Source organism: Papaver somniferum, chromosome 5 (assembly GCF_003573695.1).
Source record: "Papaver somniferum cultivar HN1 chromosome 5, ASM357369v1, whole genome shotgun sequence".
Classification (NCBI taxonomy): Eukaryota; Viridiplantae; Streptophyta; class Magnoliopsida; order Ranunculales; family Papaveraceae; genus Papaver; species Papaver somniferum.
The window spans coordinates 212635194-212753161 of record NC_039362.1 but is presented as its reverse complement, the minus strand read 5'-3'; the positions used below and the strand labels follow the sequence as shown (position 1 = coordinate 212753161).

Here is a 117968-nt window from a genome sequence, read left to right as displayed (position 1 = left end):
GCCCCTGTAAAGTGACATGGAAATAATCATTCTGACTCTATTAGTCTTGACAAGGACATAATGTATCTTGATAGTCTCCCTTAACTTGATTGAACCTCTTTTAATTGTTCCATATGCATTTCTTTTAATCCTAAAGATCCACTTACTACCAATGACATTCTCACCTGAACTGACAAGAACTAACTTCCAAGTTCTATTTTGTAGCAAGGCATTTATCACCTTATCCATAGCATCTCTCTGTCTTGGATCTTTGCCATCTTTAGAGTAAAAAGTAGGTGTTGTAATATCTTCATAAACTGTCAGGTCTTCAGAAGCAAGGACTTTTGGTTTGAAAATATACCTTTGTTTTTACTTCTGCTGGTCATAAAGTGAGCATTTGTATTGGTTGTACGTGGATGTGGGAGGTATTGATGGAATGTACTGAAAAATTGTTGGAAACTTAGAAATGTCAGATAAAGGAATGTCAACCTCATTTGAAAAAGCAGCAGGAGAAACACTGGAGGGTAAAATGGTTATTGTAGATAATGTTACGTTATTAGATTAAACATGCTGAAATATTTATGCATATGGAAATTCAGGCTCCTCAAATCTAACATCCCTTGATATAATGACTTTGTTGGTAAGAGGATTGGAACATTTATAACCCTTGTGCATATGATTATATCCCAAAAATATGCATTTGACAAACGTTGGTTCTAATTTATGAGCAATAAAAGGTCCCAGACAAGTAAAACATGCACAACCAAATGTATGTAGGAATATGTAGTTTGGTTTGTGCTGAAAAAGGATCGCATTGAAGAGGTGATAACTTCTGCAATGCAGGCGTTGGAAGTCTATTTATCAGAAAATTTGCAGTTTCAAAAGCATAACTCCAGTAAGAAAGTGGCATAGAAGCATGCATGTGAAATAAGAGTCAGTTTAGTTTCTACTATATGTTTGTGTTTCCTTTCAGCTTTCCCATTTTGAGCATAAGCATGAGGACAAGAAAACCTATGATCAATACCACAATTATTCAAGTAAATAGAAGCATTTATGTACTCACCTCCCCAGTCAGATTGCACAAACTTGATTTTCCTATTTTGGAGATTCTCAACATGATTCTTGAATTTGACAAATACATCAAGAACCTCTGACTTGTAAGCTAATGGATAAAACAAGGTAAACCTTCTGAAAAAGTCAATAAAGGACACATAATACCCATACATATGTATAAATCAGTCCAAGGGACCATACACATTATTAGAACTAGATGGAAAAGATAATGCTTGAATCTTAGCAGTTTGACATGTTGTACAAAGTCTGACTGACAAATTATTATCAATAACTTCATCAACATAGGACAAAACATGCCTCAAGGTGTTATAGACATGATGACCTATCTTATTGTACCAACTTGCAGAAGAAGTAGTTGTAGAACTGAGTGCTTCTTCAGAGAGAAGTAGTCCTAACAACTCAAAAGATGTGATCATATTATCACTCTTCAAATGTTGTGTTGATATCGAAGTTTTGAATGCATTGAATTCCGACGATAATCCTTATATAATGTGATAGACTAAATCCTCATCAGAAATTGCTCTATCAATTAGTGCTAATTGATGAGAAATTTCTTTGTTGAAATACACCAACAAAGAATCACTACTCTTCTCAAAACGAATTAAATCAGTCTTTAATTGCATCAACAAAGACTTTGTAGTAGCATTGTAATTGTGCTCTAGACGAATCCAAGTCTCACGAGAAAATGTACAATCAATCACCTGTGAGTGAGTTTCTTCAGTACGCGCAGAGAATAACCGGGATAGAATTCTTGATCTTGATTTACCTAGTAGTTTTAGATCGTATTGCGGACACATTCATTTTTAGGATCTGGATCTACAAATGATAGATCTTCAACAATTGCTAAACCAACTGAATATGTTTTTCCTGTAAAACTTGATAGGACATTGAAATGATTCATCAACAAAATGAAAAAAATTGTAGCTACGAAGAAGTGGTACAATTTACGATTTTTGGAGAGAGAAATTTGTGTTGTCTAATGTTTAATGGTGGTTTGAAAATTAGAGGAATATGCTTGTTGAGTTATACCATTGTTGAACTTGTAAAATTGAACTAGGTATCTGATACGATGTAAAGAGATGAATGTCTTTGGACAATTTTCTCAAAGATAATTCATTAATTCTTGATTTAATATTTTCTATTACAAGAGAGAAGAGAAAATAGATGTTTAAGGAAAAATCATTAACCGACGGAACTTGTTACAGTTGTGACCGGTGACATGTACCTATCATTACTAAAACCTGTCAGTCACACCTGTGAGAGATCAGAGATATTCTCTAACAGGGACATTCGTCAAAGAGTTTTAAATAAATAAATAAACCGAAAAAAAGTTTGAGTGGCATATGATCAACCACTCAAAGTAAAAAAAAAGTTTCAAACGGCTGGAGATCGGTCTCTCAGTCTCCACTGTTAAGCATTCCTCCATTTGAAATAATATATGGATGAGTTTGGATAAAAATGGACCTCTCCACTATAATCAGTAGCATTTAATTGGCCAATTTTGATCGGATAAAATGAAGACATTAGATTATTTTTCCTACGAACATCGGAGTTGATGTTCTAAGCTGCATATTTTGTTGTGTGTCTTCAAACTGTGTCGGATCTTTGTAATCGTCCTTTCCACTCGTGCTGGATCACCTGTACGACTGACTAAAGCCGTGGTTGTATATCCAATTGATTAAAAATATTGTTTATCCGCCTAGATTTTTGTTTCGGAAAAAAAGAAAAATCGTTAACCACGGGAGAGTATGTACATTATAATTTTACTAGTTGAATTACTCATGTGAATTAGTTCGAGAATTAACCCATTATTGTTCCAACCTTTCATACTTCGTTTTCAACTTGTTGTTTTGGAAGTGAATGCTATGCCCAAGGCCATCCCAATACAAATGGGGCCTTGGGGAATTTTCCAAATGGACCCTGTATTATTAAGCTAAATCATTGTTTTTGATGTTCACCAAATAAAAATCAAACCTTACCATTAATGCTAAGGAAAAGAGTTACCAACACTTTTTCATGATGATCCTTTTTAGATTAAAAAAAAATGTGATAGTATCCTTCACTGTGAAAGGATAAATAGTCCCACATTGTTATAATCCGTTTAATTAATTTAAAATATAATATGGAACGGCCGCTCCACTCATTTCCAATTGGTTTTGAGTTGGATGCCCGCAGACTTTACATGATATCGGAGCTAAGCCCCAGACCCAGACCTGTGCATGCCGGGTGTTGGCTGAGTTACTGGCCGTAGTGTTTAATCTATTTTGTCACTTGTACACCCGGGATGTAGGCCATGCTGGCCGAGGTGTACCCCCGATTTAGTCACTCACCTGTGTACACTTGTTACCGATTGACTGGTAACTCGTACGTAGGTCCACATGTGAGGCCCAGTGACTGGCCTTACACGTGAGGGGGCGTGTGAAAGGACAATACTCTCACATCGCTATAATCCGCTTAATTAACTTAAAATAAAATATAGAACGGCGTCTCCACTCATTGCCAATTGGTTTTGAGTTGGATGCCCGTATTTTAACATGGTATCAGAGCAAGGTGAGAGGGAGAGAGGAGAGGGAGAGAAAGTTAGAGAGTTTTCATTTTATGGTTTAGGTAATGAGTTAACAAGAAAAATAAAAAAAAGCGAGACTATCATCAAAAGTAGAAGTGAATCGTGTTAAGTTTGATAATAAGAAGAAGGCGTAACTCTTGGTCTTATGCTGCTGCTGCTGAAGAGTACATTGCCTGTCAAACCTTATTCAAAATCGTGTGGTTCACCAAATCAGGGGAACGAAATCTTGTTCCCGTAGGTGGGTGTTAGGGTTTGAGTCTATAAACCTGAAAAGGTATATAGAGGTGTGCTACTGCCATGGTTTTGTGTGAATTTTTGCGAAGGATTAATGGCTTGTTTTAGAAGTTCAGATATACAAGGAGTTGGGTTTGTCTGAAGTTGAGGTTATGTCCGTGAAAACAGCTAACAAGAGAATCATGTTGTCAATTCAAGGTTGTTTGGTTTTGAGCTCGAGTTCGTGGATTCTTTTGGTTCCAAGTGGGAACTGAAAAAAGAAGGAGAAAGTGAGCCGAGGTCAAGAGAAGATCGTCATGACCGTAGTCAGTGACTTGAGCAGGTGGTGCGACTTATCTGGAGCTTTATCGAGTAGATCCTTGAAGAAACAAAACTGAGTTGCGTCATATAAGAGATGGTTGGTGTTGTGACTTTAGGTTTTCTGTGTATTCAGAAGCTAATAAGGAGACGGGTTTGCCGTGGATTAGAATTTGATCAGATTTTTCAAGACGTGAAAACATCAAGGACCTGTGAAGACTTGTGTTGCTGTTGATCCTGTGAAGAGACGAAATAAAAAAAGAGTCTGTGAACGGTAGATGTTTCTGGGATGATAGATTGAGAAGATGAGAAGTATTTTCCGGTGAGGAGACAAAATAAAGAAAGAGTCTGTGAACGGTTATGCAACCGACAGCAAGAGGAGAAGAAACAACAAACAAAACAAAAAAAAATTGTGAAGAAGGGAAGCAATCACCAAGAGATGATGAGATAGAGAACAACAAAGGTAGGACCGAATCATATGAGTTGTCTAAACAGTAAAAGAAGTATTCTACAACTACGATTAGGACCGAAATTTCCTTACACTATGAAGATAGTACCGAAATGTCCTAAAACTACAATTGGATCGTGTATGTTCTAAAACTACGAAGGGACCGAAATGTCCTTAGACCGAAACGTCTAAAACTATGATTGGGACCGCAATGTCCAAAAACTATGACCGGGATCGAAATGTTCCCAAACTACGAAGAGGACTGAAATGTCCTTAAACTACGATGAGGACCGAAATTGGAAGATTTTTTTCATAAAAGTTTCAGAGAAACTCAATTTAAATTTCTTTTGTCCAAGATGGGCATTCGTGATCTCCATGCTCCATCTTGAAGGAGAGTATTAGGAAATAATATATGAGAGTCTATATTTAGGAGATTCGTGAAGAGTTATATTTGGAATTGAATATCTTGAGAACCAAATCTTGTGTCTTGAGAACCAAGTCTTGTGATTGTATTAATATCTTGAATAATTAATGAGAAAGATACACCTGTTATCGATGGACTGGTAACTCGTACGTAGGTCCACGTTTTGAGGCCCAGTGACTGGCCTTACACGTGAGGGGGCGTGTGAAAGGACAAATAGTCCCACATCGTTATAATCCGCTTAATTAACTTAAAATATAATATGAAAAGGCCGCTCCACTCATTGCCAATTGGTTTTGAGTTGGATGCCCGCGGACTTTAACATTGTATTAGAGCTAAGACCAGACCCAGACCTGCGTACGCCGGGTGTAGGCCGAGTTACTGGCCGAAGTGTTTAATCTATTTTGTCACTTGTACACCCAGGGTGTAGGCCATACTGGCCGAGGTATACCCCCGATTTAGTCACTCACCTGTGCATACTTGTTACTTATTGACTGGTAACTCGTACGTAGGTCCACGTGTGAGGCCCAGTGACTGGCCTTACACGTGAGGTGGCGGGTGAAAGGACAATAGTCCCATATCGCTATAATCTGCTTAATTAACTTCAAATATAATATAGAATGGCATCTCCACTCATTGCCAATTGGTTGAGTTGGATGCCCGTATTTTAACATTTACCTATGAACCGAAGTAGTAATTCTCTATATAAAAACAGAGTTTTTTCGAGCGTTGTGGTTAATCGGAGCTTTTGGTTGATTCTGGCCCACCATAATATCTTTTTTTGGTAATTTTATAATATTTTTAGTTCACAATATATTATCGACCAATCACAACAAACAAACGAATTACCTAAAATAACTAAATATAATAAAATCTATACATTGCCAAAAATGTTTAAAAAATCTAATATATTTAATCCTAACAATTAAATTCACCAACAAAATAAACAAATAAAGATTGTACAAACAAAATTAAAATAAATTAACATAAAAAAAAATATTGTTGATCACGATTTCATCAAAATTAAATCAATTACAAAATTATAAGAAAAATGTCTAATGTCCAATTATAATTTTTGATAATTAAACTAATCTTAATTACAATTCCAAGCTATTACTTAATATTAAAACTAACTCTAACTACGATTACATTTGCAATTCGAAAGAAGGAAGAACTTTGATGAAAGTTTATAAATCAATATACATAGGGTTGTGAAAACTTACCGGATTAAAACGTGATACCCGTTTCGGAAAAAAGCGATCGTTAATCCTGTTCAATATTTCGAAATAAAACCATCAATAAAAAGCATGGAAATAACATAACATGATTTAAACAAAACTAAAAATGAGAAACCAGAAAACCTCGATAAAAAATTATAATCGACCAAAATGATTATTGGTTGCAACATTATTTTTCTTAATATTATTCATTTCACAAAATAAAAATAAAAAATAGAAACAGTTTCCTTTATTTGACTTATTGAAGATACTCAATAATTTTTTAGGAAAAATATCTCAAAGAATAAATATAGTTGTCCAAAAATAATATTTATTTATTTATCTTATAGGTAAATATGCTAAATATATTGTTCATTCCATTAGATAAAAGATTATATTGTGTGAAAAAATAATATTTTTTGCCCAAATTTTGTTATAACCATTTAATATACAGATCAAGAAATATATAATTGTCGAAATATTTATATTATTTTTAAAGCAAGTATTTGCATATAATTATACGAATATATAAACAAATATTTATATATTTATTGATATATATATTATTTCCAAACCAAAGTTGATTTCTTATGGCATTTTTGTGGGCTTGGTAACTCTATATAAAGCATTCTTGCAAAACCAAAATTTTATGATTTCCACGTTGCTTCTCTTTTTTATGATTATTTTAGATTGTTTTTAATCTGGTCCACTTTTATTTTCTGTTTTGAATGCATCCTAGATCATGCACCTGTTATAAATGTACGTTGAAGTGACGCATAAGTGAAAGAATTTAAAGGTATAAATTTTTCTGCGAATAACAATAATTATCTTTTATGTCTAAAGGATGCAAAAAAATAGATTTTTTTTAATCTGATCCACTTTTTTTTCTGTTTTGAATGTATCCTCGATCCTGCACCTGTTATAAATGTACGTTGGAGCGGCACATAAGTCAAAGAATTTAAAGGTATAAATCATTCCGTGAATGTTTTTGTATAAATTAAAAACAATAATTATATTTTGATTAGTATGTCTAAAGGATGCATAAAAGCTTACTAATGTATATTCATATTGTCGCTGCTTCATGCTTATTGAAAGATCAAAAAGTTAAGGTTTGTTTTATCTCAACACAGATCATGTTCAATAATTGTTCCTTTTTTTTTTTCATTTTTAGTATGTTTTTTCGTTGCTGGTCGACTAATCAACAATTTTATGATTATTAAGGTTTGTTTAATCTAACACAGATCATGTTCAATAGTTACTCTTTTTTTTTCTTTTTCGTTTTTAGTATGTTTATTTGATGTTGGTCGACTAACCAACAATTTTATGATTATTTAGGTAACAAAATAGATCTTTGCACGAATTGATGATACCGATACAATTAATAATTTTGTTTGCCTAGGTATGGATCAATAGAATTGTTGTGCTACTACACGGTCTCAGTGATGGAATGAGGCGCCATATTCAAGCAGTTTTTGGTGTGAAAGATCGAGTCTCTCTTTTTATCGATTCAAATAATTTTTAGCATGCTTTCTTTTTTTTGCTTTTCTCCTTCTCGTGAGGTTTGTCATGTCCCCCACATTCTGTTTTCTTTTCCCTTTATTAATGAAATCTCCACGCGAGTCTTTCCAAGAAAAAAACGATCAATAAAATTGTTGGCGCACTCTCTTAGTTGTATGGAAATCATGGCTAACGAAAAATGTGTATCTTTGTTGTAAGATCAGCATTAATGCAAAAAATTGTTGAAATAGTACTAGCTGCAAAGAGTCGCTGAACTTAGTGGTGTACCCAACCCAACTGTCAAGGCCTCAGCCAAAATATCTACTGAAACGGTACAATTCTTTTTGGTTAAGTTCTGAAGCTTTCAAATTCTGAAACAGTGATATTTTTTTTACCGTACATAGGGGATTAAAGATTTTTTCTGGTAAAGTAATAATATTGTGATACCCAATGATTAGAATTTTGTCCTTTGTTGCCCAACGAAGATCTCTTTTCTAAAACCCCAAATACATTCCTGCAAGCAATGTTAACCGCACATAGTATACCGAGTAATGAGATTCCACAAAATATAAGACCAATAGCCATAAAATTTAGAAAATCTTTAATATTCCTTACGAGTATATTTTTTCTTTAAGGTCAACATATTGGAGGAAAAAAAAATGAAATCGATAAGTACTATCATTTATTTTCTTCTACGCATGAACCTTATCTGCATCATATCAAGTACCATATAGTTGTACGCATTGTAGTTCAATCTAAAACGAATATTATAATAATTTAAGGCGTGTACGAGTGTTTTAGGCTCTCACACAGGAGCAATATTAGACAATAGTGCGGTTGCTGCTAGATATGGCACATACATTGTGTAGCTAGACATTTTGGAGAATACACAAAGATAACTGTGGTATTAGAATGCAAGCTTCTTATCCTCTAAACAATTTTTGATATAATCACTAGGCCTATTCCTATGCATGTAGAACCATTATATTTGTCATATATATGCACTCATTATGGGTATGCCAAATTGCCAAACATATATGCTTCTACGTGAAATATAACATATATGCAAACTTTTTAATTTTTCTAATATACTTTTATATTTAAAAGGTCCCACTAAATATATTATAATACTAAAACTTTTATAAATACCCCACCACACAAACATAAATATATTTTTTATTCATTAGGATCCCACTCAACATAATTAAATTTAAATTTTTAATCAAAATTTTTCCATATTTACCATATGGGGGAAACTTATTTTCCATGCCACATGGCAATTCAAACAAATTTTTTCGACATGGTGCATAGGAATAGGCCTTGTAAACCACCGACCACATGCATGTACTAAGCTTCACTATCACACTCAAAAATTGGCTCATAAACTTAACCAAAATTGATGAATTTTCGGCGGGTTCATAGTCGTGACTCAAAAGTTACACTTTATTTATTCAAATGGATGAGAAATGGGAACGACACAAGGTTTACACAATGCCTGAGTAGAAGCTTTTACGAAAAAGAAAATCTAACATACATTGGCATTTCAAATACATTGGATGGACCAACAAATTTGAAAATTATCTTCATCAAGAAGAATAATTCACGGGATGTACGTTAATACCCCATATTATATACCATATTTTTCACCAACCAGTGGCTTACAAGGATGTGATCAATGAATAAAAATCTACTATGATTTGGTTTTAAAATTGTTTCCTTTGGACTAATTATTTAGAGTTTCTCTATTATTCTTTTGCTGAACTTTAGGTTGTTTTTTCTTAACAATAACTTTGTTTGATATTTTAGAAACTACAAGTATGCATGCATTGTTTTGATCGTTGTTTTGATAGATTTTTTCTAAGTCACGAATTCATCAGTTCCAACTTCCAGCATTATGCAGTGGTTTTTCCTGTCATATTATGAAGCGATTTTGCAGATCATATGGATGTTTTATGGAGTTAGCTAGCAATGACACCATTTGAAAAATCCCTGCAGGACAATCACTTTTCACACCAATTGTTGCTTAATAAGTTATCTAACAAATTAAGACCATTTTATTAACCTTAAGTTGATGAATACTCACAATTATCATGGTGCAATTCACCCTTTACCCTGACACTCTGTAAATGCATTGATATCGCTGGGACCTATCACTCTTACCAAATGTGCATAAACGTACATTTTCTAAATAATCGAGACCAAATATCTTTAAAATCCAAACAAAATATAGAAACAATTCTCAGTAGTCAACAAAATATATATGTCCAACCCTAATTATCTTCTTTATATAAACCAAAAATCAGAGGTTTTAAAAATATGTTGGTGTGTGTTTCGAAAGAAAACACATGATGCATCTAAAAGAATTACGTTTTTATCTTCTTAAAATACTCGAGAAAAAAGGTATATTTTTTCCTTCTTAAAATTCTGAGGACAATTAAATCATGTAAGTAGAAAACAGTTCATGTAATGTAACATCGAAATGCTCTGTAAGAAGGTATTGAGAATTAGTTATCCTAATAACTACTACCTTCATACCGATATTTTTCAAGAATACATTTGCATAATATTGTGAAGGAGAACAATCTAGAAGATTTTTTTGGCAATATTTATTGATTTGAGGATAATAAATATATTTTTTTCTATTTGTTGTTCTTTTGGTTTCAACATGGAAACCAAGACAAAGAGAAAATGAAGAATATTTATGTCCAAGATAGCGATCGTTCCTTACAGGGACAGAAAAGAGGTGAAAAAATGTTTTACGGCCAAGAAAAAGATGATGTCAAAGAATGCTAAAAGAATTTCATTTTCAATGCATTGTCTCCCACAAAATTCATATCTGTTTTAGCCCTTATTTGTTTTATTTTCTTGCGCACCAACTTAAATATTAGCTTATTACTTTTTTACCATTTTTCTTTTTATAATTTTTAGATTTTGGTAGAAATTAGTTTTAAACATGAGTCGAATATTCCACAAGCAAGAAATAAACCCGTGCATCGCACGGGTGATAAACTAGTTTTCATAATTTTGGACTATTTAAGTATTGGGATCGAGGCGTCTATCTAGGCCGCCTACACACTACGACGGCTATGGTAATGCCTCATTACACACTAAAAATATACATATGAGACTAATGTAAATTCCTAGGCACATCTTTCAGGAAAAAAAAAGAAGAAAGAAACATAAGCAGATTTGGGGATTGGCCTCAAGGGATTGAACTGTGGTCGTAGCCCTCCTCAATTCTATTTTTATATTTTCTGAAGGCATAAATTGTTCTTATTTATTTTGCTTGCGTTTGCTATTAGCAACAGGCTATCACTATCATCTCATACTAGAGGTGAGGATTTTATACCGGATCCGTGGATTCAAATCGACCCATCGGATCTTTCCGGGTGGGGGTCCCGTTTGTATACCAAATTACCAACGGATTGGATACGAATGTGGACTTAAAATTCTCTACATCCACATACGCTAAGTTAATAGTTATTCTTTTTCGGTATGCTTATTTTGTTCACTAATGTTGATATTAGATGCTAAGTTGAAGTATTAGTATGTAATATTAGATGCTCAGTTGAAGTATTAGTATATAAATTTCCTGAAAATTGTTATATCATATGTATACGATCGAAATGTTATGATTAAATCAAATGGACGAGTAAAAAAGAAATTAGTATAGTCGTGTGTATTTGAGTTAATATTAGGAATAATGATAATGACGATAAAATCACTCCATCTGATTCTCAGATGTTGGATCGGATACAAATGTAAAACTGAAATCGGCCCTACATTGGATCAGATGCAGATGTCGCTAAAACCGGACAGATCTGGGCATGCGTGCCTCCTATAGAAATATGATTGAATTTCTTATTCCTCGCCACGCCCATCGGCAACTGATATGTGTTAGGAAAAATTAGGCGCAGGCCCAAAAAAAATAATATTCTCATTGTCAGTCCCACAATTAATTTTAGGTACTGTGACACCCATAATTATTTCCATGACACCCATAATAACATTAAATTATTAAAAATGTCTGCATGACGGGTTATGCATCAGGGGTATAATTAGCAACGTAACTAGGATATAACATATCTAAAAATCCGCGTCTTGAAATTTTACAAATTTTATAGAGTTGGAAATCTTTTTAAGAAAGCTACGCAACGAGTACAAACAATAATATCAAATTTTTGTTTTTCACGAAAAAATCGGAGGTGATCATCATTTTAGGCAAAATTTTCGAAAACTTGATACATAACTATTATGCAGCCACCAAAAATGATGCATAACACATTCTGCAGAGCATAACGAATTATGCAACCATTTTCTCCATTGCATAACAAATTATGCATTTGGATAATAAAGTTATGCATCTAAAACAAGTTATGTAACCATTGTTTTGGTTGATTTTAGTGCGTCCATAAAAAAATTGATGCATAATGCAGTATGCACTCCATATTTACGGATGCATATCAGGTTACGCATCTATTTTCTCGATGCATAAAGATTGTACAACAATTTTCTCGATGCATAATGCACTATGCAGTCATATTTTCGGATGCATAACAGGTTATGCATACATTTTCACGACTGCATAACATGTTATGTAGATATTATTGTAGGTGCATGACAATTTATGCAGCCTTATTTTTTGTTGGTTTCAATACTAAGAAAAAAGTAGCTGCATAACGTGTTATGCAACCGTCATCTGGACTGCATAACAAGTTCTGCAAAAATAAAAAAACTGCAGAATGTGTTATGCAATCAATTTCGAGATTGCATAAAAAGTTATGCAACAAATTTTGTAGATGCATAACCTGTTATGCATCACTATTCACACCTCCATTTTCACAATACTGCACACAATACAGCCAACCAACACCAGTTGCACACTGCATCACCACCTCAGCTGCAATACCTTCAAACTAACCATTCTTGCACAATTTTCATTGCAATTTAGCTACGCTTCTTCCTGCTGCATTCATACTCTCACCGGCAGCATCAAAATTCGGCCATAACTCCACCTGCAAGTCCTAACATTAATCTAAACAGTTCCATAAGCTTCAACAATCCTCATCAGTACCACCTGCAATTTCTGTAGCCAAAACATCAGTCTTCTGCGACTGCAATCTATCTAGATACCCTTGTAACAATCTCCAGAGCCACTGCCACCACTTCCCTGTCACTTCCACAAATCAACAACAAACCTCTATCTCTGCGGCTTCAATTACCGCAGTACCATATCAATTACAGCTTTAGTTAAGCTGCAAATCCAGCTGCAATGACTTCAGTTACCTGCATCTTTATCAGCACCTGTGCAAATCCCATCTCATTGATACCCCATTGCAACCAATATCAACATCAGTTCCAATTCATGCTTGCATCTCCGTAGCTGCAACTTCATCACTAGCAACAACAGCAACATCACTATCTCCTCCCTTTTTCCTTTGAAATCTGTCAGGACCCATGATAATCACCACAATCCAATGCCATTTGAATTCATTTCAGTCAAAGTTCAATCAAAACCAACAGTCACTGCATCTGTAGCTTCTTGAACCACCAAACTCCATAATTTCTCAGGTCAACAACAACAGTTATCTCCTCCCTGCAACTACAACACCCATTAACTCACGATAACAACTTGTTGTTCTTCTATGCATCAGATCCCCTTCTCATATTAACATCATTAGAAATTCTTCCATTTCAGATCTACCACAAGCCCTATTTCGAGAACCCTTAAATTGTTTCTTGACCTCAAATCCTGTTGAAAGCAAAGGCGTTCCCTGTAATCTCATATTTGTATACTTCTTGAAGAATTTTGAAGATGGGAAGATAATTGAACTGATGGGTTTTGATTGAAATAGTGTTTTTTTTGTGTGTGGATTGAAGAATTCATGATGGAGTTGCAGTAGCAGCAGCAGTAGACATGATTATGGAAGCAAAGAAATGGCAAATGTTTTAACAATAAATCTGAAAACTTCACAGCCGCAGTATGTAACTTTTAAGAACCCATAAATCGATTCAATTTCATCATCAGCAGGTGCTCGAATTCTTCTTCATCGATTTACTGGAAATCGAAGATTAAGATGGTGATGAAGCTGTCGAGATCAAGAGAAGAACAGAAAAGATGAGATCTGAGATGAATCGAGTGATTTTAGGTTAATTTGGAAAGAAGAAAAACGAAAACATAATTTCTCAAAATTATGGGCGTGTGCATAATTTTATCACCGGGAATGGGTGCGCGCCTGAGAATTTCTGAGCGTGAGTTTCACAGTGGCAAGAATCTATAAAATGGGTCTGTCCGTAGTTTTCACTATGTGTTAATCGATTATAGAAATGAGTTTTCCACCGACAAGTTCATCCCAAAAAAAAAAGTTATTGCTTTCGGCCGCTTAGGTAATATGTGATATTCTGTCTCTGCATACCCTAAGAAAAACCATTGATCCATCCATCTTGAAGCAGATTTATAAAAAATTAATAAGAAACTTGGGTTGTAGAGATGTTTTTTTGTTTTTGTTTATGGGTTGGTACAGTGGTTAGATATAGTGGCCCTAAACAGGGACATGCCTAACAAGGGGCTAACTCGGACTATATCCGGTCCTTACTGTTGGCATGATAAAAAAAAAATTTAGAACATTTTTTAAAATTTACATTTAGCTTAAAACATAAAACTTCTTCGTTTTACTTATTTACTTTCCCATTTTTCTTTTCTAAACCATATACCTTTTTTCTCTAATCACGATTTGTTCTTAATGTTTGTGGATTTTAATTTTTTAATTTTTCAATTTATCCAACATTTTGTTGGTCAACCCAATTAACGACTAATTATTAATTCATTTTATAAATTTCCGGTGGTCTTCGGCTTCATTGAACCATTGATGTTCTAGCCCTATCTTCACCACGAGAAAATAGTAATCTACAATTGTAGATTGACAACTCGTAATTTTAAAGTTGTAAAAGGTAGCATGTTTTACAACTTTTTCCAAAGAAAAAGTTGTCAAATTAAAAACCGTCCAACTCTTAGGACCAAAGAGGTCCAAAGAGTAGTGACGAGAATGAAAAACCACAACGTTTTGTGTGAAAAGGGTTGTAGAGAGAACTGACCACCTTTATACTTTACAACTCATATCTTAAAGGTAGTGAATAAATGTATAACAACACGCATAAGGGTTGTTGAAGATAAAAAAAAATTGATTTTGAAAAATGTTCGGCTTCATTGAACCATTGATGTTCTAGCCCTATCTTCACCACGAGAAAATAGTAATCTACAATTGTAGATTGACAACTCGTAATTTTAAAGTTGTAAAAGGTAGCATGTTTTACAACTTTTTCCAAAGAAAAAGTTTTCAAATTAAAAACCGTCCAACTCTTAGGACCAAAGAGGTCCAAAGAGTAGTGACGAGAATGAAAAACCACAACGTTTTGTGTGAAAAGGGTTGTAGAGAGAACTGACCACCTTTATACTTTACAACTCATATCTTAAAGGTAGTGAATAAATGTATAACAACACGCATAAGGGTTGTTGAAGATAAAAAAAAAATTGATTTTGAAAAATGTTCTTGTAGAGGTTCGAACCAAGGCCTACTGTGTGTTAACACAAGTCATCAACCATCCTTCCGGCCTCGCAATATTGGTACATTTGTGTTTTTTTTATCAATATTCACAACCTTTACAAGGGTTGTAAAATGAAAAAATGACTTTGAAAAAAAAAGAGACTATGGTGAATCGAACCTGAACCTCCTCTGTCGAAGAGTAGGATTCCAACCATCCTTCCACATTTACATGTTTGCTTATATTTTATATTTACTTTTATAAAAAAGTGATAAGGAAAAAAAGTGTTAAAGAAAAAAAAATAATGGACGGTTATGATGTAAATGGATGGTTATGATGGGAGATTGAAAAGATAAGAAGAAAAAGATAAATAGACCTTATACAACCCCCCTTAAGAGTTATCGTTGAGTTATAAACATTTCTGCTAAATTTTTCTCACTTCTGCAAAATTTTATTCACTTCTGCAAAGAAAATCTAACTTCTGCTAAATTTTTCTCACTTCTACTAAAAAATATTTTGGTTTCCGGTATTGCTAAATTTTTCTCACTAATGCTAAATTTTTCTCACTTCTGCTAAAACCTATTTTCCCTAACACCCCCTACTAAATTCTAGAAATTTAGTCCTTTTGAGATTGGATAGAAATATCCAAAAGAGAGTTTGTTTAAGGTTTCAGAGAATATTTTAATGGAATCTTTCATGTAAAGGGTTCATATTTACAAATTTTTATAATATATCTTGCAGATTCTGGAGTGAGAACCACTTCGGACACCGAGGGTTCATGGTTCGTATGCCCTTGAACCACATTTAAAGCTAGAAATGGCACATGATCTCCAACTTTAAATAGATGGATTCATCGTTCTTACCAAGTTTCCGACTTATAGTAGTCCACTCATGGCCAGGTTTCGATCTCGTAGCCAGGGTATACATACAATATGCCAGAATAAGGTTTGTTTAAGGTTTAAGGGAATACTCCAAAGGAATCTTACCTGTAAATGGATGGATTCATCGTTCATACGAAGTTTCTGACTTAGAGTAGTCCACTCACGGCCAGGTTTCGATCTCGGAGTCAGAGTATGCATACAATATGCCAAAATAGGGTTTGTTTAAGGTTTCTGGGAATATTCCAAAGGAATATTACTTGTAAATAGATGGATTCATTGTTCGTATGAAGTTTCCGACTTAGTGTAGTCCACTCACGGCCAGGTTTTGATCTCGGAGCCAGGGTATGCATACAATATGCCAGAATAGGGTTTGTTTAAGGTTTTGGGGAATATTCCAAAGGAATCTTGCCTGTAAATGGATGGATTCATCGTTCTTGCAAAGTTTCCGACTTAGAGTAATCCACTCACGGCCAGGTATCGATCTCAGAGCTAGGGTATGCATACAATATGCCAAAATAGAGTTTGCTTAAGGTTTCAGAGAATATTCCAAAGGAATCTTACCTTTGAATGGATGGATTCATCGTTCTTACGAAGTTTTCGAGTTATTAGTCCACTCACGGCCAGGTTTCGATCTCGGAACCAGGGTATGCATACAATATGCCAGAATAGGGTTTGTTTAAGGTTTCAGAGAATATTCCAAAGGAATCTTACCTGTAAATGGATGGATTCATCGTTCTTACGAAGTTTTAGAGTTATAATAGTCCACTCACGGCCAGGTTTTGATCTCGGGGCCAGGGTATGCATAAAATATGCCATAATAGGGTTTGTTTAATGTTTCGAGGAATATTCCAAAGGAATCTTACCTGTAAATGGATGGATTTATCGTTCTTACGAAGTTTCCGACTTATAGTAGTCCACTCACGGCCAGGTTTCGATCTCGGAGCCAGGATATGCATATAATATGCCAGGGTAGGGTTTGTTTAAGCTTCCGGAGAATATTCCAAAGGAATCTTACCTGTAAATGCGGATGGATTCATCGTTCTTACGAAGTTTTCGACTTATAGTAGTCCAGTCACGGCCAGGTTTAAATCTCGGAGCCAGGGTACAATATGCCAGAATAGGGTTTATTTAAGGTTTCGGAAAATATTCCAAATGAATCTTACCTGTAAATGGATTGATTCGTCGTTCTTACGAAGTTTTCAAGTTATAGTTAGAGCTGCACAAGACCCGGTCCATTTTACCTGTACCGGTCCAGAACCGAAAGAACCGGAGTTGAACCGGACCGGACCCGGAGTTACCGGTACATGTACCGGTTCTGAAAGTTGATACCCGGAGTAGGCCGGTACAGGTATTGGTTCTAGGGGTAGTCCCGGCCTGTACCAGACCCAAAGTCCGGGTAAATTAAAGTCGTTGGTATTTTCTATGATATTATATCCTAGCCGTCCCTCCTAGGTTTAGTTTTATCTATCTTCGACTTCGAGCCAATTTCATTTTTTTCTTTCTCTGTCTGAAAGAGAACAGCAACAGCCAACAGTCTCACTTAGGGTTTTCACTCAATCTCCATTCTCCACGGATCGTCAAATCTTTTTGTTCATAGGTATCAATTTTTACTCCCCCACAGATTCAAGGTTAGTCCTGGTTTGAATCTCAATTTTGGTTCTTTTTATTTACATAATCTGGTGATTAGAAAATTTAGAAATTTTCTTTGCTTGTTTTTCTTCTGAATATCTAAAAAGTGATAGATCTTTTCTGATTTTCTTATGGTTTCTATAATTACGTAGTTTGAATGAAAGAATTAACAAGGATGATGAAACCCTAACTGAATCTTGGGTTCTTGTTTAATCATGAATGCTTTCTGATCTTATTGGGTTTTAGTAATATAGAGTATGAATCAATTGGAGTTTTAAGATTGATTGGATTGTTGCTTGTTAGTGTACTATTTACGGAATTTGGGATTTGTAATTTGTTTGCTCTGTATATTTATATTTAGTTGATATGGCATGATGAATTGATGAAATGAATTTTGCTTGAATTTGGATTTCCTTTGTTGTTTCCGTTGTTTAGATGTATTGGATTTCCTTTGTTATTTCTTTTTTGGATGATTTGTTATTGCAAGTAACTCACTCTTGTTCTACACCTTTCACTCTTGTAAGGAACTAGTGCTTGAAGTCTAGAAGGCTAAATGGGGTGCTAAATGGGGAAGCGCAAAGCACCAGATGATTTCAGTAATAGCATTGTAAGACCAAAAGAAACTGTACCTACACTAAGTTCAACTCAAACTACAAGTACAAATGAAGTTGGATCATCCTTCCAAGCTGCATCTGACACAGATAGAGCTGAACCTATGCCAACAAGTACAACTGAATTTGGTGACAACAAAAAAAAGCATGGTAAAGTGAGATCTAAAGTTTGGTTGGAGATGACCAGGATAAGTGACGTTCAAGCTGAATGTCATCATTGCAAGGGATTGTATGCTGTTGACAATGACGTACATGGAAATTCTGGATTACATAAGCATTTGAAGAGATGCCTTAAAAATCCAAACATGAAGGTAGAGAAAGACAAGGGACAACAAACTATGTTGATGCCACCCCCAAAACCAGGTGAAGATGGTAAATTTGTTGCTCATTCTTACAGCTATGAAAAGTTAAGAAGGGCTCTTATTGAGTGGATAATCAAGGATGAAATAGCTTTTAGAGCAGTAGAAGGGTCAGGTTTTGTGGCAATGATGCAGGTGGCAGAGCCTAGATTCAAGGTTCCAGGGTGTATGACAATTTATAGGGATGTATTGAAGATGTACGTGGAAGAGAAGAATAGCCTAAAAACTTATTTCTTGACATCTAAGCAGAGGGTATCTTTGACAACAGACACATGGACATCACCAAATAATTATAACTATATTTGTGTAACCGTTCATTATGTTGATCACAACTGGAAGTTACAAAAGAGAATACTCATGTTCTGCCAAGTTGAAGATCACACTGGTAATGAAATCGGTGAGAAGCTGGTGAAGTGTTTAGAGGATTGGGGTCTACGAGATGTATTTGGTGTCACTCTAGACAATGTCAGCGCCAACACATTATCTATTAATCATGTGAAGAATGTTGTCATTGGCTGGATAGGATCACCAATTAGAGCCAAATATCTACATGTAAGTCCATGTTACATTCTTATCATGTTCTGCACTTGTTATTCATGTAATGTCTTGCTTTAGATATAATGCATATATGTAATATATCATTTGATATTATGCTTCTGTTTGATATCCTTGCTTGCACACATCTTTTTAAGAAATAACTCTCTGTTAATAGGTTAAAACCATGTTATTGTTTATCATTCATCTTAGTCAAAATTAGTACTTTGGTTTTGTTTTCAACTGAGCTACTGAAATATAGATATAAATGATGACTGTTTCATGAACATAGCTTCTCTGAGTATCTTTTTGTGTTGCATTTTTAAGCATTGACTTTGACAGTATCTTTCTTGTTTTGTTCTATCTCTAGGTGAGGTGTGCAGCCCATGTTCTTGCTCTTGTCATTAAAGATGCAGTAAGGCTCTTTAATGTATCAGTTAGAAGAATAAGGCCAGTTGTAAAATACGTTCTTAGTTCTCCTTATAGGTACGAAAAATTAAAACAATGTGCTTCCCTAGCAAAGGTATATTATAAGAAATCTCTGATTTTAGATGTGTACACTAGATAGAATAGCACTTACTTGATGTTAGACGCTGCTGAAAAGTATGAATTTTTTTTTGCAATGTTAGCACAGATTGATAAGGACTTTCAAGAAAGGTTTATCTTTGAACAAGAAAAAGAATCTGTTTTACCTACTGATGCTGATATTGAAGCAGCTATAGCTAGTGATGTTCTCATAGAAGATGTGTTTGAGGATATGGAAGAAGAGGAAGAGGTTGAGGTCCTTGAGGATATGGAAGAAGAGGTTGAGGAGTTGGATCCAACAAGCAATAACAAGGCAAAGATGAAGAATAAGAAGAAAATAATAAAAAGATTCCTCGTCAACATGCTCCTTATCAAGAAGATTGGAAATATGCTAGAGGTCTTGTGAAGTGTCTAAAGGTATTCTTCGATGCTACTGTCAACTTTTCTGCATCTACACAAGTCACTACTCATATGTTCTTATGACAATTTTTACTCATCAATGAACAATTAGTAGAATTTAGATACAATGTAGCATTAGATCCTTTTATTGCTCGTATGTCTCGTCTAATGTGTACTAAGTACCATAAGTATTGGGGTGTGTATGAAACAATGAATTTTGTAATGTTTATTGCTCATCTGTTGGATCCAAAAGAGAAACAAAAGGGTTTGGAGTTTACTCTTAATTGTTTGTATGAGAATAATACATGGTAGGTTCAAAGAGTTATGAGAAAGGTGAAATTAGAATTTGAGGAACTCTTTGAAGATTATAAGTCCTTGTATTCAGTTCATGAGGAGGGGTCAAGTAGTGATGCTCATACTGTTGCCAATCCAGTTAGTGTGCAATCTCATGGTCTATTTGCTAGAATTCAATCAAGGAGGAAACAGTATTGGGACATCCCAAGTTGTGTTAAAGAGGCAAGAACAACTGATCTTGACAGGTATTTGACAGATGTAATTGAAGGTGGAATGCGTGAAATAGGTCAACCAGTTTGACATATTGTATTGGTGGCAGGCTAATGCAAGCAGGTATAAGATACTTTCAAGAGATATATCAGCCATGCTTGTGTCTTCAGTGGCCTCTGAATCAGCTTTTAACACCAGGAAGCGTGTGCTGACTCCATGGAGAGCTTCTTTGTCTACAAGGACAGTTGAAGCATTGCTTTGTACGCAAAGCTTTCTTCAAAATCCCATTGCTCTTGATATTCTATGTAACTATATACCTGATGATGATGTTGAAGATGAGGCAGGTAATATATTGGGTTTTCTTCAATAGTACATTAGTACTTACTTTTCAAGTTTTCTTGTATTGCTTGCTTACTTTCTTGTTTTACTTTTTTGTTCCATGTTGCAGCCATATGGGATTCTCTGCTAAAAATAACTTGAAGTAAACTCCATGTCAGTGCAGTCAGTGCCATTGTTCGATAAGTCGCCCATCCTTTGCAAGGATTGCATTTCATTTCTTGTCACAGACAGCAGACTTATGGAAAGGTTATTTTTACTTTTTAGTACTATGTTTTGATGTTGAACTTTGAACTTAAGTGATACTGTGATATTTTAAACCTTAACTTTGAACTGAAGTGTATGAACTTAATGTTGTTATTTTGAACTTTGTAATGTTTAACTTAGTCTTAGACTCTTAGCTTGTTACTTTACTGTCATACGACTTATACATACGATATTACTGTCATACTGTGTGTTTCAAAATTCAGGTAAAAACCCGGCACCGGAGTGGAACTGGACCGGTCTTACTGGTAAACATACAAGTATAGGTATAGGTACAGGTACATGTCCTCAAATTGAAGAACCGGTCAACTCCATGTACAGGTACCGGGTCCAACAGAAAACCGGAGTGTACCGGCTCATGTGCAGCTCTAGTTATAGTAGTCCACTCACGGCCAGGTTTCGATCTCGGAGCCAGGGTATGCATACATTATGCAAGAATAGGGTTTTTTTAATGTCTCAGAGAATATTCCAAAGGAATCTTACCTGTAAATGGATGGATTCATCGTTATTACAAAGTTTCCGACTTATAGTAGTCCACTGACGGCCAGGTTTCGATCTCGGAGCAGGGTATACATATAATATGCTAGAATAGGGTTTGTTTAAGGTTCCATAGAATATTCCAAAGGAATCTTACCTGTAAATGCGGATGGATTCATCGTTATTACGAAGTTTTCAACTTATAGTAGTCCAGTCACGGCCAGGTTTCGATCTCGGAGCCAGGGTATGCATATAATATGCCAGAATAGGGTTTATTTAAGGTTTCAGAGAATATTCCAAAGGAATATTACCTATGAATGGATGGATTCATCGTTCTTACGAAGTTTTCGAGTTATAATAGTCCACTCACGGCCAAGTTTCGATCTCGGGCCAGGGTATGCATATAATATGCCAGAATAGGGTTTGTTTAATGTTTCAGGGAATATTCCAAAGGAATCTTACCTGTAAATGGATGGATTCATCGTTCTTACAAACTTTCCGACTTATAGTAGTCCACTCACGGCAAGGTTTCTATCTCGGAGCCAGGGTATGCATACAATATGCTAGAATAGGGTTTGTTTAAGGTTCTGGAGAATATTCCAAAGGAATATTACCTGTAAATGCTGATGGATTCATCCTTATTACGAAGCTTTCGACTTATAGTAGTCCAGTCACGGCCAGGTTTCGATCTCGGAGCCAGGGTATGCATATAATATGCCAGAATAGGGTTTGTTTAAGGTTCCGGAGAATATTCCAAAGGAATCTTAACTGTATATGCGGATGGATTCATCGTTCTTATGAAGTTTTCGACTTATAGTAGTCCAGTCACGACCATGTTTCGATCTCAGAGCCAGGGTATGCATATAATATGCCAGAATAGGGTTTATTTAAGGTTTCAGAGAATATTCCAAAGGAATATTACCTATGAATGGATGGATTCATCGTTCTTACGAAGTTTTCGAGTTATAATAGTCCACTCACGGCCAAGTTTCGATCTCGGGCCAGGGTATGCATATAATATGCCAGAATAGGGTTTGTTTAATGTTTCAGGGAATATTCCAAAGGAATCTTACCTGTAAATGGATGGATTCATCGTTCTTACAAACTTTCCGACTTATAGTAGTCCACTCACGGCAAGGTTTCTATCTCGGAGCCAGGGTATGCATACAATATGCTAGAATAGGGTTTGTTTAAGGTTCTGGAGAATATTCCAAAGGAATATTACCTGTAAATGCTGATGGATTCATCCTTATTACGAAGCTTTCGACTTATAGTAGTCCAGTCACGGACAGGTTTCGATCTCGGAGCCAGGGTATGCATATAATATGCCAGAATAGGGTTTGTTTAAGGTTCCGGAGAATATTCCAAAGGAATCTTAACTGTACATGCGGATGGATTCATCGTTCTTATGAAGTTTTCGACTTATAGTAGTCCAGTCACGACCATGTTTCGATCTCAGAGCCAGGGTATGCATATAATATGCCAGAATAGGGTTTATTTAAGGTTTCAGAGAATATTCCAAAGGAATATTACCTATGAATGGATGGATTCATCGTTCTTACGAAGTTTTCGAGTTATAATAGTCCACTCACGGCCATGTTTCTATCTCGGAGCCAGGGTATGCATACAATATGCTAGAATAGGGTTTGTTTAAGGTTCTGGAGAATATTCCAAAGGAATATTACCTGTAAATGCTGATGGATTCATCCTTATTACGAAGCTTACCATGTCCTCCAAAAATTCAGCTTTTCTTGTGGAAATCTATCAACGAATAATTACCAACCTTCTCTTTATTACACCAAATCAACCTCACCAATTCAAACATGTGCCCTAGATGCAACTCCGACCCAGAAACGGTGACACACATGCTTATTCAATGTCCAGTGGCAATTGCGACATTGACCAACCTCTTAAACCGCATATGAACAAACCATCTTCAACATAACAACCATCCTATCACCTTAAATACTCAAACAACCATATTGCATCTATTACGAGCTTCTACTGATAAAACCACCATCACAATTTTCTGTTTTCTTTTCTGGGCTCTATGGACAACCAGAATTGAATTGGTATTCAACTAATCCCAATCTCACTATGAAAACATCCTAAGGACATCTCTAGCACAACAACAAGAATTTGAATGGGCAAGAAAAATCTCCCCACCGGCAGTACCTGGAGATCCAACTCCGAGGATTGCAACAACCATCACAAGAACAACTACAATCATTCAAGTTGGATGGTCTATTCCAGATTCGGGTTGGATAAAAATAAACACGGATGGGGATGCTAGAGACCATCCAGGTACGGCAGGAGGGGGATTCATTTGCAGGGACTCGAATGCACAAATCGTTATAGCTCTTGCGAAACCTCTAGGTTTAACTACTGCTATAACGGCAAAGACATGAGAAACTGTAATAACAACCAGAATAGCAATGGAAAGACAATGGCAAAGAGTGATAATTGAAACGTACTCGGAGAATGTCATGCACTTTATCAGATCATCAACGGAAGCTCCTTGGTGTATATCACAAATGATTGCAGAAAGTAAACAAAGAATGTGCCACATACCTTGTTGCCACATTCAACACAATTATAGAGAGGCAACCAAGCAGCGGATGTTACAGAAAACTTTGCATCACATAAAAGCAAGAAGGTAACTATTCGACAACGATATCGGATCAAACAAACCTGCCTTTTCTTAATTAAATTCTGTTAAGTGACTCTATGGGAATTACTTTCCCCCGTGTAATCTCTAGTTAGTTCCTTTTTAATATATACATGCTTCAAAAAAAAAGACATGTGAAAATTACATTATTCACAACGGTAAATCATGTGATAATGGGATTTCTTTCATTGGTTCTAAAACAAAACAATAACGTAAAAGATAATGTTATACCAAAATACAAGTTTAAATATTTGATGGGAAATACCAGATATATTCAAGGATTTAACTTACAGATTTTTTTTTATAATGTTATCTTATTTTGACTTTCCAAAGCTACAACAGTTATTTAGTTAAAGGTTATTTATGTAATCCAGAAAAAACTATTACTAATTTTGAGTTCTATATATTTAGCATCTTAATGATGGTGTTCTGATATATAAAAAAAATCAAAATGGACTACAAATGTTATTATCCGTGTAGAAAGCTGTATAAAATTGTAAGAATAGTATTTTGAAAATAAACTCGTCACCCAAACCCTGAACAATGTATCCTCAACTTTAACTGTGTATTTTACAAATTTTGTTCGGGGATAATATAATTTCTGGCCCGAAGATCATCTAGTAACAAAAAAAAACCAGTATCCTTCGATCAAAAAAGTCATATTTAAACAATGTCAACTACTCAAATATAAAACATGGCTAGGTCAACCAACAATGTGTATTTTATCAGGGCCGGCCTTGAAAATTTGCTGCCCCAAAGCATACCCAAATATTGTTGCTCTCTTCCTAAAAACAATACTATACCCTCATTTTCATCTCTAATTTTACCACCAACACTTTCATTCTCCTCATCTTCCATACGAAAAAAATAATTTTTACTGCATTCACTTGTATCATTCTCGTCATTATTACCATCATTCCTATTTCCATTCATATCATTACCATAAGATAACTCATTTCGTAACATTTGGAAAAAAGGGGATTTGGAGGATTTTCTCCTAAAAATACAAGTTAGGAGTATTAATGACTATCAAAAATTCCAAAGATTAGATAGCATTTTCCCCTAAAAATACTGTAACTAGAGATGATTCTTGTTGTCTGCAATTGAGACGAGAGAGAAAAATGAGAAGTGAGTGAGAACATTTCCGATTTTATATGAAACTAATTACATATTTGCTATTAAACCACTATATCAACTCTAGTTTATATTAGACCCTTCTTTTATATCACAATACTTCTATTTGATCACGATTTAGACCTTTCCTTGTTTTCTTTCACATAAGACATCTCTTAAGATTTTACTTGTTGGTAGCCCCCTTGGCCATGATGCCCCAAAGTCAAATTTTGTTGATTGTGCCTCAAGGCCGGCCCTGTATTTTATTAGTGCTCTTTATTTACTTGAAATTATAAACCTTCTGTTACATAGATGGAGGCTCCCGATCACCTGTCCCCTGTTTTGGTGTCTCTTCGTGTCCCACCGCTAGATATTCGACATGTGTACAATCTATATTCACCTTTAATATATAATCCGTGAAATAATTAGGAAATTGAGTAATCAAATGAAAATATCTAGATATACCATTTTTAGTTCAATATAGTCTTTCCTCCTCGGTTATGCCCAAGGAAAAACTGAATTTTATACTGTGACCGTTACCCCTCATGTGCAGTTCATGATCTAGAATGTTCAAGGCAAGTTACTCATTTTCAAACTCGAACTTCCATAAATGTCTAGGCCTATCTTTAATTAATTAGCTAATTCAAGAACAAGTTACTCATTTTTAAACTTCGGAACTCTCAGAAAATGTCTGTTTCCGTCGGATCTATCATTATCATGATCGCAATTTTAAGTTAAATTTCCATTGTAACGTGCTTCAAAAAGAATCATCCCATATTGATGGGTTTTGGTAGTAATGCTCTATAATTTTGTCGATTATGATACTAAGATACACCGCTACAAATATTAATACTCCCTGTTTGATCAGAACCGAACCCATTTGTATTTTAAAGCTAAAAAATGGATCAATTCCTTGTTCTTTATACATGAAATGCAAAAGACATGAACCCATAACGAACAAAATTATGTTCTGGTTTGAAAATATTAACAGAAATGGTAAGTCTAAATATTCTTAATTTTCTTCCCATATTTACTCAATTTTCTAACTGTTCACAATTTTTATATTTCAAGCAAATATATATTGGACACATGTCAAGTTTTAAGTGGAGGGACACCAAAACAGGAGACAGGCGACCCGAAACCATGGATGAAAGAACATATACTAGAAAACACTAATTAGAGCGCTTAAGATACGTTAATTACATGACCATGCATGTCCCTGACAAGAAGGATTCGGCCCAGGTGTCACACCTATTTGCCTACAGTATTCCTTGTGAGTAAATTTTTGATGGGGGCGATTTTTAAAGAGGGTATGGAAGATAAATGATATGTTGACACGTGTCTTTTATATTAATTGATTCCCATGAATTCTGTTTCCAAAAATAAAAAGGGAGATGTATTTTTGGAGAGGAAATCAGATATTTTAATTGGTGTTTGTATTTTTGCAAACAGAATTCATGGGAATCAATTTATATAAAAGACACGTGTGAACATATCATTTGTCCCCCATGTCCCCTTCAAAAAACGCTCCCATCAAAAATTTACTCATTCCTTGCAGTTGTTCATCATAACTTGAATTTCTCTGTCGTTGCAATTCATCCTGGTTGATTCTGCGGATCGTACGACCAAATCCTCCACCAGAAGTTATAATTGGATGAACATTTTTCATCCAAAACCAAAATGCAGTTTTGAACGAAATGGTTGCGTTGGTAGCCACAATGTCTGGATTCTTTAAAAGATTGATGCCAATACTCCTACCCATAATTTGAATTGGACCTCTTCCGTAATATTTGTTTCCCGGAGAACATGGGTATAGCTTGCTTCTTTGGCAATAGGTTCCTCCATCTATTTCTCTAATGTAACAGAATTTTGTAAGAAAAAAAAACAATAATATCAAAAAAACTATAAAGATTTTTGGCAATTTATCTACTGATGTTTGCATTTAAGATAACATTAAATCTCTTACTTGCTGTTTCATAAGTTACTTGAGCAAAGAATCCAGCAATTTCACGTTTTAACTAGGTCACATTACCAGCATGGCCGAATTTTGGATATGATTTTGCAGCTGCAAGAAACGTACTTAGCTTATAAAATGTCTTCGCCTCACACTCCGTACCAGCCTGAGCAATGATGCGGTTAAAAAATACGGTGCTTCCAGCGGACTGACCTACTGCAGCTGAATCAGATAAGATTTCGACTAGAATTCCAACTATCACAAAAGTTTAAGTCCTGCCATTTTGTTTCTCAATTGAACAGGAAGCAAGTGAGTTAATGGGTGTTTGGACCGATGACGTGGTGGTGACTTTTCTATTTTTTGTTTTCTTCTTTTTTTTCTGACGTGTTTTTTCATTCTTTTCGGTAAATTTTTTCTTTACCTTTCTTTTTTAGTAGAAAACAACTCTCTGTACGACTATAGCTACGCTGGAAGCATCCACAGAGGAAAAGCTCCAAACCGACAAAGAAAAACTAATAAGATAATTTTTATAGCTTAAACATGATTTTGTTTATTAGAAATCCATGCGAGTCTGTGGTCCAATGAATTATTGTAATTTTTTACCTTTTCCGATTCAAAATTTTTTTATGAGTCCGCATGTTTAGTGTTCTCTCTGGAACAGTCGACAATTCCATACCAGATTATTTAAGTATTTTTTTAACTGTGTCATTATTTTCATCTAGGTACACGACATTGATGCATGAATTTATTCACACTGATTGACGCACCATAAACAGGAATGAAATTTGATCATATAGTGTTTGAGCGATCCGTATCTATCAAACAGTAAATTCTTACGGATCCATAGTCAAGGCCTCAAGGGGAAGGGCACAAACTTGTTATTTACCTTTACATGTATATTTATGAATCATCTATTTTGTCCAAGGGGGAACTGATTTTGATCAAAGAAGTTGGACTTTCGGTTACCGGTGAAGGAAAGTTCTGGCTAGCAATTTTGTTGAGAGTTTTGTATATTTTGAGTTTTAATGATGTGGGAATGAGAAATGTTATAAGCGATTAAATTTTTTTCATCCTCTTGGCTCTTCCTTCCTGTTAATACGCGACGGTCTTAAGTCGATAAACTAATAAGGATGGATCGTGATGGTAATGAAACATAAGTTGTAACCACACACGAAACCGATAGTTTCATTAACAAATTAATTAAGTACAGTCATAGTGCACCGGCCTTGAATGATCCTAGGTTATTTATGATTAATTTAGCGTAAACTATGGAAGCTTTCATTTCTATAATCTCTTCGACTCTGGCATATTCTTACTCTGATGTGTCCACTGCCTCGATTCTTTGGCAAGGAGACTGAGGTCAACGAGAATAACCAACAAGGCCGGCCGAGATGATCGAAGGTAAGGAACAACTTTCTGCTGAAAAATACTTTCACTGTTACAACGATGCTATGTTGTTCAGTATGAATACCATTCCGAGTTCAAGAAACTAGTCATAGGGTCTGCTCATGAGGCTTGTATTTGATTGTTGTCTTTTATTTTTTTTATTATGTTTTTTCTTCGTCTTCTTGAGTTATTTTCAGAATAACAACCATAAGCCGAAACCCTCTGGACTACCGGACTGTACCAGTGGCGGAACCAGGATTTTAGAAGGGGGGTTAAATTTTTTTTTTCCCGCTACAATATTGTTACTGTGAGCTAGTATGGTAGAGAATGACAGAAAAAGTAGTTTGTGAGATACAAAAAAGGACTGTTACCATTTTATCGCAGAAAATGTTGTCACCCTTGCTTCCATCATGGTTGTCGAAACGCCCATTCCTTTAAAGCAACCTGCATTTCTAAGATAACAATGAACTTGTCAGTTAACGGACCAAAGTTTGATTTCAACTGATCTTTCTGGGAAACCTTCATTACTATTGAGCTAAAGTGAACACCATCAATACAAAAAAGTTTTCATTATATATAATATAATAGATGTAATAGTCAGGTTGATACAAATATACAAAAAAACAACAGATTTACCAACAAAACCCATCAACCAGCATTTAGATCATCATCCATTCCTTTAGTTTTACTTTTTGATCTTTTCGAGCAATAAACAAATCAATTATCCGATCAATACTGATTTTTCGTGCAAGGATACTTTCAATGTTTATCATCATGCAATCTCTAAGAAAGTTTGCATCCATTTTGTTGCGGAGAGCTGATTTAACATTTGACATTGTTGAAAAATACCGTTCCGCACTTGCTGTAGAAACAGGAAGAGTTAATATAAGACGAATCATCCTATCAACTAAAGGATAAACATCTGCCTTTCTTGTTTCCACTAGACGTCTACATAATTCAGCAACAGTTGATAAGTTCTTAAAATCAGCATGCTTGACTACATCTTGCCCATAGTGGTATAATTCATTTCTCAAAGTATGTACCTCTTGTCGACTGAAATCGAGAGGATAAAACTTTTCAGCTAGAGTACAAAGATTTTCTGCATGGAATGCTTTGAAAGATTCTCGAGGATCCAAACATGAACAAAGAACAAGTAACTCCACTGTATCCTCAGGAAACCTTCCAACTAAGTCCGCGATCTGAAGATCAATTGCATCATTAAAAATATCATGGTGATAATGATGATCTACAGTAATGTTATCACGCTGCTGGCAGGAACGACCCGTACCTTGCATATAAGGTGCAGTCATATCAGGGATGTCGATACCATGTTCAATGAAAAATAGGCACACTGTTTCGATAAAAAGTCGATAACCATCTTCATCTGATCTTAATTTATGAAGTAAAAGCTTAGTGTTCGAAACTAAAGCCACGACATTGACTATGTCTTGTGTTTTCTTTTGAAGTCCTTGACATAGTATTTCAGTGTATCCCATTATCTTATATACTAGATGCAACACAAAAACAAATTTAAATTCTTGCATTTTTTCTAAAGTACTTTGTGCTTGACCTACCCCACATGTCTCGTTAGGATCACTTGTACTAATATCTTCATAGTTGTATAAGCTGCATCAAACTTATCAATCAAACTGCATACAGAACCATAATGAGAAATCCAGCGAGTATCAGTAGCTCGTGGCAACGTACCTATTTGATTAGCCCCTCTACCTGTCTCAAGATCACCATTAGCCAACCTTTGGTTAATATCATCTTCTTGAGCATCTTGGAAAGATCCTAAACGCAGTGAAAAAGCAGTGACAAGATTAACAATATTATTTAACATTGAAAAGAAGTCCCAAAGTCTACCGTTTTTTTCAGCTGTGTGAACAAGAGCTAACTGTAGCCTATGTGCAAAACAATGAACATAGTATGCATATTTACAATCTTTAAGAAACAAAGCTTTTAATCCATTCACTCGACCTCGCATATTGTTAGCACCATCATAACCTTGTCCTCGCATGTTTTCAATGGGAAGATTATAACGATTAAGAATATCAGTTATACCTTTTTTGAGAGTTACGGCACAAGTGTTTTTCACACGTTGAATATAGAAAAAACGTTCTTGAACATACTCATCACTATCCACATACCTCAAAACTAGCACCATCTTCTCTTTATCTGAAGCATCTTTAGATTCATCCACAAGTATGCAATATTTCCTATCTCCAATTTCTTCACGAATCTTGTCTCTGATTTCGTTAGAAACAGTATTCAAAATCTCTTTTTGAATAGCAGGCGACGTATAAGTAGAATTTTTGGGAGCATTTTCTAGGACAACCTCTTTCACCTTGTCATTGAGTGTGGCGGAAAATCTAACCATCTCAAGAAAATTACCACGGTTCTTTGAATTTTTCGACTCATCGTGTCCTCTAAAAGGACATTGCTGAAAAGCTAACCACAGGGCACATTGAACCAATATTGTGAATCTTAACTTGTTTCTCCGTATAATCTCTATCGACTGCGTATGGATAATAGTGGAAATATGTTGTCGTGGATTCTTTAAATTCTCACCTGCTTCTACAGATGTGAAGTGTACAGAATTGCTACTTCCCATGTGTGCCAAAAATGCACATTTAGCTCCATTTTTAACGTTATGCCAATTTCTAAATCATTCAAAAGTGTACTCTGGTCTTCTTGGTGGATTTTTCTCAAATAAATAGCAATAGAAACAGAACACAACATCTTTAGCTTTAGAATATTCTAACCAATGAAATTCATCAAACCACTTCGCAGAAAATCGACGGTCTTGGATTCCCATTGGAGTACCTGGATACTTAGCAAGTTTTATTCTAATACGCCCCATTTGTAGATAAGCTCGGCGAACTTCATCACGTTTGTTAGCCGGATGCTGCATTATCGGTATACGTAATCCAGGATCCCGTTCTAAAGAAGTAACATACGCACTATCGGCAACTTCAGGTACGATTCGAGTATCCAATTCTTCAAGATCAGTTCTTCAAGTACCCTCAACTTCTTCAAAATCAGTTCTTTGAATACCCTCAACTCCATCAGTTCTTTGAGTACCCTCAACTTCTTAAAAATCAGTTCTTCTGGTAACCTCAACTTCAACAGTTCTTCGAGTACCCTCAACTTCTTCAGGTTCACAATTTACAACTGGAACTTCATGATTTCTAGCAGATGATGGAGACGAAAACAGCACATTACTAGTTGCTGCTTCAATAGTTTTGAAAAATTTATGCATAGTATTAGTATCTCTTCCATGTTTAGTCCCTTGACAAGGAGTAGACATTGCAACCTGTAGTAAGCATCACAAGTAACTTGTTATACAATAGACAATTTCAATAATTTCAATTTTCATCAATTCAATTCTCAATTAGAAGTCTAAAAGTAGAAAATCCAAACCCTAGAATTACAATTACAATTTCAATTTTCAATTATCAATAATAAACATCAACATAATTTAATTCTCAATTAGAATCGAACCCTAGAAAACAATTAACAACCTTGAGTTTTTACTTCATTCAAAATCAGTAAAACCTAAATACCTAATTTAACACAAAACGAAATAGCTTTTAGGAATTACAAACTTATAGAATTACTCTTGATTGACATGTTGATCATAAATAAGTAAAGAAGAAAATTTCTTACCTATTACTAATGATTGTTCATAACCCCATTCAATTCCATCCACGAACTGCGCTCACTTTGTTTATCGATGTTCTGTATTCTAACAGTAACAAAAGCACCGATTGGAACATGGAACATTAAAATAGGTTAGACACGTAACTGGGCTTGGATGCTTTGACTAATTGGCTTGGACAACTGGTCTCTTTAATCACTTGACGGACTTTGGTGGACTAATATGATCGAGGGGTGGACTAAATTCCTTTGACTGGTGGACTAAATTAAAAAAAAATTCAACTAAAGGGTGAATTATTAACTTGTTCTAGTTTTATGAGAAAAATGGGGGATATAGCCAGGTTTAGCCCCCCTTTACTTCCACCCCTGGACTGTACTAATTAATAATTAGTATATGGCATGTTTCTTTGGTCTAAAAAATAATCCAATACGATCGAGGGGTACTATACCAGACACAAAGTAACAAAAATATCATCCGGGTAATGATGATATCTCCATAGGTGGTGGTGTTTCAAACAAGTTAACGCTGAACTACAAACATTTTTTCTGTTGAAAACCAATATATAGGGCTGCTTTATAGGATTCACAGATTCCACATTAATACTACGTAGTAGTTGTGTACACATATATCTCACTATCAGACACGTGTATATAAAAAGATACGTGGAAAGCATGCAGGCCAAGACATCAAAACATGATGCGCTGCGAAACACCGAATAAACCCCGAGGAGTTACTTTATCTCATCCCCAAAAGAAGCTAAGATCAACGGTGGAGAGAAAGTTAGCTGACACGGACGTGACAGGGGCAAAAGACACTTGTCTGACACGAGCAGACCTCTCAACTACCCGCATTAAACACTCTGAGCAGTGTACGTGTCGATCAACCTGTGGAGCGAGCGAGGATATATCTGCGGGATCAAGGGGCAAACGCAGACCTCTGCGTGATAGACGCAAGAACACAAGAAGATAAGGTTTCAACGGCCTTCAGAGATGGGTTCCACATTCTAACCTTATAAATACCCCTTCTCCACCAAGAGGAAAGGGGATCGGAAAAATCAGGAAGGGAAGGAGAGAGAGAGATTGCAAGTGTAAGTTAATCCTTTAGAAGAGAGAAACATGTAAACCCAAAAGTCATTCGACTACTCGTGTAACCGTGAAGAAGATAGTAAAACAACAAACCCCGTGGACGTAGGCCTTAGTGATGAACCACGTAAACCTCGGTCTTGTTTACATTTCAGCACTTTATATTTGTCTAACCCCATGGATCTTTACTTATACGTTTTGCTTTCTTTGTTTTTACCTATATCCCGTGCGCAAACGCCTCGCATGGAGTTGTTAGATGAGGCTATGATAAACCCGAAGGTTTTGAGCCAAGGAATCAACACTAGGATATCATCATCACAAATCTCTCTAGATTACGATGATTGGTTATGAGCATTCGGATGCCTTCGTGATTTGTGTGTTCACAGTAGTCGAACTTGAATGGTAGTTCATTACTTTATCATTCAAATTCTTTTAGACGTTAAATTTTCGAAGTCCTGTCGGAAAAGAATAATCAAATGCACCACCACGCTAGGCGCTAGTTGACGCGGAGATAGTGATCCTCCGGTAATGATAAGCATGTATATCCATATGTGTGTTGTCTCCAACTAGTCATAGTTTGAACTATTTAAGCTCAAGCATGACGTTTCTTAATTGACACACTGCACACAGTGTATCAATTAAAACAGTGCTCTTTATTTCACTTGTAATTATTCAGGTGTTATACACCTGTTAACATAGATATAGAGTAATTAAACTTAACAACGATAGCATGAAATATTTAGACAAACACTGATTTAGAGCATATATTGCATATTAATCGACTCCATGACCAAATTTTTCTAGCAAGAAAGATTCGGCCCAGGTGATACACCGAGTTGACTACAGTATTGTTTGTAGTACTTCACCCTTTCACGAACTGCCCGGGGGTTCCCTCCATCGCATTCGCCACCGTTGATTCTTCGGATCGTACGACCAAAACCTCCATCAGAAGTTATAACAGAATGAACGCGTTTCATCCAAAACCAAAGTGCAGTTTTGAACGAAATGATTGCATCGGTAGCCGCAAGGTCCGGATTCCTTAAAAGATTGACGCGAATAGCCCTACCACAGGGTCCATAATTATAATTCCATGTAATTTGGAGTGGCCCTCGTCCATAATATTTTTTACCAGGAGCACATGGGTTTTCTCTGCTAGGCTGACAATAGGTTCCTCCTTGTATTTCTCTTATGTAACAGAAATCTGCAGGGGGGAAACAAGAAAATTTAACGATTTAATCTAATTCATGCATATGTAGCTCGAAACTCTACTCATGCTTATCAAATAAGATAACATAGAAATTAATTGGGAAACTCACGTCCTGTTTCACGAGTTACATGAGCGAAAAATGCAGCAATTTCACGTTTTGATTTCGTTGTACTACTAGCGTGACCGAACTTAGGGAACGAGTCAGCGGCTTTAAGAAACGCACTTCGTTTATAGAATGTCTTCCCTTTACATCCCGAACCAGCCTGGTTAAGTATACGATTGAAAAATCCTGGTGTAACCATATTACCAACGGACTGGCCCACCACGGAACCGGAAAATATTCCGGCCAGTATAACCACTATCATAACAAGCTTAATGCCAACCATTTTGGAATATCTGGATTCTGGAATATGAAAACTATTGATGACTTAATGTGTCTGGATGAGAAATTAGCAAGAATTTTTGAGGTGTATTTATAGAGTTTGAAGCCGAGAGGACACATGTTTTTGTATATCTTATAATAAGGTTGATGAAGGCAATCTAACGGCTATTTTTTGGTCAATATCTATCTCAAAGTCTGCTCTTATCTTTTGGAAGTCAATGGTTCTTAAGCCATCGAGAATCCTGTCATTATCTTCGTCTATCTAATGACATTGATACATGAACTTCATTCGCACAATTGGCAGTAGAAATGGGTTTTTAAAAGCCTTGTTTTAATTAATTAGAAATGTATCTTGAGATATGTTAAGTTATTGGAAAGAAATATATACCCAAACTATACCTTGTAACGTAAATAAAAGTCCACAATCAAACAAAGAATAAGAGTATACGAGGATGATATATGTGCTGAAATTAAATATGAAAAGGAATGGATATAAGAATAGGAATCAACTCCATACGTTTCCGGAATTCCATAGTCATTGTCTCCTACCTAGCAAAGTCATTGACTCTTGACTTTTTCATCTTTCATCTTATTGCCGTGAATTCTTCCATGGAAGAACTTCCTACACAATTGCTCTAAAAAAAAAAGAAAAGAAAAGTAAAAGAAAGAGAGAGAAGAGTTTCAAAAAATTATAAGAGTATCCTTTTAGATGTTGGAGGCAGTTTATTAGTCGGCTCCCCAAAAACCCTCTTTGAAACCTTAACAACCATTATAATTACTCCCTTCGTTCCTAATACATAGGCAGAAAACTGAATTTCTCTTAGAGCATATTTTATGGGTAGTCTCCAAATGGAAACTAACTCTTTTATATGAAAGACTACTCGCCCAAATGAACGAGTGAAACTATTATGGGCAAACACAAAAAAAAAGACACTACACGGGAGACAGTCTCCCGTTTAGTTAAAAAAAATTGGATTTTGGACCAGACTGGGGGACTGTCCCCGTCCAGAAAAAAAAAAAAAAAAATCTTCTTAGACGGGGGACAATCCCCCATCAACAAAAGAAAGCTAAATTCCTTTTACATAGACGGGGATAGTCCCCGTCAAAAAAAATCGAAAAAAAAAAAGGTTTTAACAGGGGACTGTCCCCCGTTTTGTACTAAAAGTTTCTTTTTTCTGACGGGGATAGTCCCCCGTCTAGTGTGAAACTCCCAACTACTCGTTCGAATGAACGAGTGTGTGAAAGGATTTGGGGGGAAAGTGGGTTTAAACCTACCCATAGGAGAACCTAATTTGCTCAAATTGGTAGTGGACTCTTTCATTTGAAAGGATAACACTACCCATAGCCCTTGCTCTGAGAATAAGAAATTTTATTGATTTCCTACAATTCATCCTCTTTCCTGTTTTGTCCTTTGTACAATTTCCAACATTAGAAACAAAACTTAATTATAGTTGTAACTACCTATGATAAATAAAGGTAAATATGAAAAAACCCATCTTGGAATTGAAAGTCCGCCTGTCTAATGGGACTACAATCTTTTATCCATATCACCGAACTCTTTCTTTGCCCACAACTTGAGTAATGGTTTGAGCATCTGTAACTTCTTGCACATAATAAAACCTGCACTTCCGCTTATTGAAAATTGTATTGACGAAATAAAAGCAGGGTCATGTGAATTGTGTGACAATCAAAAAAGTAGAAGATAAGTCGTACTCCACTTCACTGTTTTCCTATAAAAGGAGAACTTAGAACATTGTAAAGGGGATGAGTGATTTTGTACGGGTGAGGCTATGTTGTGAGAGAGAATCAGAGAAAGATCCTCTTTCTTAAATATAAACTTTGATTTTGATTTCATCACCATGTCATAGATTTTGTGTGTACGAATCCTTTCGGTGTAGCTTGTAGGATTTCCTTCATCTACAATGACACTGCTTAAAAGAAAGAAGAACAGGGGGAAAAGAAAGGTTAAAGCTTCTAAACTAAAGCAGGTTTTAATTTCTGGAAAATTTAAATTTCTAAACCAAGAAATTAAAATTTTGACAGGGCATGTTGGTACGAAATAGATGTTACTAATGCGATTTTTATTCCCTGGAGGCTATGAGATTTTGAACAGAAGGTTGTTAATCGATAATAGAACGTAAATATGTTTCGAATTTATACCGTGGATTTCAACCAGTGGCGGAACCAGGATTTTAGAGGGGGGGCTAAATTTTTTTTTCCGCTACAATATTGTTACTGTGAGCTAGTATGGTAGAGAATGACAGAAAAAGTAGTTTGTGAGATACAAAAAAAGGACTGTTACCATTTTATCGCAGAAAATGTTGTCACCCTTGCTTCCATCATGGTTGTCGAAACGCCCATTCCTTTAAAGCAACCTGCATTTCTAAGATAACAATGAACTTGTCAGTTAACGGACCAAAGTTTGATTTCAACTGATCTTTCTGGGAAACCTTCATTACTATTGAGCTAAAGTGAACACCATCAATACAAAAAAGTTTTCATTATATATAATATAATAGATGTAATAGTCAGGTTGATACAAATATACAAAAAAACAACAGATTTACCAACAAAACCCATCAACCAGCATTTAGATCATCATCTATTGCTTTAGTTTTACTTTTCGATCCTTTCGAGCAATAAACAAATCAATTATCCGATCAATACTGATTTTTCGTGCAAGGATACTTTCAATGTTTATCATCATGCAATCTCTAAGAAAATTTGCATCCATTTTGTTGCGGAGAGCTGATTTAACATTTGACATTGTTGAAAAATACCGTTCCGCACTTGCTGTAGAAACAGGAAGAGTTAATATAAGACGAATCATCCTATCAACTAAAGGATAAACATCTGCCTTTCTTGTTTCCACTAGACGTCTACATAATTCAGCAACAGTTGATAAGTTCTTAAAATCAGCATGCTTGACTACATCTTGCCCATAGTGGTATAATTCATTTCTCAAAGTATGTACCTCTTGTCGACTGAAATCGAGAGGATAAAACTTTTCAGCTAGAGTACAAAGATTTTCTGCATGGAATGCTTTGAAAGATTCTCGAGGATCCAAACATGAACAAAGAACAAGTAACTCCATTGTATCCTCAGGAAACCTTCCAACTAATTCCGCGATCTGAAGATCAATTGCAGCATTAAAAATATCATGGTGATAATGATGATCTACAGTAATGTTATCACGCTGCTGGCAAGAACGACCCGTACCTTGCATATAAGGTGCAGTCATATCAGGGATATCGATACCATGTTCAATGCAAAATAGGCACAATGTTTCGATAAAAAGTCGATAACCATCTTCATCTGATCTTAATTTATGAAGTAAAAGCTTAGTGTTCGAAACTAAAGCCACGACATTGACTATGTCTTGTGTTTTCTTTTGAAGTCCTTGACATAGTATTTCAGTGTATCCCATTATCTTATATACTAGATGCAACACAAAAACAAATTTAAATTCTTGCATTTTTTCTAAAGTACTTTGTGCTTGACCTACCCCACATGTCTCGTTAGGATCACTTGTACTAATATCTTCAATAGTTGTATAAGCTGCATCAAACTTATCAATCAAACTGCATACAGAACCATAATGAGAACTCCAGCGAGTATCAGTAGCTCGTGGAAACGTACCTATTTGATTAGCCCCTCTACCTGTCTCAAGATCGCCATTAGCCAACCTTTGGTTAATATCATCTTCTTGAGCATCTTGGAAAGATCCTAAACGCAGTGAAGAAGCAGTGACAAGATTAACAATATTATTTAACATTGAAAAGAAGTCCCAAAGTCTACCGTTTTTTTCAGCTGTGTGAACAAGAGCTAACTGTAGCCTATGTGCAAAACAATGAACATAATATGCATATTTACAATCTTTAAGAAACAAAGCTTTTAATCCATTCACTCGACCTCGCATATTGTTAGCACCATCATAACCTTGTCCTCGCATGTTTTCAATGGGAAGATTATAACGATTAAGAATATCAGTTATACCTTTTTTGAGAGTTACGACACAAGTGTTTTTCACACATTGAATATCGAAAAAAAATTCTTGAACATACCCATCACTATCCACATACCTCAAAACTAGCACCATCTGCTCTTTATCTGAAGCATCTTTAGATTCATCCACAAGTATGCAATATTTCCTATCTCCAATTTCTTCACGAATCTTGTCTCTGATTTCGTTAGAAACAATATTCAAAATCTCTTTTTGAATAGCAGGCGACGTATAAGTAGAATTTTTGGGAGCATTTTCTAGGACAACCTCTTTCACCTTGTCATTGAGTGTGGCGGAAAATCTAACCATCTCAAGAAAATTACCACGGTTCTTTGAATTTTTCGACTCATCGTGTCCTCTAAAAGGACATTGCTGAAAAGCTAACCACAGGGCACATTGAACCGATATTGTGAATCTTAACCTGTTTCTCCGTATAATCTCTATCGACTGCGTATGGATAATAGTGGAAATATGTTGTCGTGGATTCTTTAAATTCTCACCTCCTTCTACAGATGTGAAGTGTACAGAATTTTTTACTTCCCATGTGTGCCAAAAATGCACATTTAGCTCCATTTTTAACGTTATGCCAATTTCTAAATCCTTCAAAAGTGTACTCTGGTCTTCTTGGTGGATTTTTCTCAAATAAATAGTAATAGAAACAGAACACAGCATCTTTAGCTTTAGAATATTCTAACCAATGAAATTCATCAAACCACTTCGCAGAAAATCGACGGTCTTGGATTCCCATTGGAGTACCTGGATACTTAGCAAGTTTTATTCTAATACGCCCCATTTGTAGATAAGCTCGGCGAACTTCATCACGTTTGTTAGCCGGATGCTGCATTATCGGTATACGTAATCCAGGATCCCGTTCTAAAGAAGTAACATACGCACTATCGGCAACTGCAGGTACGATTCGAGTATCCAATTCTTCAAGATCAGTTCTTCAAGTACCCTCAATTTCTTCAAAATCAGTTCTTTGAATACCCTCAACTCCATCAGTTCTTTGAGTACCCTCAACTTCTTCAGAATCAGTTCTTCGAGTAACCTCAACTTCAACAGTTCTTCGAGTACCCTCAACTTCTTTAGGTTCACAATTTACAACTGGAACTTCATGATTTCTAGCAGATGATGGAGACGAAAACAGCACATTACTAGTTGCTGCTTCAATAGTTTTGAAAAATTTATGCATAGTATTAGTATCTCTTCCATGTTTAGTCCCTTGACAAGGAGTAGACATTGCAACCTGTAGTAAGCTTCACAAGTAACTTGTTATACAATAGACAATTTCAATAATTTCAATTTTCATCAATTCAATTCTCAATTAGAAGTCTAAAAGTAGAAAACCCAAACCCTAGAATTACAATTACAATTTCAATTTTCAATTATCAATAATAAACATCAACAAAATTTAATTCTCAATTAGAATCAACCCCTAGAAAACAATTAACAACCTTGAGTTTTTACTTCATTCAAAATCAGTAAAACCTAAATACCGAATTTAACACAAAACGAAATAGCTTTTAGGAATTACAAACTTATAGAATTACTCTTGATTGACATGTTGATCATAAATAAGTAAAGAAGAAAAATTCTTACCTATTACTAATGATTGTTCATAACCCCATTCAATTCTAGCCACGAATTTCGCTCACTTTGTTTATCGCTGTTCTGTATTCTAACAGTAACAAAAGCACCGATTGGAACATGGAACATTAAAATAGGTTAGACACGTAACTGGCTTGGATGCTTTGACTAATTGGCTTTGACAACTGGTCTCTTTAATCACTTGACGTACTTTGGTGGACTAATATGATCGAGGGGTGGACTAAATTCCTTTGACTGGTGGACTAAATAAAAAAAAAAATTCAATTAAAGGGTGAATTATTAACTTGTTCTAGTTTAATGAGAAAAAGGGGTGGCTATAGCCAGGTTTAGCCCCCTTTACTTCCACCCCGGTGGTAATGTTTTAGGTGTACAAATTAAGTGGGTTGTTGATGGCTATTTAAAGCAGATTTTGGTGCAAAGAAAAGTAGAAGAAGAATGTTCTTCAATCGTTCATAAGTCAATATGAGCTATTATTGGTAACCACTAGGCATGTCTATTCATATTATGAGTGCGGCATTCTCTACTTATAACATTGACTTTTGACTAGTCAGAGTTGATGTGCTTCGAATTTTTACGCTGTATTTCCACCTAGTCGGGGAAGATTGGCCGACACAAAAATGAACATACGGTATGTAGCAAATTCCAAAAGTCCATGGCGGACGAATCTTTATGCAAATTTTCACCAATAATACCCAATAAGTCAATAAAAAATACGCCACTATGAATACCAAAAATCTGGATCCTTTGATGTTCAAAAATCTATATAAAAATCCACAAAAACAGTTTTATTGACGTTTGAAAATTTGAATTTCAGTAGTCTATAACATGCAGTCTAGATCAAGCCACATGTTGAAATACAAGATTTGGAAAACATTAAATTTTGTAGCCACTGCAAGCATATGGGACACAAATTTGAACACTGTCTTGCAACGCGTAAGATTTTGGGTGGTAAATTGGCAGGGACTATTTCTGAGGAGACTGGGAATGCTCAGGCTACCCAAATTAATGAGCGCAATACTGTTGATGCTCTTAGGAGCGAAAATAAGCATACTAAATATGCTTGGAAAGAAGTGCGTGGTAGAAAGAAAAATGGGCAGGGTGCTTTCAATTTAGTGAATGCTGCTGCAAGTGCAGGTTCTATGGATCAGGTTAACAAGGAAAACCATGTTGCAGGTGTGGTGGGTGATGTTTCTACACCTTTGGTGAATGATTTGTTCAGGTCTGAGCCAATTTGCTCTACAAATTATTTTCAAGTGCTTACTGCTGAACTTGGTATTAGATAGGAGGAGGGGAAAATTAATACTAATATGGAAACTGATGAGGAATCTGATGTGCAGTACGTTGACAACCCTGAATTGGAGGCTGTTGCTATGGCAACTGAAGTCAAAAATTCAAAGGATTGGGGTTCTATTTTGGATGCTAAAATTGATAGTAGAGATGCAGGTACAGTTAACGCTGTAGATGTTGATGCACAGATAGCGTTGGAGCTAGCTGAAGCTGAAACAAAATATAATTTGGCCTTGGCTGAAATGGAAAAAAATAGAAGGCCCTAGCAGACAGGTTGCATAAGGAAGAGGAAACAGATGTGTAACAAGGTAAATATACTGATGATTCAAAATTTTCTAACTAGGAGTCAGATACAAATCAGGATATAGGTGCATATATTCAGGCTAGAATGAGAGCACATGAAGTTGAGGTTTTGGATGGGCGTAAGGATCAGCAAAATTGTAAAATTTTGGGTATCAAGATCCAACAGAAATCACCTAAGCCCAATCCTAGTTCTGCTAATTCTCAAGAGGTGGAGTCCTATTCTCAAGAGACAGATAAAATGAAGACCACTACTAAGAAGACTCCTAAGAAGGAAAATCGAAAATAATAATTTTGTCTTCTTTTTTTTTTGTTTTCTTTTTATTACTTTGGGATTTATGGGTCCTTCCATTCTCGCGCGTTTTTGAGTTTTTATTTTTCACCCTTATGGTTTATGGGGGTGAGGAGGCCCCTGCCTTCCATTTTGTAATTCTTGTAATTAGGTTTTTTACTATAATAAACCATTTGGACTTGGAAAAAAGAAAAAAAATAGATCAAGCCACATTTTTTTCATACAAAATCACCTTAAAAAATCGAAATAAAACTACAAACGCACATTTTTTTTCCACATTTTTCTGGAAGGTATAAATCTACTTTTACGTTTCACATAAACCTTTCGTCCGAGTTGCATAGGATATCAGCCTTCAGTTGTTCCATTAGATGAGTCGGATTCTAATTTCAAAATTATTTTTTTCAATAGAGTATAACACACAAAGAAAAAGGATAATGAAGAAATCTAAATAACTTTTCAATAAAAAAAATTACCAACCAAAAATTAGGACACCAAGACAAAACCCATTATTCCACTTGAGAAAAATCATTTTGGTACTAGTACTATGAAAACTCATTATTCCAGTCAATTCTCCACTAAAAAATATAAAAATAAATAAATTCTTGATTGTTATTCATTCATCATTTTGAACGAAACAGAACTCTCTCAGATTGTCTAGTAAATGGAATTCTTTTAGCAAGTTAGTTTATCCCCAGGTGACACACCAAATTGTTCACAGTAACTCTTATAGTAATTGATCCTGGCCTCTTCCCCATTACACGCAAGTGCAATCGCACGAGTAGTCCCCCCAAATCCTTGACCTGAATTGATCAACGAATGCGCATTGTTCATCCAAAACCACAAAGCTGTTTTGAAAGAGATGATGGGATCATTAGCGACAGTTTCGGGAGCGTTGAGACCATCAAAACCAATACTCTCTCCTGCATAACCATAGTTAAAATTCCAAGACAACTGAAGCGGTCCTCTGCCATAGTATTGTTTCCCGGGCGCACAGGGATATTTCTCGTTCTCCTCAATGCAATAATCCTTGCTTTGACCATCTATTTCTTCAATCTTACAAAAATCTGCAGGGTGTGTAAAGTGATGAAAGAAAGTTAGATGATCTACATTGAGCAAAAACCCTAACCTTCAGAAAATATAAAAAGACGACAATTATTAATCGAAAAACTTACTTCCAGTTTCATAAGTTACATGAGCAAAGAATGCAGCAATTTCTCGTTTCGAGTCATCCGTAGTCCCTTCTTGACCAAACAGAGTATACGACTTTAGGGCATCCAGAAACGAACCACGCCAATAGAAATCCAACCCTGGGCATGTATTCCCTTCTGCTCCATTCTTAATCCCATCGAAGAATTCAACTGTTACGGTATCTGAAACCGGCAGAAAAGCATAGCACGGACCTTCTAAACAAGCAAAGCCGCAAAACTTTTCACCCAAGCCACACATTCCGGATCGAGTACAACATAAGTCTGGTGAACAATCACAGTTTTGACCCATAATTCTCTGCAACGAAGTTGCCAAGAGGATTCCGAGCAGGGCTATCAGGTTTACTACGTTGAATCCTACCATTCTTTTCAGAAAATGAAAAGAGAAGAGGAGATAATTTTTAATGATTCTGTGTGATAACCAAGACAAACGGCACAGTATGTAAGATATTCGCAACTCTTAAAAATGAAAGGTTCATTTTTCTTTTGGCTTTTTTAGGAAGCTATTAATAGAGAATTATAGCGAGATCTTGCAGTAAAAATATATAGATGTTTTTGAAAGCTTTTTTTTTTCTTTTTTCTTTGGAAGCCTTTTTTGGAAGCTATTAATGGAGAATTCATGATACCTGAGATATTGTTTTAAATATTGATGATATTACGAATAAATAAACAAGATATTCATAATTGGTGAAGGAGGGTGGATATTTGCCCCTGTACTAGAGGAGTCCGTCATTTCTTTTTGTAAAATGTGGAGAAATTTTTTAGGTGGTATCCTTCGCTTCCTAAAATACTCATGTCAAACATTAAATTATACGGTAATTCTATCGTGATCTTTTTCCGGATTTTTTTCCTTCTTTCTCTGTTTTCCAATTTGAAACAAAAACTTTTATTCTTCTCGGATCACTCTACTCCACCTCCTCCTCCTATAACCACCACCACCACCCTCCTCCTTCATTTCCCGATTTCTTTTCTTCTTTGTCTGTTTTCCGATTTGAAACAAAAACTTTTATTCTTCTCGGATCACTCTACTTCGTCTCCTCCTATAACCACTACCACCACCCTCCTCCTTCAATTTTTTGAGTACACCATTCTAATTTTTACCAACACTATTGCAGGCATACAATACAAAACCAATTACCAATAAGTGGAAAAACCCTTCTTATTATATTTTAAATTTATTAAAGGGATATTAGCAATGCGGTACTATGTCTATTATCCTTCACACGTCTCTCGGGTGTATGGCATTCTCTATGGGCCTCTAACACGTGGACCAGTGTTGTATAGGTGGTCGTTAACCCCACTTACATATGGACATGGTTCTGGTACCAAATTAAAGTCTGCGAACATCGAACCCAAAAACCAATTAATAATGAGTAGAGTGACCATTTCATATTAGTATATTTTAAGTTTATCAAGGGAATATTAACAATGTGAGACTATTATCCTTTACACCACCAGTTCCACCACTCCAGTCTCAGTTTTTTGTGATTTTGATTTCACCTCTAAATGGGATGACGAGATGATCAATAATTTTCACCACCATCGTTATACTATCAGCACCAGCGCCACTAGCTCAATTTACTTTAGGTACCACTGTTACATCTCAATTTCAAAAAATAAATGGCATTAAACTTTTTTGCTTCAAAATTTTGCTTCCAAATCCAGCTGCTGCAACACCATATTCTATTACATGTTAATTCTACCTTCACCAGTTTTATATTAGATCAATTCCCCAACTTCTGTTTCAGTTTTCTCTAATTTGGATGATCACTAATTTTTTCCACCACCGACACTACGCCGTTACCACTTCCCATGTTCTTCTATTTTACAAAAACAAGTTCTCCCTTTCGCAAAAGGGGAAATTGGGAAAATGCCCCAATATGGGATGCAATATTGGAAATCTGCCCCAACATTTAAAAGTTCGGAAAAATGCCCCATTCCGTCAAAAACTCAGTTAAGTCACATGTGTGAGCCCACACACGCGAATAAAAAGACAAATACGTCCTTCAAAATTCACGGTTAAGGGTTCAAAATCCAGGATTGAGGGTTTAGGGTTCATGTTTAAGGTTCTGGTGGTGGAAGCGGCAGTATTAATGGTAGTTATGGTGGTGATGGTGGCTTTACGCATGTGACTTAACTGGGTTGGATGTCAAAGTTAACGAAATGGGGCATTTTTCCAACTATTTTTAACGTTGGGTAGATTTCCAACATTGCATCTCATATTGGGGCATTTTCCCAATTTCCCCTTCGCAAAAATAAATCCAGATCTCTTCGTTCTTCATCTTCACTACCAATCCTTCTCTACAATTCAAATTTAATTTTCATAGTTTTGGTTTGATTTCATCATGATTTAAACTGTAAATTTGAAAATTGGGTGAATGGATTGCTTACTTTCCAGATTGGTTCAACTGTGATAAATCGGTTCAATTGATTATAGAAACATCACTATCATTCTTCCAATTCACTGTCACCGATACAACACCACCACTCTCTGTCATTCCTTTATCGGCATAAACATTCATTCCTTCACCACCAACTATCACCGCAACCACCCCCGTAAATATCTAAAGACTTAAAAAAGACTTAAAGGTCTAGATAAATAAAATTTTCAAATTGAACGGTGAGGAAACCTTCCTTTCTTATTGGCCGTACTAGGCCTTTTTTCGGTTTTGGGAAATCAGCATTTTGGTGAGGACACTTGGCAACGTTTGTTTTAAAAAAAGTAGGAAAAAGATTAAAAAAGGAAAACCAAATTCAATTTGGAATTATTTACTTGACAATATTTAGGTGAGGACACTTGACAACGTATGATTGACTTAAAAATTACAAACTTAAAAGGAAACCTAATTTACTGTGCTCGGATTTTGATGGAAGTCCAAATTCAATTTGGAAATCGAGTACCTACTATGTTAAGACTCTTTTTTCTAAACTAATATATAACGGGAAAAAATCTGCATATTTCTCACATATTTACTACGAAAATAAAATGACAAAATAAGTAAATCTTCGCATATTCTCCACTTGTTTAATATATTTGTCCCACCACACAAAATCAAAAATACATCGACACGCACACCAAATCAAAAATGCATCCCACACAGGTAAAATTGCTGCCCCATTGCGATAGTGCCTGCTTCCATACCCAAGTATAAGGGTTAATGCACTATCTAGATAAGCTACCATTACTCTTGTGATTCATATCATCTTATATCAATCCTCTTTTCCCCGTAAAGATCTTGTATGAAAATTGTCTATAATTCACAAAGGGTTGAAAAGTTGCACTCAGGTACGCCTGTTGCCTTTAGGAATGATAAATGTGTTAAATAGTACCACATCGCCTAGGGTAATTAGATCCCGTGTTTAATAAGTTTTGGGCAATCTTAACCCTGTAAGCCGGTTTTCGAGGTTAGTTAGGCCCGAGGATTCCTAACATGGTAAGAGAGCCAGACCCTCTCGACGCTATTCGTGTGTCCGTGGTATCCGTACCACTCTGTACCCCGTGTGTGTGTCCATGGTTTCCGTACCACTCCGTCCATGACTTCTGTGCCATCCCATCTGTATAGCCCTAGTCGTTGAGAGGAGCTGTTAAATAGTATCACATCGCCTAGGACAACCTAGATCCCGTATTTAATAAGCCTTGGGAAATCCTAACTTTGCAAGACGGTTTTCGAGGTTAGTTAGGCCTGAGGATTCCTAACAAAATGGACCGGTCAAGCCCCATTGGCATCTGTTTTCCCCATGCTTCACAAAAAGCCCCATTGGCATCTGTTTTCCCATGCTTCACAAATTATCAAGAGGAAAGAGTGTAAAAATTGCAGACGTGGTCACGGCTGATGGCAGTTGGAAGTTCAATTTCAAAAGAACTCTTTTTAGCTCGAAAACTGATCAACTTGCTGTCCTGTTACTCATCATCATCGGTGACTCACCTTCAGTTCCAGATTCTTTGCCAGATACAAGAAGATGGTCACTGCACAGTTCAGGCACCTTTACTGTCAAGTCACTCTACACTAAACTGGTAGCTAAAGTTTGTTTAGATATCTTTCCCCATCATTTCATATGGAAGCCTGCAGTACCCCCTAAAACATACTTATTGATGTGGTATTTAATACATGGTAGAGGCCCCTATGCATTCTCTACTTCTAATTCACTCTTGTCTTTCAATCAAAAAGAAAAAAGAAAAGTTGAAGTTGAAACATAAAACAGGGAAACCCCCTTTCTGCCTTAATTTGTGTTTACATTTCCTTCGTTTCCATCTTTCTTATCACCGTCAACCCCTTCAATTGTATTGTTATCAATCCAAATTGAGATCATTCATATCATTATCAGCAGCATATACAGTTGCCCTCATTCTCAACAGTTGGTTGAGATTTCAAAAGAATCCACTACCAAAAGAGACGCAGTAGATTTCAATTTCTCTTCCCTTTTTGTTTTGGATCCTGAAGCTTGTTTTTTTTTCTGACCCATATCTATAATCAATCAGATATACAGTAACCAATTAGGGGAAAAAATATGGCAGTTCAAAGATAGAAATCAATAATTAAATAGAAATGAATCGTTAATTTATAATCCTACTAGGGTATCAACCAGGCCTTCCGCCTGGTCTCAACCTCTCGTACGCCTTCGGCGTGTTGTTGTTTTAATTTTAGTCGTGTTTTCACCAAATACGGATTGGTGCAAGCCTTGGGGATATTTTATGTTGGAAGTTTGTTTTTCACCAAATACTAAAGTAACAAACTAATAAAATCATCCAATGTAAAGAAATATTAAAAATTACATGTACCATTACTTCTTTTAAAATTAAAAGAAGCATCAAAGTCTACAATAATACTTCAGGATACACTACATTTTTTGTTACCGGATCTAAAGACACATTTGATTCATTTGGAAATAATAAAGTAATTCTCCTTGCAGCAGTACACCTGGACAATGCGACATATAGCTGACCATGACTAAATACTGGAGTACGTAAATCAATTCCCACATACTTCACCGATTGTCCCTGGGATTTGTTAATAGTCATCGCATATGCAACGCGTATGGGAAATTAACGTCTTTCCATTTGTATGTTTAGCTCTGAAACTGAAGGTTGAAAAGTTATTCTAGGGATGAATACTACTTCACCAGCTTTTTCTCCCGTTATGATTTTAGCTTCAATCACGTGTCGTCCGCACCTCGTCACCACCAGTCTTGTACCATTACAAAGGCCTTCTTTCGGTGCCAGATTTCTCAGCAACATAATGGGACATCCAACTTTGAGGTCTAGCTTAAATGGAGGTGTTCCTGGTGGACTTAAATTGTTGAGAAATTCAGTTTTAAAATCCGAATCCCTTCCATGATCATCCCGAATCATTTTGTCAGCAGCAAAATACGTGTAAGTCTCCCCATGTAATCTTTCTAATGCATCCATATTAATCTTATGGACGTCTTCATTAAGTGGAGATAAAATGATCCTCTCGGTTAAGTATTTGGGTGACATTGGTTCGTCCATTACCAACAGAGGATACACCGAAGATATTAGCTCATGCATGTTTTGACATCTACCCGTTGTCGATGGCAGATTAACAACCTCTTTAGGGTTCGTTCCAATCTACATACCAATTAATCGAATTTAAAATAGCTATGTCTACGATAAATATAGTTTTATTCAATGAAATTTCATTACCTCAAGCAAGTAGTCAGCAAACTCCAAATTTTCCGGTTCCTGCTCCAATCGCATATTTTGGTTTAACGTCAAGACAGTAATGTAATCCCAAAGCAATGAACCTCTTATAGATGCTCCAACAGTTTGTTCTCGACTTGCATTCGAGACCACTGGTAAAGTCTGTCTAAAGTCTCCACCAAAGACGACTGTTACACCTCCAAAGTGTCTGTCATCACTGTGAATATCTCGTAGTAGGCGATCAACTGCTTCCACACAAAATCTATGTTGCATTGAAACTTCATCCCATATGATCAATCTTACTTCTTTAAGAAGCTGGGCATAATCCGAGTCTTTACTAATACTAATATTGTTATCGTCTTGGACTTCAAATGGAATCATAAAAGTGGAATGTGTCGTTCGACCTCCATCAAGAAGTAGTGAAGCGATACCAGATGAAGCAACAGTTAAGACTATTTTTCCATCTTTACGACATCTTCTTGCTATTGTGTTGTACAAAATTTTTTTTCCAGTCCCTGCACTTCCATTCAGAAAAAACATTCGTCCATTGCGATCATTCACAGAATCCACTATCGCATTGTACGCCGAACGTTGTGCGACATTCAATTTCTCAATATCTGACTGAATCACCGAATCACTTAATGCAAACTGAAGTTGTATATGGTCCCAAATGTATCTGTTACCTACTATTTGACCCCAATCATATCTTGGTCTCGGCATTGATTCATATTTTTCTAGTTTTTTTCCAGATCGTTGAAGCAGTTGATCCAACAGGTATAATCTGTAATCCATTGCCAGTTCATTTGTTGGATTCTGGATGTTAAACCTTGTTCGCAATCTATGTGGTAGATCATCACATATATTCATTCCAAATTTCGCCCACAACACCTCCGGTCTTGATGGATTACATTGCGATAGGATAATACAAAATAGTTTCCTCAGCTGATTTCCAGTTTGCATAACCACTGCTTCTTGAAGACATTTTTCCGATTCTCCATCATGTGCTAAATTCCCAAGTGCAATACATGCATCTTGAAACGTATTGTGCACCTCGTATACGTCTCCATTACTTACAGTCTTCAAGTCTTCAAAAGAATTAGCACCTCTAACAATTGTGAGTAACATACGTAAGTAGTACAACTCTCCAGCGTTAGGGCTAACAAAATACATTCTTCCAATTGCAAATCCTTGTTTTCTAATTTTCCACTGTTTAACCCTTTTACACCATACAAAGTGTTGCGGGAACTGTTGATAAGTATATGCCGGAGCATTAGGATTTTTAACATAATATTCAAAATAACCCATCAAAGTCGTCCTATGTTCCTGTGCTGTTCGTATAACCGAGGTCATTGATTGCCTTGTGTTATCAACAACCCGTTCCCTATTCTGTAAATGAATTGCCAACCAGCAGGATATTCTTCATGCAAGTGGTACTCAATCAAACGCCATACAGCCTCATGTGGTCCAATGTACCTCGCATCAATATATTGTTGAATCTCGTCATGTTCTCCCAAAACCATCGTAGCTCGGTCACCACCTTTGTAAATGTATTTGTTAATATATTTTACATCTCTTATTCCTGCACATATTTCCACATTGATGTGGCAATTGAACATTCTTGACAGATGCGGGTTATAGGGTACAACATCTATATTATACGCATTTTTGTTGTTTCTGACAGTTACTTCTATTCCATCCCGACGACGACGATAACTCGGATACCCACCCTCGTCCAAAGTTGTTGTGTCGGTGTACTTATTAGGATATCCTTTTGTACATTTTCCCTTTTCCATACACGCTGAATATGGATCTCGCTTCCACATGGACCATGAACCATACATTTTCTTACGATATCAAACAATATTGGGTCATTTATCTCATTAGGAAATTCAGCCGAAACAAATTTATCAACCATGTCTGCCGTACGAATTTTTTCCGAATCTTTCAAAAATATAAGAGCATGCATATGTGGTAGCCCACGTTTTTGAAACTCGATGGTATAAACATGGGCGACCACCGTGCCGAACACCTTTTTTTCCTTTATTTCTTTCATCAATGCTTTTCTTTTCAGCTCAAAAACTCTAGCTACCAAATCAGGACGATTAGTGACACTCTGATTGGGTAAAAGTGCATTTTTTATTTCTGGCCAATTTGGGTTTGCAGTCATTGTAAGAAAAATATTTGGATGGTGATGAAAACGTGTAATAGCCATCGAATCCTGGTATATCTCGTACATATTCCTCCCGCTTCCAGTGTGTGAAGATGGTAAAATAACAGGATTACCTCTATCACCCGGATTTAAATCCGCATTTGTCATATCTGCAATGCAACTGTAGAGGTCAGAACGCAGAGTTGGTTGGTTGAATCTAAGCCATGCCAACTTACTTTGCTCTGTAGCAGCCCATGCATCAACTAAGAACTCTTGAAATAGTTTTCCGGCTCTTAAGATGGTTGAATATTCTTCTGCACGTTCAAATATGCGGTAACTGTAATACTCCATTTGAGATAATTTTGTTTTCGTATAGGTTTTGGTGACTGCATCCCATTGCCTCATTGTTGGTGACCATCCCATCTCACCAAAAGGAAATAGTAAAACATAATGTAAAGGCAAGTATGCCGGATGACACTCCGAAATTTGTTTCAATCCATTGTTTTCTCTCAAATGCAGTATAATATCTCGCACCCTAGTCTCCTTATAAGTATTTTCTGGAACGATAACCGCAATCTCATCTGTTGTCGGAAGATTATAACGCCTACTATCAGTCGACTTGTTATATTGAAGTGAAACTCTGATATTCTGGTCGGCCGGACTCATCTAGTCTAAAATTGCATAAGCCTGACGATACTTGGTATAAAAAACTACAAAATTGGATCATAGTATTCTGAATTTTCTGTAGGACATTCATATTTAACTGAGGATTTCTTTCGCCACGGACAAACAATGAAAAGGCTGGATTATAGATGTACAGTTGGGAGTAAACCGCCATCCTCTCAGTCCCAGGAGTTGGTAGAACACCTCCGGTTAAATGTCTCAACTCCCCATGTATTGAGAAAGGTCTCGGACCTCTCCCTTTCAAAGCTCTTGTATCTAATTTGCATCCAAGGCTAGTAAACGCATTAGTTGTATTATACTCTCGAATATATTTCCGAAAAGAAATTGATACGGCGTCGGTTCCGTCAAACAATTCTATGATGGCTACCGGTGGTTCACGCAGTGACGGTGGGCAAAATTTTCCTTGGAGACAACATGACCCAAATTTTTGGTTTATTAAAGATGAATTTGTAAGTTTTTCTGCCATCCAGTGCAATGCCCCGAAGTGCTGACATTTGACATCCATTTGTCCCAGAAAATGACGTACATCGGTAGCAACAACAGCTACCTGATTGATAAAAGTATTTGGATCATGTAATTCGTCAGTGTCGTAATCTACTTTGTCAATTTCGTAAGTATCCGACACCCCATCATCTTCTCTAACATTAATAGACGGCCTGCATAGTGATAATCAGGTAATCTAGCTTACCCTATGCAAAAACTAAATAAATTTATGCAATCTAAATTTTTAAATCCTTACATTTCAGTGTTTTGAGCGTCTGATGTGCTACCAACTCTCCTATGTAATACAACCGACTGCATTGTAAATTTTGTCAACCACTATGATTCTTTTATTTTTGAACTTAAAAATGATAATTATATATGTGCGCGAGTAAATTATTTAACGTTCAAGTTAATTCACCTCTTCATATGACTCTGCATCTTCATGCTCATGTGGTACAACCTCGCTTTCTCTAATCTGTATACCACTCGGGCGCATCCGTTTGCATGGAGGATTCTATAGTTTTGGTAAATAAATTTGTAAATTTTCAAATTTTAACAATAAAATCAATTAATTACTATGTATGCGCACCTCTTCAGTAATAGCTTTTCCCTTTCCCTTTAGTGCTCGTCGTCGTTCTGCATCTGCTTCTCTTTCAATTTGTGCTCCTTTCTCACGATGCTCCTGTTCTCTCATCTCTTTGTGCTGTTTTTCTATCTCACGTCGTCGCCTTTGGGCTGATGATCTTCGAGATAATGTTGTCGATGTTAGATTATTTCTCGCCTGCGGTGGACCCGCAACAACACACCGCGGTGGCTGTTCGGTTGTTGTCTCACTATGCACATCTTTTAACCTCTCGAGAATCACTGTCCTATATGCAACTGACGGATGCTGATAACATAAAAATTAAAGTATGTTAACTAAAAAAAAATTAAACAACATAAAACAAACAACTCAACCAAATTTCCAAAATTATGCTTACAATAACTTGGGTAGTCAAATTATGTCCATTATAGAGCATGTGAACTCCATCATTTGTTTGATTCTCATGATTCGTGTGTCTCCTGCATTCATTAATAGAAAATGTAGTTAGTGTATAAGGTGTTGTAAGATGAAGGTTAATAATCCTTTTTTTTATATATAGGCTCTAATCAGACAGTCGATCGATGATCCGCATCCCACCATGAAAAATGAAAAACTTCTTAATTTGTCATCCTGGTTATGGCATTTGTTAAACTATAAGATGGGTAATTAAAGGCCATCATTAGATCAATAAATTGATGGATGATAGTAAGTTTTTCATGTGTCTTTCATCCAAATATTTGATCACCTAAAAAAAATTCTTTGAGGTAAATCTAGTCGCTTTTCACTTTCTTCCCAGATTTGAAACTGGGATAGCTTAAATCCAATAAATCAAATCGAACAGAGTGCAGAATATAATTGTCGATGCAATGACTTGTACTCACATGTTAAACCTTCCAGAGAATGAACTTTTATAATTTTGTTTTAACCGAAATTGAAAACCCAATGAAAGAAGTCTAATCAACTTTGCATGAATCAATCGGCAACCACCATTGGCAAAAACTGTAAATGGAAGTTAGAAGGGAGGCGAAACTTACATGTTGAATTGGTGAGACTGATACTGTTCTGGGATGTTCGAAAACAAATTAATTTTGGATAGCAGTTTTATGTGAGAGAAGAGAAATCTGAGAGAAGATCTGATAGAAGAAATTGCGTTTCCCAAATCTCACTAAAATTTTTGAGAAGAAAAAATAGGCTTGGAGGTTCAGGTAGTTTCGTAAGGGAATTATGGGGAGTTGAAAATCCAGAAAAACAAATGGTAACCGAAATGGGAATTGCGGAGATACGTGGATGGTCCAAAAAACCAGTCTGCTATAGATTAGTGATGAGCGATCAAGATTTTCTTAATGACACAAAGAACGGTGGATGAGCTCAAAATTCATCCAGACAACTATTTGTCTTTCCAAGACTCCATCCCGGCCGCTCTTTTTCACTCCCAAAAAGGGAACTGTGTCATAGTATATTGATATCTGGAATATAATGATTCCAATCCATATTTTGTTTCTAATCACCGTTAAGACCGGACAAAAGAGAAATTTTTTATGTGAAACCTCCCTTTGAAAAAATCGTTTCTGATGCCCCCATGGCTGTGCTGCCCCAAAAAAAGACTTCGCTTTTCTTGCCTCAGCGCCGGCTCTGTCCCCATGGGGCGAGCGAAGCCCCGCGTACACAAAATCAAAAATGCATCGTCACGGTTCGGGACGAAGCCCTGCACACACCAAATTAAAAATGCATCCTCACGGATGGGAACAAATCCGGTAAATATTAAACTACAAACTCCATATAATACTTACTAAACTACAAACTCCATATAATTAAATTCACTCATTCAAAAAAAAAACATTAAAATCAAAAGCTAAATTATAAAAAACTAAAACTTGCGCTAAACTATAAACAAACTATTATCAGCCATATATGGCTTAAACTAATGCTGCTAAGTTGTTTTTAGGTGTGATGCATCTGAATTGTGAATTTCTTAGCGGAAAATAGATAAGACAATAAGCTGTTGTTGCAGTGGTGAAGGAGGAAGAGGAAGGAGGCGGCGAGAGGCGGAGACTCGGAGAATGGGATTAGATTTGTTGCGTTTGTAAATTTTTGGTGATTGAAAAAAATTACCATGACTACCTTCGGTTTTAAGTCTTTGACACACATTAATTGCAGGTGTCCTTTAGTTGCAGGAAATCCCATAACTACATCCTAATTATATTATGTAAATCTAACTGTGAAAACATGATAAAGAACACTTAAAAAGAGTTTTATTAAAGCTTATAAATCAATACAAAGAGATGAAGTAAAATGCCAACTTGGGTAGGAAATAATTTTCTCTCTCTTAATGTTCTACTCCAACTACCAAAAAGATCTCTACTTCAGTACAATGTTGGTTGGTCCTATATATTGGAGTTTACATAGTGGATGACAGCTAATAAAACCTCTATTTTCGGATCTGACGTGCGTCACGTTCTCTTCAACTTCGCACAGTTCTTCACACTTTATTCATGAATGAGTGATGTTACCCAACTCATCATCTGGGTTGTGCTGTGTGAGATGGCGTTCGCTTACTTGTGAGAAGATCATTTCGCATGATAACTAAATGTGCGATATTTACCCCCTATATTTTGCTTCTTGTCTCAGCATCCTTTTTTTTTTTGAAAGAAAGAGCCATGAGAGAAATCTTAATCATTCACTTTATCGCACAATCTTATATTATTTTCCGCACCCTCTTGTCTTTTCGTATTCCCTGAGCTAACATTATCCGAAATCTCGCTCTTACTGTTCCCAAGTGTTGCTTCCACCGTTCATTTTTTGACACGTCGTTAACTGATTCTGACATCCGTGTCTTCATAACTTCTTTCCATTAATGCTTTCGTTTAAAGATCTCGGGTAAAGGTAACAAAATCCTAGTTAGTAAGTTCGCGAATGATTCGCGAATCATTCGCGAATTTTTTCCGTATCACGAATTTTACCGTTTTATTCGCGTACGTTTGCAACTCCGAACCCAAGTCGCGTATTATGTGGCATTCCCGGATTATTCGCGAACCGTTCACGAATTTTACGTATTCCGAATGATACGTCCGCTTAATTCGCCATAAATTCTTTAGCTTTTACTTTTCAAAGACTCCATTTTTTGGGCTTTACTGCCTTCCGAGCATACACGACCGAATGTTAGACGTGTTGTAATTTTTATGAAACAAAAACGACTGAAGAGATTTGAAGGTGAAGGTGAGAGAAATCTCAAACTCACTAACCAAGCATCTAAACCACCATACGACGTCCTCTTGGATAACTAATGTTGTATATATTATTAATATCATCATATTAAGTTTATTTTTTCTTTAAATAACTCACACATATGCATAAACATTGGTCTATGACCTTATAAATAAAAATTATTTGTTATATATAGATACCGAATTTTCAGAGCCGAACTCACATTTATAAATCGAATTATACACGTACGTATGCCGTTCCGAATTACTGACGAATCACGTCCCGTTGACCGAATTTTGGACCGAATCTGGATTTTACAAAACCGTATAATACTCGTACGTTTGCCGTTCCGTACGTTTGCCGAATCCCGAATTGCTAACTAGGAACAAAATCCTTTATAAACTTCCACTTGTCTTCTTCACCTTCTTTTTTTTCTCTTTTTGTCTTCTTTATCTATGCAACTGCCATATTTTTTCTTGATTACTCAATGTTTTAAAAATCCGCCCGACAGTTCAACCGGTAAATCAGTGAACCAGTACAGAAAAAAATTTGGATCATCCTTGACCCACTAACAAGTAAAAAAATCCAAAAAACCAGTCAAACCGTCCAGTTCAACCGGACAACCAGTCGACCCAGCTGGTTTATTAGCTGGTTCACCCGGTTACTTTTGCTTTCAATAAAATTTTTTCTCGCTGTTTCTCAAAACTTTTGTTCCTTCTAAATCCTGTTCTTCTAGATCTGAATCTTAAAATCCCTTTTCTCCTCTCTTTAATTGAAGAGAGATTACAACAAACTAAAATCAAAGACAAAGAAGAACTAAGAACACCTTTTTAATAAATCACCATTATTGATCAGAGATACATAAAACCCATATGAAAAACATTAAGATAGAGTAGATCCACAAATTCTCTATTACATTTTATATCAATAGATAATCGGTTCATATAGATCTATGGTTAGTTTTAATAGCTATGAAGTTGTGGTGGAGAGGTAAAATAGAAGAGGCACAGGGAACTTTTGGGAGAGATGGAGTGGTGTCGTGATGAGATAGAGGAGGCAGAGAATAGGTTAGAGAAAGAATGAGAAGACTTTGGGTCATGGACTGTATCTCATCTTTCCGAACTTAATTTGTCACGCAGTTCACGCCCAACGTGGCATCCTCTACACTCCACAACTTAATTATTTGTATCTTTGCATATATAGTATTAACCCGCTGACCCACTGGTTCAACCGCTGGTTAAACCAGTTGATCCTGATCCAGTAATTTTGCCGGTTCGATGTCCGGTCTGGGTTTTAAAACATTGGTTTTACTGCTGATGTCTGGTTATTGATTTTTCATACTTCCTTCTTGCTTTTTTCTTCCAATCATACTACCCTTGTTTTACTATACTGTCCGTTGCCGCATTGCAGTCTTCCCTGTTATTCTAATCCTTTTGATCATCTTCTTCATCTTGATTATCTTGATCATCTTGATCGTCTGCATCATCTTGATCATCATTCTCTTTGCACATTTACATCCCCCTTCCTTAGAAAGTAAAAAATGGTACTCAAAGAAGGACGGAAAATCTCTCAAGACTTTGAGAGACTGCAAGTTGAACTCAGAGATAAGGGTTTTATGCTATCCGCTCCTCCTTTATCAGGACTTGTTTCTACGCTTAACCCTAGATCGTTTGCGATTGATCAATGGAGTTATCAAAAGATAATTATATCAGTGGGACAACTTCTCGTTGGCCTTACTATTCCTCTCTTCAACCCGCGATTATGATGAAGTCGATCGTCGTGCGGCCGGATTAGGGTCTCTTTACTTCAAAGAAGTGAGGAATGCGGAGTATGCTGATATGGAGATTGACCCCTCATAATATACAGTTCAGAGTTTCTTTGCTCACTATGATGTCATTATTATGAAGAGCAAGTCGTCTCGATGGGGTATTCGCCTGGGAAGGAAATATGGCATCGCGGAGAAAAAAGGATCACGCGAGATGTCGACTTTCTTGATACAACTAACCATACCGCACGCAAATCAAATGACAATAGCTGGGATGTTTATCCTGTCATCCAAGAAGGTCCTTGTATCACCGGTTTTGGTGCTGACAAGTCAATCAATCCTCTCCCTGAGGTTTTTCCCGTCTGCGCTCCTTGGAAATTCCAATGGCTTGAGAGAAATATTGTGGTATGTCATCCTGAGTTTCGCATATTTTTTTTTCTTTATTCATCTTTTTCTTCGCTTCACCAATTTTCTTGATCTCAGATTTCCAAACTGAAGAAAGACCTAAAGGCTCATAGAAAACAAGGCACGTTGGAAGCGCTACGTTCAATCACTGATGAAGTAAGAAATACTTTCATTCAAATTTTAACAATATTGTTGCCTCTATTTCTTATCTTTATTTGTGTGCATAGCTTGAAGCTGAAGTTGTGGATAGTTCTGACAAGGAAGGTTGTCATTTGCTGGATAAGAACATTTCCTCAAAGACGAAGGGCAAGGCGAAGACTGTGGTTTCTAAACCATATGGGAAGAATAGTGGTTAGAAAAGGAACCCTAACAAGAAAAGGAAAACATCTTCTTCGAACTCTTCTCCCACTCCTCTAAATACGTGTTTTCTGGAAGATGAGCTGCTCGCTCCTGAAAATTCTGCCTCAACCTCTTCCATAGCGCAATTGTCTAGCGTCTTCAGGGATTCTTTTTCTGCCGTCAATGACGAGGATTTATCTCACACGTGCAAATGATTTCCACCATTTTTGACGCTCCCTCACTAAGTCATGAATCTGTGCGAGGGTCTGCCGCAGCTTTCACTCAAGAATTTCAATTTGCACTTGGATATTTGGTAATCTTTTCTTTTGTAAATTTAAATTGATTCAGATTTATACTTCTTCTTCATACTTTAACCATTTTGTTTTCTCTTGCCTTATGTTGTTACAGAACGCGCTAGTTTCTCATGTGGTTTCCACTGATTTGTGTAGAAAGGTTCGCACCTTGGAAACAAAATGTCAGAAGGTGAAAGGAGAGCTCTCGAGTAGATGCGAGAAGCAACTGAGCTCCGCCAGAGGAACCAACAATTAATAGGTGTGTCTCTTTTCGGTCTTTCACATACCTTTACTTTTGCTATACCTTCATATTTTTCAACTACTTATATTTGCAGAGATTTATAATTTGACTGATGAGGTAGTCAACTTTCCCGTTGACAATGAGGTTCTGCTAAAGCACCTTAATGCTTCTCTGGATGATTTCCCCATTCGTGAGTTAGAGAATCTTAGTTTTGAATAGTTGAGGTCGAAATATGAGGCCCTTATTTTTGATCATCGTTCAATGTTATCTTCCAATCGTACTTTTCAACGCGCCGCGCATGAAGATAAATAGAAAATTAAGATTTTGGAAGCGAAAAAGAACGTTCTGATCACTGAGAAGGATCAAGCGATTTCCAAGAGTGCAAAGGCTTTGAAGGAGTTTTATGAAGCTCTTCTTAAAATTCAGCTAAAGAGGGATCAGGCATTTAGTGAGAAGAATGTTTTGGTTGATCGAGAGAACACAACTTGCTCTCGTTTACTCATAGAAAATGATATTGAATTTTAATGGGCTGCAAGAGTCATTGATAGGGCTAGGTCTGGTTTAGGTACCATTGTTAGTTTAAAGTTTGATCAGGACGAGTTGTTAGGACCATTATTTCTCAAAAAGAAGGTTGCTCATAACCTTTAATGGTGTCTTCAGTCTTGTTTTTGTCTTATAGACTTTCTTTCACGCGGTTTTAATCTTTCTATTCTTTCTTGCAGATGCTATGAAAGAGTACATTGAGAAGGAGAAGAAGTATCTTGAGGATATTACAAGTATGAAAGCGAAATCTACCCAGAAATTGAGAGATTTGATACGAAGTTTGTTGCTCGAGATTCCAAGTATCGCAGACTCGAGAAAAAGCTAAAGGTCACCGTTTCCAATTTGACTAAAGATGCTATTCGCATTCGTGATGAAGCTATAAAGGGGAAGTAGGAGAACTTTGTGTTGGTCATAAGATCCCCATGCCAGAATATGATTTCAATGAACCTTCTGCCAACGAAGAAACTTCCGAAATCTCTGATGGTGAGGCTGAATATGAAGATATTTATGAAGAGGGGAATGATTCTGAAGTTGGAGAGGATGATAAAAGCGAAAAGTAGTCAATTTTATCTCTTTCCTTATACTTTTTGTATCATGTTTTCTCCCTTGTGTATACCAGATATTCTTCAACTTTTAATGAATGTCATTTTTCTTCTTCACATGTGCTTCTTCGTTCTCCATTTAGCTTGGTGGTCATTATTTTGTATGTTTCCTCTGTGACAACTCTCGCATAGATGTATTGATTCTTATATATTTTTCTTCTTTATTATGTATTTGCATCCTCTTTGTTGTGGTGCGTTCTTATTGTAACCTGCAGAACAATGTTAGTGCGGCCTTTTGAGTTTCTTATGAGGTCTTATTGTGCCTCTCTAGGTAGAGGTCTTAATCAGCCTCCCCTGTTAATAGGTCTTATTGTTGCCACAGGGTATTTAATTTGGCCATGCGTCGACGAAATCGCTGGTAGTCCTCACACTTTCATGTGATGACCCATTGATTTTACCTTATCATCTTACGTATTATTTCCTCTGCAGGATGTATTCTCGCGCCAATACGACGAGTCTATATTCTCCTTTGAGTCATAGTCTCATGATATTGGCGTCTTTTCACACAATTCAGCTCCCTAGTGGAGGGTGCCACCCTTATATTCCCCCTGATTACCCCTTCAAGGAAGCGTACCCCTACCGGGTTAAGGTGAGCTCTTCCCATCCAGTAATGCAACAACTAGTTGTTTTCGCGGCCTCTTTCAAGACCGCACCCTAAGTGGGGTTTCTTGAGGACCGAGTGTATCATAGTCAGGACTTGTCAAGAGCGGCGAGGTACGCTCCAGACGCCCCCGACACTCTTGACTCAACCATGTACTAGCAGCGCCCTGATCGAGTTTCTACACTCCTTAGTAGAGATCTTATTACCTTAGTCTTGCGACTAAGGAGTCTCTACCGGATAGGCTTTTGTTTCGCCCCAAAATATCCATGACTCAAGCTTCAGGGTCGGTGTAGCTTTCGCTCGAGCCATGCATTACTAGGTTTTCCCCACTCATGACGTGCGTTAGGTCTTATTTTTGCCTCTTGAATTTATGCGAACTAAGGTCACGCCACGACTGGATTCCTAGCCTCCCTAGTTAGAGGTTTTAATTTTATGTCTCCTCCTATATATTGAGGTATTATTCGGAGGTCTTATTGTTGCCTCGTTCTTCTACTTGTATTTCCGTGTTTAGAAATATTCAATATGAAGAAATATAATCTTTTCTTTTCATATCTTTCGCTCCTACAATGTTGATTTCTTCTTTCTTCGTTTATTCGCACACATGATAATGTAATTCAAAATAACCTACTTGCTAACTTGCTCTTCTCCTTTTTATTAACTTCGCATATAGATTAATACTCTTCAACTTGTCATTTTCGCATGTTTTAATTATGGTATTTCTTCAGATATTTCTTGTTATAAAGTTGATTGTGCATTTTTTCTGTGTCTTCTCCTTCCTTCATCATCAACTCATACATCTCATTTGCGGCATTTCTCTTCACAACATACGGTCCATCCCATATCATTTTCTCATTCTTATTGTTGTTTTTCCTTTGTGGCGGGGCTTCAGGCAACACCCAATCTCCTGGTTGAAATTTTCCTTTCTTATTTTGCTTGGTATGTTCATATTATTTTGCGAATAGCATCGCCTCCTTATAAATCTGACATGTATTAGCTTCTTCTTCATTTTTCTCTTCGATTATGACATTTTTGCCTTTCGATGATGATGTGCCTTTACTGTACTTGTCCATTTCTCCTTCTTGAGTTATGAAATCAACCATCAATCTCTCTCTTTTCTTGCTTTCTTCTGCTTTTTTTTTTCCAATTTCTTCTTTTATTCGCACGTCACTCGCTTTTTTCTTTATCAATTTCATTGCACGTCTTCGCCTCTGTAGTGTCTCCTATGATTATTCCTACTCCTTATGGTAAGGGAAACTTGATGCACTGGTGATATGTGGAAGCCACTCCCAGGATATTGTGCATAATGGTCTGCCTATCAATGAATTGTAAGGAGATTCTACGTCGACTACACAAAAAGTTATCTCTGTGTTGATGGTCTTCATGGGAATTCGCATAGTAACCTCCCCTTTAGGTTTGTTAGTCGATCCGTTGAAGCCTATATTTTATAGGTTGAGGGGATGAGGTATTCATCTTTTCCACCCATGGTTTTATAAGCATGATAAAACAAGATGTCGACTGAGCTTCCTGAATCGATTAATATCCTATTTATTGCCCATGCATCATCCTACTTATCTTCTTCTTCTTGCATTCTAGCTCTTGGTATGAGTTCCAACTTAACCACTAGTGGGATCTCGTGCGATTCATCTCCTCCTGGTACTTTCTCTGCACTGAAGGTGATTTTTTGTTTTTGCCATTCCTTAAGTTTTGGTATCTTTGCCAAGTTAAATATCTCCTTCCCTTCACTATCCCTTTCATATACGCGGCTTAGTACATTATCGTGAAAATCCTCTACACTTTTGAATGAATGTATTATTGAGTTGCAGTACAGGTTCTTAGCGTTCGCTCCCACTTCATTTAGAAAAGGTAGTTTTTCCTTTGTCCACTCCTGACGCTTTCCCTCCCATTGGTGGAGGTGGTAGTGGTGCTGTGATCAGGAAGTGATTCAGTTTTCCCTGATCGATCATCCTTAATATGATTCTTTGTATGTTCCTACAGTTATTGGTCGTGTAACCATGAAAATGATGATACGCACAGAATTCTTTGCTTTTTCTGCCAGGTGGTGGTTCCTGTCCTAGATTTGGCGGCGTGGGTATTTCCTCCATCAGTATAATTGCTTCCCAAATCTTATCCACCGTTGTGTTAACCGGTGGCATTCTGATTTCTTCGTGTACTCTTTGATTTCCACCTTGTCCTTGATTGTAGTATCTCTTTTGTCCTCCTTACGCTTCCCCCTGGTTGTCAAATCTTGCAATATTATTGTTTCCTCCATGGTTGTTGTATTTCCTTTCTCTATATTCTTGGTCATACATTTCTTGGTCTCTGCTACTCATTGTTACTTCCTTTTGTTTCTCTTCTGCGGCTGCTTTCTCTTGACTTCCCTGCGAAGTGCTCGCAATCGTATTTGTTATCCTTGGAAATAGACTGGAATTTCCTTCCTTTGTATCCGCAACCACAATTGGGTAAGATTCCATGCCTCTCTTTTTTTCTTCAAGAGCGATGTACTCTTCTTGATACTTGCACAGCTCTGCCATTGTTATTCTGTCTTTCATCCCGAATATCTGTGTATACAACAAATCAGTTGGAAATAGTGCATTGTTGAATGCTAAAATAAAATTCCTTTCGTCAACTCGCCCTGCCATTTCGCTACACATGATCCTCCATATAGTGGTGAGAGTTCGCAAGATTTCATTTGTTCTCCTTCGCAGGCTGAATACCATCTAAATCCCTGGACTTAGCATGTTGTTACTAATATACTGTCCCAAGAACAAACTTTGCAGGTGCTGGAATGATCTTATCGAGCCTACTGGCAATCCATCAAACCATTTCAAAGCTTCTCCTGTTAGGATTGCCGGAAAATACTTGCATAAGACCGCATCGTTATCCTCCCATTGTAGCAGAGCTAAGCTGTACGCCTTTATGTGTTGGAGTCCACATGTAGATCCATCAAAGATATTAGGGAATATGGGTAGTGTGCATTTTGTTGGTATTGTTACTAATTGTATCTGCCTTGCGAATGGTGTTTTTGTTGCTTCTTTTATCGCCTCTTCTAGCTGTCTTTGTCCTTCGTCTTTTCCTTTTTCCATTAATTCTCTAAATTCAAACCAGAACTACACAGAGAAAGCACAAAAGCACAAAGAATACATAAAAAAAGCACTTGAAGTTCGAATCGACACTGAGCTTCATATTTATCGATTTCGATGACGTATCATGCTAATTTTGAAGTCAGAACCTTCCTGAAGCTTCGTGGTTCATAGTTTGTTTTCTGTTATACCGAATTTGAAGTTCGAAACGACACTGAGCTTGATAGTTATCGATTTCGATGATGTATCATGCTAAGTTTGAAGTCAAAACGCTCCCGAAGCTTCTTGGTTCATATATAGTTTCTATGCCGTTATACCACATTTGAAGTTCGAATCGACACTGACCTTCATATTTATCTATTTTGATGATGTATCATGCTAAATTTGAAGTCGGAACGCCTGCAAGCTTGTCATTTAAAACGCCAGATTGAGTGAATTCTAATAACTTGTCTAGTCGTTCAACGTCATTAAGTGGTTTTATCTGAGAAACTTCCTCTATAGATTTGTCTTCTTATTACCTTTGACGGCTAAAGTCTTCACTTTATCTACTTCCATCTGTTCAACATCTGTTTCATATTCCGATACAACACTGGATTCTTCTTTTTCTTCAGAGGAAATAACATCTGTAGTCTCTCCCTCAACTGGCTTTGATGTATTCTCATTTTCATTTTCTGACTCCAAAACACAAAAGGGGTTCATGTCACAAATTGGAATTGGCTCATTTTGGTTACTTTTCTTACCAGATATTTTAGACTTTCTGGTATACCATTTTGAAGGATTTGTGGTGACCATTTCCATCGCTTCAACATTTACAGTTCTTTTATCATTTGATATCTGCAAGATGTTACATTGAGAAACAGTGTTCGAAACCTTGTTCTCATCCATAGCAGGGTCCCCTTTAACATTTTCCCCATTCACCTGTTCCTTATTCTTCTTCATAACTTTGTGAATTGTTGATCAATTGTCATTTGAGTGACCAAAAGAAGCACAAGAACGACATCTAGATGGCTTCCAAGTGTGTCCCACCTTCGCTTCAAAATCTTTGCCATCAAAAGAAACAGGAATACTAGCAGGTAAATCAAAATTAGATTTAATCTCTATACGAACTCTAGCATAACTCACACGGGTCCTAGCTAATTAAAGTATGTTGATCATAAAGCAAAGGAATACCTAATACACTGGCAATCATTTTGATTCCCTTTGTATTCCAAATTTGAATAGGAATGTTCATCAAGTTTAACCAAATAGGAATGTTTTTCATCTCTTTAATATCTTGTTCAATAAGTAAATTCCATGAACGAATCAAGAATAAACGATTTGAGATAAATACATAACCAATTTCTATTACAGAGGCTCTATCTTCAGTTAGGTCAAATTCAAAAAGAAAAGTGTTATCTCCATTAATTGTCAGTCGAAAACCTCCAATTGGTTTTCATAACTTCTTCATTGTTTATTCAACAATATGATAAGAGATCTGACGGCCCACAATGTACCCAATCACAATTTTTTCAAAAACCCTAATTTCTTCTTGAAAATCCGTTACAAAAAGAACTAATTTTTTCTTCTCATTAACCAAATTAGTTTTGTGATAGAACAACTTACCGGTAGAAAATAATCTACTTATGCTAGGTTCTCTTTAGATAACACATCTTTCCAAGATGCAGGCTTGGAGATTTCAGCAATCGTTCCATTGTTTCCGGCATTAGAAGCAGAAAGCTGTGGAAAATCCCCTAATCCATGATTAATATCTGTCACAGAGGAAGGAATATAAGTTGAAAACCTCTCGGAGGAGAAGAAGAGGCTGGTGGATCAGATCCATTCACGGTGAGTAACTCCGAAAATTTCCCTAGAAAAATCGTATCTCAATCGTCCCTCCACGTCACGTTGTTTATGGCTCTTTCTCTTCTCTATCTACTTGTAATTGTCTTTCTTTGTATTAGGGTTTTGATTATCTTGTATTTTGATATTTCTTTATTCTTATAAGTGATTATGTAATCACAATTTTGATGTGCATAAATCGAAATTTTTGATCGACCAAACAAAAAAAGAGAAAAAAAAAAATGGCTCACGGAATACTTAGTTAGTTGTGACTTCTCAAATTCTATCAATTTCCGCCGGTTTTCTGGAACTGCTTTCATTATTTCATTGAATTCATAAAGTTTGATCAATTTTTTTCATCACTTTTATACAAAAACTAAAAATAAATAAATGATTCTAATATTTTTAGCAGATTGATGTAAATTGATTGTCATGCTTAGTTTTCTAAATAATTGGTATACATAGTCAAGATATCTAGATTTTGTTGTAGGGCCTACGGCCCATAGATGTGCGGCCCAACTAGCTAGTTAGGTTTTACCTTTCCATGTATATATATATATATAAGATAGTTGCATCCATGTAACAATACTATTTTTTTTGATGAATGTATACTACTTTGTGCCTCTTTACTTCCCTACATTTCCACAGCAAAACGTTATCATGCATGAAACTATACCGCAGAGCTAGATTGGATCAATTGATATTTTCCCACATGGATGATTAATATCAAAGAAGTTATGCAATCGATGGAATCAAATCAGCTAAGTTGGTGAGGATGTGTAGTTAATGTCGTGCCTCCATAAAGGAAGATAAAGATAACACCAGGTTCGATCAATGCTCATCTAGAAAGGAAGTAGATGAGAAAGTCACAACCTAATTTGTATCATTAATGAAATCATCTCATTTTATTGTCTCTGACTATGTCCACAAATCAATACTAGAGGACGCTCCGAAGTTTAATGATTCCAGAAAACAATGAAATTTTAAAGGATTATGAGAACACACACAAGTCAATGGAAAGATCGTGCGAGCATATTAATGATTATTTTTATATATAGTTGCGCAAGGAAATATAGCACGATGAGATGGAACCATGCTTTTTATTGTAAAGAAACTAGTAAACTTCAATGGAGCAAAGTGAACATCTGCAACGGATCACCTTTACTTGCATCTGTCACATTGTACTGTTTTCTTTTCGTCAAGGTTTTGTCCCACTGGGTTTTCCTTGTCAAAGTTTTAATGGGGAAACATATTCGAGCCCAACTATGTTCTAAGTTTCCTTAATATTGTACCCTTTTTCTTTAGTTCAATTTTGGTCCCTCTGGGTTTTCCAGATGAAGTTTTAACGAGGCAATTAACTTAGACTCGTCGATCCTTGAAGATCATATTGCATATGATAGAATACACTTAAAGTACGAGACAACATGTGAAGAGTTGTACCAAGGGTTTATCCTACGGCGATTTCCTGATACAAATAAAGACACCAACTACAAGCTAGATCGCGAAGAGAAAGAGCAATAAACCGCAGAGATACCCAATATTTGATTATGTATAAGGGAGATGATGGTATATTTTGGAAATATTTACGACCATTTTATTTGATTGTATTCTTCCATGATAAGGGATGCTCCTGAAAAGAATGAATATTTTTCCCATAAGCTTGTAGATCCAAATGAAATTGGATATCCTAAATCCCTAGAATATGGATTCAAACCGATTTCATGTCGGATCGATGTTTTTGAATCAAGAATAGCAAGCCACAAACCAGCCATCAAATATTAAAGAACTCACCCGACAACGACGATGAAAAATCGCCCCAAAACGGCGAAGAAATATGTCGAAAGACACAAAAAAATGATATAGAAACATCTTATTCAATAAACTATTACTTAAAACTAGAAAAGAAAAAGAAACCTTGCACAGATCTGGTCCAAAAATAAGGAAAATGAAAGGACTCTTAGGTTAATTTTTTTTTAAGAAGAGAAAAAGAGAAAAGAAAGAGAAAAAATAACCGAAAAGGATTTGTTAGAGAGGCAGATTAGTGAGGAGGAAGTTCTTTCAGCTTTAAAGAAGCTTGGTCAGTATTGTTCCCCAGGCCCTGATGGATTTCAAGTGAATGTTATCATAAAATGTTGGGATTTTATGAAGATGGATGTTATGAAAGTGGTCAAGGTGTTTGAAAGGAATGGTAGCATTTATTAGAGACTCAAATCCACTTTTATCGCACTTATTCCAAAGAAAGAGGTTGTGGAAGAGGTCGAGGACCTCAGGCCTATAAGTCTAATAGGTTATATATATAAATCCATATCTAAAGTGTTAGCAAAGAGATTAAAAACGGTGCTACCCAAGCTCATTTCTAAGTAGCAAACGGCCTTTGTTTAGGGTAGACAAATCTTGGACAGTATTTTGATTGCTAATGAGTGCATGGACTCAAGACTCAAATCCAAGATTCCAGGCATTATTTGCAAAATCGATCTCGAGAAATCCTCCCACAACGTTAAATGGTCCTTTGTAGATGAGGTTTTGGTTAAAATGGGCTTCGGTGCAACTTGGAGGATGTGGATTGCTAGCTGCATAAGTGCATAATTCATATGATTTTAGTGTCCATTCCATACTTGTTATAGATATTATTCTTGCATATTTTCGTATTATTACTCTTGTTTAATCTTGTTTGCCTCTATTAGTTGAATCCTCCACAAAGAAGCTACAAAGTGCTGAAAAGAGATAGGAAGCTAAGTACTCCAAGTATCCAAGTGCCAAAGTCCAAGAGAAGTGGAAGAAATGCGATGATAAGGAGTAAAACACACATAATCAAGAGACGTGCCAAGGACCAATCTTAACTCATTCAAATTAAGGATTTCTCATCATCATCTTGAAGAAGTTATGGCCAAAACAGTTTTATTTGCCAAAGACAGTGAATTCCGCGAACTGGGTTTGTGGACTGGGTTCGCAGACTTAATTCCGAAAATTTCTTCTGGATTTTGAAGTTCGCGGACTGGGTCGCGAACTTAGCAATTTGGAAACGTGTATTTACTTCTTGGAAGACCTAAGGGCACGTTTGGATTCATTATTTCTTTATTTCGGGTCGGGTTCCTAAACCAAACTAAATATGTGAAGACCAAGCAATGTAAACCTATAAAAAAGTGTTATGTTATGATAAAGAGGGGAGATCATTAGGTCACGAAATTTTAAGCTTGGAGAGAAGAAACATCAAAAACTAGGGTTTCGGAGCGGATCCTCAATCGTAACGATATCTCTACACTTTTCTTATATGTATATCATGGACGTTTCTACATCCATGAGTATCTAAACACTCCATCTTGGTTAAGGATGTAGTCGGATATTATAAACATGTCATTAAATTAATATATTGGTTTCGTTATCTCAATCAAATCATTATTGTCTTGTTCTATAATTTATTATTATGTATGATTGTTTGTTTAGGAGCGCTACTAAATGATCATGAATGCATATATATTGCTAGACTAGGTTTTGAGATACGTAATAGTTGATTAACCTTGTCATAATTAGCATATTGTGATTACCAATTGTATTCAAAACCTTTGTGTGATTGCAAGTAGAAGCTTGACCCATGTTAAATAGTTTACTCGTAGTATTTCTATTGCGCATGGATTAGTCTAATTCATAGAACTTAAGGCTCTTGGAGGATTAAACCTAATAGCATGTTGCATTAGGTTGTTCGATGAGAAGTATTCACATATTCATCGTTATGGTATGTGATGATATAAGGAATTTACCGGAGTATGCTCTCGATGGGGTACTTTGGGACTCTAGATAATGAATGATTGAGTGACAACACCAGTTTTTAGTCGAAGTGCATGTATTATGATTGATGATGAACCCTTAACCAGTATTCTCAACTTATTGATTCTCTTTATTCATTCTTTTCTATTATTATTAGTTTAATTATTTTAGACTCAAATCAAAAAAAACCCAGGTTTTTTAAGTTTTCAAATACGAATAACAACCCATATCTTCCTGTGGAACTAATCTGTTCTTATAACTATACTATTATTTATAACTGTGAAGTGAAAGAACTTATATTATTTTTGCATCGGCTGACAACCGACCACAAGCCTATTCCGTTTTCGGGAAAGACGATATTTTCACCCCGTTTCAGAAAAAATGATACTTTCATCCGTCACAAAAAAAAATGTGATACTTACACCCTATCAGAAAAAGTTATACTTTTGGGTCGGCCCTCCTCACCGTGCCAACATTATTCTAGTGGTGTTTAATTGAGAAAACAAGTGCTCTTCGACGGGTGTTCAGACGTACACCGACAAAGTAACTACGGTCCTTAGCCAAACTCAAGTTTGACCAGAGGGGAACATTCGGATAAAAGTATAGAATTGGTCAGTCAGTCAGACTACGATTCTTGCAGTCTCTAAAAGGGAGAACCCCCTTCCTACAACAAACCCACCACCCCTACGAACTACTAATATAAAATTTTGTTTAAGCATCATAGAACATTCAAATTTAATTATTCAATCAGTGTTAAAAATCTTATTCAAATTATACATGCGACGAGGAGCTTGCTGTTGCAAATTCCAGAACCTCTAGCCCAGGACAGTATTCTGGCTTTACCTTATTCATCCCTTTATTTATACCAAATTAAAGATTACATTTTTGTAGTTTTACTATCATTGCCAATCGAGATTCTTAGCACAATAGGTTACCTCCTGGTGAAACACCCAGTTGATTGCAGTAACTGGTATAGTAATTTGCCCTGGTCTGAACTGTACCAGGATTTCCACCATTGCATTCCAAAGCACCATTAATGGCACGGGTAGTAGCACCGAACCCTTGGTTCATGACTGGATGAACGTTGTTTGTCCAAAACCATAACGCGGTCTTGAACGAGATGATCGGGTCATTAGATACAGTTTCGGGAGCGTTAAGACCATCAAAACCAATATCTCTTCCAGCAGGTCCGTAGTTGAAATTCCATGTCAATTGGATTGGTCCCCTGCCGAAGTATAGCGCGCCGGGGGTACAAGGATTTCCTGCACTGTTTGGATCGCAGTAGTTGTGGCTTGCACCGTTAATTTCATCTTTGTAACAGAAATCTGCAGGGAAAAAGGGATATCACTTGCTTAATGTTAACCTATACCTCAAACTCACTGGGGGAACCAAATCAGTAGAAAAAACCTAGACCGAGAATTATCATCAGTACGTAAATGAAAAATAAAAAAGAAAAGAAGTTTGAAAAAAAACGTACGTCCAGTTTCATGAGTTACTTGAGCAAAGAATGCCGCAACTTCACGTTTTGCAGCTTCGTCACTTCCAGATGCAAAAGTAGGGTACGATTTAACTGCTTCAAGAAATGCATTACGTGTATAGAAACCCTTTCCAGCACAATTAGCAGCAGCCTGGTTAATAATTCCATTGAAAAACCCATCTGTAACAATATTCCCAACCGAACCACCACCACCGGTACTAGGAGGGTTGGTTCCGAAACAAGGCCCTGATTGACACCCAGGACCACAATAAGGAGTGTCACTACCACAGTATCCATACTGGCTGCAACATAAGTTTGGTGCACAACCACAGTTCTGACCCATAACTGAGCCGAACAGTAACCCAGACAACATCCCCACTAGTGTAACAAGTTTAATGACGGTAAGAGCTGCCATTTTTGCTTTCTTGGATAATGAGAATGGGAAAAGAAATGTAATTGAGTGTCTTGACGAAAAATGTATCGAATGGTTAGATGTATTTATAGCAAACTAATGTGGTACTTGTTGAATGGTACTACGTTGAATACACAAATCAATGGTCATATATGGGAAGTCAATAGTTTGAATTGACTAGTCGACAAAGTAATATGGCCGATGTCTTTTCTTTATTTTTTTAAAATGTACCCATCAGGCGATCATTTCTGGATGCGAAATGGAATTTTTTATTCTTTTTCTGCCATGCCATCATTTAATGGACAATGACTGAAGACAAGCAGCCATTTTATCCTGAATAGCAAGTGAAATTCATAAGAAATCAACAAATCCCGATTTAACTATGAGAATTAAACCCGAAACCAACAGGACTAACCCAAGCTGGTTGTAGGACAACACTGTAGCCTGTTAACATTTTTTAATTTTTGCGGTTCAGTGTGGTTCTTGAATTTTCTACTTATTCCTAAACCCTATTTATTCCTTGACCAGTACTAGTCAAGGGTGACCAATTAACATAAAACAAACCAACCCCTATCACTGGATCCATGGATTCATAACACTGGCTAGCGTTCCCTTGCATCAACCTCGATCCTCGAAGGATAAGAAATCTGGAAGGTTATAAGATATCCATGAATATACGACTTGGAGTCTTAGCACTAGTTATTGTCAGCAAGGACCGTCCATTTATGCCGTAGCTTGAGTAATAAGATGATGAAGTTTGAACTTGAAACAGGGTGGGCCAAAACACGTGTTATTGATTCAATTGGGACTCTTTACTAATTTTTGCTTTTCTGATAAGGAAATTTTATTTACTTATGGGTTCTGTCGAAAATGGACTAGAAAATATGCGACTATGCTAACTTGAGAGAAAAAACCACCTTATCCATTTATGATTATCTATAATCATTTATTAATTTATTTTCAGAAAATGGGTCATTTGTCCAAATATTTTTAAAACATGGTTCAGATGGACGAGTAAAAATTATCATGGGTGAAATGGACACCAAAAAATTAACAAGGATGAAACTGGATTCATCCTTGACTTAAACTTAAAAAATAGCAACGATGAAACTGGATGCATCTTGATGTAAATTAAAAATAAGAAAAAGTATTTAAAAATGGGTAGGATGAAATTGTTTACATCATGGCTAGTTTTACATTTTTGTCCATTTAAACAGTATCAAAATCTAAATGTCATTTTCACCCAAAAATTGTTGATTTTGGTCTTTTTAACCAATTTTGTGATTTATTTTAAAAAAATTTCATTTTTTCCAATTTTGTGATTTATTTTAAAAAAATTTCATTTTTGTTTGATAGGGAGAGAGTAACGATGTACAAGCAATCTACATGGAGTATGTGTGAAAAGATTTTTAAAAGTGTAAAAGAAACAAAAATACATAATCACGGTTCACATGCGATTACATGACCATGAAGAATTCATTTGGCGGATATGGAAGAAAACTTGGATTTTTCGTTCATTATGAGATTGTGGTGGGCGATATGGACAAGTTAATTGAAAAGCAGCCACTGTTGTGGAGAATTGTGCTAAAAATATACTCAAAATCTGTCTTCATTTGTCGACGGAAAAGGAGACATTCAGGAGTCATATCATAGTTATCAAATCCTCTGTGAACTCTATCTATTCCAACTTGTTAAAAAAAATGTTCAAAGATCAATATAATTGGATCCATTTAATTTGACTATTTTGATCTAATGTTTAACAGATTAGGGACTCTTAATCATTTAGTTGCAAAAAAGATGACTCGCGGCCTAAGGTATACAAGGTTCCTTATACTATATGTGGAAGAAAACTTGGATCAGAAAAAATCCGTAATGGTGTCAAAAGTTGCAGTCCTAATATATTAAGGAATGGAAATTAAGATCAGAAAGACAGTCAACTGCCAAGGAATTTCAAGAACTCCAGAAACCTGATAGTTGTAGTTTTTGATCTACCGAATTTGACTAAAGAAGATGATACTTTAATTCACTCCTCAGCTGCAAGCTACTCAACAAATGATGGGTATCAATGCCTTCAAAAGCAACAAGATGTGGCATATGCAAGCTCAATGACCTTCCCACAAAAATGTACTTGGGTCAGTTATGCACTGCGCAATAGGTAGTACATTTTACACCACTTAAGCTCAATCCCAGGTAAATTTATTGTCAACCCCAAATAAAAAATTAGTCAAGTATATTTTTCTTTGGTAGGAAAAGTAATTTATTAAACAAAAAAAATAGAACCTTACAGAATTTGAAGGAAGTGAGGTTATTATGAACCTCTCTGTGCAATTCTCCAGTTATATTATGAGTTCTATTGAGCTTTGCGTGCTAAGAGCTTCTCTAATTGTGGTTGTGTGTATTTTCTAGGTGGCAACACAAATAAGACATTCTCATTCCAATTTTTCCTTAAGTTTAGGGAGGAAAAATAGTTCATCTCTAATGGTGTTGTTTGTGATGTTTTATGCATTAAATGTAAATTTTATTTTTAGTAATTTTATTTTATTTTATTAAAGCTAAAAATGGTTATTTAATATATTAAAACTAATTTACGTAAGCAAAAACTTACTAGGATAGCTTGACATTGTCAAGGTGAATGTTTAAAACTTGACATTCACCTTGACAATGTCTAACTAAAATTAAGCCACATCACCTTCACATTGATTTAAGAAGTTGGGGTTGGAGAAGAATTTTAGGAAAAATGAATGTCTATCATATGTAGACTTAGACATTTATCTTCACATACATTCGATTGGAGAAGCTCTATGCCATTGAAATCTCCGCATACATAATCAAAGTTAATAAAGGAAACTCTTTCTAAAAGGACATGACAGTTGCCCAGCTAGCACTACACCAAATTATGGATTTAGCAACCCAGATTAGCAACAGAGCTAAAGCTGTTGCTAATTAGCAACTAAAAAAAGTTGTTCTAACATTTAGCAACAACTATTTTCAGTTGGGACATTCGCGACTGCTGAGCTTCAGTTGCTATTAGCAACTGCAGAAAGATCACGCATGCCACTCGTCTGCGTGCCAAGTAACACTCTTTGTTATTTGTCTGCCCAAGTCAACTCAACCCATTTTGAATCACATAGATGAATCCACCCCGACCCCCATACATATCTAACCCTAGACTTGAGAAATCTTATCCACTCCCTTCTCTAAACCTTCTCTAACCCTTCTCTCTATCCAGCCGCAAAAAGAAGAAGAAGAAGAAGAAGTGATAGGAGCCGCATATGGTGGTAAAGAAAAATATACAGGTGCACAGACGCACCTATCATTAAACTTGAAGAAGTTTATGCCGTGACTGGTGAAGAATCTCTTATCTAAATCTCAGTGATTTAGTTTTCTAATTCGAATTTAAATCGATTTTGTTGCTTAATGGTTTGATTTTTTTTTTTGTTTATTTTGTGTGGAAAAGAGAAACTGTACCGATTTGATAAAGATGGAATTCAATAGAAAGAAAGAGATACTAAAAGCTGAACAAGCTCCTCTTGATCTCTGGCTTATTATCGCGGTATTATACCTCTCATTGATCATCTAAAGATTTAATTTTTATCCTTGTTGTTGAACTCCCTAGAAAAATTTTTAACTTTTAGCTGATTTTTGGGTTAAATTTGTGAATTTTAGGGTTTTTTTTTTTGATAGATTGATGATAATTTCTTTCTGGGTTTTATGTGTAGATTGATTTTGTGATGCCCATGTTGTGAAACTTCGAAATTTAGTGAACATACTGTGATTAAAGAAATCTCAGCGGAGAAAAAAAAATCGGATTTTTGTTTACATGAATGACCACAAGTACATTGGTCATTCTTGTAATGTAGTTTAACTTAACATGAATGGATTTTATGTGTTGATGGGTTGTCATAAACCAGGTTAAAAATTCTGGATAGTTGTTAGTGTAATGCTAGTAGCTTAATGTGGATTTAAACGATCTCCAAAACGTGCTCGTTTTGAATGAATTGTTGTATTTAAGTGTTTGTTATAGTTCTACTAACGATGGCGTTACATCAACTTTTTAATTATTCATATGGAATACTTTAAACAAGGAAAAACCGAACAATTCAAGGATATATTGGAGGAAGGGTCTTCGCCAGAGATTGATGAGTACTATGCTGATATGAAAGCGGAGCGCATTGCTATATTGAATGCACTGGGAGCATATTTTAGTTATCAGGGAAAAATTGAGACTAAGCAAAGAGAAAAAGATGAGTATTTTTTTTTGGCAACACAGTATTATAATAGAGCTTCGAGGATTGACATACATGAGCCTTCAACTTGGGTTGGTAAAGGTTAGTAAGTTTAACGCTGAACACGTGTTATTTACTTTGTTTTGATGAATGAAGCACTCTGTTTGAGTCATTAGATTGTTTAGAGTAGAGAGAGAAGAATTGAAACCAAGTGGTTATGTTTTCGACAGTTTCATAAGTATGTTGTTACTGACATGATTGGGAAATTAAAAGATAGATCTTAACTTCTTGTGTACAGGCCAGGTTTTACTGGCCAAGGGTGAAACAGAACAAGCATCTTCAATGTTTAAGATTATGCTGGAAGGAAATCCTAAGAATGTGCCTGTCCTGCTTGGTCAGGTATGTCGAATTGACAACCTATTGCTCTTTTGATGCATCTTAAGCTGCAGCTTACAACCTTGCAATATTCAATATCCAGCATAACATTTGCCGGTCTTTTTTCTTCAAACTTATTTGTGTGATAAAATTTTATGTGTGCAGGCATGTGTTCAGTTCAACCTTAACCGTTACACAGAGTCTTTGGACTTATATAAGGTATGTTTGTTCTACGCATTGTGTGGATGTTGACATTAACATGTGTTTACCCTTTTTTTATTTTATCATAATGAGAAACTGAACTTCGTCCTATTTTCTACTTGTTTAAGAGGGCATTGCAAGTGTATCCCAATGGTTCTGCAGCTGTAAGGCTTGGAATAGGTCTCTGTCTCTACAAACTTGGACAGTTTAATTTGAAAAAGCCCGGCAAACTTTGAAGCTTCTTAAAAATAAACAGACTGAAAAAGGATTTGGTTATGAGACTATCTAAGCCATTCAAGATCTTTGCTAATCATCAAGGTTTGTTGTTTTTTATTTCTGAATTGATTTTGGTTTTTTTTGAAGTTAATTTGATCTGTGAGATTTTATTTTTATTTTTTTTTCTTTTTGTGAATGTAAAGATGGGGATACGTTGGAGTCTGATCTTGATTCCAGCTGTGAACTGATGAATTCAGATACTTGGATTGCAGATGGCTTTGACGAGAATCATTTGGGTGGGTCACCGTCCTTCTCAAATAGTTCTGCTTAGCAATTTATTCTTCTAACTGCTAACATCAAGTCATGTGTTTGAACGAAAAACTCATGATAGAACTGCAGAGCATTGGCCTACATTCAAGCTCAAACTTTTCTTTCTTTCCATTCAAGCTCAAACTTTTCTGAATTTTTTTTCCTTATAGCCACTCACTTTCGTGATTTCCTTAATACAACGTAGTTCACATATTTGTAGAGTTCTTTTCCTTGTGTGCGGTCTTAAACTTCAGTTGTTGAATTCTTTATGATCTAACTTTAATAGGAACTTAATACTCAATAAATGGGGAGAAGGATTCCATGTAACATCAATGGAAACTAGTGGAAGCCAATAGGGTGAAGTCATGTCTTTCAATGCAGGCTTCAGTGACCAAGTAGACTTTAAACTTCATCTCATTCATTATTTTAAACGCATTATTTTTTGGTTGGACGCATTAGAATTTACGAATACATTTGGGTGGAAATAAGAGATCTTTTGACACCATAACAGATCAAGTTGCAGGGTTGGTACTGGGTTTGTAAGCTTGTTTTAATGGGATGTGCAACTTGAACTGAAGGTGCAAGATCTCAAGAGAATTGTGAAGTTAATAAAATCTTTGTCCCTTAGACGATCGTTTCTACTTGAACATCTTTACGTATTATTCTTATGTTGTGTGTGGGTCTTGGGATCATAATTCTTCTGTCTCATGAGGATTAATATTTATTATTGCTCATCCTTTGCCTAAAGCCTTAGTAGCTTAAGTAAGTGAGATTGATTTTGAGTGGGTTTTTGTTCTTTTTATTTTTTTTCTGTAGATAGTACGAAGGCGGGTCATTCAGCAGCCCACATCAAATGTGTACAATTAAGCTGGATCCGCAGATGGAGATACAAGGTCTATACCTAGTTGGTGTTTTTCTGCATATACAATGAAGCTGCTTCTCTTTTGTTCTGGTCATATTTTTGAGATCTTTGAAGAGTTGTTGATGAGTTGTCGGTTTTTGCAAGAAATAGTCGGTGTTAAAGTGCAACGGCTTAGAATTGTAGCTGCAATTAGGTATACAATTTCCTAGTTACAGATTATGTAAACATTGTATCTATTTATTGCTGCCACGTATAACGTTGTATGTCTAATTTTGTCGTCTTTATCATCTCAGTAAGTAAGTTGTGAAACTTGTAAACATTTCTATTTTCTACTGTGATATTTTGAAGTCAACCATCCATTAATGGATCATTTTTTTTTTCAATTCATTGACAAATCTCAACATAGAACTTTTGTATGTCAATCATGAGAATTATGTAGTTCAATTTTTATCTTGATTGCATGTTGGATATCAGAGTTATTAGATTGAATCACAAGAATTAGGTGAACCGGGGTAGTTGAAGGGGGACTGGGTAATTGCAGGAAAATATTGGGGAAAATCGATTTTGACTGGGTCAACGAAGACTTGACTATATTTTTTTTCCGCTGCAAGAATTTAGCAACGACGGATATATGTTGCTAAATATGAACCAGAACAATGCGGTCCAAATAAAAAATATCCCGGAATAGCTCTAAAATTAGCAACAAAATAGCAACAACTTGTTCTTGTTGCTAAATTTTAGTTTCGCAACAGTTTATTTCTGTTGTGACTGCCGTTGCTGACCGAATTTAGCAATAGAGCTAGAGCTGTTGCGAAAATCTGCGACAGGGTGTTTCGCAACGGAAGAAATCTGTTGCAACTCCGGTCAGCAACAGGAATAAGCTGTTGCTAAACGTTAAATTTGGTGTAGTATAGTAACAATTTTTTTACATCACTCCTAAAACAAACTTTCAGAAACCTCTTCATCATGATCCATTGGGCATCTTCAAGCAAAGAAAAACATTCAGCTTCTTCTGGACTTCTGGCAATGCCTGATACTTTTGTAGCCTTAGAAATCTCATGTAGTACCCATGATAAGAATACCCACACCAAATATAATAGTGTTATCGTCGGATGAAGATCATAATAAACTATGGTGCAATCTTAAAGAAGTATAAAATCATTGAAATAATCAAAATAAACATCTTCTTGATGGCTATTATGGAAGATACATGAGATGAGGATTTTTAGTTTTTCAGCAATCTTCATTACATATCTAGTTGTTTTTTGTTGGTTTAACGGTTTCTCTTTCAAAAATCTTGGAGCACATTTCTTTCCATATACACCAAGTTGTAGTCAGTACATCGATGAGATGTTCCCTAAGATGGCTAGATGTTTGCCGTTGAACACTCCAGTCCTGAATATCAGATTTTGTATCATGCAAAACATGATGGTCAAATTCAGTGCAGAGTAAACATGCCTGAGAAAGTGCAATGCAAAATAATATGCTCAGTGGTTTCCGAATAATCAGAGGCACACATTTTGCAAAAGGTTGTGCTAGACACACCGTGATTCCATCACCAAAAAATACACCGCGTGAGGAAAACCCCTGGGACTCACCAAGATATAAATAGGGGATGGGGTTTCGATTTACTGTGGCACTCGGTGGATTCACGGGATTTATCTGGAGGTGAATCTAGACTTATTGTTTTGCAAATATCATCCTGGTTGTGATGAATATTCTTATTCTTAGTAAGAAGAAAATTTTCTACATATTTCAAAAGAAAAGTTGGACCTTTTACAAATAAGAGACGGGGATTTGATTGAGAATTGGGGAATTTCATTGGCTAAATTAAAGTCTGTAAGCAGACTTGAGTAAAATATTACGAGGTCTGGTGAAAGGGCAGATGATTTTATCATTTCCAGAGAGAGGAATTCTCATATTAGGAATTCTCGTATTAGTAAAAAAAAAATTACTACTCTCATAATCTCATTGGTGAAAAAGTCTTGAAAAAGTTTGAACTTTCCTACTTATAGGGTCTGGATCAATAAAATATTACAACTTACTATGTAAACATAGCACGTATATGGAGGAGCTTGCTGCTGCGAGTTTCAGAACCCCTAGACAATGACAAAAGTTCTATATGGGCAACAAAAAAAACAACTCTAAAACAACTGCTCACATTCTTTTTGGTTTGTTGAGTCCCATGCTATTGATTAAGGGACCCACTGCTTCCATCAGACTCATCATCACCCTCTATCAGGATATATTGTTTTAGAGTTGTTTTTGGTGTTGTATGTGTAGAACTACTGAGACAATGATGGGTAGAAACCACGTTGCACCCCAAAATTTATTTTCATATAACTCGTTATTTCCTCATAAATACTTATCCCAAGCTTATTACTACTACAGTACTACCCTTGGGCTTAATATTTAAAAATGATCTTAATGAGACCATTTACAAATTATTTAGCATCTAAGATTATCTCCTGGAGCCACCTTAAGCTGGCTGCAGTAAGTGGTATAATAGTTTACCCGGGACTCGACTTTGCCTGATTCTGCAAGATTGCCGCATTCGAGAGCACCATTGATAGCTTCGATCGTCGCACGGAAACCTTGGCCTGAAGTTATGATCTTATGAACACTTCTCATCCAATACCATAGAGCCGTCCTGAATGAAACAGCTGGATCATTAGCCACAATTTCTGGGTTGTTTAGACCATCAAAGTTATTTTCTTGTCCGGCTGGTCCATAATTGTAATTCCATGTCAACTGCAACGGTCCTCGACCATAGTATAGCTTCCCGGGAGCACATGGGTATTGTAAGTCGGTTTCATTACAGTAATATTTGGTAGCTCCATCTTTCTCTTCTGTGAAACAGAACCCTACAAAAACCCAGAAGAAATGGAATCAATTTAAAGCCGGGAACGTCACTGTAAAGTATAATCCATTTCTTATGTTATAAAGAACTTACTTTCAGTCTCATGTGATGCATGAGCAAAAAAGGCAGCGATTTCACGTTTCGAGTCATCTTGAGTCCCAGCTCGACCAAAGCGATCGTATGAACTCAGCGCATCAAGAAAAGCGCCATGCGAATAGAAATTCTTCCCAGGGCAATCGCCTTGATTAAGGATACCGTTAAAAAACTCCGGTGTTACGATCGACGTTAACGTCGGTAGGGGGCGTGCAAGGACCCTCTCGACATCCCGAGCCACAGTATGCAGGATCTCCTGCTGGACCACAAAACCCAAACTCGCTGCAGCATTCATTAGCTGCGCAACCGCAATTCTGGCCCGCAGTTAATTCCGTGAAGATCCCGGATATCACTCCAATTACAAAAATCAATCTTACAATGTTAAGGATAGCCATCTTAATTTAGGGTGAGACCAATGACGGACCTACAGCTGGGTTAAAAGGGGATTTAGCCCGGGTAGGTTTCCCAGTCCACAAGTCAATCTTTTTTTTTTCTTGCTCGACCAAGGCTTTTAGTCCGGATCTTAAAAGGAAATTTATCTTTTCTGGGTCCGTCCCGGGGTGTAAAAGAGAATAACTAGATTGTGGTGTTGATGAAAGATTTGGTACACATGCTTAGTGGTTTTTATAACGATTCTAGTACATGATCTTGATAAGGTTTTGATGTTGGAGATTTTGGAGTTTCGTCTAGAAGTCAAGATCTTGATTGACTAGCAATAAATATTAACGGTCATAAATGCAGTCTTCCATTGACTTTGACTAGTCAAAGAAGAATTAGGTATGAAATTGCGTGTTGATTGAGGACTGGAGTTTAATCATGTGATGATTCATTGTGGACGTCTCTAACAGAATCATCAGTATTAGAAGATTGGTCCTTGAGCTCCATCAAATTTTATTTGACTCCCTTGACTGTTTGAGTCAATCATGCAATTATGCTTGCGAAAAAAAAGAGGAAAAAAATGGTAAACAAGATGGTAAGAATGCGCATTGCAAAAAATATAGTGAAAAATTTAGGCTCGGGAAGTAGCCTTATAGGAAACCGCCTTCTATTGCAATGAGCTGGCTCGGCAATTGATCCAGTCCCATGCAATTGACCCTTTCTATGGCACTACAGAATCTTGGTTATGAGCACACTGGACCCTAATCATTGTTGAATGTCGTATTTCCTATAATATTTCCGTAAGGTAGTAGTTTAATTCCCGAGTATTTTCATCAATGAAGCACGGATACTTCAAAATCGGTGATGTATCCGTGTCGGACACCGTATCAGTGTTCGATATTTGGGGACATTTGGGGATACGTGTCGGATACTCCATTTAAAGTATCTCTTTTTATTAATTACGAAAAGGGTAAGGGATGCATTGGGATACCTCTCGGATACTCTAAGAAGGGATACTTCCTATAATATAATTAGAGCATATATAATTTTTATCATTGGAGAGAAATTGGAGTATATATAACTTTAGCCATTCAATGAAGAGAAATAAGATTGTACCCCAACATGCTGAGGATTTATTATTTGTTTATATAATATTCATTTCCTTTCACGAAAAAGTTAAAATTATATTAAAGGAGAAAGTGGAATGTGGGATATCAGTGAAGATAAATTTGATACACTAGACGCTGCGAGAGAACTTGAAGTTGCAAATTTTTCACTTGACGAGCCACAACAATAAGCAGTGCTCTTTGATGAAGATAATATTAATGAGTGATGGGTGAACCAGATGTTAGACAGCTTTTATCTATTTTATTTTAATATTCCATGAAGTTTTTTGTTTTGTTTTGTTTTGTTTTATATGATTCTTTTTACTAAAATGAATTATTATAAACTTAAATAATTTTAATATATATACGTATTCCTAAGTATCCCGTATGGTCGTATCCCCATTTTTCAAAAATTAACGAATTCCCGAATCAGTATCCGTATCCCCATATCAGTATCGTGTTTGGTAGATTTTCATTGAGCACTTCCGAGAAAGCATACGCTTTCCGGTTTCCACTACTGAGACCCCAAAATATGAGGAAAGAGCCTGGTGCCCAGGGTGATTTTGTGGTACCCGTAAATCCGTGGTGCAATAATTGAAGCAAGGAAGTCCAATGTCAAGGGATGAAGTTGTAAATTAGAGTTTTTTTAAGACGTTAATTAGAGTCTGAATTTGTCTTTTGAAAAAAAAATATCCGTGTTTGTGCATGTGTCGCGAAGAGTGTCAAAGACGTTCCAGTCAATGGTCATCCAGACAAAATAACGTATTTGATCAAACAAACTATCACCATCAAAAGCTTATCAAGTTAGAAGTTTCTTTGTTTCTTTCTTGATTATCTTTGTCCAAATAATTGACGAATTCTATCGAACTTTTGGCGAAATGTCATATGTGAAACACCCTCCTCGCTTGCTAAAATTATTTTCGTTCGTTCATTTTTTTAGTTACCTAATCCGTTGTTCATTTTTTTAGTTACCTAAAGTTAAAAAAAAAAGTTACTATTACTTATCCGCATTCAACTGGACGAGTTCTCGTTTAAATGATTATGAGTTTCAAATTTGATGGTTGGTTGTTTCTCTCAAGTGCCTTGTACTTTGATTTAGTACTACATGACCAATATATACAAACAAACTTGTATTTTAATTTAGTGTCTTTTAGCCCCATCATCAGTGCCCCATTCCTTTTCAGGTCCAAACACCACATTACTGATCGGAATGCCGGAAACCCACAAATGCTAGCTACAAGTATCAGCTAACCATCACTACATTAGTAGCGTACTGCCTCTTTATGCTTAGTTGTGAAACGCAAAGAGGAAGATACATCAAAAAGATTGAGCTGCCCTCAAGTGACAGCCAATAGAAAATAAAAGCAACAAAGCCTTCGAAGGAATCCTGAGAGGCTTGGGATTCAAAACCTTGAGGGAGAGTCCGAACACAGATTATGGGTCTGTTGTAGTTGCTTGATGCTGCAGCTTCTGCACAGGATATAGGCTTTCCACGAATACTGTAAATAGATAAGGAAAGCGAATTTTCGGAATTGGGGAGATGCCATCGATTTCAATCTTCTTGAAAACCTTGGTTTGTCGACTGTATGAATAAGCGGCAACAAATTCCACTAATTGGCTTACATGGCATTGCAAGATTATTTGGTCAGTTCCTGGAATGGCTTGACAAATTATCAGATCAAATGACAAATTAGAAGGTATCGAGATAATCTCTTCGGTCCATTTAATGCCGCTATCAATAGTGGCGCCAGTAGTACTAGTTACTCTATTCTTACTATAGTGCTCATCTTGCAAAATCCACAGCTTCACCAAGAAACGGCTTTCCCAACTGAAAAAAGCTAAACGCTCATCCATTACAAACAAATCAAACCATCTTAAACGATAAAACTTATCAGCCACGAAACTAGGGACCGGAATAACTCTGAATTTCTCACTTCCAACATGAAATGCCACTATAAATTTAGGATTGGGCACCAGCATTGTCGAACTCCTTAAAAAGTGGCTTATTACTCCGCCAATATATCGAACCATTTAAATAAGCAGAGTTACTCTGGATATTATACAAGGGGACATTGTCGATTCTTCTCCATGTATTACTGCGTAATGTCAAGACCTCACAAACAAAATAAGCATTGCAGTGCTTTTTACGTATTGACCACACCCCAACGAGTTTGGTTTCCTTAGTGACAGGATCAAATCCAAGCTGAAACAAATTACTCGTAACTTCCCTACTACCACAGTGCTCGCCTCTTTCTTCCCGCAAGAATGAAGATTTCATCCATGGTGTTATTTCTCGAGTGCTAACATTGAATATGCGGATATAAAAGTTGCTAATAGAGATATAGCTGTTCTTGACTTCCCAGTCAACGAAACAAATCAAACCATTTACAGGACCAAGGATAAGTTTATAATTAAACTCATTAGCATCTGTATTCCTTATGGTGTGAATGACAGCTTTTGTAGTTGTTACTTGGTTCGCACATTCAATAATATCAGCCAACAAGAAACATTTTTCATCCATTGTTGCGGGTAGAGACCAGGGTCCATTAAAAAGGGATGTACTTAAACGGGGATACCTAGCCATTATTATAAAGAGACCTAGACGAGCTTTAGATCGGTTGTAATGTAAATCAATGAAATATTCATCTTCTTGAATTAAATGCCGAAAACGTTTGCACACACACTTAAATCTCATAAGCGATTTCGCCGGAAGTCTACTAAGTATCTCACATACTAACATATCATAATCAGTTATTGAACCTTCCCCATGTTCCATTTGACAAGAACAAACGATATTAATCCTAGAAAATTTGAATACTGATGTTTCTGTTTTTTCAATATAAGAAATTATAGATAGAAAACAGAATAACAAAAATACGAAAACTTGCAGCTATATAAGAACATACCGAAGCAGCAATAGAAATCCTGTTAACCGTTCTATTGCCTTCTTGAATCCTTTGTTTTGGCATCTTGAATCTTGAGAAAGTGGGTTTTCTGATTACCAACAATCAAATGTTCATCAATAATATAGCCTTAGAAAACAGCTCAAATATCATATAAAAATACAATGTCAAACTAAACCCTAATCTTGAGCAATCATGTCTAGCAACTACTTAAAACATTTTCAACCACGTCTATCTACAGCTTTGCACTTTTTATTTTAATCACTAAACAAACTTAATAGTATTTACTTGGACGAAGTTTAAATTGGTATTAAGAGATGAAAAAAGTTACCATTTCTTTGATTTGTCATCAAGGTATTTATGGGGCGACTGTTGTTGCTGCTGCTTCTTCTTATTGACATGGAAAAGGCTTTCCACAAAAGTTGTAAATAAGTATGTATAGAGAATGACCGGAACATAACCGATCCCACTGATTTCAATCTTGCTAAAAGTCGTCTTTTTTCGATTATACGAATGAATAGATACAAACTCGCTGCAGTTATAACACGTTAAGATTAGTTGGTCTGATCCTGCAATATCATGACATTTGACAAAATAGGATTTCCAATCTGAAGGTAATAAGATTCAGTCCAATTCATGTTACTACTCGCTGTTTTATTCTCTTTCTGATGGTGATCGTCGAAAATCCACAGCTTATCATTGCCACGATATTCATATCCGCTTCTTCTTGAAACGATTTCTCTACCGAAATAAGCTAACGCTCATCCACTGCCAATAAACCTTTTTCTTTTTCAGCATAGGACTTATCAAGCATGAACCCAGGGATTGGAATAACTCTGAATTTTTCATTCCCAACATCAAATGCCACTCACTATAGATGGACATTCTTCATCCTTGTACCATTCAAAACCATCAGAATGCTTTATATGAGAGAGCTTGGTTGTACAATGCCAATATATTGAACCATTCACGCTGAAGGAACTACTTGGGAAATTGCACAATTGAACACCATTTCTCCAAGTATTATTTCCTAAAGTCAAGGCCTCGCAAACTGTATAAGCAGCACTACCGGACCACAGTTTATCTTTACGCACTGTAAACACAGCAATCAATTTGTATTCCTTCGTGACAGGATCGAACCCAAGTTCAAAAGATGTACACACAATACGACACGATTCATATTGCTTATCTCTTCTTGTTCCCCTGTAGAATGCCGAATTTCTGACAATCATTATTTCCCGAGTGCTAACATTGTATAAGAAAAATGTAACCGTACTCATGTACATGAGGCTCCAATAGACGAAACATATCAAACCGTTCACGGGTTTCAGAATCTGATTATACTGGATACGATAATCTCTCCAGTATGATGTCTGAGTACACTTGAATGTATCATCCTTTGCATTCCTGAAAGTGTGCACAATTGCTGCTGTTGCATTCCCATTTTCGCCTAAAACAATGTCAGCTGACAAGAAAGAAATCTCTTTGGATAGCGCATAATATCTAGACACGGGTATCAAACTGTAAGGATCCCGATCATTCATGGGTGTGGCAAGATAAAACCTAGGAACAATGATGATGAGACCAGGACGTGTTTTGGATTGTTTGTAATGTAAATCAATCAAATATTCATCTTCTTCAATTAAATACTGGAAATGTTTACATACACTTTTGAATCTCATGAGCGATTTCACTGGAAGTCTACTGACTATGTCTCGTATCATATCTTCATTATCAGATATTGATCCCCCTCCTCCTGAACCCATTATAGAAGGAAAAGTAAACATATTCGACGTAAACCTTAGAAGATTATAAACATTGTGATTCGAATTTTATGGAATTCAAACGAATGCATTATACATACCTATGAAGGATTTGTAGTCCATCCTTCACTTGCTTTCTTTGTATCTTACATACAAAGGATTTAGGTTTTGTTATCTGAAACTGTATCAGCCCGAGTTTAGGTTTTGTTTTTGTTATTCGGGATTTGAAACAGTCTCAGGCCTAGTCAGATGTTACCTCGTTTGTTTTCTGATGTTTCGAGGTCTGACTCGGTTTATACTTTTGACTCGGATATACGAGGGTATATAGTATTTGTATTCCAGTTAGGTGCAAATCTGCCTCGTTGGGCTTTTTCTATTAGCCATATATGTAAGATCTGACTAAGCTTATACCTTTGAGTTTGATGTGTTTGAGTAAGGTATAAATCTGACTCGTTGAGTATATATCTGACTGGATTCCAATCCCACCATTTTTTCCGCAGCCCAGGATTTGGGTTTCCCACCGTTCCCCTCACAACCATAGGGGCCTAGGCAGCCACCAAGATTAGGAAACCAGCGAAACATACACGTTTGAGGAACCAGATGGTGAAAATCAAAGACAGGAAGATCAAACACAGGATCTAAGCAAAGAAGATTGACAACAGATGATTACTGAGGAAGAAGATGAACATTGCCGTGAAGGCCTTCTTATTTCAATGGGGGTTACTGACCAAAGCTTTCATAAGTTTATTTTTTGATGATCTCGTCATAAAACTGGGGGAGTAAAATATACAACATGTAATTTGTAATTGTTGTTTACACCTATAACTCTTGTTTTTGTTTGTAAATTATTTGACTAGCTATCTGTATCTTTGTGCCTCCTTGGCACTGTTTTATCAATTTTAATCTATCTTCAAAAAAAAGGAAGAAGATGAACAGATTTAGAAAATATATAAGTAAGGAATACTTCGTAAGTTTCGCGAATATGAAGAATTTGACTATGCAAAGCCAGGCAACACACCGATGAATATAAAAAATTATTTTTCTGCCACTACATACTTTCTCGGCTTCAAGTGCAAGGAGATTGTTTCCCATTTTACAGGACTTAAAAATGCCGTTGAACTGGTTGATGATGGCCGGAGGATTTACCTGACTGAAAGTTATATTGTTTGTGAAGAGGGATATTGGGATTAAAGTATACTTGTAACATATTCTTGTTTACTTTGCAATATTTTCTTACTTCTTTTATGTTGAATGTCGACATCTTTCTTTACAATGCATGTCGACATCTTTTGTAACTCCCCGTATATAAGGCCATGCCTAATTCTCTAACAAATCAATGAGAATATTTTGAATTCCATTCACGTTTACAACATGGTTTTTAGAATCAGAATATTTCTTTTTCCAAACTTTTTTTGAGTAACAATGGGAACACCTTCTTTGAATGCAGAGATCCCACCATCAACTTCTTCACGTCCTTCCAATCCTTTTAATACCCCTAATACAGTTGCTACACCCATAGTGAATGATGTCTTGGGTGAAATGTCTGCACCTACCAATCCTATTTGATTAACTGGTAAGGGAGTTTATACTTGGATTGTTGACACTGGTGCTTCGAATCACGTTTGTTGTGATGAAAATCTGTTTGATTTCTCTCGTGTCATAACTCCTATTCACATTGGGTTGCCTAATGGTGCTACTATAAAGGCCACCAGAATAGGATAAGTTACTTTAACCGATTCTTTGGTCTTGAAAAATGTGTTATTCGTCCCTTCATTCACTTGTAACTTACTCTCTATCTCTCAACTTCTGTCTTCTCGAAAGTTAAGCATACAATTTACATTCTCTTACTGTGTTGTACAGGACCTTGTCTTGAGGATGAATATTGGTATGGGTGAGCTTATTGGGGGGATTTATCATTTGTCGATGAGGGAACCAACTCGTGTTAATGTTGTTTATGGGAAAGACATGGAAGATTTATGGCATAAACGGCTCGGACATCCTTTTAAAGCTTGTGATATTTGTTATCAGGCTAAACAAACTCGTAGTATCTTTCCGTTAAGTGAAAATAAAGCAGTCGATTTGTTTGATTTAATTCATTGTGATGTTTGGGGTCCTTATCGTGCAAATCGTACTTGCAATTCTCGGTATTTTTTTACTATTGTGGATGATTTTTCTAGATGTGTGTGGATATATTTGATGAAAACAAAGGACGAGGTTCCACGTTTATTAATAAATTTTTTCGCCTTGGTTGATCGTCAATTCACCAAAAGAGTAAAAGTTTTGTGAAGTGATAATGGGACATAATTTAAGGATCTTGGTACTTATTTTCGTACGAATGCGATAATTCACCAGACATCCATGGTTAAAACACCTCAGTGAAATGCTAGAGTAGAACATAAACATCGTCATATTCTTAATGTTGCTCGTGCTTTACGTTTTCAAGCTTGTTTACCTATTGATTTTTGGGGTGAATGTGTTCTAACTGTTGCATATCTGATTAATCGCAGTCTTTCTCGTATGCTGGATTCTAAGACACCTTTTGAAATGCTTTATGGTCGTGCTCCTACTCTCGATATGCTTAGAGTTTTTGGATGTTTATGTTATGCGAAGAATATTAATCCTTTTGATAAGTTTGATAGTCGAAGTCGTCGGTGTATCTTTCTTAGATACCCTTTTGGGAAGAAAGGATGGCATCTATTTGACCTTGCGACAGGGGATTATTTTCAGTCTCGTGATGTTAGTTTTGTTGAAGATGTTTACCCTCTAGCTGATCCCGACGAAATGGATCGTCTTCACTTATTATATCCAACAGAATTTGGTGACTTACATAATTCTGCGGACTGTGGAGATCTTTTTGAGGACTGTACACAGTCATCAGTCCCTGAACAGTCGCAGCAAGGGCCTCCAGACGCTCCCATACTTCCATCTAGCACGTCATTTTATGATGCACCTTCAGACACGTCTTCTGAGGATCTGCCGACTCTTATTCCACTTTATACACATGCACTGCCCAGTGACACCCAACCTTCATCCAGTGACAGTATTTTGTTACCAGCAACATCTGAAAAATTTTATGTTTTGGGAGATCTTTCCAGTGGAAGTTTGGTTGAAAATGAAAGTGTCCCGGCAGATGCTGATGGAAATATTTTGGTTGATGATACTTGTGGTGTTGAAAGCACGGAATTGGTTGATGTGAATCTTGGTCGTGGCAAACGTACCAAATTCGAAAATGTCCGATACAAAGATGTTGTAAAATGGAAAAGTGTGGAGCCAAAGACTAACACGACTTTGGTTCCCCCTCACACTTCACACATACCAATCCATTCCTCAGGTACTCCGTATCCTATAACACATTATGTAAATTGTAATGCTTTTTCTGTCGCGCATCAACATTTTCTTGCAGCTCTTTCGTCTGATAAGGAGCCTACATCCTTTGAGGAAGCAATGAATGATCCTCGCTGGAGAAAAGCGATGGAGGAAGAAATTGCGGCTCTTGTGCCAATGGAACTTGGACAATTGAAGACTTACCTCCGGGAAAATTGGCTATTAGATGCATGTGGGTGTTTCGGATCAAGCGTCGTTCTGATGGCACTGTTGAACGATACAAGGCACGACTGGTTGTCTTCGGTAATCATCAACAAGAGGGAATAGATTTCAGTGAGACTTTTGCTCCTACTGTAAAAATGGTTACTGTGCATACTTTTTTAATTGTTGTCGCTATTCAGAATTGGGAGTTAGTTCAAATGGACGTTCATAATACTTTTCTTCATGGTGACTTGGATGAAGAGGTATATATGCGCCTTCCTCCCGGTTTTAGTAATGGCGTGACTGGAAAGGTATGTAGGCTACTTAAGTCTCTGTATGGTTTGCGACAGGCTCCTAGATGTTGGTATGCCAAGTTAGCCACAGCCTTGTGTGCATATGGTTTTTCAGCAAGCAAATCTGATCATTCATTATTTGTTTATCGTAAAAAGGGCGTGATATTGAATATCCTTGTTTATGTGGATGATCTTGTTATTCCCGGGAATAATAGCGATGCTATTCGCAAACTAAAATCATATCTTGGTGATTGTTTTCATATGAAGGACTTGGTAAAATTGAAGTATTTTCTGGGCATTGAAGTAGCTAGAAGTTCGAAAGGGATTTTTCTTTGTCAACGCAAATATTCTCTTGAAATATTGTCTGAAACAGGTCTTATAGGTTCTAAACCGGCTAGTGTTCCAATGGAAGAAAATCATCGCCTAGCTCTTGCATAGGACACACCTATGACAGATCCTGCTCGTTATAGACGACTCATGGGGCGTCTAATTTATCTTACCATTACTCTGCCCTGAGCTTTCTTATGCGGTTCATAAATTATCTCAATTTATAAAGCATCCAAAGCAATCTCAATGGGATGCGGCCTTGAGAGTTGTTCGTTATTTGAAATACAGTCCCGGCCAAGGTATATTACTTTATGCTGATTCCACTCTAGTTCTTGATGTTTATTGTGATGCAGATTGGGCTAGTTGTCCAATCAGTAGACGTTCTCTTACTGCTTATTTTGTATTCCTTGGGAACTCTCCTATCTCTTGGAAAACAAAGAAACAAGCAACTGTTTCCCGCTCCTCTGCGGAAGCGGAATATCGTGCCATGGCCTCAGCCACTTGTGAAATCATTTGGTTAAAGAATTTGCTTTGGACTCTTGGTGTTGAGCATGTTGCGCCCGTATCTCTTCATTGTGACAGTCAAGCTGCTCTACATATTGCAAATAATCCAGTATTTCATGAACGTATGAAACACATTGAAATAGATTGTCATTTTGTACGTGATGAGATTCTCAAAGGTACTATTGCTCCTGTATACGTTCATACTACTATGCAGCTTGCTGATATTCTTACTAAAGCCTTGGGTCGTCAACATTTTCAATCTCTTCTTGCCAAGTTGGGAATTTCCAATCTTCATGCTCCAACTTGAGGGGTATTGGGATTAAAGTATACTTGTAACATATTCTTGTTTACTTTGCAATATTTTCTTACTTCTTTTATGCTGAATGTCGACATCTTTCTTTACAATGCATGTCGACATCTTTTGTAACTCTCTGTATATAAGGCCATGCCTAATTCTCTAACAAATCAATGAGAATATTTTGAATTCCATTCACGTTTACAACACGGGAAAACACGTGACAGCGAAGGCATCTAAAATTCTGAAACATCCCAAAATCAAGATGTTCGATTATGTCTTTATACCAGTATGCCGCTTGCGCGCATCCACCCAACAAACTAAATATTTTCAAATTCGCGGGTTTAAGAGTGTAATTTGGGGATGATCTCATGGGTGGAGATAAGTGATCCTGATTGGAGTACGTTGACCGCTATGGGTTCTAAGGTTTATATTAATCTAAATTGGTTAAAGAACTGTTAGTTATTTCATGTTTGTGACAATACTATGATGATGTTGTCCACCATGTTCAATATTTATTCATTTTCTTAAAACTAAACGGTTTAGAGCAAGGCCTTATTTCATTGACAGGAACCACTTCTCTTATCAAATCCATCTCATTGTTTGTACTCAACAAGGAATTCCTCCCTTTCTAGTTGTTTAATTATTCTTTTAATCAATCTGCCGGAATTAAAATTTCTCCCGAACACTTTATTATCATCAGGAAAGTCAGCCACGTCCATCCGGAGGGGATCGTCAATATTTATCCTTTTCTCTGTACTACCTTCCACAAATAGCTCAACAACAGCTTTCTAGAGATAAGTCAAGGAATTTGATCCATAAATTGAGGTTCCAGTTGAACATCTCTTCTTTTGAATTTATCTTCAAAGTGTGCATTCAAATTCTGAGCTTCTGTAACTTTGATACTAGTATGAAAAAATGGAGTATTACTATTTACAAGCACCATCTTTGAACCAAGAAACTCTAGATTTACGTTTAAGTAAAGCACACTATATATATTGTCACAAAAAAATCATTCTTCTATAAACCATTTCACCGAGGATATTAATATTCTCGATCAAGCACTGATGCACTGATAATTCGACACTGTGCCATTGTTTGAGCCCTGATTCTTGTTAAGGGTGTTTGGACACCCATAAATGATATGTCAAAAAGTTTGTCAAGTCAATAGCTGAAACTGATAATGTGTTCGAGAGCAAAATTTCAAAATGACCTGAAGCTAATACTAATATTAGGTTTTGTTCCCAACTTCCCAAAATGACTTCTGCTTCACGTCGACAAACAGCTTACTTGTGTACCATAAAATCCAAATTGAAATTTAGGACCTTGAAAAGGTTGACCTTTGACCGTTAACCTGGTATGTACGTGGAAGGGTATTCGGTATTCCAACTCCAAATTTTCTGTATGTCCTTCAGCTAATTAAGAATGGCATTCAGAATAAATGCTTGTTTCCCAATTTTCCCATATCAGAAACAAGTAGTCAGAGAAAGTTGGGATGATCCATCAAAATTTCTTGAAATCTGAAGGGGATATTCGAAGGCCTCATAAAACAAAAAGGATTTGCCAACCACCTGCAGGTCCTGCACACAAATAGGAGGAGTTAATTAAACGCGGGTTTTTTAAGATTCTGCCACATTGGATTTATGTATTTCCTTATTTGGTTACCAAATTCCCACTAGAACACTATTTTATGATCTCATATATATATATATATATATATATATATATATATATATATATATATATGCATGCGCTTAATTTTGAGATGCAACTACTCATACAAATAAAGCTACCAGATCAGAGAAAGATAGGCAGAAACAGAAAAGGAGATAAGGTTTGCAGAGATCAGAGAGCAGCAGTACGTACAGCAATCATCAGTAATTAATTCTAGAGCATCGACACCATAAAATATGGATTTTTCGGAACTTCACACAGGTTACAAGTTTAATCTCATCTACTCATTGAGTACTACCTAACTCCAAAAGTTCTTGGACGAAACATGGATTTTTGTTCTTGGTTCGTGTTCGAAAAAGATCTCTACGATGGCTACAGCAATCCTCTAATATTGTTTGATGAGATTAATCGAAACTATAATACTAAATACTTTTGTGATGACCGGGAGAAAGGCAACCAGATTCGTTACTTTTTCACGCCAATAAACAAGGTGTCTAAAACCGGCAAAAACGTATGAAGAACAACAAAAGATGGAAAGTGGGATGGAGACGGTAATGAAGAGATTAAGCTACCTGGAACCAATACTCTTATCGGCTGGAAGAAAACGCTTAACTTTAAGTGGACCAGAGGTCTTGATTCGGAGTATGCGAGAAGAGGAAAACAATCATCATGCACCAGTTTTCGTTGACCCAGGATTTTTATGATTCTCGCGGGATGAAGGTATGTTCTTTGTTTTTCACAACTTTAAAGTTTTCTTTTAATTTGATCAACCTTTCTTACAAAGTGTTTTACTTTTAAGAATCACCAAACACTAACTCGAGTCGATATAGGAACCCCATGAATATATAAGGAAACTGTTTTTAGTTTTATTTTTGCAATATCTTGAAACATGCAGATATAATTGAAGTGTTTTAATGAATATGTTAATGGGCCATACATGTCATCATCACCATTGTTATCATGTGCACCACCATCGACCAAACCAGCAATCGTGTCACCTGCAGGAATAACACCACAACCCTCATACATTAACTTGCAGTCATCGGCATCCCCAACATCAATGGTAATGGAGACACAAGTAATGTGCAGTGCACCATCAGCCTTCATGGCTGATGCAGGGTCATTATTTGAAGCACCATCAACAAAAATAGTTTCATCTACAGAAGCAACGCCACTAAATAACAATCTATCTGGCGACACCAGCTGCGATGTGATGGCAGAGTTCAACAGAAAGAGCATCATTGAGGATAGCATCGATGACATATTAAGAGGCTTGGTGGTGGAAGATGCTGGTGACACCTTTGGATTCTACTGGGATTAGACCGGTTTTAACTTTTAAAGATAATAATGTAAAAGTTTAACTTTTAACTTTTAAAGATAATAATGACCAGTTTTAACTTTTAAAGATAATAATGTAAATGTTATTGAGCTATTAATTAAGCAGTACACTATTTTTTAATGTAATAACGAAGTACGTTGTTAAAGATATGGTAATATGCAACTAAGTCGATTACTTGGGTGGTTTCTAAAGTTGTATAAAGATTATTTCTTATTATGTCAAGTAGAAACAGTTTCAGTAAAAAAAAGAAAGTCTTTTTATTTGGCAAACAAGTACAAGTGTTGAACTTGTAAGAATCGGTAATATCTCCGCTTCCATGCATATCACCTCACTCTTCTGTTGCTTCATATTGGCTTGTTAATTTTCTTGCACTGAAACTGGGAACAAGGTCTGCTAAGATAAACTTAGTCGGCAATGTTGGTTGTGTGCTGATCAAGAACTTGGTTCTTCATTTGGTTCACCCGTGTAACCTGTTTCCCTCCCTGGTCTTCCTGTGACAAATGTACGAGGTAGTGAATCCTCATTTTGCAGTTCGAAGCCCTAAACGAGTGTGTACTAAAGAACTCTTCTCCAAAACTACCTACTCCTTTGAACGTGAACTGAGTCATCACTTAGGGTACGTGCAGTACAGTTGGCCTTGCAAGTTGCCTCAGCTAGATCAGTTGTTTCTCTTTCCATATCTTCATCGCCATTTCTTGATCTTCTAATTCTCCAAATCTTAGTGAACTACAACAGAAATTAAAGCACCAAGCGTTTACACAACACATGAACTCAATGTTAATGCTAAGTTAAGAATTCCTTCGACACAGATACTGAGAGAACTTTTTGTTATATTGTTCACGCCCCTCCCTTACAAAAAGGATGTCAATTTAATAAGATCTCAAGAGTCTTTTTTTGCGACTTCGACATGGTTTTCATTCCTAGCTAGTGTACCACAACTTGTTAGGGATTAAATGGTCTGTTCTGTACTGCGCACGCACAAAAGACATGATAATGCTGAAACTACATAAACTGTACATGCATATGGGAGGAAACATACATTTGGGAATGCGGAGTTTATTAAGAGATGAAAAATAGCTACCATTTCTTTGATTTTCCATCAAGGCGTACGTGGGGCGGCATGAGTTTTTGCTGCTTCTTCTTCTTGACATGGAAAAGGTTCTCCATAAAAGTTGTAAATAAGTATGCATATTGAATGTCCGGAACATAACCGATCCCACTGATTTCAATCTTGCTAAATGTCTTCCATTTTCGGTTATACGAATGAACAGATACAAACGTATTGTATTCGTAGCACGTTAAGATTAGTTGGCCTGACCCTGCAATATCATGACATTCTACAAAATAAAATCCCCAATCTGAAGGTAATGAGATATCTCTTCGGTCCAATTCATGTTACTACTCGACGTAGTAGTAAAAATCCACAATATTTGCCTCTGGAGCTTCTTGAAACGAATTCTCTACAGAAATAAGCCAACTGCTCATCCACTGCCAACAAACATATTTCTCTTACGGTATTAGACTGATCAATCATGAACCCAGGGATTGGAATAACTCTGAAGGTTTCACTTCCAACATCAAATGCCACTATAGATAGACATTCTTCATCATCATACCAATCAGTACCATAACAACTCCTTCTAAGAGAGGGCTTGGTTGCACAATGCCAATATATTAAACCATTCACGCTGACAGAACTCCTCGGAAAGTTGCACAATGGAACACCATCAATCCTTCTCCAAGTATTATTCCCTAAAGTAAATGCCTCACAAACTGTATAAGCAGCACTATTGGACCTCCGTTTATATTTACGCACTGTAAACACAGCAATTAATTTGTGTTCCCTTGTGACAGGATCAAACCCAAGTTGAAAAGATGCGCACTCAATATGACACGAATCATATAGCTCCTTTCTTGTTTCCCTGTAGAATGCCGAATTTCTAACAATCATGACTTCTCGAGTGCTAACATTGTAAATGCAAAATGTAACCGTATACCTGAGATTCCAATAGACGAAACATATCAAACCATTCACAGGTTTGAGAATGTAATTGTACTGGTACTTTTGTTTTCCTTGATCTACTGTCATAATACACTTGAATTTATCATCCTTTGCATTCTTGACAGTGTGCACAATTGCTGTTGTTGCGTTATTCCCATTTTCGTCTAAAACAATGTCAGCTGACAAGAAAGAAATCTCTTTCGTTAACGCATGTCCGGCTACACGTGGGGAAGAACAGACCAAAAATTGTTCGGACGCAGGTGTTTCATGGAAAAACCTAGGAACTATGATAATGAGATGAGGACGTGTTTTCGATCTTTTGTAATGTAAATCAATCAAATATTCATCTTCTTCGATTAAATACTGGAAATGTTTATAGACACATTTGAATCTCACGAGTGATTTCACTGGAAGTCTAGTGAGTATATCACGAATCATATCTTCATTATCAGATATTGATCCTCCTCCCCCTGAACCCATTTATAGATGAAAAAAAAAAAAGAAAAAAAAGCAAAATCCACAACGAAGAAACAAGTATTCTTAAACCTAAGGAGAAAATGGAATTGGATACATACCGATGCAGGGATCGTAGTCCATTCTTCACTTGCTTTCTTGAATCACAAAGACGCACAAGGGTAAGGGTTTAGGTTTTGTTGTTGAAGAGAAAAAAATATAAAAATGTCATCACGTGTTAGATTATCTTGTTTGTTTCCGGCTGACTCGGATCTGAATTTGACTCAAATCGAGTCAGATATCACCTCGTCTTTTTTTTTTTTTGTTTTTTTTCTGGTTTGAGTTCTGACTCGGACGTACTCGAGCTAGTTAAAAATCTAAGACTTTGGCCACATATCTGACTAGCCCGAGGGATGCTAATTGATTGGGTCTGACTCTACATGTAACATTAAAGAAAATTTTAAAGAAAAAACGAACAGAGTCTGAAAAAATAATTAAATAGTTTTACAATAAGATGAGGCTCAACTTTTGGGGGATTCCTTTGGAATGCCTAACAAAGAAAGAGGTACCAGCCTTCGGATCTACCATGCATATCACCTCATTTCTGTTGCTCCAAATTGGCTTGTTTGCTTGTGCTGAAAGTGGGAACAAGATCTGCTGATACAAAGTTACTTGGCAATGTTGGTTGTGTGCTGATCATGAATTTTGTTCTTTACTTGGCTCACCCGTGTAACCTGCTGCCCTTCCTGTTCTTCCTGTGACAACTTTACGAGGCACTGAATCATCGGTTTGCATTTCAAGACCCTGATATGAGCGTGAACTGAAGAACTCTGCTCCAGATTTAGCTGCTCCTTTAATTATGGACTTGGGGTACTTGTCGTACAGTTGTAATGCCTTGTGAGTTGCCTCAGCTAGATCTGTCGTTGCTCTTTCCTTATCTTCATCACCGTTTATTGATTCTGCAAATTCTTCAAACATTAGTAAACAGTAACAAGAATTGAAGCGCTAAGCATTTGCACAACACATGAACCCAAAATTCAGTGCAAATGCAAGAGTTTGTAGGACTCATTTGAAGTGAATACAAGTTAATATGGGCACTACGGAACTTAGAAAACTGATTCTGATACCGCCTATCATCACAACTTGATGGTGTAGATCTTAGGATTCAGTTACAGGTCAAATATCATACTTAAACACAGGAAACATGGTGTGTGCGTACACAGACACAGAGAAAGACACACACGCGCGCACATAGATATATATATATATAGAGAGAGGAAAATTAGAGAGACCTTGCTGATTGAAATCTTCTACATAACAACCCTTCATGAAGGAAAAACGAGCTTCTTCGGGCCCTCCATCAACATTAAACTGAGCAGATGTCATCAAATCCTGGAAGCCTATCACATATTCCCCAGTCCACTGACTCCCTCTACAGAGTCAATACTTACAATGAGTAAATACCATATCAAGGATACAAACTATTTTAGTCACACAATGGAATTCTGAACATGAGAGGCTGCTTCCACAACCTGATTGAATTCTAAGAAGTTGCAAATAACTATGAATGCTACACCTCCAATAATACATGAAACGAGCAGACAATGTAGCTTCGCATTAAGAAGTATGCAAACTGCTACTATATAGATTGGTATATTTAGTATTAAAGAATAGGTAAAGCCGTTTGTAAGCATACCTGTTGAAAGCCAGAACGGCTTCGTAAGGTGTAATCACTGGAGATAAGAAATCTTTGCTATCCAAAAGTGCAGTTTGGGCACAAGAGACATAAATAAAAACATCACACTGCCCAAAATGAAGCAAATTTTGTCAGGTAATCTATCCGTAGTCATTTCAAGCAGTTGAACTTGGCAATGATTTTGGATGTCTGGATAACAATATTTACCTCCGGGAAGTTAGCTAGTTTTGCAGGGTTTGGCTTTCCCATAAGAAGAGTGTACGCCTTTTTCCCTGCTCTGGCAATCAGAGCTTTCATTTGATTAATCATATTAAGATAACCAGCTGCATCACATTCGCCAAATAGAAAACTCAATCTGGTTCCGTAGTTAAATAAATGTGTTTTGACGAACAAATGTTGAACTACTAAGTTTTATAAAAATCTGAAGAAACTGAAATTGAATTCAGCGAAACAACTAGAGTTTCCAGTCCAAATAATCGAGTAATCTGCACAAATATTTACAAGTATAGTGTGATAAATAACTCAATTACGGAACATACCTACACCAAGAGTACCGACCAAAATCCCGATAATGTTAGCATCTTTTGCTTTCTCGACAATATAATACCTACGCAAACACATATCCCATATTAACTTCTGAGCAATAAGGTACACCTACTATCTGAAAAAGAAGATGAGAACCATTTAGTAGTAATACCTACGCTGAAGAATCTTTTTGGTTTGAGACATGTCTTTCATTATACAATTTTCCACAGGATCATATCTGACTGAAACCATTGTCAACAAAATTCAAAAGTATATTATTAAATTATACGTTAGAACAATCAACTTTAATCTAACTGAAAGATTTATGTAAAAAGGAAACGAACGAGCCAAAACATAAAAGCAAAAGATCCTTCGTTAATAGGATTATTATACCATTCTTTATAGGTTTAGGAAACGAATCCAGGACATCAAGAAAATAGAGGGTTCAAAAGCCATTTAAGAATGAGAAGATATCAAATTAAAACCGAAAACATGAAAAGCATACCTATATCACTGCTATTGTAGGTGAGCACAAGATTTGAGAACGCAGGGTTCTCTAAACCTATCCAAAAGAGCATGTAGTCCTCCATCTTGTGGCCTTGGGGCAAATTCCATGTCAAGCCTCCAATGGAATGTCTAAAACCATCTATTATAGAATCTGTTTCTTTGCCATTATCATGGCTTCCGTTTGCAGTACAGGCATTTGAAGATTCAAGCTTCACACTAGGTGTTTCCTTACTTTGTAACGGACTAATAACCGAACTAGTAACATCCGCAAAATGAATCCGTGAACTACCTTGGGTTCCACAAAGTACTGATGATTCAGTTCTCAACAATTCTAATGCATGTGCATATTCAAGTCCATAAAGAATCTGCATATCAGAAAACAAAAATTGACAACACAACCCAGTATTAGTTGGCAATTACAACTACCGGAACATCTTGAATCCAACACGAACAAAAACAATAGAAAAACCAAAATCGGGATACCAAATTATGCGGATAAGAATTTAATACATACCAGAACAGGCTTGTCACTTTTTAGTAAGCAATTTGATAAACACTTAACACAATCAGATACATCGATAGCAGCTTTTCCAAAAACACAGAACGCCGGCAAAGTTGTAGTTCTATAGACAAGTAATAAAACTAGAATGAAAATCATGGTAAACCCTTAAAATCCCAAATCGAATTCATTCAACAACTCCGATTAATATTCAATTTTTATATCAAATAAAAGAAAGGAGAGGAGAAAATACTAACGGGCTTAAGCAAGTATGACCATAATGAACAACACAATCAGCATCAACATGTGAAGCACCAACTTCATCAACACAACAACTCCCGTATGTTGTATCTGCCAATACATACAACCCAATTTCCTTTTTATTATCTGATGATGATTCTTGTCTAGTAGTAAGTAAATTAAGCTCCTTTCTAAGTTCACTCACAACTTTGATTGAATCCTTCAATAAATTATCTGGAAACTACACAAAAAAACCAGAAGCAAAAATCGAATTCAAAATTTGGGGCAAAAAAGAAAAAGGTTTTTCTGGAGTTGAAGAGATGAAGATTGATAATTTACTTACCTGTAAAGCAACCCTGGTGAGATTTCCATTGTATATAAAATTTGCAGTTTGGGTAATGTCGTAATTTGATGAGAAATCCATGAAGTGAAGAAATCAGACTGAGCGAGGTGAAGAAGAAGAAGATGAAAGAAGACTAAATTTCAAACCTAACGTAACAGCTGAAAAGGAAGTTCGATTTTTGTTGACTCGAGATCGTGTTGGACTCGGGTTTGAATCAGATGGTGTTATGAATCGGAAAAGACAATTGCTTGAAGATAAACAAGAGTGAAACTAGCACCTGGCCACACACTTAGGTTTAGGGTTAGCCGGAGGTGCTTGGTACGATTTTAGAACTAGTTTAGCCGTCGTGCTACGCACGGGTTTATGTTTCGCTCATGGAGTACTGGATCCAATTTTTAAAATAAATTTCGTTAAACAACGATAACATATATGAAAACCTAATTAAATTAACAATGTTAGAAAGTAATAAACACCAAACCAATTAAAACGCCATGGGTTTGTAGCCCAAATCTTCGAAGCCTAAATCAGTAGCATCCATATGATATAGGGGTGAGGCTGGACCGGTGTGGGCCGGTTTCACCTCATCCGCATCCAATCCAATGCACCACGGGTTTCAATTTTGTATCCGCATTCGGTCCAGATCTAACGGATTTGCATCCAATAGATGCACGGATGGACGGATTGGATGCGGATAATCCAATGGATTTGTTTTAGTTAAAATTTATGGCCCGCGAGTTATAACCCCAAAGTGTCATTATCCATCCCATAAAAAACCCGCCAAAACAAAAGTAACACAAAAACCCCAAAAATCAAAAGTAACACAAAAATCCCAAAAAATTTGATGAAACCAAAATTTGGTTTCAACATAAAATTTGATGAAACCTCGTAGAATTTGACGAAACCAAAAATTGGTTTCATCGTAAAAATTGATGAAACCAATTTTCAAATTTGGGGTTTTTGTATCATGTTTTTAAAATTTGGGGGTTTTGTATCAATTTAGTTTAAGGTGGAGTTTTAATGAATCTAAACATTTGAGTGGGGTTTTTGTACCACAAGTTTGGTCACCTTGGGTTTTTATGACTAGTTTTGTAAAATTTATAGTAAAGAAAATAAAAACCAACACAAATGACTCCTTGTAAAACATACATATCTTATATATGTATACAAATATAAAAATGTCATGTACAACACCCCGAGCAAACACCTTAAAAATTCCTAAATGATCCATACTATTTTGTAGAACTATATAAATGCCCTTAATTTAATGGATATGGATGTCCAACAGATTTTCAAGGTTGCATCCAGGCCCGATCCATAATCCATTGGATTTCAAAAATTTCATTCGTATCCAACCCATTAACATACGGTCCGTACATCCATCCGCAAAAGAACGGATTGTCACGGTTAAATCCGCGGTTTACGGGCCAAATGCTCACCCCTAATATCTATTGATATGCTTTAGACGGTAATACAAAATGCACTATTCAACAAATAAAAATATCCCTATTAGATGGGTTCTCTCTCATTGCACGACTCTCTCTCTTCCTCTCACCTGAATCCTCTCCCGGCCGGTTTTTTTTTCTGTCCGTTTTCTTTGTCTGGTAGTCCCTCAACGACTAGTTTTTGCCGGATTCTCGCCGGAAACTCCCCAAAATTCATTTGTTTCTTCCCCCATGAGTTCCCATCACTGCACTAAGCTCTGAATTCCTTTTCTTTCTCTTGTTTTTTGCCTTTAATCTCTCTTGCTTTTCGGTTCTCATGGAAACCAATAAGGAACTTCATCACGGCAATCATCATAATACTCACAATCACAGAGAAATTCGCACAATCACTATAGCTGCCGAAACAAGCAATTGCATCACTATCGAAAAGAATCATATGAAAACCACTCAAAAGAATCATCAATGTGGTTGTAACTGCCTCAACACCTTTACAAGAACTTTCACTGGAAGAGAGGAAGACATAATTATCTTAACAATGATTCCATCATTCCAAATCATGAAGTGAACAGCTGGAATTCCAAATCTGAAGATTTTGAAACAAAGGCAACCACAATGTTCTTCACCAAAATTTCTCCAATCTTTGTTTCAACCAGTTTGCTTAATCACAGAACCACCCAAAAAACCCTTGAGACTTCTAACATTTTATGACCTGTTGACATATGATCTGCTAACCCTTTGTCGTCTCAAAATCTACATCTTTGATTGTCTCAATCTTCTCACCAATCTCTGGTACTTTACGGTAATTCTTGACAAGTTCTTGTCTCTAACTCATCTTTTTCCCCATTTAATTTACACCTCATCTAAATCTCTATCTTTTCTTAATCCATGAGTTGATCAAATGAAACGTGGTCCCTCCATCATTTTCATTCGGATTCACTCATTCTATTTTCTTTTGAAGCATTCTTTTACTCACTCATTCTTGGTTGTATCACCAAACCCTCCCTCAACCACTCGAACCCAATTCCTATATGTTTTTCTCTCAATCATCAACGTTGAAGAACACCTCTCCCCTCCTCCACAGATGACTGTCGGTGCACCATCACCATCACTGCTCTTATCTCAATCTCTCTTCTTCATCATCTACTATCAATCTGTCTCTTTAACTCCCCCTTTCTCTCATCCGCAACAGTCAACAGTAGCAACTCATCAAATCCAGATCTTAACCAAATTCTAATCAACCCCATCACCAGTGGTGATAGAAAGATGATTTTGGAGATGTTGATGATGAATTAGAGGATGGGTTAAACTCATATTTGAGTTTGGTTTGATTTTGGTGGTGTTCTTGAATTACAGGTAGATAGATGGATGAGAGGTTGTAGGCTGGTAAAGACAGTAACAGTAGCTTGTCGTTTCAGCATCTCTCTGTGTTTATAAAAACAAAACGTCCAAACCCCCGTTGAACTCCTCTCATCCCAATCTACAGTCAGTTCATCTTTGGTTGGAATGTAGAGACTTATAAGAAGAACATGTCACCAAGAAAATATCTTCAAATTCAATACCAGTTGGGCTCAGTAGAACAAATGCGCTAAAATGTGAAGATTTTTTTCAATATAACCATGTCAACGGATCCCACATTTTGGAGGGGTAGGATCCGTTGACATGGTTATAATGACATGATCTTCACATGGCGACACATTTTCTTCTATAAAAACTAAACGACGATGAATTTGAAGCAATGATTTTGGTGATATGTTCCTCGTATAAAACTTTACATTCCTACCAAAAATGAGAGTTTAGATAATATATTTGGATAACGAAATTTTTTGCTGCAATATTTTTGGCCAACATATAGCAACTTAACAACTATCATGTCCACGCCTAGGAGCGGAATTTGTTTTATTTTTATATTTTTATGGAATAAACGATATTAAAAAAATAAAATCGATACCCATGTGTATTATACACTTTCTTGAAACGATTTTTGTTTTATATTACTTAAAGTTTTGCTTTTAATAATGCTCTAATTCTACCATGATTTCTTGCTAACGATTTTGTATTTTGACTATTAGACAGCATAAACGGTTATTTGAAGGAAGATGAAGTACGTTGTGATCCATGGGTAAGCATACACAATCTCATGTATTTTGATTTTGAATGTTAATTAGTGATCTCTTTTTTCGATAAAGGTATGTTAATTGAAATTGTAATATGTAAATTATATATATGATTAATTGTATGAGAATTATAATTATAAGAAGTGTAAGGCCTATTCATATGCACATGCCAAATAAAACTGGTTTGGCATGGCAGGTGGCATGGTAAACCAATTGCGCCACTATGGGAAAAACAGTAAGCGACTGAGTTTCTAGAGAGCGATATTCATAATACTGTCATTCTTTCCTTCGCGCCCTGAGAATAATAATGCTGGTTATATTAAGATTATCGACCAGTAGTTATTCTGCAATGGTTATTTCCCCCTGATGGTTCTTATATATACGCCCTTGTACTTCTCCAGGTAACTCACACATACTTATACATATATTTCACCAATTTCCTTTTCTCTATTCTCAATTTTAAATTTCATAATAATCAATGTCGAGATCCAATGAAGAGAGGGTTCAGATTACACCACGAAACATATTGTATGAGATTGCAAGAAATTGACGATGAGGAAGCTGAAGATAATAAACTAATCGACACTTTGATGCTTATACATAATGCCAAATAACCAAGAATTCTAGAGCCCAAAGAAGTATTATCAAGAAGATATACATATCGAGGGAGGGAATTTTAGCAACAAAAGCTGATGCACAATTATTTTCTTCCAAATTGTGTGTACTCTGATCAAAATTTTCAAGGTCGATTTTGCATGCCTCGTTATCTAGTGGAAAAGATTATTGAATATCTTTTTAGAGTAGAACCTCAATTCAATTATCAGTTTGATGCACTGAATATTATAGGTCATAGTACTGAACAAAAAGTTACTTCGTCTTTAAGGATTTTAGGTTATGGAACTCCAGCGGATGCGAACTATGAGTACATTCGTATGGGTAAAACAACTTCTTACACTTATATTTCATTTTTTGTGAAGTAATGATTAATCATTTTGCTCCAACATATTTACGAAAACCAACCGAACGAAGATGTTAGACAAATATTGAGGGAGAATGAGGAAAGGGGATTCACAGGAATGCTAAGTAGTCTCGATTGTATGCATTGGGTATGGAAAGGATGCTTGTTTATTGGGCCGATCAATATAAGGGTCATTATCCAAAACCAACAGTTATCCTTGAAGCTGCTGCTTCTTATGATTATTGGATATGGCACGCTTTTTTTGGTCTTCCGGGTTCACAAAATGATATTAATGTTTTGCACAAGTCGCATCTGTTTGAATATATGAAGTATGGAATTTATCCTTAACTTCGTTTCGTGATCAACGGCCATCAGTACACTCATGTCTCTTATCTTGCGGATGGTATCTACCCAAAATGGTCCACCTTAGTTCAATGCTACCGTCAGCCTCTTGCTGGTGCATTGGGCCGTTCATACCGGCATTTTAACGATGCCCAAATGGCATTGAGGAAGGATGTGGAACGCTCTTTTGGAATTTTGAAGAGGAAGTTCGCTATCATTTGTGGCCCATATCGTGGGTTAAGTCCTATTAAAATGCACAAGACTATGCTCACCTGCATAATTCTTCATGACATGGTAATTCATGAAACCCATTGTGATCGGCTCGGACTAACTATGAAGATGAAATTTTGAGGCCGGAGATTCAACCACAAGGAGGCGTCCCTGCAAGGAATTATGCTCAAATGACTAATTACATTCAGAACCGAAATTTGTATGACAGTTTAAGAGATGATCTAAGATTGAATCTTTGGTCAGAGCGTGGAAGACAATGATTAAGTTATGTATTATTTTTTAGTTATTTGTTTTTCTTAAGTTATGTATTTTTAAAAGTTATTTTTCTTATTTTCTTAAGTTATTATTAAACGGAATGCAAAATTTATTAAAAAAGATATTTCTAATTAATAAACTTCAACATTTCATTTCAGACTAATATTAAATGGAATGCAATAACAACATATCAAATTAAAACTTAAACTAGTACATTAAAACTTAAACTAATACATTAATCATCTAGAGGAACTACTACATCAAACTCATCATCATCATCATCATCATCATTGGATTGGTTGTTAGTAAATCCAGCTTGTTTTTCAATATGTGTTTGAATCTAGTCAAATTGAAGTGTTAGCGTTATGCTTGTCATAGTCAAACCCAAATTTTTCTTGAGAAATACGACTTTTATTACTCTCCCGGTTTTGAAATTTCCTATCAACTGATCTTTTATTCTCGACGGTCTTTTGATGTTCCATAAACTCCGCCATGTTAAATCCCCCGGAACTCCCTCCTTCTTCAGCTAATTTTCTAGCCAGTTTTGCATTGTTCCTCCCTGGAAGTTTTCTCTTATTACCATCAACATAATTATTTAAATATAAGTTGGCATTTGAGTTTCTTGGGGTATCTGGTGAAGAATATGATTGGACCTGGTGAAAATGGTGAAGAATTTGGTGTTGAGGGAGAAGAATTATATGGTGACCTTTCAGGTACTTGTTGATTATTTTCTAAGTAATCTGGATTATATTTGTTCAACCCATTCAAAATATGATAACAACTTTCGTAAGCGAACTGTTTACCATTTTTTTGATGTCATTCTGTACGAACCTCTCTTTCAAAATTAACATCCACCTGACCACTGTCCTTGCCTTTTCTCTTGTCTTGCATTATTAATGCAACATAAGCGGCCATTTCCCGGCTGATTGCAAATGAAGTGTTCTGCCAATCCTTTTGCATCACGACCATTGATGTTCATGGTTTGTTCTTCATATTTCCGAAATATGTTATCCCACATGGTGTTACCATGTTGTTGTGCACCATCGATACAATATTGGGTTAAAAAAACATAATTACGACAAATACAATTATCTTCTGTCATGTTGTATTTTGCACCACGGACTCGGGGTTTTTTTTACCTTTGCCTTGACTTTGAGATTGTGAATCCATTTTACAAGAAAATAAAGAATTGTATAGGAGGTGCGATAGTTTTATATTTGAAAAAGATTGAGAGATTAAGAAATTCTAGAGAGATTTAGAAATTCTGGTGTGAGTTGAAATGAGTTTGAAATTAGGTATTTATAGAGGGGAAATATTGTAGGCATTGGATGAGGAACTGATAAGCGTTGATTATACCAGCGAGCGACAACTTGATTAACGCGAGCGATGGACACTCTATCGCTCGCTGGAAACTCTGTTGTGTATGCCTATATGTTATTCTTGACATATAGGCATATGAGTTTGGCAGTTTGATATACCCATAGTGGGTGCATATATGCCAAATATCAGTTTTTGGCATGTGCATAGGAATAGGCCTAATTAGACATTGGACATTATTTTATTTTATTTTTAAGTTTATGTCATTTTAATTGTATGATAAAAATCATGATGCGTAATTTATTTTTTAATGATTGAGTCATGATGAACAGTATAACTATAATTTTATTTTAATTATTTATTTATTTGTTTTAATGTTAGGATTTAATTATAAATCGAGACCATATTTTAGATATATTTTCGCCAAAAAATATTTGAACGTGATTATACTGCCATTTTCAACGTATGCGGTAACTATATTTTTTTACATATATAAATATATTGTGGGAATAAATATATTTTCTTAGAATTTTTTGTTTAAAATTTAATAAAGCTCCGGTTAATGAGAGTGCTCGATTAAAATTCTGTTTTTATATAGAGAATACTGCCTCCGTACCAAATTAGATGACCTAGTTAGTTTTGAATTTTGTCCCAAATTAGATGACCTATATCATAAACAATGAGACATTTCTAAAATTACCCTTTAAATATATTATCATTATTATATAAGAAATATGTATAATTTGATATCCATGTTAATATTCGTTACATAGGTGTTTTAAAATGTTTTCCAACGGTATAAAGTTTACGAATATCTGTCATATAGTTTGAGAGAAAAATCATTTTCAAATTTTACAATATTATACACAAGGGTATAGTCGTAAAAATTACTCAAAAATACTCTCCTCTCCCCCTTGCCTAAAATTTTTTGGAAACTACAACTAAGTCATCTAATTTGGGACGGAGGGAGTAATAATAGCATGGATATTCGTAAATTTTATATTATTGAAAAGCATTTTAAATTACCTACGTAATGAACATAAATATGACTATCAAATTACTACAATAATCAATTAATGAAGCAGTGTAAGAAATATCCCCTTATTTAGTGATACGAGTCATCTATTAGTGATAAATTTATTTAGAGACGGAGGGTTTACTAGCCTAGAATTATTATGGACACTAGCTCAACGGAAAAGCTCGCCAAAAATCAGTTAGCAAATTGTTGAGGGTAGTTTTTTAGCTAAGGCCAACATAGTTAATGCCATTTTAGTGTAGTTGATGTCGTGCAAAATCTTGCAGATTTGGTTTCGCTAAATTTCCAGTTTCGATAAGTTGTCGAGACGAATCTTTGAATTTATGCGAGACGATAAACTCGAATTCCAGTTATATATATATGATCTTTGACACGTTTATCCAAAGTATTTCGTTTTATATGTTTTTTACAATTTTGCATAGTACGGTTATCTGTTAAGTTATTGTTCTCTAGGTTAAACATGTTAAAGCTCAAATGAACTTACTTGCATAAGTTAAATAGAGGCCAATTATCCAAACCTAAATTGGACGATTTAGAGATGCTTAAAATAGTAACTGAAGCATATCCAGAATCAATTGAAGCTTGTGATTAAGAAGAGGGAAGATATTTATTGCACTTCATGGTATAATATAGACACAAGTCAATAACTGGAAAATGAACTTGCACATTTGGTCGTCGGGATTGAGTGAGATAATAAGACCCCCACGACACGCTATCTAGATATTGTTAATCTTGGAAAAAAAATATATGGAACATTCGAGGAGGAGCTCAATGGATGAGGTGGGAGTTTTTTTGTTTTAGATATGTTAAGATATAATGATATTGATACATATACCAACATGCACACAAGAATATATGTAAAATAAATAATTATTTTTCGGAATTATACAGTAGGTAAAACATATATTTGCATTACATATGTTAACAACGAAGAATTTCAATAATAAATTGCTTGCCAAGTATTCACTCAAACTCATAAAAATCTTAGAGAAAAGGGTGAGAAATGGTTACTTAAAATAAGGATTAAACAATTTTATCAACTTTAATCGGCGTTATTATGTTTGCAACCTCCTTTACTGTCATAGGGGATTTGACTTCAAGTCGAATCGTCTAGTCTTAATCAAGAACTAAGATTTTGAACTAGTTCATCATTAGGTAAGTGTATCCTTGTTCTTTTTTCTTGTATATTTGGGTTTAGTTCTTTCCATCAATGGTTCTCCCTTTAATGAACATGACTTATTTTTTTGATTGTATTGTAGGGTCGTGCTTGCTATAACTAATTTATTTAGTTAAGTTACTTCACAGTCTTTGCATTTTTCCAAACGTGGTTACTTATCACTGGATGTACATGGCCAATAAGCGTGCTTATCTTCATCGTGGGATTTATCCATTACTTGTTTGACATTCTGTTCATTTAGTAAGTGGAATATAATAATTTCAGGCTATTTTCATATATTTTATATCGGGCTTTCGATCATCATCAGAAAAATAAAGTTATACAGGTTGATGTTCAAGCAAGATGGAAAACAAGTCAAAATAAGAGATTTATTACTTGTTATCTACTTCTAAGATGATAATAAAAAAAAATTAAAGGAGGTGTGATTATGTTTATTAAACATTTTCTAACTCAAAAGATCTTTGTCTTGTTATTTGCTTATACTTATGGTTTTTACCATGCCATCAACTTTCGTTCTTTAGGATGAGGGCATAGTTTCTTATTTTCTATAACATAATTTGATTGATCTAGCAAAAAAATATTAAATAATTTCACCTTTTACAGTTTTGAAACCAAGTTTCATTCGATATAAACTCATAGAATTACAAACTGAGAGAACGATAATGTATATATATATATATGAATCTCCATCCACGTGCATTTGATTATCTACTAAATCCTGAGCTTATGTAGTTTTTCCATTCATCAAACTGATTACAAAGTAAAACTTAGAGAAAGAATTAAATGGTGGAGGATATCTAATGTTGTAATCCCAATATAAAATGGTGTTTCCTTACTTTGTAACGGACTAATAACCGAACTAGTACAATCCGCAAAATGAAGCCGGAACTTCCTTCGGTTCCACAGAAAACTGATGATTATGTTCTTAATGATTCTAATGCATGTGCATATTCAATTCTATAAAGAACCTGCACACCAGAACAACAAAATTTTACAACACATTAACACAACCACATAACTTTTTCCGGCAATAGCTGGCAATTACAACTAATCACTACATTCTCAATTCAATATACAAAAAAACAGTAAAAAAAAAACGATTTTTGCAAATGAGAAATACAATACATAACATAACAGGCTTGTCACTTGTCAATAAGAAATCTGAAAAACACTTGGCGCAATCAAATACATTGACATACGCTTTTCCAAAAACACAAAAAGCCGGCAGGGTTATAGTTCTACACACAAGTAATAAAACCAGAATGAAAAACATGGTAAAACCCTTAAAGCACAAATTGAAATCAATCAACAAATATAATAAAGACTCAATTTTTACATCAAATAAAAGAAGGAGAAATACTAACGGGATTAAGCAAGTATGACCATAATGCACGACGCAATCAGCATCAACATGTGAAGCACCAACTTCACAGACACAACAACTCCCATATGTTGTATCTTCCAATACATACAAACCAATTCTCTAGTAGTTAGTAAATCAAGCTCATTTCTAAGTTCACTCACAACTTTAATCAAATCCTTCAGCAAATTATCTGGAAACTACAAAAAATACAGAATCAAATTGAAAAAAAAAGGTTAGGTTTTTCTATGCGTTTAAGATATGAAGATTTATAATTTCGTTTACCTGTAAAGCAACTCTGGTGAAATTTCCATTGTGTATGAAATTTGCGGTTTGGAAAATATCATAATTTGATGTGAAGTCCATGGGTTGAAGAAATAAGACTACGAGAGCTGAAGAAGAATAAGAAGAGGGATGGACAAAGAAGACTAGCAGCTGAAGATGGGAGTTTGATATTGCTGACTGAGAACTGAATCGGACTCGGGTTTGTTTCAAAACTATCATGTTATGAATCGGAGTCAAAATATAGCTCTAGAAGCTTCTTTTTGATTTCTTGACCCCAAAAAGTCAGAAGTTAGTTTGTGTATACAACTTCAAATAATTTCTAGAAGTAAAATAGTAATTTTTTATGAAGCAAAAATATTTTGTTTCCGACCCTTGCTTTTGATATCGAAACAGGATAAAGGTTAGACAGCAAAAATGAGACTAGCACTTGGCCACACTCTCATAAGAGTTAGGGTTAGCCATAGGTGTTATAAAGTTATTAGGATTTGAAGCTAAAAACAGATAATTATATCATTTTTAATATGAAGAAAGATTTATTGATAAATAAAAATTATGTCATAGTTGTTTCCCTTTGAATACACTGTGTTATCCAAGCAGGGAAATTGTCTGGCCATTCTTCCTCTGAATTACTGGTTGGACTATATTTTAGATAATGAGAAACATTATTAACATTTATCTTGCAAAAGAATTTGAAACACTGCCACAATCAATAATCAAGTTTTTTGTGCTTCATTTTATTACATCTAATTCATTTAAATCATTAAATATTTCAGCAATTTCCCTCCAAAGTTTGGTGAGACGGGGGTAGTACATGTTTTTTCTAACCAAATAATTTTTTTCTTTTTTCCTCTTATGAATACTTATCCATATCTAGTTATTTTATATTGCTTTCATAAAGTTATTTTATATCTGATGAAAGTCATATTAATATGACTATGCTTGCATGTTTTGTGTTATGGGGTATCTGGAAACATTGGAGTATTGTAGTTCAAAAATTACAAGTAAATGCTAAATTGGTAGTAAGGATTGTATCAAACCAAAAATAAAAAAGATTAGCCATCTACGATTGGATTGATTGAATGCAATCATACAAGAATGGCGAGGAGGTTTCCAATATCCCAAATCAGAATTCCATTAGATTAAGTTTTTGATTTGTCGTTTAGTAAAATTAACTTTGATGCTTCATTCTCTGTGTATCTAAAAATTGATGAGTTTGGGATGATATAAGAAAATTTCAAGGATCTGGGTGCTTAACTACAATAACGCAAGATGTTGAAAATTCCAAAGATATTGAAGATTTAGAAGGTATAAAATGGAAAAAAAAAAGAGAAAAAAGTGAACAATCTACATTGAGAAGGCGATTGTCTTAATATAATTAATGTCACTAATGGCAAATTCTGAGATGTTGATTGGACTACCAACATTGTAATAAAGATACTGTCAGGATGGTTGAAGTTATTTATTAATTGGGTGTGCAAGTATGTGCCCGTGGAAACTAAAGGAAGTCGAAAAATTTGATAATTTTCCTGGTTGGTTGAACTCTGTTAATTTAAGGATATTTATTGTACGTAACTGTTTAATCTTTTTTAATGATATATATTTATCTGGTATTAAAAAAAAGTTAGTTATTTTGGTTTTGTTTCAGCAAAGTGTAGTTTTAACCCATAAACACTTTGTTATAAAGTAATTAATTAGTATTATTAAAAAATTAAATATATTAAGATATTACAAATGCATAATTAGATTTTCCATGATCTTTTCTAAGGAATATTTTTTTCTATATTATGTAAATAACAACACATATATACTAGTTAAGAATAATCATAGACAAAAATAATAATATTATATTGTAAAAGAAAATTACTTATATTGAAGAATAAAAAATATTTATAATAATGACGTATTTCTTCGAACTCCAATCCTGTAATTTTTGAAGACAAAGTTTTTTTTTATAGAATGATCCGATATTGATAGTTGCTTCTTTAAAAAAGAGATAACTCGTGTTTAACTAATTCGCATTGGTTTCTAACATTTAGTCATGCAGGATTCACCTCGAAACAACTATCCTTTGATATTCTATTTTTTTTTCAAATATATGGTGAAAAAGATATTCAATAAAGTCTTTGGCTCCTAGACGAGTGTGTCATCTTTTCTTGACAAAATGCTTGCACCAGAAATTCAGATGTCTCTGAATTAAGATTGGGGTCTGAATGGAGGAAGATGATTTTTCATTGAAAATTCCGGTGCACCTTTCCTTCCAAATAATGCAGCATTTGGTTGCACATATTTCATCCAAGTTTTTCATTCCCTACATGCCACATTTTATAATTGATAAACCGGGGGTATAAAAACCACACCCACACCCACACCCAATAATTCGTTTAGCAACCTGTATGCACAAACTCCAATATACTTTCAAGAGAATCAACTATTAAGATTGAGTCTGACTGTCTAGTTGATTCTTTTAAAAGTATATTGGAGTTAGTCCATACAGATTGCTAATCGAAATATTGGGTGAGGTTGTTAGACCCCCGCATTTTCAATTGGTATAATATAACGCAAAAACCTTAAACCTTATAAGTTTGTGTTTGTTCGATTATCAAAAATCTATCCCTATGGGAAATCTTTTTGGGAGGCTTGCTCATGGAATTTGTAACACACACCAGAGTTCCTTAAAGACTGTTCAGAGATTATTATTTTTCAGACCTACGGTCTCTCATGATAATCTTATGCCATCTAGAATATCGGAAAAATTAGATGTGAAGAAACAGTCTAAAGGAAAAAATAAAAATTTCTCTAAAGAGAAGCGTCAAAGAAAACATGATCAAAAACACTCAAGGGTATGAACCCCCACAAGAATTACTCTTAATATCTTTGAGGAATACTATCAGAAAGGATCAATTGACAAATATCTATTTCGAGCGTTTGAAAATGTTTTAAAATTCTTAGAAAAGCTTAATTCCATAGAAGAATTGAATTGTTCTGATAAAAGTTTTGTATCGGTCAAATCATGTTCTAATAATGTACAAACTGTTCCAACTACCAACTCTCTTGAAGTTGATAAAAAGATTCCCAGTAATGTTGAAAAATGAACCACTTATCAGAAAAGGTCATTTCTGTGTCATAAGAAAAAGATACCAACAGATTCCGAGTTTTATCACAATGATTTTACTCCTAATTCTGGCCATAATTGTCAACCAAAGAAATTGCATGAGAAATTCTCTGCATTCTACACCACCTGAATTCAGGAATGACGTCACCCCATTTGTATATAACTTGAAATGGGGCAAGTAACTTGTTGACTTTGTTTATGAATTCTTTTTCCTAATTTCCTTGTGACAAAAGCTTTTCAAAAAGTTTACGCAGGTATTCTTTCTTCATACTGGTATTTTTATCCCAGTACGTGTACCTCTAAAAATCCTACATTCCTTATGTGGGGTCGCGGTTCGTGAACGGGTCCATGCCCAACTATGGGTATAAAAGAAGTACGGGTACGCAACACCTCCTTCATCCCTCATTTGTCCTCCTTCGTGAACTTTTAGGGTTCAATTTTTTTTCCTCCATTAAAGCTTGTTGGAGAACAACTTGTGAAGGGATTTCTCAAGATAAAAGTCAAGTAAGTAATCTCTTTCCAAATCCCTTATTTCCTTCTAGAATCATGAAAAATGTTAAGGGTTCAAAAGGTTTTTCAAATAACCTAGGTTCTTCATCCTCTTCAATGGATCTTCCTATTGAATAAAATTCTATTAGGATTAGATTTGTGGATGAATCCTGTAGCAAAGTATTTGAAAAAATTTCTTCTACTGGGGTTTATTTTAGAAAATAAATTGGATAATGCAAGTGGGTATAAGGAGGATTAATCTTTTTTTGAAAAATTCAAGCTTGGAAACATCTTTGATGGCCTTGGTGAAGGTTTTGATACTCTTACTAGAATCTTCTATGCCAATATTTATGATGTTGCCCCTGAGGACATGGAATTCAAGACCATGGTTAATAGAGTGAGGATTTTAGTTAATAGAGAATTGATTTCGAAAATTACCCGAATTCTTTTGGGTGATTTTTGCCTCTCTAGACCAAGCGATGAACGACCTTCACAAGAAGCTATTTCAAAAGTGCTTTGTGGAAAGAGTGTTGTATGGAATAGTTCCCACTAATCAACTAGATTTTCTTTTAAAGTCTTTTGGAAAATTGGGTATTTCGAATCTTTTTCCTTCCACGGTTGAGAATTCTCGTCGGATCCGTGAGTTTGCGGAATTAGTTTATTACCTTGTGATGGAAACCAAAGGTCTTGACATTTGTGGATTCATTATTTTGCAAATGATAGACATGACATCCGTTGTCAAGAAGTTAGGATTCCCTTGCTTGATTGAGCGTATTTGTCGCAACTTCCCCATTGAGACGATTGGGAATTCCGTTGGAACCCCCAAGCTTGTTCGACCGTGTACCTTCAGTCGAATGAGGGAATATGAATGCAAGAGTAAATGGTGTGACACAATTGATGGCTCGAGTGATTCTTCTATGAAGCTTCTTCGCCAAATTTACAAAGGTGTTTGTAAGTTGAATACCAAAGTAAATTGTGTTCAAGAACAATTACTTGTGATTGCTACCAAGTATCCCGATATTAGAAAAGACATGTATAAAGTTCGTTCCACCTTCATGGTCTCCGAAGATGAAGATGATGAGTAGCCCATTGTGCTTCTTTATATTGGTGTTAATTTGCTTTGATCTTTATTTACCTAGGAAACTTCTTAAGAGAATTTTTATTCTTGTTTTTGTTTAAGAAAGATAACTAAGGTTTGGAATAACCATTATTGTGAGTACACATAGCTATGCCCAACGTTTTCATCTTGCAATGTTTTTGGATTTATCTATTTAAATTCTAAAGTGATTTGGAAGATGATGTTTGCAGTATTAATCTTTATGGTTTTATATATTGCAATATGTTATGAGATATGTGTGTTTTCGTTCGTGAACTATTATTGTCCCATACGATGTCAAAAGTTCTTTCTTATGTCGATATGCATGTATTGATACAAGATCGATGAACATTTGACAAACAAAATTTAAGCCTATTATGTCAATTCTTTGATGGAAAAACGTTAAAATCTTTTTCTTTACAAAGATTATGTCTATTATATGTCGTTATGCAAATAGTAATGAAGATAGAATGAATCTTTTTATATTCTGCAGTATTGATCTTCCCTGATCCATATTTTATGTATATATTGTGTGGCTCCATAAATATTCTTATGTGAGCATTTCCAACTAAACAAATCATGAATTCGTTTGTGATTAATTTGGTTGTGTATTCCGATTAAATTAATCATGGGTTCTCTTGTGATTAGTTTGATTGAAAATTTTTGGATACAAAATCATTTCCTTATGGTTTTTGGTGTCCAAAAAAATCATTTTTTTCTTGTAAAAGTAAGGTCGCTCTTGTTCTTTCGAGAATGACATCAAATGGGGGGAGAGTTCATTTAAACTTGCGCTTAATTTCCATATCTTTGTGGGGAGTGCGGCTGTGGAATTTTTTAGGAAATAGCTTGTATCTTTATAAACTCCTTGATGAATGCATTTAGATTTGGCTATTTGATTGCATCAAAACAAAGTTTATATGTACTTTTCTTTGGTTTTGAAGCATATCCGTGGAAATTTCATTAGGATCCCGTTTTCGTACCTTTGCCAATTTTATTGACAAAAAGGGGGAGAATTAATATGTAGTTCACACTACAAATACATATGGTTTTCGGATCATGATGTAAGGGGAAGTGGATTTCATGTTGAGATAAACGTATTGACTAAGGTGGAGTGATACATATCACCATATTATTGTTATAGAAGTTCTGATATAAGAACTTTGATACTGTGTAATAAAACTATGACTCTATATAA

General features: G+C 35.9%; 9 protein-coding genes, 2 long non-coding RNA genes and 1 pseudogene across 12 annotated transcripts; 2 read left to right on the top strand and 10 right to left on the bottom strand.

Annotated features, from left to right (window-relative positions):
• Window positions 1-29574: 29574 nt before the first annotated feature.
• LOC113280725 lies at window positions 29575-30411 on the bottom strand. The gene has a single exon (XM_026529311.1). The coding sequence runs from the start codon at window positions 30409-30411 to the stop codon at window positions 29575-29577; it is 837 nt and encodes a 278-aa protein (XP_026385096.1).
• Window positions 30412-30485: 74 nt separating this feature from the next.
• LOC113280724 (zinc finger MYM-type protein 1-like) lies at window positions 30486-31529 on the bottom strand. Its single transcript, XM_026529310.1, has one exon. The coding sequence runs from the start codon at window positions 31527-31529 to the stop codon at window positions 30486-30488; it is 1044 nt and encodes a 347-aa protein (XP_026385095.1).
• A 2733-nt stretch (window positions 31530-34262) lies between these two features.
• On the bottom strand, window positions 34263-35319 carry LOC113284562 (endochitinase A-like). Its single transcript, XM_026534056.1, has 2 exons — window positions 34975-35319; window positions 34263-34859 (listed from the first exon to the last, which is right to left on the bottom strand). Exons 1-2 carry the CDS (start codon window positions 35249-35251, stop codon window positions 34459-34461), a joined length of 678 nt encoding a protein of 225 aa, XP_026389841.1. The 5' UTR covers window positions 35252-35319; the 3' UTR covers window positions 34263-34458.
• A 2414-nt stretch (window positions 35320-37733) lies between these two features.
• LOC113284560 (zinc finger MYM-type protein 1-like) lies at window positions 37734-39746 on the bottom strand. The gene is made up of 2 exons (XM_026534054.1): window positions 38222-39746; window positions 37734-38040 (listed from the first exon to the last, which is right to left on the bottom strand). Exons 1-2 carry the CDS (start codon window positions 39557-39559, stop codon window positions 37951-37953), a joined length of 1428 nt encoding a protein of 475 aa, XP_026389839.1. The 5' UTR covers window positions 39560-39746; the 3' UTR covers window positions 37734-37950.
• A 3444-nt stretch (window positions 39747-43190) lies between these two features.
• Window positions 43191-44432, bottom strand: LOC113284561 (endochitinase EP3-like). Its single transcript, XM_026534055.1, has 2 exons — window positions 43910-44432; window positions 43191-43801 (listed from the first exon to the last, which is right to left on the bottom strand). The coding sequence occupies exons 1-2, from the start codon at window positions 44304-44306 to the stop codon at window positions 43410-43412; spliced, it is 789 nt and encodes a 262-aa protein (XP_026389840.1). The 5' UTR covers window positions 44307-44432; the 3' UTR covers window positions 43191-43409.
• A 6515-nt stretch (window positions 44433-50947) lies between these two features.
• Window positions 50948-53611, bottom strand: LOC113280722. The gene is made up of 6 exons (XM_026529309.1): window positions 53507-53611; window positions 53336-53431; window positions 53174-53229; window positions 52569-53090; window positions 51441-52354; window positions 50948-51399 (listed from the first exon to the last, which is right to left on the bottom strand). Exons 1-6 carry the CDS (start codon window positions 53609-53611, stop codon window positions 50948-50950), a joined length of 2145 nt encoding a protein of 714 aa, XP_026385094.1.
• A 17255-nt stretch (window positions 53612-70866) lies between these two features.
• LOC113284556 (endochitinase EP3-like) lies at window positions 70867-72091 on the bottom strand. Its single transcript, XM_026534053.1, has 2 exons — window positions 71634-72091; window positions 70867-71481 (listed from the first exon to the last, which is right to left on the bottom strand). The coding sequence occupies exons 1-2, from the start codon at window positions 72046-72048 to the stop codon at window positions 71075-71077; spliced, it is 822 nt and encodes a 273-aa protein (XP_026389838.1). The 5' UTR covers window positions 72049-72091; the 3' UTR covers window positions 70867-71074.
• Window positions 72092-76073: 3982 nt separating this feature from the next.
• On the top strand, window positions 76074-76866 carry LOC113284558. The gene is made up of 3 exons (XR_003328225.1): window positions 76074-76373; window positions 76575-76670; window positions 76812-76866. It is a non-coding gene; the product is annotated as an uncharacterized LOC113284558 (long non-coding RNA).
• Window positions 76867-76986: 120 nt separating this feature from the next.
• Window positions 76987-78475, top strand: LOC113284559. The gene is made up of 3 exons (XR_003328226.1): window positions 76987-77165; window positions 77267-77359; window positions 78189-78475. It is a non-coding gene; the product is annotated as an uncharacterized LOC113284559 (long non-coding RNA).
• Window positions 78476-80536: 2061 nt separating this feature from the next.
• LOC113284557 lies at window positions 80537-81752 on the bottom strand (annotated as a pseudogene).
• Window positions 81753-85538: 3786 nt separating this feature from the next.
• On the bottom strand, window positions 85539-87550 carry LOC113278564. Of its 2 annotated transcripts, XM_026527375.1 has the most exons (3): window positions 87439-87550; window positions 85906-87330; window positions 85539-85665 (listed from the first exon to the last, which is right to left on the bottom strand). In XM_026527375.1, exons 1-2 carry the CDS (start codon window positions 87458-87460, stop codon window positions 86432-86434), a joined length of 921 nt encoding a protein of 306 aa, XP_026383160.1. In that variant the 5' UTR covers window positions 87461-87550; the 3' UTR covers window positions 85539-85665; window positions 85906-86431. The 2 variants fall into 2 exon arrangements, with proteins under 2 accessions (XP_026383160.1, XP_026383159.1); XM_026527374.1 differs by having other exon boundaries at window positions 85906-87544.
• Window positions 87551-98169: 10619 nt separating this feature from the next.
• LOC113284555 (2-(3-amino-3-carboxypropyl)histidine synthase subunit 2-like) lies at window positions 98170-101720 on the bottom strand. The gene is made up of 10 exons (XM_026534051.1): window positions 101560-101720; window positions 101234-101457; window positions 100992-101100; window positions 100476-100842; window positions 100143-100212; window positions 99985-100052; window positions 99653-99768; window positions 99446-99552; window positions 99042-99181; window positions 98170-98708 (listed from the first exon to the last, which is right to left on the bottom strand). Exons 1-10 carry the CDS (start codon window positions 101638-101640, stop codon window positions 98446-98448), a joined length of 1545 nt encoding a protein of 514 aa, XP_026389836.1. The 5' UTR covers window positions 101641-101720; the 3' UTR covers window positions 98170-98445.
• Window positions 101721-117968: the final 16248 nt, after the last annotated feature.

Bases quoted from the DNA above. Each gene is read 5' to 3' on its own strand.
- LOC113284561 (XM_026534055.1), bottom strand. From the start codon at position 44,306: ATGGTAGGATTCAACGTAGTAAACCTGATAGCCCTGCTCGGAATCCTC. The intron at 43,802-43,909 runs GTAAGTTTTTCG...CACACCCTGCAG, and splicing joins TGTAACTTATGAAACTGGAA to ATTTTTGTAAGATTGAAGAA.
- LOC113280725 (XM_026529311.1), bottom strand. From the start codon at position 30,411: ATGGGATACACTGAAATACTATGTCAAGGACTTCAAAAGAAAACACAA.
- LOC113284555 (XM_026534051.1), bottom strand. From the start codon at position 101,640: ATGGATTTCTCATCAAATTACGACATTACCCAAACTGCAAATTTTATA. The intron at 101,101-101,233 runs GTTAGTATTTTC...ACTTGTCTATAG, and splicing joins GGTCATACTTGCTTAAGCCC to AACTACAACTTTGCCGGCGT. The intron at 100,843-100,991 runs GTATGTATTAAA...TCTGATATGCAG, and splicing joins AAAGTGACAAGCCTGTTCTG to ATTCTTTATGGACTTGAATA.
- LOC113284556 (XM_026534053.1), bottom strand. From the start codon at position 72,048: ATGGCAGCTCTTACCGTCATTAAACTTGTTACACTAGTGGGGATGTTG. The intron at 71,482-71,633 runs GTACGTTTTTTT...TTTTCCCTGCAG, and splicing joins AGTAACTCATGAAACTGGAC to ATTTCTGTTACAAAGATGAA.
- LOC113284562 (XM_026534056.1), bottom strand. From the start codon at position 35,251: ATGGTTGGCATTAAGCTTGTTATGATAGTGGTTATACTGGCCGGAATA. The intron at 34,860-34,974 runs GTGAGTTTCCCA...TCCCCCCTGCAG, and splicing joins TGTAACTCGTGAAACAGGAC to ATTTCTGTTACATAAGAGAA.
- LOC113278564 (XM_026527374.1), bottom strand. From the start codon at position 87,361: ATGTTTACTTTTCCTTCTATAATGGGTTCAGGAGGAGGGGGATCAATA.
- LOC113280722 (XM_026529309.1), bottom strand. From the start codon at position 53,611: ATGAGAGAACAGGAGCATCGTGAGAAAGGAGCACAAATTGAAAGAGAA. The intron at 53,091-53,173 runs GTAAGGATTTAA...ATCACTATGCAG, and splicing joins GACGCTCAAAACACTGAAAT to GCCGTCTATTAATGTTAGAG. The intron at 51,400-51,440 runs GTATGGTTCATG...ATCCATATTCAG, and splicing joins GTTTGATATCGTAAGAAAAT to CGTGTATGGAAAAGGGAAAA.
- LOC113284560 (XM_026534054.1), bottom strand. From the start codon at position 39,559: ATGGTTAGATTTTCCGCCACACTCAATGACAAGGTGAAAGAGGTTGTC. The intron at 38,041-38,221 runs GTACATACTTTG...CTGTTTCTACAG, and splicing joins TCGATTTCAGTCGACAAGAG to CAAGTGCGGAACGGTATTTT.
- LOC113280724 (XM_026529310.1), bottom strand. From the start codon at position 31,529: ATGGGAAGTAGCAATTCTGTACACTTCACATCTGTAGAAGCAGGTGAG.